This window comes from Ahaetulla prasina, chromosome 8 (genome assembly GCF_028640845.1).
Source record: "Ahaetulla prasina isolate Xishuangbanna chromosome 8, ASM2864084v1, whole genome shotgun sequence".
Lineage (NCBI taxonomy): Eukaryota > Metazoa > Chordata > Lepidosauria > Squamata > Colubridae > Ahaetulla > Ahaetulla prasina.
Window position 1 is genome coordinate 46,569,036 of NC_080546.1, and position 132,213 is coordinate 46,701,248.

General features: G+C 38.4%; 1 protein-coding gene across 1 annotated transcript; it reads right to left on the minus strand.

Annotated features, from left to right (window-relative positions):
* Positions 1-2,866: 2,866 nt before the first annotated feature.
* On the minus strand, positions 2,867-114,914 carry SYNPO2 (synaptopodin 2). Its single transcript, XM_058192609.1, has 5 exons — positions 114,663-114,914; positions 35,513-35,664; positions 32,114-32,886; positions 24,739-26,975; positions 2,867-11,785 (listed from the first exon to the last, which is right to left on the minus strand). Exons 1-5 carry the CDS (start codon positions 114,765-114,767, stop codon positions 11,213-11,215), a joined length of 3,840 nt encoding a protein of 1,279 aa, XP_058048592.1. The 5' UTR covers positions 114,768-114,914; the 3' UTR covers positions 2,867-11,212.
* Between the last annotated feature and the right edge of the window lie 17,299 nt (positions 114,915-132,213).

The following is a 132,213-nucleotide window of genomic DNA, read 5'->3' on the forward strand; positions in this document are numbered from 1 at the left end:
ATTAAAAAAAAGACAACCCTGGAATAAGCAAATTCTTCTGAGGCAAAAGCATTTCACCTACTCAGTGGTGAGAGAGAAGGAAGAAAGGAAGGAAAAAGAAACAATGAACCTCAACCAGATTCCATTCCACTTTAGTCTCTTCAGATATTTTGCCTGTTGGACAGATTACAAGTATCCTTTTTGGCAAAAGTCAAAGAGCATAAATATAAGAGCTGACACAAGGCTACATTACTTGAATTGGGTGTGAATATACTCATGTTTTAAATAGTTTGAATACAGTTTATGATACTAAGATATTGCTGCCCTCTCATGGGCAATCATAGATCTGCAAACTATATTTTGCAGATCTATATTTTGCCAATATTTTGGCCACTTAAATGAATGGTTCCCCTTCATATTTAAAATATATGTATTAAATATATATCTATAAACAACAGATTTAGTAAATAAAATATGTAAGAACCTGGTGAGATATTGCAAACATAACATTGATTCATATTTTCTCAATAAAAAAGAAGCTATTAAGTCAGATTTCTTTATTTGCCAATATATCTTAAGCAGTGAATGAGATTTTAAGCATATCAAGTTTGCCTCTTATATTCAGGCAACCTATGGACATAGCAGTTGATAACAAGAGAAAGAAAAGCCAAAGCTGACTGTTAATATCACGGAGTACCTGATTAAATGTAAGAGAGCTTAGTATATTAAACAGCTTTAAATATAGTCTGCAGTCCTGTAAATGTAATGTTAATAATAGAAACAATCAATGTATTCACAATTAAGGAACTAGATCAGGGGTGACAGGATTGCCCAATCTGGTAGCGATGGTGGTGGGTGGTTCGGAGAACCGGTAGCAAAAATCCCTCCCCACCCCCGCGCCAGCTGAGCTGTGCAATCATCAGAGTTGTTTTTTTACTTTTAAAGCATTTTTTTCTTCAGCCGAGAAAATGCTTTTAAAAGTTAAAAAAAGGCCTCTGATGATCGCGCATCTCAGCTGGGATTATCAGAATCCTTTAAAAGCATTTTTTCTACAACCTCTTCAGCCGAAGAGGTTGTAGAAAAAATGCTTTTTTAAAAAAAGTTGACCACACCCACCCACATTAACTCGCCCGCCACCAAGCCATGCCCACAGAACTGGTGGTAATAAATTTTACATTTCACCCTGAACTAGATAATTTATGGCATACATTTCTTTTGGAGAAGTTTATATGATTTAACTCACCAATAATTAATCAAGACTGATGATTTAATTATATCTTGTTTGATCCTGGCAGGAAAAAAATCAGTTCAATTAAATGAGTTGAGGTTTTTGAATATTCTACTAAATATGTAATGAAGAACTAATTAATAATTTGCTCCCTATGCATTTGAGAAGTAGCTAAAATTGCAATAGTTATCTGCAACATTCTGGCTCTTTCCCTCCTTATATAAAGCCCCAAAATATGTAATTGATTCTGTTCTATGTAAGAGAAAATTAAATTCAAAATTGCAAAGTTGCATAGGAACTTTATATATTCTTCTAGAGAAAGCACATAAAAAGGCAAACAACAGGGCAGTAATAGATATATCAAAGAAAAATCTTCAACAGGCAAAATGTTTTGCCTAAATATGTTTGCATGTATTATGTCTGTATTTTTGTCTTTCCCTGTTCCCTTTTTCATAAGATGCCAAATAAACAAGTTGAGGGCATAAACCAATCAGTCCACTTTTAAATACGAATTTGAAATAGAATGCTATGAGTAATGGTAACCCCCTAACCATTGTCCATTCCTAGTTTGTAGAACTCTTTGAAGTTTCATAAGACAGTGGGCAGTGGGGGAGGGAGCAGCATCTAATTCTTTATTCATATATTGTAAGGTCTTGCCCAGTTCACACAAAAGTGTGCTCTTAAAAATTATCTGCAGATAAAGTTAAGTAAGTGGCACTATCTCATCTCAGAAACTTCCTTAGAGATTGCCAAGGACCTATAAGTGAACATCAGTGCACAGGCTTGACTCCTACTGTAATGGGACTTCTTTAAATGCTCCAAGAAGAAGATTTTTTAAAATTAGTAAATAATTTTACTAAATAATTAGTAAATAATTAGTAAAATTAGTAAATAAATGCAAAGAGAGAGAGAGAGAGAGAGGGGTGGGGGTAAGGATATAATAATGTATAATCTGAAAAAAGACCAACAGGGTTAGGACAAGTTTGATTTCCAGATAGATGTATCAATGATCTATGATATAACTCAGATAATGGCATCTGAAAACTGTAGGTAAGATTCAGAGTCTAACTTCCATGAATGTATATATTTTGGTTTCTATAGGAGCTTTTGAATAAATGCAGAAGTGCTTATGTAGATTTCCTTCCTTGTTTCCTTTCTTCCTCCCTCCCTCCCTCATCTTTAGGTCATTTTTGACTCCTGGTGACTGCCTGGATTGCTCCCTGCAGTTTTCTTGGCAAGATTTTGAAAGTGGCTTGCCATCGCCTCCTTCTCAGGGCAGAGAGTGACTGGCTCAAGGTCAACCAACTGGCTTTTCTGCCTCAGCTGAGACTAAAATTCACATCTACTTTTTACCCTGATATTTTAACCATTATACCACACTGACTTTCATGTAGAAATATTACATATGAACAATTCGGAAAAGTACTGAATCTAATTTCAAAAGTAATCCCTGTAAGTTGCAGAAAGAAATATTTAAATATGTTTTAATAATGGTACAGACATTATGATGCTGTACATTTTCTCTACTGCATAGCTTACCTTTGCTATATTTGAAAATAGAAAGGGATTAAAGACATATGGAAAATATGTGGGTCAAAATAATGAATTTAAATTATATTGGGGGAAAAAAACATGAATTGTGAGAAAATAAAATTAGGTCCTTCATCCGATTGACAAAAGTATTTTTATTAGATGATACAGTTTTACATCTCTACCATGCATTCTAATAAAGTGTCTTCTCAGTCAATCTATCAGTTTGTGAAATTGAGATACAATTAGTTAATAACCGTATAAAAGTTTCCTGTTACATAGAGACAGTGGCAATAGGTTGCACTAAATAGCTTGCACCAAAGCTAATAAAAATAAACACAAAGATATCTCTGTTTTTGTATAAACTCTCACAATCAGTGGGATGATTATACAGCAATTTCTGATATATTAGCATGTCTATAACTGATATCTGAACACTGATGGACATATTTGATGATATAAAGTGAGGAAAAATAATACTTTGAGTGGCTTAAAATTCATATAAACCTCATGCTTATTTCAATAGAAAAGTATTCATTCAAAAACAGATGGAAAGGTATAAGTGTGTGCAAAACGAACAAAAAATATCCTTAATGAAGTCTTACAACCATGTGTTTTCCAACCCTGATGACTTTTTCTGATAGTCCTTTTAAAGAACATTGCAGCGTCATCTTAGAAATGAGTAAATGAATGCCATAGATTCATTTGAATTTATTTCTAGAAATCTATGTTTCTGTTTTAATGAAGTGTAATGAGTGTACACTATTGTAATTTTCAATTTTCTAACCATTAGCTCTAAGAAGTTTTAAATTATTATTATTATTCTTTTATTCATTAAACATAAAACTCAGTCAACTGAACATTTAAACATGTATCATAAATACCACTGACTGGTGCTAATGGTTGATACAGGTTGCTGCCAGTGTCCTAGGTATCAACCAAGTATCTTCTTAAAATATACAATGTTGTTGTTGTTGTTGTTGTTGTTGTTAATTGGCTCTTTTCTGGGAATTTTGCTTTTACTGTGATAGTCAAACTGTGCATCGTTATACCCTTTAGCAAATTTTGAAAACAACTGAATGGCCACTCAGATTGGAGCTATGCAGTTAATCATTGTATTTGCAGCCAGTGGCTCCATACCATACACAATAAATATATAGTATCATTGATTCAGACTATATGTCACTAAAATTCACACCTGTTTACTCTTTAAGTGAGAATGGCTCTTCTTAAGTGAGGACTGCTCTAATCTGTGACTGGTGCCCTTCTTTCCATAACATTGGGGTTTCTAAGGCTTGCAAAGCCTGGTTCCTGTTTCAGAAGAAATGTTGAAAATACAGCAGATCCCCTAGGATAGAAGTGCAAGGCTTTTAAATTAGTAGGAACTTCCACCTTCTTTACTTTCCCAGAATTTCCCCCCTTCCCCCTAGCTGGAAATCACCAACATTACCCTACTATTACCCTCTTGTCTTCCAAAGTCGCATCAACAACAGATTTGCTACTTCTCTAACACAGTGGTTGGTAGGATATTTCATTTTCCCCAGTTAAAACATCTTCGGCATGGAAAAAATGAGGGCTGTGTGTGTGGGAACAGCTGCCTTCTGATTCTTGTATCTTCCCATTGACCACAGAAGGAATATAACAAAGGGGACACATGCCAGTTTTTGGAAGATAAGAGAGGTGAAATCAATATGCTCTCAAGATAAACATCTGTTTTCTGTTTTAAGCTAGCTTTCTGGTACCTTCCAGGTCTGGGAATTTAGGGAGTTGCATTTCAACTCATCTGTAGGGCATCAGATTGAGAAAGTCTGTTAGATCTTACATATTTTGCTTTTTAGAAAGTGCTAGCGAGGTATGTTTTTCTTCAGCTAAGTACTAAATTTAAGGGGATATAAATTTATGAGATCGGATCTAGGGTGCCTAGTTCTGTACTGTGAAATTCTAGGCAACTATACCATAATTCCAAATAAACTCCATTTCTGCCATCAAATGGTAGCTTAACCTTTTGCAGTCCAGCTTGCTGTTCCTAATCAGAGAAAAATATACAGTAAATCTTAGCAAGCAAATTAAACTTTTACTAATGTGATTTCTTATATGAGAATTCCTTCTGAATCACAATAGGAATCTTACAAGATGCATTTCTATATATTTGTCAGTAGATGGATGAGATCTAGGTAAGATCTTTTACTACAGTAGAATATTTAAATCAGTTTATTTTTCAGATATAAAACACAAGAGTAGAAAGTGCCTCCATATTTTTGTTTGAATGCTGTACAAATGTATTACCACACATTTTAGGAATAAAATACAAATCAATGCAAATCTCAAAATACTATTTTTTTCTTAAGAGAAGGACTGCCACAGATAATATTCAATCTGTACAAAAGTAAAATGGATAGAGGGTAAACAACTGGTTTTTACATCTCATTTATTTGTATTTTCAGAAGCAGGGCAAATTTACATTTTGCTTATATGAAGAAAAATAAACATTGTTTCCTCTTTCTGAGAGAAATATTTAGTAAGAAACAAATAAATATTTTTCTAAAGCTAATGGAACTGTACTAACACTCAAACCAGCATTGGAATAGTGGTAAGAATCTATCAATATGAAAAGTAGAAATTTTTATATGTAATATATATATTCATATCCTAATGGAATTAAATTACACTGAGAACTGCAATCTTAGAGAGTTCTATTAGCAATAGCACTTAGACTTATATACTGCTTCACAGTGTTTTACACTCCTCTCTAAGCTGTTTACAGAGTCAGCATATTGCCCCAACAATCTGGGTCCTCATTTTGCTGACCTTGGAAGGATGAAGGCTGACTTAACCTTGAGCCAGTAAGAATTGAACTGCCGAACTGCTGGAAACCAGCGATCAGAAGAAGTAGCTTGCAGTGCTGCACTCTAACCACTGCTCCACCGCAGCTCTTTAGTTTATTTAGAATAGAATAGAATAGAATAGAATAGAATAGAATAGAATAGAATAGAATAGAATAGAATAGAATATGTTATTGGCCAAGTGTGATTGGACACACAAGGAATTTGTCTTGGTGCATATTCTATCAGTGTACATAAAAGAAAAGATATTTAGTTCTATATATGGGCTCTTATATAAGTATGTACATTTCTACATATTTCTACATATTGTTTTAGTACTGTCATCTTCTTTGGATCTTCATTTTTTATTCTTTTAACTTTAAAGAAAACTGCCATGAAAAAATGCATTAATCTGCAGTCAGAAATTTAACTTCTTAATTTGTTTGAGTTTGCCTTAATAAGGGTTATTCCTGTCTCAAGCTTTTCTGTCACAGCATAGTGACAATAGTCAGACTAACTTCTTAGAATACAGCTAGTTCTCTCTTAGAGCCGGGGTCTCCAAACTTGACAACTGTTAAGGCTTGTGGACTTCATGGCTGGCTGGGGAATTCTGGGTGTTGAAATCCACAAGTCTTAAAATTATCACTTTTGGAGACCACTGTCTTAGAGAAAGAGAAGAACAGTTTCAATCAAACCACAGAATAATCAGAGTAGTTTCATTAGGATAAATGAAGCAAACCCTCAGTCTCTTCCTGTCACATGATACTTAGAAAGACTCAACCCTCTACTTAACTCATGACATTCTTTGGTCTGTTATAGTCATGGTAGGCTTAAATTTTCAACACCCCAATTATTGTTCTAATGGTGGATCTAATAATCAAATGCATATGCAAACAAATATAAAACCACCATTGTGTTCCTTTAAGGCGTAACAGGAAACTCATTCCGGAACCAAAGGCTACATTGATTCTTTAATTCCTAGCAAAAATAAGAAATTGAGAGTTTAGGAAAGGTAAACCGCGTCACCTGTTGTTCTTTGGCAGTTCTCCTGCTTTTCAGATGAAGAAAGAAAATAATTATCTTCTTCCTTCAAACCAGAAAGCATAGTAATCTATGTTGAGATCAGATATTATTTTGTGCTTTGAACCATCAAAGCTAAATTTCTTTTAAATTTAGAAAATATTTTTATTTTCAGAAAATGATTAATTGCAGCCAAGAAAAAGGTAAAACTTTGCAATCAGACTTGATGACATTCCAGTGAGGTCAATAAAAAAGTAACACATCACTTATATGGTAAAAGTAGAATCACAGATTAAAACAAATTAACATTTCTGGAAAGTCTAGGATATATATATCCCACAAATTCTATGTTAACTTCTGATTTTTTTATTATTATTATAGTTTTTCCCCCAAATACCATCACTCTGCTAAACAACTAATTCCCACAACACTGTCGAACTATTTACTACGACTGCATTACTATTCTTCTTATACTTCCTATTACCTATCTCTTCCCATTTATGACTATAACCTTGTTGCTTGTATCTCTACGATTTATATTGTTTTATTTGTTTCCTAGTATGATTTGATTGCTTATTTAGTAACCCATGACTATCACTAAGTGTTGTATCTTATGATTCTTGATGAATGTATTTCTTTTTTGTTCTTTGGTGCATATTCCTTGTGTGTCCAATCACACTTGGCCAATGAAGAATTCTATTCTATTCTTATAAAAAATTATCAGAATTCTAGGGATCACACTGTCATTTAAAAATGATTGCCTTGATATCAAAGTGACTCAGATGGTTAAAACCAAATCTTTTGCTTAAACTAATCCATAAGTTATATATGCTTTCCTAATGAGTTTCTTGAAGCTACCCACAAACCACAGAACACTTACTTTTATCCAAAAACACATTTCCTATAAGCTAAATCATTCTTGCTCTATAGCCTCTGCTCATAAAAAAAAAAAACCTCAGGCATATGACAAACACTGATCTACAGTACTAGGGATCCAGGAGAATGTGATTCACTGCCTTACAACATAAGTATTTCACAAAAAGCCTGCAACTTCCCTAGTCACCAAAGGGCTTACATATCTCATAAGTATTGCAACATATGTCTCCTACTCATTTTTACTGAAATCCATACCATTGCTTTCCTCTTACATTACCTACCAGGACATCCTCAAGTCATTCCCTCCATATGACTACACATAATTTCTTCATATACCAAATCTTCCATGCCATTCTTAAACAGTGGTATTCTGAAAATAGCCTACCATGTTTACACTTGAAATTATCATTTCTGTTTTTCTGCTACTAAAATGAAACTGTAAGTCACAATAGTTTATTTATTTTATTTATTTATTGAATTTGTATTGCCACACCTATTCGCCCATGGCGGCTTAAAGAAGATAAAACCACATTTAAAATAATAAAACTAATAAAAAGAAAGCTTAGCCCTAAAAGCATTGCAAAATGTTTTTAAACTCAGTTGATTTCATGAAGAAGAACATTTTTATTTACCTTTCAGAATATGGTGAGGTCTTGTTTTATTTATTTATTTATTTATTTATTTATTTATTTATTTATTAAATTTAAATATATAAATTTATATTAAATGTCCATCTGATTGCCATACCTCTGGGTGGCTTACAAAGTTAAATGGTATCTCTTACCATAATAAAGGAAATTGCTATATTCTCAACTGCATATTTTTCTTCAAACAAAATCCCTCTCTGTGTATTCAGTTATGAATATGTAAAGAGGTTCCAGAGAAGGATTTGGAGAGCTCCATACATCCTGAATGACATTCTGTCACATTCTGTATTGTATACCTAAGGTAACCCAAGATTGCCTTGAGGCCAAAAGCAGTTGCTTTCAGGATTGATATGGTGACAGAATGTTGATTAGTCAGGATAAAGAGTCCATTACATATATTCATTGAACTGTGGCTTGCAACTCATTTAACTGGGGTTCTTCATGCAGTAGCTGGTGGAAAACTCTTAGCTAGGAAAAAAAATCTGTTTTGTTTTCCTACATAGGAGCTTTACTTTACTTATACACTGAGGCATGTAACTAGTTTATATCTACATCCTGAATGGCTTTTTCCCTCATGCTTCATCTTTCTTTGTGCTGGTTATGAGAATAATGTTTTTCAAGTGCTCGGCATGTTTGACTAGCCCAGGGGTCTGCAAACTTGGCTCTCTTAAAGTTTAAAAAGCCAGCATCTTTACTGAAACAGTATTTCAGATACTGAGCTAGAAAAAAAGAGTGACGTTGGCACCAAAACATAAACTGCATAACCAATTTACAATAATGTAAGTTTCCTCCTTTTAGAAAAGTTGTATTGTTCTTTAGAAAGGAATAAATTATACCAGACAGTATGAAGATAGACTGTAACCTTAATCCTTAATAGAAAATACCATTGAATTTAATGGTATTTGCTCCTGAGTTAACATTCATCAGATTCTAGCTGCAGAAATGAAGACCCAATACAGGTAGTCCTCAACTTATGACCACAATTGAGCCCAAATGATGTCATTAAATGAGAAATTTGTTAATTTGTTAATGAGTTTTGACCCATTTTATGACTTTCCTTGTCACATTTGTTAAGTTAATTGCTGCAGTTGTTAAATTAGTAACAGAGTTGTTAAGGAATCTGGTTTCCCATTGACTTTGCTTGTCAGAAAATTGCAAAAGGGGTTCACATGACCCCAGGACATTGCAATCATCATAAATATGAGTCAGTTGTCAAGCATCTGAATGTAAATCATGGGGATGCTACAATGGTCGTAAGTGTGAAAAATGGTCAGCACCATTGTAGTGAATGGTCACTAAATGATCTGTTGTAAATCGAGGACTTTTTTTTTTTTTTAAAAAAGGTCATTTCTCCCTTTCTTATTTAGGAAACACTGAACATATTAGAATCTGCTTTGTTAACCTTTATATGTAAAAAGAGGTATCATCATATTTTATTTGCTCTTGGAATATCTAATTATAATTTTTTAGAAAGAAATTAAAACATAGCTAAAGTCTAAAACAAAGAAGCAAATGAAATGAATTTAAATTTCCAGGATTGTAGTATATTGTATTGCAGTCAGAGTGCAATCAGTAATAATATATTCCAAGGCAGTGATAAAATAACTGTGATCCTGCAGAAGTTGATGATTTATAATTCAGAGTAGCTAGCATGACCAATGTGAGAGAAGCTGGGATTGCAGTGTATCACTCTCTAGAAGCTACAAGTTGTCCATTTATATTTATATAATATACTTGTGTTGGACTAGGAGGGCTATGATAGCAGTATTCCAGTATTTTAGAGACCGCCACAAAGAGGAAGGAGTCAATTTATTTTCCAAAGCCCCAGAGGGCAAGTCAAGAAATAATGGACGGAAACTAATCAAGTAGAGAAGCAACGTGGAATTAAGGAGAAACTTCATAACAGTGAGGACAATTAACCAGACAGTTTGCCTTCAGAAGTTGTAGGTGCTTCATCACTGGAGGTTTTTAAGAAAAGACCACACAGCCACCTATTTGAAATGTATACGATCTCCTGCTTGAGAAGGGGGCTGGACTAAAAGACTTCCAAAGTCCCTTCCAGCTCTACTCTGATTCTGATTCACTTATGCTCTGATTTACATCACAAACTGAGTTGAGGAAATATAATGTCTTTCCATTTCTTGTCATCTGCTATATTGTATGTTATTCATTTCTAATTGCACTTTTGTTGTTATACCTCCAGTCATAAAAATGATTTTCTGACACTGAGGACATTTGTGCTGATCTGTTTCCCTAAGCTGGTAACATAAGCAAAAAAAAAAACCACTTGGAATGAGTGAGCATAACATGAGTTTGTAGAGGCCTTCAAGAAGGTAATATTGTCTATTCAGATGACAGCTTCTTTCCAGAATCTCAGCAAGAAGATTTTCCCTTCAACTGCTACCTAAGGTTTTTAATTAAAAATGCTAAGAATTCATCTAGGACCTTCTGAAAGCAAAATCTGTGTTCAACCACTGAAATGTGTCTCTCAAGCTAGAAAACTTTTAAGTATCAGCTTAATGAAACTTACAGTATCTTTCCCTAACCAGTTAAGAAAAAAAATTCCTAGTTGAGTCTCAGAAAGATAAAAACAATGCAACTGATCTCTTTCGGTTAAGAATAATATTTGCATAGCCAATAACAAAGACCAAAACACAACATATCCAGTGGTACAAATAGACACTTAGTTAATCATAAGTAGGCTTGTCTAAGAAACAAAAGGAAATAACTGTTTTCATGTCCCCTAAGATTACATTTTTATAATGATTAATTGGATAACTCACAGGTGTTGATATTGCACAATTATAACCTTCCGAGTTTAAAATTTCACATATGGAAGCACATCAAAACACCATGTTGTGATTTGCTTTTTTATAAACTAGATTTCATTCTATGTCTGTTATGCATGTTTCTCTCAAGGACGCACACGCACACACAAACACATACAAGGCAAAGAAAATCTGGGATCAATGTCTTTTATAATACTGACAAATCATGAGCACTGGGTCCCATTCTAGATAAATCTTGATTTTACCAGGCCAGAAAACATCTATTCACACTTCTCATTCTAATTCTAGACCTTCAAGGAAGAAAACTACAGCATTTGCTATTCATGTTTGACGCCTCCATCCTTTTGGATGTGGATTATAATTGGAGTCAGACATTGATAGACAGTAATCAGACCTGGATTCCATGGAGATCATACCAGGATCAGTTTGGACATGTTGGCTACAATATGCAGGCTGTAGACGGGAACCATAATGCCCAATGGAGCTAGGAGCAGACATTGAGATCTTGGCAGGTAATGTGGCCACTGAATAGCTCCTTCCAAGTGAAGCTAATTTAGCATGGACACTTGGAGCTGGATGCTCATAAGCCATCTTTGTCTTCCAGTCATCAGGTGGTGTAGATAATGTTTTCCTACGAGCTGCTGACATGACATTTGCAACAATAGATTCTTGAATGGTTTGGGGACCAAAAGCATCATCCACAAATCCAAGGGGAGACTTAGCTGCTGCTTCCCAAGGGGTCAGCCTTTTCCCAGGCTTGTCAACTGCTGCTGGTGCTTTGGTAATATAATCAGGAGTGGATTGGAACATCACAGGAGAAACTGGGGACATGGATCTGGAAGAAGTGGAAGGTACCCATCCAGGAACTGATAAAGATCGTCCATCGCCCCTTTCCTAGAAATAGTAAAGTCTTAGAGTTATTACATTCTTGAATATCAGTGACAAAGAAGATTCCAAAAGTAGAGCATGCATGCATATATATATATATATATATATATATATATATATATATATATATATATATATATATATATATATATATATATATTTATTTATCTATTTATAAGTAGTAAGATTGCTTTTTTAAATACCTAAGTAGCTTTTCAGTTATAAAAATTAAGCATTCTGAAAAACATTTTTAAAAGCTGGTGCATTTTTATTGAAAAATATATTTAAAGAAAAATATAATTTCATAAATTTTTCTTTTTAAATGAATCTTTAACCTCCAGAACCTGTGATCAGCTATTATGAACAAATTCAAGAAAGCATTAAAATAAGAAATCCAAATATCAGTGTCAACAACTAGTGCATTTTGGGAGATAGCCTAAGGTTTTATACTATCTGGTCCATGGCAGTGTTACATTCAGTCAGGAAACAAATGAAGAGCAGAGTTGCACTGACAGTAGTATATTCTAACTTTAGAATGGCATATTCTATTATGACATATAAGCCAACAAATCAATATTGATGTTTTCTGTTGTTTGATTTTTGTTTCGTTTCCTATGCTAGTCTTTGTAATAAAGATGAATTAATGAATTAGTGTAACAAACTACAAAGTTGTCCCTGTCTGGTTGTAACCTTTTTTTGCTACTATGGAAGCAAAGAAAATATTGGAAGGTAAAAATCATTGCTTGAAATATCAAGCTATGAAAACCTAAAAAAAAATTGTAGACACTATCTGCAATCTAACATTCTAACTTAACATTGCACAATGTTCTGATACAACATTGCCAACAGATCATAACCCAAAGTCATCATGTCAAGAGATGATGATATCATGTTATATTTTTGTTGCACTGTTGCATCAGCTTAAAACCACAATTGTTAACCAGTTGCTTAAATGTATTGTTTAGTAATGTCCCACATTTACTTGGGTGGCTTTACAATTGCTTGGTCTAAAGGTAATATTAAGAAAATGGCAGATGTTGTGCTGTAATGGTCATTAAAGTTTACAGTATTATGCCAGTTACAGTTTATGAGATCTTAAAACAAAATGTGTAACTTGTTAACATGGTTTGTAATCGGAAGCACCAAGAATTATATTATATTATACATAAATCACCTTTGTGATCATATTATAAGTAACTGTGCTCTCTTCGCTGATGATGTTAAACTATTTAACATTACCAACAATGCTGCTACCCTTCAAAAAGACTTTGACACTGTGTCGGAATGGTCAAAAAATTGGCAACTCCAAATCTCAACCAACAAATGCTGTCTTACACATTGGAAAAAAGAATCTGAACACTAAATACAAGCTAGATGGACATGACCTTGTAGATGATCCTTACTCTGTCAAACACCTTGGAGTAGTCATTTCAAATGATCTGAGTGCCAGAGCCCACTGTAACAACATTGCCAAAAAGGCATTAAGAGTTGTAAACCTAATCTTGTGTAGCTTCTTCTCTGGTAAGATTACATTACTAACCAGAGCATACAAAACATTTGCTAGACCAATTCTCGAATACAGCTCATCTGTCTGGAACCCACACTGCATATCAGATATTAATACAATTAAGCGCGTCCAGAAATATTTCATAAGAAGAGTCTTCCACTCCTCTGCTCGCAAGAAAATACCTTATGCCACCAGACTTGAAATTCTGGGTTTAGAAAATTTAGAACTACGCCGCCTTCGGTATGACCTGAGCATAACTCATAAAATAATCTGCTACAATGTCCTTCCTGTCAATGACTACTTCAGCTTTAACCACAACAATACACGAGCACACAATAGATTCCAACTTAAAGTGAACCGTTCCAATCTCGATTACAAAAAATATGACTTCAGTAACAGAGTTGTTAATGCCTGGAATGCACTACCTGTGGTCTCATCCCAAAATCCCCAAAACTTTAACCTAAGACTGTCTATTTGACCTCACCCCATTCCTAAGAGGTGTGTAAGGGGCGTGCATAAGAGCACCAGCATGCCTAATGTCCCTGTCCTAATGTTCCCTTTAGTTGTATTCATTTTATGTATTCACTTCATGCTTATATATATATTATCTAATATGTACTCGATAAATAAATAAATAAAATAAAATAGTTCTATACTTATATATATTATTTAATATGTATTTGACAAAATAAATAAATAAATAGAATCAATGGAAAAAATGGATTGATTATCTACAAAACAGATATCAGATTAAGAAATATCAGATTGCCTTTGAATAATTAGAAAGTTATTTTATGTAATGGGGAGGGGGTTGGGAGACGAAAAGCTTTGGATGTGGTTATTTGGATTGGAAGGGAAAATTTTATTCTATGTTTGGTTTATGTATAACTTTACCTTGTGATTGACCCGGGAAGCCGGGGGGTGGGGGAGGGAGGGGGGTGTTTTGTTTTGTTTTTTTGGGAGGGAGGGGGAAAAAAGAGGGAAAAATGTTTTTGTTTTTTTAAAACTCTTTCAATAAAAAAATAAAAAATAAAATAAATAAATAGAATCATAACTAGAGCAGTGGAAGGTTAGAAAGAATATCAAGATTTTCCTAGGTATTTTTCTGCTGCTGCTGATGATCATTTTGTAATATATTATTTTTAAATAAAAATTTGCACCAACTTGCCTTTTGTAGTTGTCTCAGTGCCTTGAAAAATCTGCTCTAATGTTCTTTACTTCTACATTGTTATATAAGCAGCCCTGAAACGGAAGCACTTCTTCCCGGCTTATTAATGTACCCCAGCTTCACAAACCTGTAAGCAATTCTCATTCTGGTCTGATGTCCCTTGACCAAGATTTGCATCTTCATTTACTGATCTAGTTTTTAATATCTGTAGAAAATTCTCTTGGCAGGGAATACATACTTGAAAGAAAGAATTGTCTTATAAATAATGGCAATCCTTGTAAATCAGGTTATTGGAATGAGATCTCAGCAAAGGATCAAAAGGGTAAACAAAGGCCTAGGACCAGAATAGTCACATTTTCATGGTGGTATCTACCTGAACCAAAAATAGTACCATGTTTTGCAAAACTTAGCTGCATGGCTTTCTTCATCCTGTTCAAACTGATAAAAGGCAAAATAGACAAAAATTGGCAACCTTATGAATTCTTAGAATATTAAAATAAATAAGGCAACAAATGCTAATACATTACAATTAAGATAGCTTGCGCGTTCACAGCTTTGTTTAGTCCATAGTCATAAAATAGAATAGTGGCCATACTTTAGTAGTTTTCTATGAGAGAATCTTGGGTTTTTCAATGCCACTTCCTCCATCATTGAAAAATGGTTCTCTTAAAATAATAATGCTATACCAAGTCCAAACCCAATAGCTGTTCTTAAATAAAATTAAAAAGAATTATCTATTTCAATCCATGATTTATTATTCAGAATTTTCTCTATGATCCATAGTTAAGGTTAACCACAGCCTTGGGTTTGATAGAATAAAAAAAATTGTCTAATTAGTGGGAGTAAACATTTAGACATAATGAAAGGAGGAGATAGAAAATGGAAACACAAAACCTGAAGCTTATACATGTAAACCCAACATGGATTAACACTAGAATTACATCAAATTATGCCATTACTAATTTAAAAGACTACAAGCTTCCTGCTTGTAATAAATGCATTTCATAATAGTTCAGTATTACTCACTTGAATTATGTTGTTTAAAAATAAGTAACAGTCTAGGTTGTACAAAAAAAAAGACATTCAGCATTGCCACCCTCTGGAAACCAGGAATACTATTCCCACAAGAATGAACTACTTAGGACAAGATGCTAAAGATTTTTTTGCAAATGGGTGCAGTTATTGAGACTATTATTTTTGGTCAGAAATTAATTGGCAGATTATATCAATTAATATGTACATTGAGGCTGGCATAATACTTTCGCTATTATTTTTTAAAAGAATCTTCTGCAGTGATGACTTACAAGACACACTGCCATACATTGAAAGAGTAGAGTCAGTCTCATATTTCTTAGAATTATATGATTTTTAATGACTGCATAAAACAGTCTTGAAACATTTCATAGAAAAATGATCTTATAGTATCCTTGCCAGCACTAGCACCATTGTCTATATCCTGGCATTCTAACGTTTTTAGAATATACTGGGAGATTCTTCTTTGAAAGGCCTGAACAGCTGAGCATCTCTGTAATTCAGAGAGCTCATTAGGGTATGGGAATGGATACTGTATGGAAGAAATTCTTTCTGTGGGCCATCTTTCTCTTTCAAAGTTGTGCTCTTCCCTGTGCCTGCAAAGAGACCTTGCAAGCAACCACTATTGTATTTGCAAGACCTGATGGAGAAATGTCCATACAGTAGACTTACCAGGCTGAAAGAGCTGTATTTCTCCTAGATTTTATTGTGCCCCCTAGGAATTATAGTGATTTAAATCTAAAACACCTGTAGAAATGCTACTATCATAGGGAATAAAATAAATACTGCTGTGGAAAAAATATTTGGAATTTCTAACATTTTGCACATCTCAATCTGTAACTAATTTATTCAGAACAATGGAATTTCTTTTTAAAATGTTTGCCTATACCATTTAAAACCAGAATGTGTTGTGAAGGTAAACTATTTTGAATTCCCCATACCCTGTGAATGGCATGCAGCCATGTCGGCTGGCATGTGCAGCGTTGCCCGATCTTCTTCCGGGTTTCTGGCATGCATGCGTGTCTGACGATCAGTTATTTTTTGCGCATGCGGCAGTACCAGAAACCAGAAGAGCTGGTCTTCCATTTTCCGTTGTGTGCATGTGCACCAGTCAGCTGATCATCGCATTCCCATGCGTGCCAGTAACCAGAAGACAAGCTGGCTGATACGCATGTGCGCACCGGAAACCGGAATTTCATTTCTTGGCACGGATGCCCACTAGGCAGCTTGTCTTCCAGGATGCATCCCGTATGTGCACGTGCGCACCTTCCCTTTTCGGCACTCAGTGCCGAAAAGGTTCGCCATCACTGCCCTAACCCAAACCACAAAAAAATGATCATTAATATATATATATTTATTACATAACTTAATATTTAGTAAGTAATAGTAGGCTTCTTTGGTAACATAGCTGAATGTATCTGATTAATTTAACAAATTAATGTTTACCTTTGCTTTATTTCAATTTGTCTTTTACTGATTATCGATCTTCAAAAGTCTCTTCTAAAAATCATGAAACTGGATGGATGACTGATAGAAATTTTATTTATTTTAAATAACTAATATAGCTTCTTCTATCCATCCTCTCTCCTGTTCTTCCTATTTGAATTAGACTCCTAATATAACAATAGACTTAGACTTATATACTGCTTCGCTGTGCTTTTACAGTCCCCTCTAAGTGGTTTACAGAGTCAGCATATTGCCCCCAACAATTTGGGTTCTCATTTTACCAATCTCAGAAGGATGGAAGGCTGAGTCAACTTTGAGCCTGGTGAGATATGAACTGCCAAATTGCAGTCAGCCAATAGTCAGCAGAAGTAGCCTGCAATGCTGCATTCTAACCACTGCGCCACCACTAATATGACACATTAGATCACTTTAACCTTTTTTTCCCTGCTACAACTCTAATCTAGATTAGTATTCTCTATATCTTCACATTAACACATAACTTTTCATGATATAAATAAAATAAATATGTCACTTCAATCTTCTTTTGCTTCATTCTACTTTATAAATCACATCTATATCTCCTTTCAAAGAATGTCCTTGAACAAAAAGCCTATCCACACATTTACCTTTGTAATTTCAGTTAGAATGCTTTTCTCTTTTGCTTCTTTCATTTCTAATGAAAAATATATCTGGTGCTCTCCAGATGTTTTAGTCAACATCACCATAAACTATTGCCCTTGTTTGGGATTAATGAGAACTGAAGTCTTAAATATCTATGCCTGCTTCTAGCCAACTATTTAGGATACAACAATCTTTTTCTTATTACCACCACTACTTGTGGTAATAGTAGCCTTGAATTTACTCACAAGTATTAGGAATTTGGTGACATTGTTCCGAAGAATGGGTATACATATCTCATGACTGTTTATACTTTCAAAATAAAAAAGTATATTAGGATTTCTGTAGTTTAGGTAATCCTAAAGGGATTGGAAAAGTATGAAAGACTATGAGGGCACCAAAAAATACCCACTTAATTCTATTGCTCTAATTTCTCTGTTAATTACCATTATCTTTTTACAGTGAGAGGATTATTTTGGAAAAGTGCACCATGAATTGTATTGTACAAATAAATAAATAGTGTCCCCAACCCTTAGTCTATGGACTGGTTGGGAACTGGGCCACATAAGCAGCAGGTGAGCATATGAAGCTTCATTTGCACACACCCAGGATCTAGGTTGCATGTACAATACTATCCTCCCTGCTGCCACCACCTGTCCATGGAGTCAGAAAGGTTGGGGACTACTGCTACAGAAGGTAAAGGTAAATGTTTCCCCTATCCAGTCATTTCTGGTTCTAGGGGATAGTGCTCACCTGTTTCTTAGCCGAGGGAGCCAGAATTGTCCAAAGACATTTCCATGGTCATGTGGTCAACATGACTATACACCAAGGCACATGGAATGCTGTTACCTTCCCACCAAAGTGATACCTATTTATGTACTCTCATTTGCATGCTTTCAAATTTCTAGGTGGGCAGGAACTGGGGTAAATAATGGGCGTTCACCCTGTTGCATGGCACTCAGGTCTCGAACCTGGGCTGTCAACTTTTCAGCTGACAAGCTCAATGGTTAGCCATTGCTCCCCCTCCTATGCTATATGCTAAAGAATGGTAGAGTAGTTTGAAAAAAGATGATGATATGTTTCTAACACATAAAGGCACTTTCTGAGTTCAGTGTCACTGAATTCAATAGCATTTTCTTACTCTTTGTATTATCAAGAAAAAAAAATCTTGCTCTAAACCCAAAACCAAAATCTTGGGGGTTTTTTTTCCTTGAAAATGTTTTACTTCTCGTACAAGACGCTTCTTCAGTTCAGTTCTTGCTCTAAAGCTTTCCTCCTGCCTTAGTGAGAACCTATACAAAGCACTTATTCCACAAGTTCATATTTGTCAGAGACTGCAACATGAATGTTGGGTCTGCAAGAATTGGATGGGGGTGGCTATCTGGTATGTGTGCATGCTTAAATATTAATTATTAATTTCCTCCACAATCACTTTCCATAGGCCATTCTGCCAATTGGGTCTTTTTGTATAATAAAATTGGGAAATAGGAAAGAGAGGCACCTAAAGGAGCTCTAGTAGGAAAACACCCACTGCTTTGTGACTATAAAGGTCCTTTCACAACATTCATTCTTATCATTCAGAATATTATTCAACTTCGATTTCACAGGTTGTCCTTATTTTGTTTGTTTGTTTGTTTACATTTATACCCCGCCCTTCTCCGAAGACTCAGGGCGGCTTACAATGTATAGGGCAATAGTCTCATTCTATTTGTATATATTTACAAAGTCAACTTATTGCCCCCCCAACAATCTGGGTCCTCATTTTACCTACCTTATAAAGGATGGAAGGCTGAGTCAACCTTGGGCCGGGCTCGAACCTGCAGTAATTGCAGGCTTTGTGTTCTTAATAACAGGCCTTACCAGGCAGAGCTAAACCGGCCCTTATGAAAGAATAGGATAAATATATATATTTCTGCATTTAACATTTGAAGCTTAATCATGATTCGGAGCATGAAAATTATGTAGAGAATACTTCTGACAGAGCAACTTTCCACAAAGTTTAATGATTTCCACAATTCTCCAAAGTTTTGTGCTCCTTATCTTATTTGCTGGTTTCTCAATCTGTTTCTTTTCTAGTGAAATTATTACAAAATTGCCCCAAAATGTGAAAACGTGGATACGTCAAAAATAAAACAAAGCATAGCAATTCTTGACAATTCAGACTGGTTTGAGAATATTCTACAAAACGTTAAGTCATGATTTCTATTTTTCCTTGATACTTCAATACTTCTGTGCCTTTCAATCAGTTAGGCTTATTGGAGTTGTGGTTAGGAGTGATAGTAATTGATTTATTTAAACAGTAGGAAGAGATACCATTTATTGAAGTCACTCACACTACTCAGCAGCTGGCCATGGCTTTTAGTCATTCCTATCCCTAGGCCATATTTGACCAAGAGGCGAGAAGCACTGTATTCTATTACCAATCCCCTTTGGGAACTATTCCCTGTGAAGTAAACTATGAAAAGCATTCTAAAGCTCTCTCTAACTCAGGAAGAGAACATGCCTTCCCAGGGCCATAGCAATATATAGGAAGCCATAATAGTGTTTCCAGAAAATGCTCTTTAAAAGTAAACATTGAAGTGACACATTATACAAATCCACAATGCCTTCTTAAATAAATATTTGGGTGGTTATTTTGAAAAGAGCATTTAATAATTGTAATATTCTTTTTTAGGAAAAACCTGGAGAGAGATTACTATAAAAGACAACTTTATATAGAAGCAATCTTTGATTCGAACAATTATGTTCAACAAGTTTATTTTGCAGACTTCTTTTGTGGACAAATCATGCTATGTTATGAATGCTATGAATGAAGTTATGTCAGAATTGTAATTCTCAATAACTTGGTCAGTCGATGGGCGGTGAGAGATGGGAGCCAGGATAAAAAAAATATCAAGAGATTGGTCATAATCCTTTTGTATATTTCTTCATATCACACACAAGAAAGGAGTGGAGCTTTGGTTATAAGATCATGACTGCTGTTTTCACTTTTTTGGTTCAGTCACACTTTCAGGCCTCAAAGCATTCATTATCTACTTCAGAAAGCATAGATTTCAATAAAAAGCAATTCATGCTAACACATTAAACCTTTTTTAAATAAATAAATAATATCAGACCCTTGTATCTGCATTAAAATTTCCATGTGCATATTCACAGAATCTCACCCTATTTGTTTCAATTCATAATCCAATTCTGACAGATATGATAAGAGCCATTCACCATACTCAAAGCTGAGGAATTCTCTAGGGAAGAGTTTGAGAAGAACAACAGAAATATGAAATTATAGAATAATAAAAAATACATAGAAACAGAATAACCACCCTTGGGAGGATAAACCACTGAAACAGAATTACATTATGGGTCAGCAGAACTGAGAAATTATTCTGATTAATTCCTTGGTCCAGCATTTGGTAGACAGACACAAGACTATAATGTCACTCCAAGAGCCAGTTTGCTAGTGGTAATATAGTTAAGGGACAGTTTATTCAGATTCAAGAATAAGAGTTCAGTGGAGTTATTGATCTCCTTTAATGCAGTATTCGGAGTTATTTTAGGAAAGGAAGCAAATAAGGAAGGAAAGCTAATATTTTAAAATTGCAGATGAATATTTGGGAAATGAAAGAAAAATAAAAACAAAGAAGAAAGGAACAATTTTAATGTTAGAGAAAAATACAGCAAGTTGCAATTGGAAAATGAACAGAAAGATCTCAAGAGGATTAAAATATTGGTACCTTATAATCTTAGCTTGTGTTGAAAAGAATCCTCTGTATACATTTCTGTGCAGAATATGTTAATTCATTAAAAAAAATAAACAATCACCCTTGACTTCCAATATTGGCTAATTCAGATAAAATAATTTATCTAAAGCCGACTAGCCCTTGGAACACCGTGGTAATTAAGATAAATACTTGATCAATATATTTAAGACCAAGGTGCTAGTCCAGCAGTTTGTTTATGCAATATAGATAAAGATATGTATTGTCAAGGAATGCTTGATCTGCATATATAAAATCTTAAATCTCTTCAAAAAGCATAACACTATAAGGCACATTTTGCAACTTTTTCCTTTTTAAATTTGATCTTCAACGTGCCCAAATCTTCAACCTCACAAAGACAAAAAATGCCATCTATACCAGGGGTAGTCAACCTTTTTATACCTACCACCCACTTTTGTATCTCTGTTAGTAGTAAAATTTTCTAACCGCCCACCGGTTCCATAGTAATGCGCCATGTATCATCGTCTGTGCATGCCTCTCGCGCATCATGGATTGGGTGGGGGGGGGGGCGCTGGCTACCAGCTCTGCTTGTCTGTTATAGCTGAGTGGTGTGGGGGGAGATGCGTGAGCTATTCTGGGATGAGGCTCTTTTGTTTTCGGTCATACTATAGCGCCATTTAGTTTCACTTATGTAACATGAACTAGTTAACTAAATTTGTATGCGCGGGTGATACAAATAGTATATTTTCAGAAATTTAAATTGTCACAGGGAATTTTATGAAAACCTAATGAAAATGTTTTTAAATAATTCTATGAATTTTTTTAAAAAAGTCAATTAAATTAAAAAAAAGGAAAATGTTTCAGTATCGGACAAAACCCCTACCGCCCACCATGAAAGCTGGAATGCCCACTAGTGGGCGGTAGGGACCAGGTTGACTACCACTGATCGATACTGTAAGAGGAAATGCTTTTTCTCACTTGTCTTGTGTCCATAATTTCACAGTCTCCAGCAATCTGTTCATATAACATATTCTATGGCTTCCCTTACATTTTTCTTTTTAACCATTATGTCATGCCACAATGGTGGAAATGGAAACCAGGAAACTATACTTTGGTTTATGTTTCTGTGCGTCAGGGCATACATTGTCTATAAAGACATTTTAATTATGATTATTACTAAAGGTGAGTAGGTGCATGTATTGCACAACCATTTATATTTTGATATTATTGAATCAGAAGTTTCTGAAATTAATTTCATATCATTCTTTTAATGGTTGGACAAATTACTATAATATGTCTCTTTCTTGGGTTGCCCTAGCCAAGTGATTACTGTGAACAGAGTAACAGGCAGAGCACAAGTTCATTTCATTTTCAAAGAAATCCAAGGAGTCAAGAATTTTCAGTAGATGATTGATAGCAGAGCTCCTTGGCATCTCCAATTAACAGGACAAAGTAGCAGTGTTGACAAAGATCTCACCCTGAGCTTCAGAGTCAAAACAGACAACACTAATCTTGATGGGTAGTGTGCAGTACTCAAAGCAGTAAGTGCCTTTACATAAAATGTTATTATTCAACTGTTTCACCTTCTTTGCAGCTTATCTTAAACTAAGAACAGAATTTTCATTGTTTTAAATTAATTCATACTATTTAGGTACAATCCTATGGACAATATTCTGAGGGTAAATTCCTCAGGCAATAGTAGGAATTACCTTGTAAAAGACATAGGATTATGCTACTGGTTTGTTGTACTACTTTAAGTAATTATTAGCAAACAGATTCAGGGAAAGAAGGGGAAAAGTCCAACAATGAGTTACTTCTTGTGAAAATAGGTTAAACTCATCTGAGTGCATTGATCTGTAAATATCCACCGACGGATCGAAATATTACTGGACATAAGAATATTGTCCATTTGTATCCACAGACTGAAATAAACAGGTATAATCTCAACAGAAGATGGCATGGTAACAGTGTCTTGATCCTCCTGGTCCACCACATATTAATTAAAAGCAGAATGAGAACAAGAATATAGTGAAAAGAAATACAAGTGAAAGAAGCAAGATTAGAAAGTCCCAAGTGAAAACAAGAATGTGCCCCAGAGATCAGCAATGAGTTCAGGAGTCAAGTCATATCATATTTCAATCAGATTTTAGACACATCACTACTCTGGTTGCAAAATTGATATGTCCTTTCAGTTTTTAGTCTCTCTGCTTTCACAACGACATATTGCACCATTTCCAAAGCTGTAGAAGCCAGCTTATTTTCTTGGCTCTTCAAGAGTTCTAATTGTTCCCCCCCCCCCAATCATACGTAATATAACAGTCAAAGAACTATGTTAATGTCGAAGAGATCAATATTGTTTAAAAAGGGAAACAGCCTAAGCTTCCTTCCCTAATGTCTTTCTTTTTCCAAAACTTGCTATAATCTTCCTTAAAAGATACTTATAGTTGCAAGAAGTGGGAGATCAGAGGTAATTCATGACAGTGTGTCATATTTAAGCTACCCTGAAGGCCCCATTCTGTGAAAGTATCACAACTGAACAAAAAAAGCAACCTACATGTGCTTAACATGCACAAATTATCCTCTTATGGGGATAGGAATTATATGAAACACAGCCTTATTATCTGAGTGTCTACATCAGGCTTATTGTTTGCATAGAAATATTCTCAAAATCATGTACTTCTGCTGGCCTGTTTGTAATCTTAGCTGAGAATCAAGGAATTGCTGCTTTGATTTTACAATTTTGCACATTAAACTTTTCATTGTGGGAACATAAAAAGAAAGAAATACATTCCCACTCTCATAGATGCAGTACAAAAAGTTAACAGTAGGACTCACCCCATTATAATGAGGAAGCTTAATAGAATTTTTATAAGGATTCAGTTGCAGAATTGGGTCAAATCTGTGTGGTATACAAGCTGTATTCATGAGTGATAATATTGCCATTTTCAAGAAATAATTGGGTGGCTATACTCAGGCTGTTAGATTAGCATATTTTCCTTCCCTAACAGTAAAACTTGGTAAAAAATAAGTTCTAATTGATAAAATGCAGGAACAGAATCCACTGAGTATGTGTGTATCAAAGCCCTAACGCCTAACATACTACTCATTTAATACTAGCACATGACTGTTTAGAATACCCTATGTGCCTGCTTGGATAATAGTAATAAAACTATTGTATGCATAAATGCATACAATTTTTGAAAATTAATATTCATTTTAATTCATGTAAAATAATTAACGAATGCACAGTTACCTGAAGTAATTATCACTGAATTTATTACATCATGGTAAATGTGCATAAATTTTCAGGCTTAAGCCTTTTTTGGACCCCAATTGTATGTGATATATTTGAAAATTATTAAGTAAGCTGAGGATCATTTTGGGTGTCAGGTTATGATTACAAAGAATTCATGGCAAGTGAACAGTGAGTTGTATCTATGTTTTACTCTTCAATGACTGCTGGTTTCCACACCTGTGCTGTGACACCAACTTTCTTGGCTGAGAATTTTGGCTTGGGAACAGAAAATACAGGAGACGCTGCTGGTTCTTGCTTCAAAAATGTAGGGCAGCCCGTTGATGTATAGGACTCAATTACAGGACTAGAAGCATTTGATGGGAAGAATGGTTGTGAACTGTAGGCTGGTACAGAATATACTGAAGAAGCTTGAACATTAGAGGGAGAACCAGCATTGAGTACTCTTGATGGTACAGCTTGTTTTAAGGAAGACACTGAATCAATCTTTGAAGGATGTTTGGGAAGAAGATTTTCCTTAGTATCAGATGGAGGTTGAAAAGTAAATAAAGATGCATTAAGCTGGTATGGCTGATGCTTCATCACTTCTAAGGAACTTAATTGTTTCTTAGATTTTTTCTTAGTAGTTTTGGTAGCTCCAGGATGCTGTGACTGAGATTTGGTAGCAGCAAGAGGATAAAATGGAGACTGGATTGGATTATAAGCCACAGGGGGTGGTGCTCGAACATTTGATGAGTATTTCCAAGATGCTGGTAATGATGGAGTTGGGGATGAAGGCCGAGGCCGATTGGCCTGCACGGTTTCTGAGTCTACTACATACTTTTCCATCCGTGATTGCCTTTTAGCAAAGAGCTGAGCCCCCTTACCACTCAGTGCTGGGGGCATCTCAAAAGCTGGCCCCGTTCCACCAGCAAGAACAGCATTTCCTAATGGAGTGATGGGTGTTGTTTTGGGGGTATAATTTTGCTGGGGTGGTGAAACTTGAGCACCCTTAAAGGAAGACTCCAGGTTAAGAGTATTAGGAGGCTGTGGAGGTTGTGGAGGCTGTGGAGGGGGATAAACTGGTTGTGCTACTTTGATGGCTGCTGGGCTTGTTACTTCTGGAGATTTGGGAACTGGAAAGATAGGAGCTTGAGTAACAGCCACCATGGGAGGTGACCAGACTGGTGAAATAGGTGTTGTGGCAGTCGGAGAAACCTTTACTGAGGGTTTGGGAGCAACTGGGGGTGGGATCTTTTGTTTGGCAGCCTGGATATGCATGAAATTGCAGGCCTCTGCTCCCAAACTGAGGTAGTCTTCTTCAGGACCTGATTCAAAGCCACCAGTGGCAGGTTTTTTGCCTTCTGTATTCTGTACGAGAGACAAAAGAGCAGGATTTGGACTCATTTTGGGCGCTTCTTTAAATGTAAACATAGGCTTTGCAGTGCTTCTTCTCTTGGCCTCCTGTAATATTCCAGTTCTTATTGCAGGCACAGCAATCCGTTCATCCCTGGATGCAATCTGCTCTGTTGATTCTGTTGGAGACCACAATGTTGACTGAGTCATGCTTGTGGCCACTGGAGTCAAAACAGTTCTATATAATCCTTCAGGTGGTGGGCTAATTGAAGTATAAGGAGGTGGAGCAGGTAGCTCAGAGGGAAGAGCAACCATGCTTCTTGGGGGTGAAAATGGAACTGCTGCTCTGTTCTGAACACCAGGGAAAGGCTTGGCTGTTCTGTTTGAAGTAGGTGAGCTAACAGCTTCTGGAGGTGGATGTATCATATTTATCTCTGGGACAACCCTGATACCATTTTGCTGAACTATTGTCCTAGGACTATGGTTCATTTCTATGTAGCTTTTGCTTATGTGGCTTTTCTGCATTCTGGCAGAGTCTTCTTGTTTTGGTTGATAAAAGGAAGAACTCATATTTTGGGTGGCGTCTGTTGAAGTGGCCTCTCGGTGTGCCTCAATTCTACGCATACCCTGCATCTTCATTGCTTCTTGTTCAGCAGTGACCTGGTCTACCCTTTGACGTCTTTTGGCAAACATGAGTGCCCCTTTGCCCTTGGTCTCTGGAAGCAGCTGTGACATCTCGTCCCCACGTTTGTTTTTTTTCTCAATCTCAAGTAGTCCAGTATCCCAATCAAATGTCACAATCCGTTCTTCTTTATCCAGGTCAGAGAAGAAATCTTCATCAATTTCTGACTCACTTGTGCCAAATAAAGTTACTTCAAAAGTGTTCTCCTTCTCACCTTCTTCACTTTCGTCTTCCTCACCTTCGTCTTCGTAACGTTCTAGTTCCCCAGTGCCGTAGCTAACTAAGGTATATTTTCTGGCCCTTTGGCGACGCTTCTTAAACATCAACACTCCTTTGGAATTGGGATTTGGAGCTGCTGTCAGTAAGAGAGCAATACTTTTACATTTAGACTTAGCTTCCTTCACCTGCTTCTCTGATAGGCTCTCACTCCTTCTCAGCCCTGTAGGAAAAGAATAAAGAACATATTTGAGTGGATAACATGACAACAATTTTAACAATAGCTATTTGGGTTATAAGACTGTAATACATATCTTTCTTTCTTTAGAGTCTGATTCCTTACCCCTACAAAGGAAGTATGGGCAGGGCTTTAAGATTAATCTTTTCCCATAGTTGCAACCATGACCATTCCATAGCAAGCATTCCTTCATTAGTGACATTCTTTGATTAATCTTTTCTTCTCACGGATTTGCTATTTCAACTTGCACAAACGTTTGATGTTATGATATCTACCCAGAAAGAAGCAGATATATGGACAAAGGAATAGAAGATAAATAACTAGGTTGTATTTTTTTTGATGGATATTAACTTGGACCTGCGGCGCTTTGAGAGGTTTTAAGATTTAGATATACTAATTCAAACAAGACTAATTTCTGTAATAATACATAATTCACACAGGAAATTTTCTTGTTGAAACATTATCTGGATGAAAATATATGGAATGTAATTTATATAATGGACTATTTTTTGGAATATAATAATCACATTTAAGTAATTTATTACTAAATTTTAATCTAGTTTTCCGTTCCTCCAACTTTGGGCTACTAGGCTTTAGGGTGAATGAGTTGTTTCTTGTTCTGTGCTGTATTAGAATTTGATTTTTAATTTTTAATTTAAAAATGTAAGTTATTTTTTTAATTTTTATTTATTTTGTGCCTTTGAGTTGGTTTTTAACACCTAGAAACTGCCTGGATGATCAAATAAACCTTGATTATTTGGAATTTTGAGAACATGTGTGCAGGATTTGGAGAGGCAGTAAGTGTGTGCGTCAATGGTGGGTTTCTACAGTTTCGCGCCAGTTCAGGTGAACTGGTAGCGGCGGCAGTAGGAGGCTCCGCCCACCCACCCAGACATCATCACAGACGCTCTGTGCATGCATAGAAGATTCTGCGCATGCACAGAAGTGCTGTATGCAAGCGAAGCAAGCACGCATGCTCACAGTGTTGAACCGGTAGCAATAACGCATGAAACCTACTACTGGTATGTGTGTGTATGTATGTTTCATTCGTAAAAATTAAATCATAGAATAGAATAGAATTTTATTGGCCAAGTGTGATTGGACACACAAGGAATTTGTCTTGGTGCATATGCTCTCAGTGTACATAAAAGAAAAGATACGTTCATCAAGGTACAACATTTACAACACAATTGATGATCAATATATCAATATAAATCATAAGGATTGCCAGCAATCATGTGAGAATAATCAGTCTCAAGGCACCAGTTAATCAAAATGCTACCTGTCACCTCCTCTCTGTGGCAGGTCTGAAGGCCTAAATACAATTACTTGTCCTCATTTTCTGGATAGTGTGCAACTTTTTTTTTTTTTTATGAAGGAGTGGACTGTGGCCACCCACAATGTAAATATTCTTAAGTGCCTAATGTATATCATAGAAGCCTTCTTCAAACGATCCTGAAACTGGCATATTTGCATACTCTCTTCTTTTAATTTTTAAATAGTATGAAACATCTAAAAGGCCTGGAGGGAAAAGGAAACTTGCTAACACCAAAGACTACATACTAGCTCTCTAGGTGACATGTTGAGGTCTCCGTTCCTAGAGCAGGGAAATGACAGCACGCAATGGATCCTTCGCCATTTAGTCTGGCATTTTCTTTAGACTCTAGAGAGAATATTTTTGCCAACATGTATTCTTAGAATGAACAGTATGTCCCTGTCAGGAATATATTCTGGAATACCAAATGGTTGACAATGGTGAACTGGAAGACATGTAAAAGAATTGATGATTTATTTTCATAATTTTTTAAAAATTTTCATTTATTTTCATAAGCAATATATTTTATTCCCCCTCCCTCTTTTTATTTAATAATTGCTAACTGGTTTGAAATGCGTTGTGCATATTGGGGCATCCAGGACAAGCAGGCCGCAAATTTATATAGATAGCTGGATAAAGTCTCATGGATGCAGGCTATAGACTATACAGACTAGAAACTATATATATTATGGACAAGTTGAGATATGATGTTCATTAAAATGAAAAGATCAGGTTCAAAGGAACAAGCAGATCTGGCTTATATAATGTATTCTTGATGATGTGCACATGCTACAAGAAACCATTGGCTATCTTACTATCAGACTGTCTGAAAGTAATCGTGAAAGTAATTTAAATTAAACCAAGGGTGAAAAATAAATTGATATATAATTGGAGCCCAAGTAGGAATGAACATCCAAAGAGGGTTTATCTGTTTAGCTTTTCATAACATGTAACAAATTGTATTTGCAATCGAGTTTAAAAGCAATTCATTATAAAGCAGAGTAACTACTGAGTTCATAGTCCAGTATGAAACCCTTTGCTCCCTAAAAGTAAGACTTGTACAAATATTTAGTATGTTTTCTAATACATTTATTTTTGAACGAGAACACAAATCTGGCCAAATGCTTTATGAATACAATCCGATTGTTGATTGGGAATATACCTGGCTTAGAAAGTTTAAAGCTAAACTACCGTATATACTCGAGTATAAGCCGAGTTTTTCAGCACGTTTTTTGTGCTGAAAAAGTCCCCTCGGCTTATACTCGGGTCTATACGGCTTATACTCGAGTTTTTTTTTTTTTAAGCCCCTCGGCTTATACTTGAGTATATACGGCTTATACTCGAGTTTTTTTTTTTCTTTTTTTCACATTTTACCGGACGGAAGCCCTGCCGGTGCAGTGAGAGGGCGGGGCGGGGGAGCCGCCAGCCTTCTCAGCTGAGGGAGGGAGGGTTTCCCCAACCGGTAGGTGCCTCATTTCCCACCCTCGGCTTATACTCGAGTCCCCAGTTTACCCCAGTTTTTGGGGTAAAATTGGGGACCTCGGCTTATACTCGGATCGGCTTATATTCGAGTATATACGGTAATATGGAACAAAAATTCTAAACGATAGTGTGAGATTATAATCTAAAATGAACACAAATTTTATATGTAAACAGGCTGCTAATAACATTTTTTAAAGAACTGAAGAGGACAGAAACTTGAGTTTATCTTGAAACAACTGCTAGACATTGTTAATGTTATGTTTAACTTAAGATAAATTACCCTTTTTTAAAATCTACGTTGCCTGTTATACAGTATTACATTTTCACATTTTAGTGCAAGTATCAGTCATTCTGCAATGCAAAGATATTTGTCCAAATATTAGGAAATAGAAATTAAGCTGCAGTTTTAAGTGCACTACCTGGGAATCAGTCCTATGGATAAGAACATACTTTTGAGAACACATACATAGGATAGGCTCATAGAATTTCCATATATTTGGCAAAAATTAAAGGAAGCAGATAATTGTAATGAATTTCTTATATTAGAGACATTAGAGAACTATAAATATTTATATTTTACTTGAGAATTTTTAATCTAACTCCATGCATTTTTGTCATAAGTAGCTCTGTGAGAATGATGAAGTGTAGGGTAGATATTTATTTGAGTATACACCACAAAACATGTAGATGCTCTGTTGCTTTATTCAACTGTAAGCTGCTCAAGAGTTAGACTAAGGTTAGAAGTATAAATGGCACTAGCTCCACCCCAACCTGTTAGGCTGTTTTGGAATTTGAGATTTCTTCCATGATAGTGAAAATGTAATAATAATACATTATAGGTAACAATTTGCTGTTGCTTCATAAACATAAAAACCAATTATCCTAGATATCCTAACAGTTTGGTCAGTTTGCTATTTTACCTCGTAGACTCCATAAACCATCTCTATTGTTACCTGGCTATGTTATAGGTATAGCCACATAAATTTACTCTCATAACCGCTTGCAAGGTGTCCTTGAAACTGTCAGTGCTTCCTAAATTAATCTGTGACATGGAAATCTATCTTTATCTTTTCTCTTTTCACGTTACGTTTTTGGAATCCTAAGTGCATTCAAACTGAAGTATCTCCACGTATCAGATGAAAAATATTAGTATGATTGCTTTGTTCTACTCATTTCTCTTTAAAGTAATGATGTAATCTGTCAGGTATAAATGGGCCAAAATGCCAAGGATGTGTGCTCTTCCTTTATACATGATATATAAACATGTGACTCACATATGGACACTTTATATCTAAGCAAGAGTTTAATCCACAGGTTACTACAAATGGCTGTTGTCCTAAAAATACGCATATGGAGGAATTTGCAATGGGTGAACATGCCTAACCTGGCAGGCTCTATTAAGATAGCCCAGGGCTAGAGTATGTCATCATGCCTTGGCCATTTTGCAATGAAATCCCTTGATGGAATTCTTGAAATAGTCAGAAATGATTGCCCAGAAGCCAACAATAGAATTGAATAAACAAGCAGATGCTTTGACAAAATATTTTTCAAGTTAGTCTTCTAAAATTGTATTACTGTTTGGTTCTTAGGTTACTTCCAACTGCAGTCTTTGCCTAGATTTTGTACTCATTTCCAGGTATAGGAAGCAGAAGGAATAGTAAGTTCACTTTACAAACTAGGGAAGCCTTGCAAAACTGAAAGGATCATATAACTAGCCAAAAATACACATGCTGGTGTCTGTCAAAGTAACTTTCAGCAAGCATCATCAAACCTCACTACTTGGTCTTTCCTTTCCTTTCCTTTCCTTTCCTTTTCTTTCCTTTCCTTTCCTTTCCTTTCCTTTTTCCTTTCCTTTCCTTTCCTTTCTTCCCTTCCCTTCCCTTCCCTTCCCTTCCCTTCCCTTCTTTTCCCTTCCCTTTCCATGTGGGATTTTATTAAAGTTCACTTTTAAGCCCTTCTTAAATTATCTAATAGGCTTTTTATACAAACATATCCAGAAGAAAAAAAGTTAGTAATTAATATCTCAGACACGAACAAGTTTGTATTACAAAATGTGCTCTGCAGTTAGAGTTACAAAGCATATCGCGTGCTTGTCATAATTTATTATAATGGAATTTGCAAAAACAGTTTCAAAGCATAAATAAAGAAACAGCAGTTATAAATAAAGAAGAGCGAAGGAAGAAAAAAAGGAAGACATATCTAGGCAATTCCTCTTTGAAATATTTATTGCTAGTAAGCAGATGGTTGCAACTGTTCTCTGCCAGTTTGCCTTTCACAAAGTATAACCCTCATGCTCTGCCACCCAGTTTAGCTATGCTGTACTTACTGGCATGCCTTGCCCGGTGTTTGTGAGGTCTGCTGGGTTCCTTTTCAGAGGGCTGTTCGTCTTCCCCCTGCTCTGTGCCTTCTGATGAGATTCCAAAGGAGACTACAGAAGGAGGTGCTTCTGACTGCCCTCCTTCCACTTGAGACTCTACACACCCCTTTTCGGCTAGAAACTTGGATGCTTCTTTTGCCTGGTCAGAACAGTCCAGAATCACTTCAATCTTAGTTAGAGAGGGTTCCTTTCTCTCATATTCATGAGTCCCTTGGATCTCTTTGCCACCAACAATCTGGACTATCTTGCCTGTCCACTGGGCAGAAGGCTCTTTTACCCAGCTAGTCGCTTTTTGTGTTAGGACCGACCCTGTCTCCAGGGGCTTGCTCTCTTGGACCTCCACAACAGTCAGACCAGTGCTGCTGCTTTTATTCCTGTCAGGTGGAAAGGACAACTGTAACTCAACTGTAGAGCCAGGCTTGCCTCCAGTGAAGGCAGACGCCTCTGTGCAGTGTACTTTAGGGGCTTCGATCACTTTGGGAGGGATTTTGTAGCAGGGGATTATTTCTTGCTTTGCTCCAGAAAAATCCACAATAGTTTGTTCTGTATTTGTTGGGAGTGTTTCCTCAGTTGGCACTATGATCTGCAATTCCTGATGGGAACTTGGCATTGCTGTTCTGATTTGTAGGGTTGTGCTTTCTTTATATTCCTTATTTTTAATGTCAGTGAGATTTTCATTTTCTAGTTCAGGACTTAAAGTTTCATTTGTCCCATTGGAGAATCTGCAGATATACAAGTAACACAACAAATTGTATAGTGTGCATAATTTTATATTCATGAGCTTGCAAACCATTTTACGTGTTGGTACTATATATAGAAAATCACCAGTTTGGTGTAGTGGTTAAAGGGTCAGGCTAAACCTGGGAGGCATACTGCAATGGCTAATATAAATATGATCTGGAAAAGCAGATATATTGATATACATATAAAAAGCAGGCTAGTTAGAGCAATAATCTTCCCTATAATGAGGTATGTGAATGAGCACTGGACACTAATGGCTGATCGAAGAAGTGTCATTGCAAATCCTATTACAGGCTGTGCTATTTTTACTATACATCTAAGGCTACAATTCTGGATGATAATGTGCACATTTTCAACCTGTCTGTATAGATTTTTTTTTCCAAAGGTGAATTTAAAATAGAATTAAAAGTGGAGAGTCTAAAGCTATTATATTACATGGCACAGTCATTCAAAAAGCTATATATGATAAATGAAAAACACGTTGCTTAGTATTGCTGAGTGATACTTCACAACTAATTTGTACCAATTGCTGGAACTACAATTTGTCTTAGGACCAATCCATAACATTTATTCAAACATGATGGAACTAGCGTGAAAGACAAACATATTAATTTACGAAGTCCTGTGACTGTAGCTGGTTTTCATCACATTGTGTTACTTGGACAATCAATGCTTGTGCTTCATATATACACAATAAATTCATAAACATTTCCTTGTAAGAAAGAAGACTGGGGATAAGCCAGATAATTGTTAATCTTTATTGGTAGCTTGGATTCTTGGGCTGTATATGTGTAGGGAAATGTCAAGAGAAAGAGAGAGAGGGAGAGAGACAGACAGACAGACAGACAGACAGACAGACAGAGGAAGAGACTGGATTTTGAAAACCTTTATGTTTATATGGACTTATTTTCTCTACAGACTCACACTAAGGCTGAAATAATTGGCACTTATTGGTAAGAATCATGTACTTTCCTCAAATAATCCTGTAAGGAATTTGTTCAGAAAACTCAATTTACAATTGAGTTTGTACAATTGTACAACTTACAATTCTCCACAAATTCAAATTCATTATATATTTGCTAATTGGTAAAGATGATCCAGGTATAGGGGTCTGCAAACTTGGCTCTTTTAAGAGTTGTGGACTTCAACTCCCAGAGCAAAGCTGGCTGAGGATCTCTGGGAGTTGAAGTCCACAAGTCTTAAAAGAGCCAAGTTTGCAGCCAAGTTTTACACTCATTATTCTCTCTGTGTCAAAGTATCTGGAGCCTTCTATATATGAAAGTTGCACCAATTCAAAACTGTTATCACCTGTGAGTGTCTCCGTAAGGCCCTGGGCAATTTATTAAGCCAGTTAAATTCAGAAATCTACCAGTTTATTTATTTTATTTATTTATTTATTTTGTCACAACATCATACAAAAAGATTATATAGTATATACACATATAAGCATATATAGGAAGAAGAAAAGAAAACAATAGGACAGGAACGGTAGGCACGTTTGTGCGCTTATGCACGCCCCTTATGGTCCTCTTAGGAATGGGGTGAGGTCAACAGTAGAAAGTTCAGGTCCTGCTGCAGAGAAAATGCTGAAAACAGTTTTGCAAGTTCTCCTTTGCAGCTCTGGGGCAGTTTCTCTCCCCACCCCTCCATTCTCATTACCTTCTGGCTCCCCTGAAAAATCATTGTTTTTCATTGTCCCCATAGAAAGCCCATTTTTAATTTGTTTGGATATGTTAAGACAAGGAGAAATGTGCAATAGCACAAAACTCTGCTTAGAATTGGAAAAAGGCTATGTAAAGTAAGTGGTTCTATGGAAGGGACTTTAGTGTAAATACCCTAAGCACCTTTTCTCTGTCCTGACAATATAGGTACTAATATTTTGCTAGTATTACTTTGATTATGCAATGCAGTAGGAATTAAATTGGCCAAGAAGACATGGGTGATTCTTCTTATTTCTCCTTCCCTGTTATATAAATTACAGTATCTGCCCAGTACTTGAGATGCACTTATTGAAGTGACTTAGTCAATACTTCAATGGGAGGGAGAGAGGGAGGGAGGGAGGAAGGAAGGAAGGAAGGAAGGAATCCAAGAATTGTAATTTAGAAGAGAAAACCAGGAAGACTTCATATGATACATTACCTTATGATTAGCTGATATATTTGCATTAATAAACGTTGCATTACAAAAATACCATCTATTTCTACAAACTTGATTTTTAGGAATTTAAATTCTATATACTGTAGCTCTGAAGTATTGCATAGAATAAAGTTGCATACAGTAATAATGTGAAAAAACATTAATCTTGTTAATCATTGTTCAAGTTGCAATGATACATAACCTGACATTTGTTTGTTTATTTGTTTGTTGTGGATTCAGTTCAAAATGATTGTGACCAGCTACTTAGGAATCTGCTTACAAATATTTAAATTTTCCGGGGCATTAAGATCTGTTACGTTCACAATCTAAAAATCATTTTGAGGCAAGATGGATGGCATATAAGTTTCATAATAAATAAAATTAAATACATAATTAAAAGAATGTGAGTCATAGGCTAATGGTTGAGGCCGTACTGTAACAGGATAAGAAATAAATCTGAATGTCTGTTACCTTTTGATAAGCATTTGAAGAGTGTCAGTCAGGCCTTCCATCAGAAGAAGAACTTCAGAATAAGTCAACTCAGCACAAGGGTTGCCATTGATAGATATCACTTCATCTCCTTCACATAACCCAGCCTTGGATGCTTTGCTTTTATTTCGAATCTAAAAGAGATTTGAAATTAAAAAAATGAAATCATTATTCATCAACCAGGGTGTTTGGCTTATTTAGGGAAAATAGATGTGTCAAAACATCTGAGTTGATATTTTTCTTTATAGTGAGGAAATAAATTCCTTATATATTTTTAAGCCATCAAAATACTTTTGTAACAATTATCAGTTTCAAATTTAGATTTCAGCAATACATAATTGTACAGGGTTTTTTTTTTAATAAACCACGAATCTCAGAAACTATTTCAGCATTGGCCTATGCTTTGTTCTGCATTCAAAATGCTAATGAGAGATTTGTCATATGAATGAACAGATGATTCAATTAGTTCATTCGTATAATAGTACTTCAATATATATTTAAATTCAGCTACATATAAGAAGGCTCGGAGGATGGACTATGAAGCTAACTGGTCATTTACATAGCATATAAATCTCACCATTGCAAGTTAAAGAGAAATGTAATGTTAATTTAAAGAAATAACTGAATATTTGAATATCACTTTAACAGTACAATAGGAATATCTGCAACCAGCTTTTTTTTCTATCTCTAAATGCAGCTCATGAAATCAACAGTAACTGTACTTGAGTGTTGATAATACTGCATTAACCTTTAGAGCAGAATATATATAAATGTTTTCCTTTGTAAGGGAATACTTTCTTTTTTTTCTGTAATCATATAATATGTCTTTATGTGTTCTGAAATTCCCAATCTAAAATGATAAAATGCAATATTTTACTTTAATCTTCTATGTTATCCTGTTGCATATGTAGGCCTGATTTGGTATCAATGGAATTAATGTGAACTTAAGAGCCTTAGAGGAGGGGGAGGGGAAGCTTTCTTCCAAATGTGACATCTCCTGCCCTACCAATATTCAACATTCCTGCAAGATTCGCTAAGCATGAGTCATACTGAGCTGCATTAAAAATAACTTTAAAACCCAAACTCTTGGCTCATTGGAAACTCAGCTGCTACCCAGACTGGGTTAGACATAGATTGGAATTTTAGTACAATTAAAAAGATACAAGTCTTCACCAAAGCATTTCTATCTTTAAATGACACCTAAAATGTTTTATGTGTTGCAAGACTAACATTAAAATCTACATTCTTGTATGTTTGCATAATAAAATAGTATAAAATGTTGATATGAGCTGCAACACTAGCTGGACTGTTGCATAAGCACTAGATATATTGTCAAATATGGGCATGTATATTTGCAAAGACTTGGAAAATAGTTTGAAGAGCACCCAGCAGTGCAGTAACCCAGGCATAATAAAAATAATAGTTTCAATAATTAAAGAACCCTGAATTGCTATGCCCTCTTAATACCCTATACTTGATGCTGCTTTACTCAGTAAATCATACTTTAGGCATTAACATTAATAGGGAAGGAACTTTTGTGCATATAATTCCATGAATACAAAGAGCCATGAACATTTGAAAAATGATATTTGGTGATAAATGTATAGGCAAGCGAGAACAACATTGAGGAATGGAAGTAAGATCAAAATATTTGCACAATTTATGACATTGCACACTGCACTTAATGGCATATCTGAAACTATGTGTGGTGGAGCTGGGGTGCATGAATATGCATATTTGATTACACTATCATTTTCTTAATGAAAAATAAAGCATATAATAATTGCATTCTGCAGAGGGAGGCCATTGGTTCATCCTGTCCATTATTGTCAAAACTCATTTCATACAAGAGGTTTATCAGGAAGGTTATGCAATGCTGCAGAATTTTATGAAAGAGGTGCTTTTGAATGTGCAGAAGTGTAGATACAGCACCTAACTGTGCCATAATAAACTATGTCTGTTTTCCAGGAAGCAACCACATGAACTTTTTTATCAGACCGGGCTGCTTTAATAATCTGCTGTTGCTAAGTGGTGTGGTCATGTGTCACAGTACTTTATGACTATATTGCTTAGTGACTGCAGTTCCAGTCCCAACTGTGTATGTGTACATACACACACATGAACACGCATACATACACACACATGAACACAGATACACACACACACACACACAAAATTAAATAAAGTGATAATAGAAAAAGAAATATCAATACTTGGCATAGATTCAGTCTTAATTCATAAATAAAGTGTTGTTTTTTCCAATGGAATTGGTATTTCAAAAGAGCTTTATTCTAGTATTTTCTTCTTTTCCTTTCACTCTGTAAACATCTGTAAACATCATCCACAACAGCAAAAACTGACATCATTTAATATTTGATTAAAATATTAACATCAAATATTTGATGTTCTTCAACATCAAAACTTGATGTTGAAGAACATCAAGGATGAAAGCATCACAGAATTCATTGTATCACTCATTTTTTGATATCAGATATACTTTCCAGAACAGGGGTCTCTAACCTTGGTCCCTTTAAGACTTGTGGACTTCAACTCCCAGAGTCCCTCAGGCAGCAAAGCTGGCTGAGGAACTCTGGGAGTTGAAGTCCACAAGTCTTAAAGGGGCCAAGGTTGGAGACCCCTGTTCCAGAACTTTGAATTCTGTTAGATGTTTGTTTTTACCGTGCAACTTTCCTGTGGTGACAATTGTGGCAGCTGAGTCACATCAATACTTAATCCATTTCAACTTGGTTAAAAACTACAATTCACCTTCATACCATTTTACCACCTTCACGCTGCTTTGCAGCCAAACCTTGGCTAAGCATGCTTTAAGCTCCTATGAATCTGCCCTTCAAAGAAACTGCAAATCATAAGTCTCTTGAGAACAATTTCAAGTTAGTAATCCTCGGCATTATTGTGGGCCATTCATCTTAATTGTATAAAATACCAGGCGTTGATTGGGACAATAACAAAGCACTCTCTGTAGCTTTTTGCTCCTTCCATAAAAGATAAACATTTACAAATATGGTGTGGTATGCTGTGAATGCGTTTCCTTGAGGAAATACATAAACATTCATGCTGCCTTGGAAAAACACACTTTGGAACTGTTTGATACCAGTTGCTATTAAATTGAATGGTTGTTTCTTGGAACATCAATACAATTTGTTCCCATTTTGCACCTTTCAGTAGTATTGCATTGTATTTGTCATAATTTTTACTCAGCATGGCATCTGAACTCAAATCCACATCATTGGAGACCCTGTATACTATTCCAGTATAATTTAAAATAGCTGTATATGTGGTAATGTGATAATAGATATGTGGTAACGTACTAGTATTTGTTCTCTTACAACAGAGAAGTATGTATACTTTACAAAATAATGAATATTAAAGGAATATTTCCCTCTATAACATGATATAAGGAAGAAACAAATGATGTAGAACCAGTTTGGTCTAATGCAGCGGTCACCAACTGGTGGTCCATGGACCACTGGTGGTCCGTGAGGAAATTTTGGTGGTCCGTAGAAAAATTATTTGCTTTTTTATATTGCACTAATTACTAGTTATCTTTTTTTAAAAATCATATTAGTGGTCCATGGGATTTAAAATTATGGATTTAGTGGTCCTGAGGTCCAAAAGGTTGGTGACCCCTGGTCTAATGGTTAAGACACCAGGCTATAAACCAGGAAACAATGATTTCTAGTCCTGAATTAGGCATGAAAGGCAGCTGGGTGACCTTGGGCCAGTCACTCTCTCTTAGCCCAATCCACCTCACAGAGTTGTTATTGGGGGGAAAGGAGGAAAGTATGTTGGATAGATCTTTGAATATTAGTAGTTTGGGTCGGTAGTAATGTTGTTGGTTTGAGCTCCGAGCTTGGTGATTTGGTTGCAAACATTTCATCCCCATTCGAGGAGACATTTTCAGTGCGCTTTGGATTGTGCACTGATCTTTAAATACCTTTCTGAGTCCTGGTCTGATTTCTGGTTGTGTGATTGGCTGGACGTAGTTGCTGAGTCATAGTGCTTGGGCACAGTTGTAACTGTGTTGACTTAGGGCATGACAAAGAGGCAACACAGGTAGCTGGCAGTTCAAACTACACACACGCACACCTTCAGCAGCCTCCGGCGACAAGTACACCTGTAAGCACAACTGCTGCAAAGCAAGAAATCCAGCAGGGCAATTCAATGAGTCCAGGAAGCCTGGAAGAAATCAGGAAATCCAGGAAACTTCAAATGTCGGTAATGGCACTCAACACTCCAGGAATTCAGTGTTTCTTCCCAACAAAGCCCCTCCCCACAGTGTCTCCTTAAGTCTCAGGTGTGTGCCTTGTGGAGAGGGGAGGGGTGGTCTCCTACCGAGTAGTCAGGTCAGCCTGAGCTGTTCCCATCTTCTCTCCACTCTCCGCGCTTGAGGATCAGGAGGGGGTGGTCCTTGCTCATCGCCTGAGCTCTGTCTCTCATGGTCACTGCTTATCCTCTTTTGGTAATTCTGCCCCCATTCCTCCCTGCCTACAAGCTGCCCCAATCCTGAAAGGCCCTGGCCTGACTCGGCCTGCTCCTCCCCATTTTCCTCTAAAGCTAATGAAGTTTTCCCCTCAATCTCCATTGGATCTGGTTCTGGCTCGTCTTCCTTCACATATGGGGGGCATAACAGTAATCCAGGCAAAGTCAAGGAGGGAAAGGGAATTCCTGGAAGCCTGGTTTTCAACCAATAAATCAATTGGTCAACAGGCCAATTGACATCAACCCAATCTACCATCAATTGACATCAACCCAATCTACCAACTACTTAGAATGAAACAACATACTTTTTTCAGTTCAGTCTTTGTCAACAGCAATGGCATCTCCCCCTCATTTCCTAGTTGTACCTCATCCAATTGTAATGATCTAATCCACATTGATTTTACTGAAGATACCGTCATAAGGGCACTACGCAAACTAAAGCCATCTCTATCTACTGGTCCCGATTGAATATGTGACTTCTTTCTTTCTTAAAAAGCTTTCCTCCACCGTTGCTGAACTTCTAAGCACCATCTACGCAGTATCTTTTAGTATGGGCTCCTTGCCTGACATATGGTCATTAGCAACAATCATATCTATCTTAAAAAAAGGTGACCCCGGCCTTGTTGAAAATTATAGACCAATCTCTCTTGGTTGTGTCACGTGTAAAGTCATGGAATCCATCATAAACCAATCCATCACCCTCCACTTAACGACAAATAACCTACTCTCTGATAAACAATTTGGTTTCAGGAAAAAAATTGTTATGTAGTCTGCAACTCATACACTGCAAAAACATCTGGACCTCTGTCACTAAAAACCAGAAATTCTAGGGCAATTAGCAGGAGTACCGCTTTGATCTTGTCTGCTTCCTACACATGGTACACCAGCTATCAATTGAGAATCAGTATTCTATATTACACTCACCTGCAATATTTTCAAAGGACCAATAAATATTTTAAAATAAGAATATCTTAACCAAAAGCCTTGAAATTGAGTAGAAAGGTCTAAATTATATTTAAGATAAAATTTCACCTGAAACAACAGAGCAGTAAGCCTTGAGCATTTAAGAATTCATTGGGTTAGGGTGACAGTGAAAATCTAGCTTTGCTAACAGAAGTTTGAAAAAATTGATTAGTTGCTTTGGTTCTTCTGGATGTTTTCATTAGTAACTTCATATGCTGAGACCGTGTAGAATGTTTATTTTGAAAAATAATTCTACTTCTTACTTTCAGATAAATGCTTAGAAATGAATTCATATTGAACAATTAAATTGTTCTGCCTATATGCTCATCCATTTCATTTGAAAAATAAAATTAAGGATAAATAAATCTCGGCAGTTTGTGCTAGAATTTAATTATATAAATATTTTCTTTAGCACAAACTATCATTTTTTCCCCACCAATGTTGGAAAACTGCAGAAGTCATCCTATATAACCTGTCAAGTCTGTAACTACAATAACATACTGAATGATAACAGAAATTGCTTGCAGTATTGAATAATGCATACTGTGCCTCAGGAAATACTGCACCTAAATCTGATCAGTGGCACATTCAAAGTCACTTATTTTCTAATCTGAAAATAACTGTGGTAATGAAATAGGAAGATATCACTTTAGAATAGAATTAGAATAGAATTTTTTTATTGGCCAAGTGTGATTGGACACACAAGGAATTTGTCTTGGTGCATATGCTCTCAGTGTACATAAAAGAAAAGATACGTTCATCAAAAATCTTAAGGTACAACACTTAATGATAGACATAGGGTACAAATAACCAATCAAATCATATTAGGAAATAGTCAATATAAATCATAAGGATACAAGCAACAAAGTTATAATCATACAGTCATAAGTGGAAGGAGATGGGTGATGGGAACGATTAGAAGATTAGTTTGACAGTTTTGAGGGAATTATTTGTTTAGCAGAGTGATGATGTTTGGGAAAAACTGTTCTTGTGTCTAGTTGTTCTGGTGTGCAGTGCTCTGTAGCATCGATTTGAGGATAGGAGTAGAAACAGTTTATGTCCAGGATGTGAGGGGTCTGTAAATATTTGCACGAGTCAAAACAGCCCTCCTTTTGACTCATGCAGTATACAAGTCCTCAGTGGAAGGCAGGTTGGTAGCAATTGTTTTTTCTGCAGTTCTAATTATCCTCTGAAATCTGTGTCTGTCTTGTTGGGTTGCAGAACCAAACTGTCGTGTCCCACTCCTCCGCTGACGGCTGGGTCCGGGAAATCCGAATCAGGCTTGCCTCTGCAGCTCTGCCCAAAGTCCTAGCAAAGTCCTCAGAGCAGGCAGGAGACCAGTAAGTGACTTCAGCAAGATAAGTTTGACTTTTTGCCTGACTCAGAGACTGCCAGAAAGTAGCTCCTTTATATAGGCCATGGGGTGTGGCACCATGACTCAGCACTCATTAAGGCCTGCCCCTCCCTTCCCTCTGTAGCCTCCGCCTCTCCAATCTTCTGATGCGAGGGTCACACCAATCAGCTGTTCTTGGGAGTAAACCCTCCTCAGGCTCACCTGCTGTGGAGGAGGGGGAGGGGTCTAGCTGCTCCGTTTGCCTGGGCATGGAGTCAGGGCTGGGGCAGGGAGATTCTCCTTCTGCAGTTTGTGTGGGCATGGAGCCAGGACTGGGACCGGGAGGCATACATTCCTCAGTGTGCGGGAGCAGGTAAGAAGGCCCCGGCTGCTCTGAGGGCGGGCAAGACACAACACAAACTAACAGTTATAGAGGTGCAGATGACAGACTCAGTAATTCCTCTGTAGAACTGTATCAGCAGCTCCTTGGGCAGGTTGAGCTTTCTGAGTTGGTGTAGAAAGAACATTCTTTGTTGTGCTTTTTTTGATGACATTTTTGATGTTAAGTGTCCATTTTAGATCTTGCAATATGGTAGAACCTAGAAATTTGAAGGTCTCTACTATTGATACTGTGTTGTCTAGTATTGTAAGAGGTGTAAGTATGGAAGGGTTTCTCCTAAAGTCTACTACCATTTCTACAGTTTTGAATGTGTTCAGTTCCAGATTGTTCCGGTCGCACCACGAGCCTAGTTGTTCAACCTCCTGTCTGTATTTCTGTCTGTCTGTCTCCTGTCTGTAATTCATAATTATCTCGAATGAGATCGATCACTGTTGTGTCATCTGCGAACATCAGTAGCTTAACAGATGGATCGTTAGAAATGCAGTCATTGGAATATAGAGTTAAGAGAAGTGGGGAGAGCACACAACTAGGGGCTGTACTGATTGTACAGGTATCTGATGTGATTCTGCTTAGCTTCGCCTGCTGCCTCCTGTTTGTTAGGAAGCTTGTGAATCACTTACAAGTGTGTTCAGGTACCTCTAGATGGTTTAATTTAATTAGAAGAGTGTCTGGAATTGTGTCAGTATTGAATGCTGAACTAAAGTCTACAAAGAGGACCCTTACATAGGTCTTTGGAGATTCAAGATGTTGTAGGATGTAGTGCAGAGCCATATTAACAGCATCATCTGTTGGTCTATTTGCTTGGTATGCAAATTGCAAGGGGTCTAACAGCGGATCCTTAATGGTTTTGACATGGAACAGCACTAGCCTTTCAAAGGTTTTCATGACTACAGATGTTAGAGCAACTGGTCTGTAGTCATTCAGTTCCTTGATGGTGGGCTTCTTCGGCACAGGGATGATAGTAGAGCATTTGAAACAAGAAAAAACATAGCACATCTCTAGTGATTTATTGAAGATTTGGGTGAAGATGGGGCCAATTGGTCAGCACAGACTTTTAAGCAAGAAGGAGTTGTCTTGTCTGGGTCTGGAGCTTTTCCTGGCTTTTGTATGTGAAATAGGTCTTGCACTTTCTTTTCTGTGATCACTAGTGGTTGTGAACCCAATGAGATGGGGTCAATTGTAGGAAGCTTGGCTGTTGTTGGTGTGTCTGAGATGGGAGTTGTGGAGATAGGTGGCTGTAGTTTCCTTTCAAACCTGCAGTAAAACTCATTCAGGTCATCTGCCAGTTGTTGATATCCTTCAGCCTGGAAAGAGGTTTGCAGTAGCCGGTGATATTTTTAAGAATTTTCCACATGTTTGCTGATTCATTTGAGAACTGATTCTTTAGCTTTTTAGAGTAGCTTCTTTTTGAAATTAAATTTGAGATTAAACTCACAACATAATATACCAGATTATAGTGGCCCAGTTCACAAAATATGCTAAGGCAATGGTTGGCTTCTCACAAATTGCTAAACCTCAAATTATGCAATCACTCTAGTGATTGTAAAATCACCTTGTGAGTTTTTATTCCCCTAATGCCCCATTTGAAAAGTGATGGAAACTCTAACAAACATGTAATTCAATTTTACAGCTGAAACAATATGCAAAATAATATCTTAGGGCTCAACTTTTAGAAAGAAATTTGAATTGAACTTCTGATTATTTTTCACTACTATGAATGGGTTTGCAATTCTGGCAGACAAAAATCCACTCATAGTTGCACCAGCAACATCCATCCCATAAGCCCAATTTACAATATGGGACTAACTAATTCAAAAGAGTTTTTTTTAAGTACTGAGTTCAGTTCCCTATTTTGTAGAAGGAAGTTAAAGCATTTCAGACAGATATAGGTCTAACTCTTCATAAGCTGGTCCTGTGAAATATACTCCGCCATCTCTCTGGATAACTGATTAATGATCAATATGACATGACTTCAGATACATGAGTTTTTCCCCTGTGTTCTTTGATCTATCTATATGCTACTAAAACTCTTATATTGGGCAAAATGGTGCATCATAGCCCTCAACTGTTTCAACCAAGTGGGCTAACTTACAGATTGTGTCCCAAAGCTTGGATCTATAATTCCTGTGGAATTAAAATTTGGCAAATTTTATAAAACATTTTATGACATATCTTTAGTCAACTGCTATCTTTGGTTACCTTTGGTCAACTGCTAATGTTTGACTGTGATGTACTGTTCAACATAGGCTAGTTTCAGGGCAGATAAATATCTGAATATCTTCCTGAATTTTGAAGAGTTTCTCCAGTACATTAGAAACTCTTCTATTGTTGAAGGCCATAGTTATGGAATTTGGTGAGAAAATATCTTTGAAGCAATGACCCAATGGGTCATGAGATGTCTAATCAAATCTAAACATGCCCAGATCCTTTACTCTAAATTTAGTCTGAATTGTAATTGAGGTACCCAGAATCTGAAAAGGACTGAATGAGTCAAAATAAAAAAAAATCCTATTATCTGATAACTATCCTTCCATTAATGTGCTTACAATGTGTAGAGCACAGTGCAGTAATCCAAACAGCAGGTGACTAAGGCATGGGTGACTTTGAGCAAGGCCTTCCAGTCCAAAACTTGTTCTTCTTTCATCTCCAATTTCAGAATTTCATTAATATTTTGAACAGCCATTTTGTTTCTTTAATTAGCTTTTGCTTTATTGTATTACTGCCATATAACTATTGAAGGATGAATTACTGTCTGATGGCTGTATATCACACCTAAATACAGTATATGGCAGTGAAATGGGCTAGGACAGTTCTGGATCCTGCAGAAACATTACCTAGGATGAATGCATTCTTAGGCCTTCTGAACAACCTTATTTTCCATTATTCTATGTACTTTATATAGTATTACCTTTCCTGGTCTCCTTCTCTATGATTCTAAACATATGGATCAGTATTCAAGCATAGGCCAAAAGGGGACTTTTTGACAAGGGGAAAGAAATAACCAATTGCTTGAAGATTTGTTTGAGTTTCAAAAGTTATATCTAAATGGGTACTTATTATCATCATGTTAATGAATGCTCTTTGGCAGGAGGCCAGGGTGAGCAACTGAGGAGGGATGAAGTAATAATTCTCAAAATATTATCTGGCAAACTGACGATACAGCACATTTCTGAACAGTGAGCACCATGCATTACACTAGAGCTCCATGTTTTAAGAGATGATATTGTGCCAGTCTCTATTTCTATTTAAATGGCGTTTGTTCTTGTTTTCTCTACTCTCAAATATCTTCTATAGAAATAACATTTACATCACCTCCCCTGCTAATGCTTTCAGAGTTTATGACAGGGAAAAGAAAAACAGATACTACTACTCTCAAGATACCACTATCAACTTACCTATACAGCCTTTATTATTGCTGGCTCTATGCACTAAGATATGCTTCTTAATAAACCTCTTAGAAAAACATTGTTTTGGAATACTAATGGAAAGGAATTGTTTTCTTCCTGCTTTTTTCACACATGTTTTTGTTAGGTTCGGGCAATGAAGAGGCAGGAGACCAGTGAGTGACAACAGCTCTTTAGTTTATTGTGACCCCAGCAAAGCACAACCGGCAAAAACCCCTCTTTAAATACTCTTTTGGTTGAGGCTTCAACCAATCAGCAACGTGCAATTTTCCCGCCCAAAATTCCCTCTCAAAGTTCAAAATACATTACACTCCTTCCCTCCCAGAACGCTTTGTACCTCTATTTACATAATATTAGCATGCTATTTCTCTACGTAGTCACGCAGGTAGACAGGGCGTCTCCTAACTCTTTCTGACCTGCGCAGTTCATTCTCTGGGAGAGAGTCGAGCTGGTCGGAGGGACTGTTTGTTCCTCCCAGCTCCTCCTCTAGGCCGTCCGGCCCTGGATTTTTGGCTCAGTCGTCCCTGTTGCCTTCAGGAGGAACCGGTTGGCGTCGCTGGACTTCATCGGAATCAGATAAGTCCTCCGCTCGCCTCGGGTTTGAGTCAGCTGCAGATTCAAACAATTGGTAGTCAGGGCCTGGTTGTTTGGTTTCTAGTTTGTTTGGTATACGTTTTCTTAACTGGTCTATGTGGCGTTTCCAGATCCGGCCGTCCTCCATGTCTACTACGTATGATTTGGGTCCGGTTATGCCCAGAATTTCCCCCTTTAACCATGTTGGGCCCTCGCTATAGTTGTGTGCCCATACTGGGTCACCCACTGTCATTTCCCTGGTTTTTCCTTGAATACCCTTGTACCCATCTGGGGTATAAGTTGGGTTTAGTCGGTCTAGTGGGCACCTGAGTTTCCTGCCCATTAAGAGTTCCGCTGGGCTGCAGCCAGTTGTTACACAAGGGGTCCTATGTTGTACGGCCAGGAAAGTGTCTATTTTCGTTTGCCAGTTGCCTGGACTTATCCTAGATAGCGCTTCCTTGGTGCTCCGAACGAAACGTTCTGCAAGTCCGTTCGTCGCCGGGTGGAAAGGCGCCGAGAGGACATGTCTGATGCCCTCTCCCGCTAAATACCCCTCAAACTGGTTTGCCGTGAATTGCGGGCCGTTGTCAGAGACTAGGGTATCGGGCAGGCCGTGTGTTACGAATAGATGCCTTAGGACTGTGATTACTGCTTCGGCCGTTGTGCTTTTCATGAGGATGATTTCTAACCATTTTGAGTAGGCATCTACTACAATTAAAAAGGTCTGCCCATGGAACGGCCCCGCAAAATCTATGTGAATCCTGGACCATGGCCCCTGGGGTTTCTCCCACTCTCTAACTGGGGCTGTAGGGGGTAGCGACCTCGACTCTTGGCAGGATTGGCATTTCCCTACCCTGTCGCTGATGTCCTTATCCATTAAGGACCACCATACATAACTCCTCACTAAACTCTTCATCCTCACAATCCCTGGGTGGCCCACATGCAACAGTTCCAACACATTTTTGCGCAATTTTTCTGGGATAACTACCCTATCCCCCCATAACAGACACCCCCCTTGAACCGACAGCTCTGATCGTTTTTTCGCAAAGTCTTTGAAACGCTCGCCCGGCGCAGCGGGCCAACCCCTTTGCACCCAACCGATTACAGTCTGTATTGTAATGTCCCTGTAAGATGCCCTAGCCACTTGCTTGGATGTGACTGGGCCAGAGTCCAAAGAGTCAATTAGCAAGACGGGTGTCCCCGGGGTTGGGTCTTCAATTGTCTCTGGTAAAGGGCATCTGCTCAGAACGTCCGCATGCCCTAAGTCTTTTCCTGGGCGGTGGAGCAATTTGTAGGAGTATGCCGCTAGGAAAATAGTCCATCGGGTCAGCCTGGGAGAAAGTGCCACAGGTGATGGGCGGTCACCCGCTAAGAGTCCTAGAAGGGGTCTGTGGTCCGTGACTATCTCGAAATCTCGCCTGAACAAGTATTCGTGGAATTTCTTAACCCCGGAGACTATGGCCAATGCCTCCCTATCTAGCTGGCTGTAGTTCCTTTCCGCAGAGGACATTGTCCGGGAATAATACGCTATAGGGGCTTCTGTTCCATTCGGTAACCTATGGCTGAGCACCGCCCCCACCCCATATGGTGAAGCATCACAAACTAGTACTAGTGGCAACGTGCCATTGTACTGGATGAGGAGGCTATCGCTGGACAAAAGGTTTTTTACCCCCTCAAATGCCCTAGCCTCTTCTCTGCCCCAGGACCACACAGCTTTCTTTGCTAGCAACTTATGTAGCAGTTCGGCTACTGTTGCTTTATTCTTCAAGAATACCGCATAGAAATTAACAAGCCCCAAGAATGCCTGTTATTCTGTTTTATTTTTGGGGGCTGGGGCCTTTCTAATGGCCTGTACCTTGCTCTCCGTGGGGTGGATCCCTTCCCTGTCTATTCGGTATCCTAGGAATTCTACAGATTTCACCCCAATGTGGCATTTGTTGAGCTTAACTTTAAGCCCAGCAGACCTAAAAATGCCCAATACCTTCCTTAGTTTTACCCCGAGTTCCTCTAAGTTTTCAGCTGATACCAATACATCGTCGAAGTATGGTACCACTCCTGGTAGGCCCTGTAATAATCGCTCCATTAGGTTCTGGAAGAGCCCTGGGGCCACGCTAACTCCGAACTGGAGTCGCGTACATTTGAAAGCCCCGCGGTGCATGACAATTGTCTGCGCCTCAGCTGTGCTGCTATCTACTGGTAGCTGCTGGTAGGCTTGGGCCAAATCGAGTTTGGCGAAGACCAGCCCTTGCCCTAATGAGTGCAGCAAATGTTGCACCACTGGAACGGGGTATGCACTTTTCTGCAATGCTTTGTTAAGCGTTGCTTTGTAGTCAGCGCAAATCCGGACCGATCCGTCCGGTTTGACTGGGGTTACTATGGGTGTCTCCCATTTTGCATGATCGACGGGGACTAGTATTCCCTGGCTTACTAGCTTGTCTAATTCTCGGTCAATTTTGGGCTTTAGGGCGAATGGAACCCTCCTAGCCTTTAACCGGATGGGGGCGACTTGGGGGTCAAGGTTGAAAGAAATAGGGGTCCCCACGTACTTGCCCAGGCAATCCTTGAAAACGTCCTCGAACTCCTTCAGTAGTTCGTCTTTGAGGATGACGTCATTCCTGTGGACCCCGGTCACTCCCATGCCCAAAGCTCGGAACCAGTCCAGCCCTAGCAAGCTCGGTAGAGTTCCGTTTACTATGGTGATTGGCAGGGTCTTTTTGAATTGTCCATATTTGACTTGGACGGATGTGACTCCTCGAACAGGGATCCGATTCCCCTGGTAGTCCTGCACTCTCAGCTTCTGGGTTTGTAGCTGACGTTCTGCGATGGCTGGCAAGTCTCTCACGATGGTGTCCCAGGACATAATTGTGATTGGCGACCCAGTGTCTACTTCCATTTGGCACTGCACCCCTTCAATGTAGACTTGGGTAAATATTTTCTTCTCTAGTCGTGTCGATGCGTGGCCCACTCTCACAGTGGTCTGGTTTAACTTTGCGCCCTTTTTAAATGGACCAATCCCGGGCCGCTTCGCTGTTCCCGCGCTCTGATTGGTCGGTTTGAATTTTTGGCGGGAAGGTTGGGGGGCTCGGCAGGCCCGAGCTATGTGTCCTTTTTTTTCACACCGCCGACAAACCGCGTCCTTGAATCTGCAGTTTTGCCGTTGGTGTTGGCCCCCACAACTCACACATTCGTCCCGGTCACCTCTCTCCAGCCTCCCGGTGTGGAACACCTCTTCCTCTTCCTCACCTTCCGATTCGGCCTGGACTTCCTCGCTGTGGACCGGTGTAGTCTTTGTCCCGGCACCCTGCGCGTTTGGCTTTTGCAAGGTCTCCGCCGCCTTGGTGGACATCTCGTGAGCTCTGGCTTCGTCCAGGGCTATCGCTAAAGTCAGGTTGCTTTTAGACAGCAGCCGCCTTTGTAGTCTGATGTCCCTGACCCCACAAATGAGTTGTTCGAGTAAGGAATCCTCCAAATCTCTGTACTCACAGTGGTTTGCGGCTTTCCTCAACGCGGCCATGTACACGCTTATCGATTCGCCCTCTCGCTGTACCCGTTGCCTTAACTCGAACCGTTGGATGAACTTTGAGGGTACCGGTGCGTAGTGCACTCGAAGTGTTGTTTGTAGTGTCTGCCACGGTACCGATTGTACCGGCGTTGGCTCTGAGAGTGACTCCGCCGTATCGAAGACCTCTGGACCGCAGTGGCTCAGGAAGTACGCTCGCTTCCGATTATCCGAGACTCCCTGTAGTTCGTTTGCTTCGAGGAAACACTCGAAGCGAGCCATGTACGACCCCTATTTCTCCTTTGCTGGGTCAAATGGCGCTGGCGGCGTGTAGCTGGACATCGCTATTTTCTGCCTTCGAGAACTGGCTGGGTTCGCGAATTCCTGGTTCCTTCAGCTCTTTAACGATCTCACTGTCTCAACATCCCACCTTCGTCGCCAATGTTAGGTTCGGGCAATGAAGAGGCAGGAGACCAGTGAGTGACAACAGCTCTTTAGTTTATTGTGACCCCAGCAAAGCACAACCGGCAAAAACCCCTCTTTAAATACTCTTTTGGTTGAGGCTTCAACCAATCAGCAACGTGCAATTTTCCCGCCCAAAATTCCCTCTCAAAGTTCAAAATACATTACAGTTTTAAAGAGAGAAATAATGAAAACAAAATATCTTAAAAACCTGTCCTTGGATTCTCCTCTAACTGTAGGACTGGGACCAAGGAGATCATTAAAGAACTTTCTTTGTACAAAAAAGTATACTTTTTATTTATTTATTTATTTATTTATTTATTTATTTATTTATTTATTTATTTATTAATCCAATTTCTATACCGCCCTTCTCCCGAAGGACTCAGGGCGGTGTACAGCCATATTAAAAATACAAAAATACACATAATATAAATAACAGATTTAAAAAACATTTAAAACAAATATATTAATTGGCCAGATTGCTAAAACGGTCAAAGCCGACATAAAACCCTTTAAAATTTAAAAGCTATAATTAAAATACATTTAAAATACATTTAGGCTAGTCCCGCATGATTAAATAATAAAGTTTTTAATTCCCGCTTGAAGGTTCGGAGGTCGGGGAGTTGGCGTAACCCCGGAGGTAACTCGTTCCAAAGAGCCGGTGCTGCCACAGAGAAGGCTCTCCCTCTGGGGGCCACCAACCGACATTGTTTGGTCGACGGCATCCTGAGCAGGCCCACTCTGTGGGAGCGCACAGGTCGTTGGGAGGCTATCGGTGGCAGAAGGCGGTCTCGTAGATACCCCGGTCCTAAGCCATGGAGCGCTTTGAAGGTGGTCACTAACACCTTGAATTGCACCCGGAAGGCTACCAGCAGCCAGTGCAAGCCGTGCAGGATAGGTGTTATATGGGAGCAACGTGGTGCTCCCTCTATTACCCGCGCAGCCGCATTCTGGACTAGCTGGAGCCTCCTGGTGCTGTTCAAGGGGAGCCCCATGTAGAGAGCATTGCAATAGTCCAGGCAAGAGGTAATGAGGGCGTGAGTGACCGTGCGTAAGGAGTCCCGGTCAAGGAAGGGGCGCAACTGGCGAATCAGGCGAACCTGATAAAATGCTCCCCTGGCGACGGCCGTCAGATGTTCTTCTAAAGACAGCCGATCGTCCAGGAGAACGCCCAAGTTGCACACCCTTCCCCTGGGGGCCAGTACTTCACCCCCAACAGTCAGCGATGGCGAAAGCTGGCTGTACCGGGACATCGGAACCCACAGCCACTCTGTCTTGGTCGGGTTGAGCTGGAGCCTGTTCCTCGCCATCCAGACCCGCACGGCCTCAAGACACCGGGCCATCACCTCGACAGCTTCGTTGGGGTGGTTTGGAGTGGAAATGTACAGCTGAGTTTCATCAGCGTACAGGTGATAGTCCACCCCAAAACCATGGATAACCTCACCCAGTGGCTTCATGTAGATGTTGAACAGGAGAGGCGAGAGAACCGACCCCTGAGGCACCCCACAAGTGAGGTACCTAGAGGTCGATCTCTGCCCCCCTGCCAACACCGTCTGCGAACGGTCAGAGAGATAGGAGGAGAACCACCGATAAACGGTGCCTCCCACTCCCAATCCCTCCAACTGTCGCAGCAGGATACCATGGTCGATGGTATCAAAAACTTTTGTACACTCCTTCCCACACAAAGAAGGTTCCTGTAATAAGGAAGTACTGGAAACTCTGTGCAACTCAAACAAATAAGCTTGTTTTCACTTAAATGGATTTTTGCTTTCTATGCAGCATCAGTTCCAAAATTCTTGGAATCGTGTTCACTATCCATTATGCTTGATCACAATTACATCAGAAATAAGATTCAGAGCAGCTGCTCATTGTGTCTTCAGTCCCCTGGGCCTGTTTCTTCCAATGGGTCTAGTTTATTGCTTTCCTGTCCATGGTGACACAAATAAACCAGGAAGACATACTTCCTTTTGCCCAGAGGGAATACTGGAAGCAGCACTAAGTGAAGTAAATATATTTTATAAGGATCTTTTTCACTCAGTATGCAATTATCACTCACGGTGATGTCACTTGTTAATGCTGAAATGAGCACTCAAAGTGGTATTTTTTGCTACTTGCCTCATTGCTCGAGTAGCCTTCCAGTTAGCACCAGGAGCTACAAAGCAGACAGAAATCCAGTTTGTGCCTAGCTTGTAAGTAAGGCAGTTATAGCAGGAATTAACACAGTGCTCAGATTTCTGGGGAATGGCTTAGTCTCTGTCTGCTGCTTCTTGCAACACTTCCTATAGTTGCTGCTCTTAAAGGCAAGTTTTTAACAAAGAAGAATAAAATATACAGAGTAGGGGGTAGGGTGTTTTATCACCATATACTATTAGTGTCAGGTTGGAAATATTTTTACTCTAAACATGCTACTAAATTCCCTGGGCTACCAAGAAAAAAGAGGCCCACTATTTTTCAAAAGAATAGCTCTCACTTTAAATGCATGATAAACACATTTGTTTAAGGTCAAGACATTAGAGCCCCAAGTTGCATCCCAACCTGACATATTTCTCCTAAGTTACACTGGTTTAGTGGAACATAAAAAGACATAATTTTGTCTCTTTGCGTTCTTTGTTTTTGGACTTTTGACCTGAGAAATGCTGGTTTGGTGCATTAAGGAATCAATATTCACTTTCCAGGTCTAGATTAAAGTTGGCAGAAGGCCCAGGATATGGTTCACTTAGAAAATTCTTCAAAATATTAAGCACGTGTTCCTCTTTTCATTACTCAACATTGTTTGTAAGTCTTTAGCAGTTTAGGTCCATGTGTAGGATTCGGCTTCCCCAAACATTTGATCTTGCCCCTGCTTTGAACTGGAAACTCAGCTGAAATTTCCTGTATTTATTCATTTAGTATATTTCCAGGCAGCCTTTATTTTTTTTTAAAAAGGAACTGGAATATTACTCAAAGCTCAATCCAGAATTCCTAGATTGTATTTCTAATCTATTTCTTTTGGTTGCCTTTACCCTGCCCTGCCCTGCCCTGTGTCTGCTTGTAATTTACCTGACCTGCTTACATTATCCATTTTCTGCCTACTTTATCCATGCAAAGCCTGTTCTGACTTGGAAACCAAACTTTGGAAATGTTGAAGCAAAGTTCTCATAGCTAATATGATTCTCCCCTTTTATTTCTCTTCTGTAGAATGAAGCAGCTGTTAAATCCATCTTGGCCAACTTCAGGAATAAGTTGCCTTGCCTTGTCAGGTCTGGCTTGGCCAGGTCTTTTTTCTTAAATTACCTTGCATGAATAAAATCAGATCAGTGCCCTGTTTGGGTTAAAAGTTGCATCCATAACCAATACAATCCATTTCCGTGCCTCCACTGATGTGGAGAATTTGGGGATTATAAATTGTACGCAAGAAAAGATTTAATCTCCAAAAGTGTAACTTGAGCAGCCACAAATCAAAGTCATACTCTGTTGAATCACACCAAATAAGAATGTTTCCACTTGTGGTTACCTAGTTTCATAAGGCTTCATGGGTTAGCTCGTTTATTTTATTCTGTTGCCAGACAATTAAAATAATCCCGGGAACATGTTCCAAATGTCAGCATGAAATATAGCAGTTTTCATATTGCCTGTCAAATCAAAGCCAAAGAGAACGCTATTTTTAGATGGGCATCCCATTCACCCACCTATATAAGGCTGTACTAGAGCGGTTGGTGCTTTTGTATAATACATGCAAGCGACAGTTATTTGAAAGAGAAAAGAACTGGTTTTCTTCCTAGGAACAAGAACATAATTAGAGGAGAGGTTACTGATATTAATATCAAATCAGTCAATATAATTTAGCATTTATAATAGCATTTTAAATCTTACACATGCACTTGCATATTTGTTTCTTTTAGACAGTATGTATCCTTCCTATCTGCCTAGTGCCACATATTTTTTCTCATTCATTAATTTAATTGTTTTAAAATCTAGGAACAGGTAAACGATTTTAATATGAGCGTGTCTTCCTTTTTTTTTTTACTCTGCAATATCTGAAACTAAGAATTTTTAGAAAACAGGTAATACTCACTTGGGGCCTTTCTCTGCTGCTCACTTGAGCCAACAGAAAACTAAACCAACATAAAAGCTATTGCTCTCATTCCTGGTCCCTATCCAGTCTTTATAACTTCTATTCCAGCTTACGGGTTGCTGGTATCCTCATTTCTGCCGTGAAAACATGCTAAGCAAAGCCAATGATTAAAATATTTGCTGTATTGAATACCATGATGAAAATTTACGTGGCAGTTGATTGCAGTTGTCTGACCAAATGAAATGAAGCCATTTCCTTTACCTGCAGTGATTTTGTTATTACATTTCTTTTTTCCTGCCTATCCTACTGCTTAATTGAACCCTTCCCTTGTGCAGTCTCAGAACTAAGTAGCTGTTGGTTGCTGACCTAACCAACATTTTAGCCCTGAGAATCGCTGGCTCCGTGCCTAGCTCCCAGCATGTCTCCTACAAATTTCCCACTTTACAGCCCATCCAAACCATCCTGTATCTTAAATCTTCAGCAGGCTAGAAAGCCATTTCTCCAGCTTCATGTTACAATTCTCCCAGCCATTGATCAACTATATGGGTATCATCTTTGTCCACCTGGAAGGGGGAAAAAAATAGAAGAGACTCTCCAGGATTCAAGAGGACAGGATATGACTGCACCATCCTGAAAAGACCAATTTTCACAGCACAACTATGACAGAACAGCCAGGCTTCATAAATACCAGGTTGGTGATGGTTTCTTTGGGAAAACACTACTTTAAAACCAGAACAGCTAAGGACAATTTAGCCTGCCTCATTCATGTGCTAAGAATGAACTGAGAGCAACATTATGGACATAGAATGAAATAAAGATGTTGACAGGCAAATCGGCCTGGACTTTTTGCTATTATTATATTTTATTATATTATTATTATGCTATTATTCATGCATTTAATTTATCTTTATTTAAATTTAAATTTATAAACTAAGACACACTTTTTACTAAAAGTGTTATGTTAGAGGCTATGATTCTATATTCTTGTAATACAGAAACATGATCTATGAAACTGAATTAGAATTATGACTTGTTTTAGGTAGAAAATTCTGTCAAGTTATGAAACAGAAATGTCATCCTAATGTTGTCCCAATTGGACAATAGCATGGTTAACTGTAATGACCATTTGAAGAATGGCAAGCTGCGGAGATCAATGCACTTGGAAGGTACTGTGCTGGGGACAGCTTTTTCGATTCATCTTACAGAAAGCACTATTGGGACAATGGAGTTTAAAGTGGTTTAGTAATCATGACTAATCTCTCAAAAGCTAAGCAAGACTAGATCTGGTTATTATTTGAATAGAAAACAATTTAAAAATACCAAGGTTGTATCTCGAAAGTTGAACAAAAAGATGGCATTGGCAAACCAATTCAAATTGTTACTGAAAGAAATACATGGACATGAACATGTAATTACCAAGAGCCAAGCTTCATATTTACCAAAATGAAGTACTCTGCAGTGTTCTGAATGATATAAGCCCTAGCAAAAGATATAAACCCCCTTCTGTCGAAATACTGACATTGAAAAAGATAAACACATCTGGACTGGAGCTTGATTCAGATGTTTTGTCTGCCTTAATCTTTAAGGAGTAAGATTGCTTTTGAATCACTGCACATAGGTAGAGAAAAGCTCCAAACCTTTGCAGCAGCAATAGGAGCAATACTTCAGGGGTCTCCAACCTTGGCAACTTTAAGCCTGGCGGACTTCAACTCCCAGAATTCCCCAGCCAGCATTCCTGGCTGGGGAATTCTGGGAGTTGAAGTCCGCCAAGCTTAAAGTTGCCAAGGTCGGAGACCCCTGCAATAGTTCACACAGCAGTCTTCAGAAAGCTTCTGGCCTTCAACACTCAGGGTTAGATAGAATAAGAAGGCTGAATTAAGGACAGAAATTCTATACTTTTCATGAATGTTATATCAGAAGGTGCTTCAGAGAAATTACAGGTAATAAAAGAAAAATTTTAAGCCTAGTGGCAGTTACTGGACTGTATAAAATTTCAAATCCCTAGAAGTCAAAATTTGGCTCCAAAACCATGACATTGAATATTGTAAATTGGGGTTGAATTAAACCCCATGCATAGCATTTTTATTCCTTATTTTCATAGCACCAGAATAAGCATGTATAATTTGATCTGAAATGTGCACACATACAAACTGATATATATTGGTGCTATTTAGTTTAGTTTTGTTTGGTCCGTTGTATCTTTAGAGGTAAACGTTTTCATGTCGAGTCATGTCAGACTCTAGGGAGCAGTGCTTATTTCTGTTTCTTGGCCGAGGGAACCAGCATTGTCTGAAGGCAATTTCCGTAGCCAGGTTCCCAGCATGGCTATAAGCCAAAGGCGCACAGACGCTGTTACCTTCCCATCAATGTGGTACCTATTAATTTACTTGCATTTGCATGCTTTTGAACTGCTAAATGGGCAGCGGCTGGGCAAGTAATGGGAGCTCACCCCATTGCACGGTGCTCAGGTCTCAAACCCAGGCTGTCAGCTTTCCAGCTGACAAGTGCAGCATCTTTAACTGCTGAGCCATCACCTCCTCCCACCCCCCGTATCTTCTTTACTCTGCAGTTAATATCTTAAAATCCTTTGTCTGGATTTAACAATTATTCTAAGCACAACAATTTAAAAAAGAGATTTGTGCACTGTTCTTTTGTAAGCATGAGCTGGACTGAATAGTCTTTCCCATGAGGTTATAAGTTATAAGTCACCCAAACCAGTAGTAAAAAAGGCTGGTTTGCCGAATCGGAAGTAAAAAATGTAAAAAAAAAGTTCTGACGATCAGGTGAGCGACACACAATCATCAGAACTTTTTAAAAAAAACTTTTTAAGCATTTTTTTACTACCGGTTCTCCACAAATAGGTTGTAAAAAATGCTTTTAAAAGGCTCTGACAATTGAGCTGCACGATCGACAGAGCCTCTTTTTTTACTTTTAAAAGCATTTTTTTACAACCTATTCGAGCGAATAGGTTGTAAAAAATGCTTTTAAAAGTAAAAAAAAGATTGCGCACCACAGCTGATCACACACACATCTCTCACGCTGTTCTACTTACCCCATGCCTCCTTTTGGCATGCACTGCGTGCATATGCAGCCAGCAAACCAGTAGTAAACCGGTTCAGATTTCACCACTGAGTTATACTACACTATGCTAGTGGCAAACTTACCCAACTTTTGCATTAACTAGTCCCACTGTATAAATTAGGATTAATGAGCTGTACAAACATGAATAATAAAAACCAAAAATGATTTAAGAAGTTGAAGAACTGAACAAATGATAGTAACAAATTAAAGCATGAATTCTCCAAATTCATTCTAATAAGAGCTGAATTTTACTTGTTCTCCTTTATTTTAGTATCAGTGCAACTGTGAGTTGGAAAGAAATTTTATTGAACTGAGATTACAGGAGTAAACAGAAAATCTCCCAATGCAGGCTGTTATATTTATTTTTATTTATTTATTTATTTATTTTGTCAGACATGCGAGCTGTATTCAAGAATTGGTCTAGCAAATGTTTTATAAGCTCTGGTTTGTAGTGTAGTATTTCTGGAGACGAAGCTACGTAAGATTAGGTTTACAACTCTTAGAGCCTTTTTTGCTATGTAGTTGCAGTGGGCTTTGGCACTTAGATCATTGGATATGAAGACTCCAAGGTCTTTGATGACAGGTGGGGGTCATCTATAAGGTAATGTCCATCAAGTTTGTACTTAGTGTTTAGGTTCTTTTTTCCAATATGTAAGACTGAGCATTTGCTGGTTGAGATTTGGAGTTGCCAAGTTTTTGACCATTCTGACACAAAGTCAAGATCTTTTTGAAGGGTAGCTGTATTGTTGGTAGTGTTAAATAGTTTGACATCATCAGCAAAGAGAACACAATTACTTTTAATATGGTCACAGAGATCATTAATGTATAATATGAAGAGTGTTGGTCCAAGAACGCTGCCTTCAAGATGAAAGAAATAATTTCTTTCACCTTGAAGGAAATAACCACGTCTGGCCCTCAATCAATTTGAACTCTCAGTAAGTTTTCATTAAGTTAGGGCTAGTAAACCTGAGCTGCAAAAATCCAGATGGCCACTAGCAAAGAAATACACAGCAAAGAAATACATAAAATTCGAATATTTTGCTTCCATCTCATTCTTACTCAGATCTTATCAAATTGAGCAGCTCTTCCTTTCTTCAAAGAAAACATTTGGAAGGGGTGGGGGGGACCCTGAAATCCATTAATGTGATTTGAAGACTACAGCCACAACTCCCAAAGTTTTATTATTTCCAGTTCATGTTTTCTGAGGGGGGAGGGGTCTGAATATTATAACACAAGGGGCCATCAGTCTTCCGTAACATGTGCAAGACATCAAGTGAGAAAATGAAGGTTAAAATATAGAACTATAATTTAGGCTGAAGCATCTTAAAATAAGACAATACTGCCACCCTGTGGCAATGTCATTCAATTCAAACTTTCTCCAGGGGTGGAAAGGGAAAAGGAATATTTTTAATGCCTTGAACTTAAATTAATCAAGAGTAAAGTAAAGTAAACACCAAGTAATGTATTATTTCATCAACTTTCAAGGAGGATAGTCCTCTTGATCAAATACATGGAGCATATTCCTGAGAAAACAGTATGATATCTATGATACGCTTTAAAAATGGGACTTTTAAAATAATGTTAGGCTAGAAAGAATGACTGATATTGAGAAGCTGCATATTCAAAATTAGTTGACAGAACAACAAGTCACACGTCTTTACTAAATGTGATTGCTCTCTGTCAACTCTTTTAGCTCCATAAAATACACCCCACCTAATGGATGAGGGGTGGCCCAAAGTAGCATGCATCACAAAGAAATTGGTGTGAGTGGGACAATATAGTTCTGGCAGAGATCTGCTCCCCTGGTTCTTGGGTCTTATACCAACTTTGACGTTAAGGAAGATGACGTGTGTGAGAAGGAGTAAGAAAGAAAGAGTTAAAGAAAGGAAAAGAGAAACAGATGATCTTCAAGGCAACCTATTAGTGATCTGAGATTTTTTGGGGGGTACTTTCTTAATTTTGTTTTCAGCTATCCATTCATATTATCAGCAGAATAATTTTCACTAGACTGAATTCATTCAGAATGGCAGAGATTTTCCAAATGTTGAGCTCTTCTATTATCACTATTCATTGGAGTGTAAATGTACAACTCAGATGTACATTAATTTGCACCCACAGCAACATTATACCATTATACCAATTGGTATAATCTAAAATATTTTTCATCTTTTCTTTACAGATATTCCTCAACATACAATTCCAATTGAGCCCAAAATTTATGTTGCTAAGTGAAATAGCTGTTAAGTGAATTTTGCCCCATTTTATAACCTTTTTTATACAGTTGTTAAATGAATCCCTGCAATTGTTAAGTTAGTAACATGATTTTTAAATGAATCTGGCATCCCATTGACTTTGCTTTGTCACAGTCACAAGATGTGATCACAAAACCCCAGGATACTGCAACCATCATAAATATGAGTCAGTTGCCATGCAACAATCTGAATTTTGATCATGTGACCATAGGATGTTGCAACAGTCTTAAGTGTGAAAAATGGTCATAAATCACTTTTTTCAGTGCCTTTTGAACAGTCAATAAATAAACTGTTATAAGTCAAGGACTATGTGTAATTATTAAATATAGACTTTCATTTCCTACAAGCATTTATTGCCACCCATCCTCAGGATAAGATTACTTTTATTCCAGTCCATTACAAATCTTCTCTTTTCTTTTAGTTTCACACACACACACACAAACAAACACTTCTTCATTTATTTTTATTCCATGTTTATTCATTCATGCTCCTTACCATTTGTTATTTGATTCATATAAATGAATCTAAGGATTCTAAACCATGAATAGAGTAACAGTGTTGGAAACGAATAAAAAAGTTAAGTTTCAATCATCTTGAGTTCTGATTATCGCCTCATGGACACAAAAATGCCTGCAGACCAGGGGTGGGTTTAAAAACCCATTGCTACTGGTTTTCTCATGGCCGCAGGCGTGCTCCAGGGGTGGGTTCTACTTATCTTTACTACTGATTCTCAACGGGAGTACCCATGTGTGTTTGCTTCGCTTGCACGCACGCGCACGCTTCTGCGCATGATGCTTCTGTGCATGTGCAGATCTTCCATTATGACACCCAGGCGGGTGGGCAGAGCCTCCTGCCACTTTTACTATGGGTTCGCCAGAATCGGACAGAACCGGGAGCAACCCACCATTGGCGTGCTCATGCACATGCAACGCTTCTGCGCATCCAGGTGGGTGGGCGGAGCCTCCTGCTGCTGCCGTTACCAGGTCGCCGACCTGAGGTGAACTGGTAGCAACCCACCACTGCTGCAGTCCTCTCTCTCTAAATGCTAAGCTTTCTATTCGAAGTTCTCTTCAAATGTTATGTTTGTATAGATTCCTTTCATGAAACACCATCCCGAATGTCTGAATATACTTCCTAGCTAATGAGATACAAACATGTTCTAGATTAGAGATATTCACTTGCTGAGATATTTGATGGTAAATATTATAACAGCAACTAGAATAGTATTTGCTAAAAATTAGAAAAGTGAGAAAATACCTTTGCAAAATGAAATGATTAGGAAAATAATGGAATGTGCTGAAATGAGTAAATTGACATCTGAAATAAGAGAACAGGAAGAAAAGCAATATTATAAGATATGGGATATATTTTATCAATGGCTAGAAGGGAAGATATGTTAGTAAAGATTGGAGAAAGAATATTATTAACTGAAATATTAAAATGAATGGTGTAGAACGATAGAATTAATGATGTTACCAGATAAAATATTAGATATTGGAATGAGAAAAATAAAGGTTATAGCCATTGGTTAATTTAAAGTTCTGGATACAAGATGGTGACGATATAAATTTAGATAAATTAAGGATATTTGTAAATGGTGAAGGCACAAGAGATTTGTAATCACCCCGCTGACACACAATATTGGGATTGAAAATTTTTTCATGTTTATGTGTTTTGTATAATATTCACTTGCATAGAATGGCAAGTCAGCTGGAGATAAAACTGGACTTTGTGCTTATGGGATTCTGCGTTGGCTTTGTTGTTAGCAGCAAATTCTGGATGTAGCAATTGAAATATCCAGGAAAGGAATTGGGTTACATAGATTACATGTTATCTAGTTACTGACGTAAACAAGATATTACATTTTAGTAAATCATCTGGATCTATTTTTTCACTAATTCACTTATTTCATTTGTCTGCTCCTCAATCCTAAATGATCCAGGAGGCTAACAATCTCAAAATAAAATGTAGAAGAAAATATTACCCAATAATTATATGGAAAAAAAATCAAAATAAAGTAGAATAAAAAAATACAGAAAATACAAAAATCATGCCGTTGTGAATGTTACAGACGATTATATCAGACCCTCCTCCTCCTCTGCTAGCTATTATGGATAAATCTTGACAGAGTTCTGAAAATCCAGTAGGGACAGAATTTCTATATAAAAATTTGGTTTAGTGGTTAGATCACCAGGCTAGGAAGCAGGAGACCATGAGTTCAGTCCTTCCTTAGCCATGGAAGCCAGCTGATCACTCTCTCTCTCAGCCCAACCTACCTCAGAAATTTGTTGTTGTGGGGAAAATAGGAGGAAGAAGGTTGGCCACTTTGAGTTGTTTGTAAAAATAATAAAGGTGGGATACAAATCAATCAATCAATCAATAAAAATAAAATATAAAGAGAGTTCCAAAGGTGGGGGAGACTCAGTGTAAATGTGAGACTTGAAAAAAATGAGTCTATTTGAATTGGTTAGACAGAGGCACTGAAAAAAGTGACTTATGACCGTTTTTCACACTTATGACTGTTGCAGCACCTCCATTCAGACACTTGGCAACTGACTCATATTTATGCCAGTTTCAGTGTCCTAGGGCATGTGTTTACATTTTGCGACCTTCTGAAAAGCAAAGTCAATGGGACAGCCTGATTCACTTACTAACTTAACAACTACAATGATTCACTTAACAACTGTGGCAAGAAATGTCATAAAATGGGGCAAAATTCACTTAACAAATATCTTACTTAGCAACTCAATTGTGGTCGTAAGTCATGGGTTACCTTATATACAGAAATTTTAGGGGGGAGGGAGCACAGAACCCTAGCTCATCCAAACTATATTTATTCATTTAGAGAAAATAAATTTATGAATTAAGAGCAATTGAATTTATAAATACATAGGCTCTTATTTTTAATTGATGAGTAGCCATTTGATGCTGTTCTTATTTATTTGTAAAGAAATCTGTATGTTTTTCTGGATTTGCTTTTATTAAATTGCAGGCAACCATTGAGTTTTATATAGATAATGTTTTGGAACAGCATTTTTATGCATATATTATCTTGATTCTATAATCTCTCTGTGCTAATATGAGCCACTCCAGCAATAGACTGAATATGGTCTTCTCAGTTTAAGTTTAAGTAATTCATATGGTTCTCTGATTCTTGTTAAAACTAACTGGGTAATCTGATATGAAAACTGATTTTTAGATAAGAGAATCCTGTTTAAAATGAGTTGCAAAGAAATCTCTTAAACTGCTATTTTCTAACATATTATGGGCAACATAATGTTAGTGGGTGAATATAATGTAATATAATATAATGTAATACAATCTGCACATGACTGTTTAGATGTATACACGTATCAATGCTATTAGTAGAACTGTTGTCACTATCATTTTGCTTATAGCTCCTTAAAAATGTTTTGAATATATCAATGACAAATTAGCCTTCCCATTCTTGTTCCTGGTCATAAATTTTAACAGTTGCAACTCCTAGCACTTCTAAACTGAAGATGTTTGTATTACATAGCTGTAGTACCATATTAGCATGGTACTTTTGAAAGCAACACTGATATTATTTCAGCTAAATTTCTATTACACCTGTAATTTTGGTTGTCTTGTACATTCTGCTAAGGCATTAAATGGTCAATTTAACTCTTTTGTCCTTATTCAAAGTTCTTGTAGAAATATCAAAAACTCTGATGTTGATGATATATTAATTGTATTATGCTTTACTAAACTAGATCTTCATGCATCATCACGCTACTAATTCAATATACTTTTAGCTTGTGTAAATCCTACATAGATAATCTCTTCTTCCTCAGCTTTAAAAATCTTGCAGCAACATTAAGGAAATATTTTTTCTTCTTCCCAATGATGCTGCCAAAGCAGGGTTGCTTTGTAAGTGATGGTTTTACATCATTACGGATTCTTTGGTATCCAACAATTCCATCTAATTGTTTAAACAGGTATGAAAAAAGAGTTGGATCCAGTTTTAGTCATAGTCCCATTGAAATTAATTACCACAAAATAGTTTGGACTAGTTGGCATCCTATTTGTTTCAATGGGTCAAGAGACGTTTATATATTTATCTTCTCTCATTTTTATGGATCCATTAATTCAATTCCAAATGTAAAATAATAAGGTACACATTGATATTTATTTTATCAGTCCATATGACCATTTCTGGCCTAGATAGAAGATATTTAAGAAAACTTTATTCTATGTACCTTTCAAGCTTTTGGACTCTAGCCCACCAGTGTTTCTAATTAATGGGGGTTCTCATTGCTATGTGAACATTTCTTTTATCAGGAGTAAAGGCTTTAATAGAGGTCACGGGACAGCAGCCAAGATTTTTGCTTTCAAATTGTGTTCCTTTGCAAAACTATTCAAGTATGTTGATTAGCTTTCCTCGAAATAGAATTAATGTTTCTTGCTATTTTTTTTATCTACCAGAACATGGACCTCTATGAGAGAAAATTGGAGCTGGTTTTCTAATGACAATAAGAATTGTTTCTTGAGGGGAAAGTTCACAATCTAAATTGAACTTTAATGCCCATAAGCATCATAATAAATAACTAATAGAAATACCAGCTAGGATTTATGGGCGCTGAAGTCCAGTTGAGGAAGAGGTGATATTTTTCAAACTCTCAAAAGCTTTTACCATTTCAAAGTTTTGCCATGCTAGGGTCAGTGTTCCAAGTAACACCCACAATTAAATAAAACTTCGAGGCTTCAGTTTCCTCAAAGTTCCATTTTATTAGAGATGTCATATAGGCACATCTAGGAAAACTCAAATCTGAAAGTTTACAGGTTTTCCCCACCCAAAGGAAAGTCCAGCACCTGCCCAGCACCTACATGTCCATCACATGGTCCAATCAAAACATCCTCCCAACTGGAGATGCCTCCCAGTTCCAGGTGTAGGGCAAGATGTCCTTGACTCTCTGAGAAAGGAATGTTATTATGACTATATATCACCCTGGCTCCATACAATCCCCCCTCCCAGTTTCCTGCAGTAGTAAATATGGCAGGCTTAAAAGGATGGCTTCCAGGCCTACAGTAGTAGTGTCATTTTGGGTGAATAGGAGGATAGACTTTACCAATCTACCCTGGGATTATAAAAAGACTGTACTCTTTGTTTCCTATTATCTATCTGCCATGTAGATTTATGAAAGCATGTAGCATACAATTAATTATTAAAATGAAATGTAAAGATGAATTCTATTTTATTACAGCAACCTTTTTTTCTTAACTAGCTTTTGCTGTACTGTATTGTCAGAAAATTATGGTTTGTTTTTTGTTTGGCAGTCAGGATGATTTTTGCAACTATGTTGAATGAATAAAGTTGATACAATCCTGGAAAAGATAAAAATGTTAAGAATTTAGAAAAGAAAGATTCAGATTGGTTTTCCTTGTTGTTAGATCACTTATTAGGTGAGGTAGCTGCAGAAGTAGAAATAGAAGAAATAGAAAAAGTTAGATATAGAATAAGCAGAATTAGTTCAGAAATAATACTAAAATACTATTCTAGCCAAGGTAGAATAACAGTGCAAAAGAAAAGTAAAGAAAAAAAGAGAGAAAGAAGAAAGGAAGAGCATTCAGAACCTACTACTGGCAGAAACAAAAAGAGAATTAAGAATAAGCAAGAGATAAGAAAGTGAGCCCAATGCTTTTTCCCTGCAGTTTTTTTTTTCTAGTTGAAATTCTACTTTTTGCAGCTAACAAAGGCAGAGGAGCCATCTGGTCAGCATCCAGAGGTACCCAAACCATCCATAGAGAAAGTGAGAGGCTAGCAAATTTCACCTCTGAGGAAATTGCCCAGAGAGTCACCTGGATACAGGAGTGGGCTTCATAAAATTTAGCAAGGGGTTCTCTGCCCAGTTGCTGGGTGGGCGTGGCCATGGTGAGCATGGTCTAGTGGATCTCCTGCACCACAGTGAGGGAGGGCGTTTTTGCCCTCCCTGGGCTCTGGAGGCTTTCCTCGAACCTCCGGGTGGACAAAAACAGACTCCTGGGAGGGGAGGGGCAGGGTGGAGAAGGCCTGCCAGGAGTGGAATTTGGGGAGTTCTCCAAACTGCACAGAATCTTAGCTAGAGGTTCTCCTGAACCCCTGAGAACCCCCAGCAGCCCACCCCTGCCTGGATAGTATATGGTTGCTGAACATATATAGACCATTGAGCATATTAGGAAATATATGGCTGACTGCTGGATATTAGCCTACCTTCTACTTACTATATGTACTCAAATGTGCACTATATGGCATCTATTTATCATCCTGAAGGTATGTTTTATCACTAAAATGACTCAAAAGATGTTTTTTTCAAGAGAAATTCCACGGTAAATAGTGTGCTTTGATTCAATAAATGTTCATTTTATCACTCGTTAGAAACTTCAGTTGTCTGAATTCAGTCACTACTCTTTGAATAATTGTTCCAAATCAGTTGAAAAATATTTTGAGATTTCCTATTTTAGTAACCTGATGAATTAAGTATAAAGTAAGAAGGTAAATGGAAAGTTCTGGTAAAGAAGCAATTAAAGGTAGCAATGAGATGAAAAATGAGTGTAATTATACGGTACTTTCTTTTAAAACATAGGATAAATGTATAGAATTCAAGTGGTGAAAGAGGGCATTCAAACCATTAAGTTTGTTCAGGAGTCAAATGAAACCATTAGGAAGAGATAGTTGTCAATTTTCTACTTGGACCTATCCTGTGAAAGACAGAGCATAATTCCCTTGTTTATCCCCTTGTTGATGCAACTAAAATTGCATCTAAATCTCAATACAAATATTTCTTTTTTTGCAAGCACATGACTCTCCTATCTCATGTTCAGTATGTAATTAACTATTATTCCATATTCTTTCCTACAAGTACTATTGCCAAGGTATTTGTGGTTTGAAGTTTAGTTTCCTGAATACATAACTTTTCATTTATTTCTTTTAAATTTCTTTTGATTATTTTTACCATTTCTCTGATCCATCAGTGTAACTTTGAATTTTATTCTTGTTGCCTATGATATTAGAGCATCCTACACCAGGGGTGTCAAACGCGTGGTGTCATGTTGTTGTCACGTGACATATTGCAACTTTTCCTCCCTTCACTAAATTGAGGATGGGCGTGGCCAGCATGTGACACATCCAGCCCATGAGTTTAACACCCCTGTCCTAGACAATACATTATAGAATTGGCTATACAAATTGAATAAATAAATAAATAAATAAAAACTAAATAGTTATCTCACAGAATTTTGTCATCTGCAAATTTTTTCTCTTGTTTCTTCATGGAGATAATAAATAAAGATATTGATGATTCTAGGACTCAGGTCTAAACTTTTTGGCATTTCATTTGATACCTTCCTAGGAATGCTCTTTTAATCACTTGCATATAATTAACTCTTGTGCTATACAACTTCCATATTATTCACCAAATCATGGAGTATTTTATCAAATGATGTAATGAAATCAAATCAAGATGTCAGAAGAAGCAGGAAAACCATTGCTTGCATTGAATTGAAATAGGAATATGCAGCTTCCCAATTTAAGTCAACTTTCTATTTAACAAAGGAGTGGCAGAGTACCAAAAGAATTCTAAAATCCACATTTGTAGTCTCAGAAGCACTTCAGAAGATGCCATCAGGTATTATATGAGAAGATGACTCTATGGAAGTCAGTTGCTGAATCATTCTTTCAGCCCAAGCCAAAACGTATGGCCAATGCACTAATTGTGTCCTTTCCTGGACTGGGAAGCCTGATGACTTAGTTATCTCTTAGTTAGATTACTGCATTGCATTCTACATGGGCTGTCCTTGAAGGCCCAGGAGTTACAATTGTTCAAGCATGTGGCAGGATATGCAGTTCTGTGAGTTTTGAGTTTTGCTACAATTGTTCAAGCAACACTAGCTTCCAGTTGTTTTCCAGGTGTTATCACCTTTAAAGCCCTAAATCTTATGGGCCTATGTTATTTGCTGGATTGCCTCTAGTCTAGGTGGTCTAAGCTCCAGGTCTCTTCCCTTATATGTTGCCTAGTGGAAGGCATGTTTTCTATGTCCGCCTGCCCTACCTTTTGGAACAACTCTGTTTCCCCAAAAATAAGACCTATACTGAAAATAAAGCCTAGCATGTTTTATGTATGTGCCTAATATAAGCCTTACCCTCAAAATAAGCCCCACTTAAGAGCCTGTGCAGCTGTCCATCTGCCATTCTGTCTGGTTGCTCATTGTGCTGCGGTCACAAGGCGAAGAGGAGGAGTGGTATAGCTGCCCCATGCGCCCCGCACTGGCTTACCTCAGGGCTTCCACAGCCAAGCTATCCACGTCCTGACACTTGCCTCATGGCTGCAGCACTGGCAGCCACGTACAGCAGAAGCCACTTCTTCTTGTTGTGTCTTGTCCGCTCTCACCACAGCCGGGGTCTGCTTATCTGCTCCCGAACACGGAGGAATGTATGCCTCTCGGCCCCAGTCCTGGCTCCATGCCCAGACAAGCTGCAGAGGAGGGGGCACCTCCCAGTCCCAGCCCTGGCTCCATGCCCAAGCAGGCTGCAGAGGAGGGAACATCCCCCGGCCCCAGCCCTGGCTCCATGCCCAGGCAAACGGAGCAGCTAGACCCCTCCCCCTCCTCCACAGCATGTGAGCCTGAGGAAAGTTTACTTCCAACAGCTGATTGGAGTGACCCTCGCATCAGAAGATTGGATAGGTGGAGGCAACAGAAGGAAGGGAGGGGCAGGCCTTAATGAGTGCTGAGTCATGGAGCCACACCCCATGGCCTATATAAAGGATCTGCTTTCTGGCAGTCTCTGAGTCAGGCAAAGTCGAACTTATCTTGCTGAAGTCACTTACTGGTCTCCTGCCTGCTCTGAGGACTTTGCTAGGACTTTGGGCAGAGCTGCAGAGGCAAGCCTGATTCGGATTTCCCTGACCCGGCCGTCAGCGGAGGAGTGGGACACGACACTTCTGCTTGCTTGCAGCTGCAATGGAGCAGGAGGACAAGTGGTGTGCTGGTACCATGGCCGTAAAGCAAGGCAGGTGTCAGGGCAGTGATGCATCGCTCAGCCTCCTGCTCTGTTGAGGCCGCAAGCAAGCAGAAGAAGTGGGGTGGTCATGCAGGGTCCTGCTGGATGGGGCTGCTGGAGCTGCCGCCATGAGGAGAGGCAGGTGTTGGGCATGGGTGTCCTGGCTATGGGGCCCCTGAGGTAAACCAGAATGCACTGGCATGCTCCACAGCCTCTTGACCTCCCGTGGGCCTCCCATACATGAAAAAGAAATAACAACCCCTCCCCCAAATAAGCACTGGTGCTTATTTGGGGAGGGCCCAAAAAATAAGACTGGTCTTATTTTCGGGTAAACACAGAATCTTCCCCATGAGACTCAAAAGGCTCCAATCCTATTAGCCTTCTGGAAGCTATGAAGATCTAGTTCTTCAACCAGACATTGGGCTAGGATAGAAGTGAGCGAAATGAATGCAGTATAAATATAGAGTTTATGGAATGTTACAGTGCTGTTGTTGGGATAAATAATGTTGTTGTGGGATTCAATTGAGTAAATTTATTTCAGTTTTCTTGAATATTATGCTGAACGTCAGATTATTCTATATAAAATGGGCAGATGTCCACACTTCTAAATAATTAAATGAATAAAATGGCCATGAAGAGCTGATACCAATGACTGGGAAAAAGAAGACTGCAACAGCCTACATATGGGCAGATTTCAATCCTGGTTGTGTCAGCTTATTAATTAATTGTGTGTCATATTGCGTCCACAGCAGAAATTGTGCTGGAGAATATGAAACACATTACTTTAAAACGGGAAAACAACAAAGAATGAATTTTAGCTGCTTCAACTATGGGCTGGGGGTGTCAAACACAACACCACCACCACTATGACAGAAAAATCACCTGTAAGGTTGAAGAACATGAGGATTATTGATTTATTATGACCATCAAATCATGTTTAACTCGTAGCGACTAGGTAGATAGATTTTCTCTCTGATGATCTATCCCTAACCTTAGTACACTCATTGCCACTGTAATTGAGACTGACCATCTTGCTTTTGGTCATCCTCTTCTTTGCTTTCCCTCCATTTTTCCCAGCATTAGTGCCTTTTCAAAAGAGTTGGATCTTTGCTTAATGAGTCTGAGAATGAGGATAAACCCTCAGCAAAATCTAAGATTGTAAGATTCCAAGACATAAACATATATAAGAACTGCACACAACCTAAAAAGGACTCCTGAGATAAAAATTGCAACAAGGGAAGGAAAATGGAATATAGTCAGTGGTGGGCTGCTGCTAGTTCAGACCGGTTCAGATGAAACGGTAGTTCCAACTATTAGTTGCTGCCCTATCCTGTCTTATATTCCTTCTTTCTGGCTCAGCTGATTTCTGCGGCACAGCTGATTTCCGCGCCACTGCTGTTCTACTTACTGGGGCTGCCTTAGAAGGTAAGAGCTGAGCCTCAAATTGCTGTATTTTGAATGCTGCACGCAAGTGCGTTAGGCGCATGCTCATTGAACCAGTTATTAAACCGGTTGCAGCCCACCACTATGTAGTATAGATTAGTGGCTAAAATTCCTAGTAGGACTGGATCCACAATGCAACATTTTGAAGCAGATTCCCCCTTGTTGTTTGTAGCGTATAGTTCAGCTCATAGCATGGTTCAGAGTAGGCCAAACTGCATAGGTTAGTACATCCACCAACAATGCACAACTGATTTCTGGAACTTATGAGCAGCACAAGATGCAGCGAATGCCACATATTCACCTAAGGTTACAATAATGAAGAAACTTGATACGGAATAAATCTCATTAAATTCCACAGGTTTATTTTTAAGCAGATATTTATGAAGTTCAATCTGGGTAATTTTGAAAAGGATTAAACCATCATTTTCCAACCTGGTGGTCTCCAGATGTGTGGGAGTATGACTCAGCCTGCCAAATACTGGGGTTGTGCTTTAAGGAGGCTGGTTTAGAAAACTGGATAGACTTTGAATTACCAGCAACCTGATTAGTCAAAGAATCTCAAAAGTATGAGTTCCACTGAAACTTCAAATTACAATTCTTGATCAGGGGCAAACATCAGGGAAGAGTAATATACAGGCTTTCCAGTGCAATCGGCCTGATCTCTTAAAAATAAAGCAGAACTGATTTGAAGGGTATTCAGGTGATTCATTGGTGGCACTCTTAAGTAAGGAAACAACAAATGTAGTAATTAATGAACATTTACATAATATTTTGTTATGTTTAAAATACCTTCTTTTCAAGATATTTCATGTATTTTTCACTCATGAAAGAAAAATATAGAAATCAGACTTTAAAAACAATAAATTATTTTTCCATCTAGACCAGAGGTGAAATCCAGCAGAAATTCTGACAGGTTCTGGAGAACTGGTAGCGGAAATTTTGAGCAGTTTGGAGAACTGGCAAATACCACCTCTAGCTGGCCCCAGAGTAGGGAGGGAATGGAGATTTTGCAGTATCCTTCCCCCAGAAGTGGGAAGGGAATGGGGATTTTGCAGTATCCTTCCCCTGGAATAGGGTGGGCATGGAGATTTTGCAGTATCCTTCCCCTGCCACGCCCACCAAGCCATGCCAATCAAACCACACCATCCCCACCAAACCACCCCCACAGAACCAGTAGTAAAAAAAATTGGATTTCATCACTGATCTAGATCAGTTTCTATCAACCAGTTGCCTTTTGTTTCTGTACATATAGTCCTCGACTTACAACAGTTCATTTAGTGATTGTTCAAAGTTACAACAGCACTGGAAAAAGTGACTGTTTTTCACACTTACAAGCATTGCAGCATCCCTATGCTCACCTGATCAAAATTCGAATGCCTGGCAACTGATTCATATTTATGACGGTGGCAGTGTCCCAAGGTCCTGTGATCACCTTTAGCAACCTTCTGATAAGCAAAGTCAATGGGGAAACCAGATTCACTTAGCAACCATGTTACCAACTTAATAGCTGCAGTTAAGTGATTCACTTAACAACTGTGTCAAGAAGGATTGTAAAATGAGGCAAAAGTCAACAACTGCCTCATTCAGCAACAGCAATTTTGGGCTCAATTGTGGTCATAAGTCGAGAACTACCTCTATTAGGTTTGTATTTTCTTAAATGCCTACCCAACATGAATTCACTGTATGAGATTAAATCAGATTAAATAAAGTATTGTGTAGGGATAAATATGGTATTTCCTAACTATTTGAATGGCAATGACATAATTAAGAGCTAGAAAGAGCAGAAATCACCTTCAAATATTCTTGTAAATGTAAACCAATTGTTTTATAGCCTATATATGAGTAAATGGAACCATTGCTACTCTTTCTGCTTACTGCTCTCTGCTGTCTGTCTGTATTACTACTTCTTATAGTTGTAAACTATAAGCCTAACATGGCTTTCCTGATCTTAATCGAGCACTACTTCCTAGGACTTGGATGAAATCTATGTCCTAATGTATCTAATGTGTCATTTGTCAGCATTATAGTCTTGATCCATGTTCAGTTCATTAGCTACAATAACTCCATGTCTTCTTGTAAATGTTACTGCCTAGGCAACTAATATCTCTATACTATGTGTACCCCTTGGTCTTGTCTAATATTTCAGATTTATTGCCCTTTTGAATATGAATAGTGCTTTCTAGCTTTATGAGTTCTTGCAGAAATTGGAAAAGAATGCAATTCCCTACTGCTTTAATTCCTTTAAGTTTACTTAGGCACATGATGGATCATTTCAGCTAGCTGAGATATGCATAAATGAATAAATAGATAAGGCTCCACCCTGCATGATTCAGTTAAACATTTTTGGCAGAGCATTTCTTCCCATGTGTCTCTATCATCTTTCTCCCACTTTAATGAAATCATCCAATTGACATCCAAGCTAGTGTTGTGAAGAAGAAACAGACGATTTGCTCTGTGCTTGAGAGTGAGTTTTGACTGGAATGAAAAGTGTCCCAAGCTGGTTTTTCTCTTGGGAAAAAAAAGTGCTAGAATGATTCAGGTGTACAAAAATAAAAAATAAAAAATGTATCTGAATTAAATCAAGTCATTGTTTTAAGACATCTAACTAATGAAAGATTGTCTTAATACACTCATTTATATTACCCTTTAATGTAACTTTTTCCAACATGATATATCCCAATTGTGTTTAGATTATAGATCCCAGCATTCTCACTGATGATACAATTGACTGGGGATTCTAGGAGTTGTATCTTAACTATATCTAAACAGATCAGGTTGGAGAAGATGCAGGAATACTTTTCCACCACCAAAAAAACAACAACCCCCCAAAAAAGGTCTGTATCTCATACCAAGATCATGATCAGTGGTGGGTTGTTCCCAGTTCGCCCCGGTTCGGGCAAACTAGTAGTGGCAGTGGCCGGAGGCTCCGCCCACCCTCACAGATGACATCAAAAACACTCTGCACATGCCCAGATAGCAAACTAGTAGCTCCGGGATTTGAATCCCGCTACTGATCATGATGTTTCCTGACTCAGAATTTTTTTTTTTGATCCTAACATTTTTTTCTGTAAATTCAGCATCCACTTTTTTTCCAGATCTACAAAGTATTGATTCATTGGTTGCAACAGTAATTGACTAACCATCTTGTAACCTGACCTGACACTGTGGGCTGAAAAAAAAAAAATACTAGGCAACTTTCATGCCTAAGACAGGACTACAACTCACAGTCTCTTGGTTTCTAGCCTGATGCCTTAACCACTAGACCAAACTGACTAACTTGCCTGAATTAGATCCAATGCATTTTTAGACCGTATGGATGCAGTTTGTCTTAACTGTCTGTTCATTACTAGGGGAAAATAGTTTCTTACATTTGGGTTTAAATAGCAAATAAAGTTTTTCCCCTGTTCTCTAGCTCAAAACTAAGCCTGCGAAGGAAATATTCATTACAGATTACACAGAGAACTGAAAAAATAATGACAGGGAGAAAGATTTTGGCTAAAACTTTACTTTTATTTAGCTTAATGTCATTTTCTGTTTCCTTCATTGTAATGCATATGCTTTTGATTATAAAAGAAAGAATGTATTGAATTTTGAATTTCTTTGCTCAGAGTGTAGAGGAATTTCATTGTCGATAGAAAAACTAATGTCAGGCACAAAAAATCAGGAGCCAGGATAGAGTTCAAAAGTACCATAAGTTTATTTCATGCTACTTATGCATGCATCTACTAATGGTCATTGCAAATTGGCAAAGAGTGAACAGAATTCACAGGGGGCTGGACTTGGATTTCTTGAGCATAGTAATTCCAAACTGATGGTGCATTTGACCTAGCCTTTGGGCACAGCCTGGTCCTCTCCTACAATGGATTTCTCCAAAGTGAGGCCCAATGAACTCAACTGAATTATTGTAAATAAATATGCACCAACATACTGTATATTGACAATTACATTTAAAATCTCACCCGTGCATGTCTCTTCTAAAATAAGTCTCATTCATTTCATTGGGATTACCCTAAGAAAGTAGGCCTGGGAATATTGAATGCTGGGTCCAAAGAGTATCTGCAGTGTCATGGATTCCTGTCCCATGGATCCCATCCCATGGATCTCGTCTTTTGAAATGCTTTTTCATTTGAAGACAGGAAGTGTCCTTTTAAGGACGAAGAGCTTGCTTCTTATATAGGTAATTCCTGGGGTATGATTATCACAGTTGTAACCTGTGGCAGTCATTAAATGGTTGATCATGTGACCAATCTGATTGTATTGCTTTTATTGTGTTGGTTGTTAAGCAAACCAATGGCTTATGTGGGTGCAGTTTTATCAAAAACCAGAAGAAAATGCTTGAGATGACCCAGGACCAGGCATGAAGGCAATACAGCCAGCTGACAGTTCAAAACTTCCCTTTATTGCTCCAACTTTCCCCCAAATGCTCCCATGTTTCTGGCAAGCCTCGGAGCAAAGAACTCACACACACATTCACATACACCTCTGACTGCAAAGAGTCCAGCAAAACGTTGTTAGCACAACGGCTTCAAAGCAAGAAGTCCAGCGAGGCAAAAGAACAAGGCAATAAATCTACGAAGCAAAGAAGAAAGCAATGAGTCCATGAAGCAAGGAACAAGACAAAGTCCACAAAGCAAGGAACAAGACAATAAATTCATGAAGCAAGGGACAAGGCAAGAAGTCCTGCAAACTCTAGATGTCAGCAACAGCACACCAAACTCCACAAATTCAGCATTTGTTCTTGACAAAACCCCTCCCCACAGCGTCTCCTTAAGTCTCAGTCCCCAGGTGTGCCTTGTGAAGAGGGGTGGGGTGCTCTCCTCCTGAGTTTTCGGGTCAGTCTGTGCTCTTCCCACCTCATCTCCATTGTAATGTATCTTTAAGAGTTTGGGGGGAAAACTGAGCGGGAAAAAAGCACGTTGCTGATTGGACAAAGCCTCTGGCTAAACTGTATATAAAGAGAGGGTTTTCCCAGCCCGGGTTGCTGGGTTCACCATATAGTAAAGAGCTGTTGTCACTATCCTGGTCTCCTGCCTCGTTATTGCCCGAATCTAACACTGGCGACGAAGGTGGGATCTCGAGGCTAAGAGCGCCAGGAAAAAGCTGAAGTCACCAGGAAGACGCGAACCCAGCAAACAAGGGGCGGAAAGCAGCGATGTCCAGCTACACACTGCCAGCGCCATTCGACCCAGCTAAGGAAAAATGGGGGTCATACATGGCTCGTTTCGAGTGCTTCCTCGAGGCGAACGAACTTCAAGGAGTCTCAGACAACAGGAAGCGAGCGTATTTCCTGAGCCACTGCGGTCCAGAGGTTTTCGATACCGCAGAATCGTTGGCAGAGCCAACGCCGGTACAATCGGTGCCATGGCAGACTCTACAGACCGTATTGAAAGCCCATTATGCACCAACGCCGTCCAAGTATGTGCGACGGTACGAATTCAGGGAGCGTAGGCAACAAGAGGGCGAGTCCATCAGCGTATACATGGCAGCCCTGAGGAAAGCCACGAACCATTGCGAGTTCCGAGACTTGGAAGAGGCATTGCTGGAGCAACTCATTCGTGGGGTCAGGGACATCCGTTTGCGACGGCGGCTGCTGTCCAAAAGCAACTTGACGCTGGCAAACGCCTTGGACGAAGCCAGGGCTAATGAGATGTCTACCCAAGCAGCGGAAACCCTACAAAAGCAGGTCGCACCAACGGCTGGTGCGAAATCAACCCCGGTCCACAATGAAGAGGTCCAGGCCGAGTCGGACGGTGAGGAGGAGGAAGGGGTCTTCCACACCGGGAGGCCGGAGAAAGAAGACCGGGGTGACTGCGCGAGTTGTGGAGGGCAACACCAACGACAACAATGCAAATTTAAGGATGCGACTTGTCGGCGGTGCGAAAGGAAGGGGCACATAGCACAGGCCTGTCGAGCACCCCAACCTTCCCGCCAAAAATTCAAACTGACCAACCAGAGCGCGGGAACGGCGAAGCGGCCCGTGATTGGTCAATTCAAAAAGGCGCGGTTGAATCAGACTGTCGTGAGAGTGGGTCACGCAGCAACACGCCTAGAAAAAAATCTTTCTGAAGCCAAAGATTGAGGGGTGCCGTGCCGATTGAGGTGGACACGGCTCAGCGATCACGATCATGTCCTGGGACACTCGTGAAAGCCTTACCCGCCATCGCAAAGCGCAAGCTGAAAACACAGAAATTAAAGGTACAAGACTACCAAGGGAATCGCATCCCTGTTCGAGGGGTAACGTCCGTCCACGTCGAGTATGGACAATACAAGAAAACTCTGCCCATCACCATTGTCGATGGGACCCTGCCAAGCTTGTTGGGACTGGACTGGTTCCGAGCATTGGGCATGGGAGTGACTGGAATCTTCAGAAACGAAGTCAACCTCAAAGACGCACTCATGAAGGAATTTGAGGACGTTTTCAGAGACTGCCTGGGCAAGTACACGGGGACCCCTATTTCGTTTAACTTAGACCCACAAGTTGCCCCTATCCGTCTAAAGGCTAGGAGGGTCCCGTTCGCCCTAAAGCCCAGGATTGACCGGGAACTGGACAAGCTAGTAAACCAGGGAATTCTAGTGCCAGTTGACCATGCTAAGTGGGAGACCCTATAGTCACCCCAGTCAAACCGGACGGGTCGGTCCGGATTTGCGCTGACTATAAGGCAACGCTAAACAAAGCGTTGCAAAAGAGTGCTTACCCGTCCGGTGGTAAAGCACTTACTGCACTCAATGGGGCAAGGGCAGGTTTTTGCCAAGCTAGACTTGACCCAAGCCTATCAACAGCTGCCTGTAGATAACAGCACAGCCGAAGCGCAGACAATTGTGACTCACAGAGGGGCTTTTAAGTGTACCCGTTACAGTTTGGGGTTAGTGTGGCTCCAGGGTTATTTCAGAACCTAATGGAGCGGCTATTGCAGGACTACCAGGGTGGTACCATACTTTGACGATGTACTGGTATCCGCTGAGAATCTAGAGGAATTAGGGGTAAGGCTGCGAAAAGTTTTGGGCATTTTCCGGTCTGCCGGTCTCAAAGTTAAACTGAACAAATGCCAGATCGGGGTTGAATCTGTGGAATTCCTGGGCTACCGGATAGACAGGGAAGGGATTCACCCCACTGAAAGCAAGGTACGGGCCATCAGGAAGGCCCCGGTCCCAAAGAACAAAACGGAGTTACAGGCATTCTTAGGTCTGGTCAACTTCTACGCGGTATTCTTAAGAAATAAGGCAACAGTAGCCGAGCCGCTGCATAAATTACTAGCAAAGACGGCTGCATGGTCTTGGGGAAAGGCGGAAGCTAGGGCATTCGAAGGGGTAAAGAATCTCCTATCGAGTGATAGCCTCCTTATCCAATACAATGGCACGCTGCCATTAGTGTTAAGCTGCGATGCATCTCCCTATGGGGTGGGGGCTGTGCTCAGCCACAGGTTGCCAAATGGCACAGAAGCCCCTATTGCATATTACTCCCGAACCATGTCATCAACTGAAAGGAATTATAGCCAGCTTGATAAGGAAGCCTTGGCTATAGTCTCCGGAGTAAAGAAATTCCATGAATATGTATTTGGTCGTGATTTCGAAATCATCACGGACCATAGACCTTTGTTAGGCCTGTTGGCAGGCGACCGCCCAACGCCCGTGGCACTTTCGCCCAGACTGACCCGATGGACTATCTTCCTGGCAGCGTATTCTTACAAACTACTACACCGGCCAGGGAAGGAATTAGGGCATGCAGACGCCCTGAGCAGATGCCCGTTACCAGAGACTATCAAGACCCCACTCCGGGACACCAGTTCTGCTAATTGACTCTTTGGACTCTGGCCCAGTCACATCCAAAGAGGTGGCTCGGCTTCGTACAAGGACATTACAATAAGGACTGTAATTGGTTGGGTACAAGAGGTTGGCCGCTGCGCCGGGCGAGCGTTTTAAAGAGTTTGTAAAAAAATGTGGGGAACTCTCAGCTCAAGGGGGGTGCCTGCTATGGGGGGATCGAGTGGTGATCCCGGAGAAATTGAGGGAAAAGGTATTGGGGCTCCTTCACGAAGGCCACCCAGGGATCGTGAGAATGAAGGGTCTAGCGAGAAGCTATGTGTGGTGGCCCTTAATGGACACGGAAATTGCTGAAAGGGTAGGGAAATGCCAGGCCTGCCAGGAGTCCAGACCGCTACCCCCAACGGCCCCGATTCAGGAATGGGAGAGACCCCAGGGCCCTTGGTCTAGGATCCATATCGATTTTGCCGGCCCCTTCCACGGCCAAACCTTTCTGGTAGTAGTCGATGCCTACTCCAAATGGCTGGAAATCATTCTCATGAGATCCATGACAGCCGAGGCCGTGATTTCAGTCCTACGGCACCTATTTGTAACCCACGGGTTGCCCGACACTTTAGTCTCCGATAACGGCCCGCAATTCACGGCAACCCAGTTTGAGGGGTACTTGGCAGAGGAGGGCATCCGACATGTCCTCTCGGCGCCTTTCCACCCTGCGACAAACGGCCTTGCAGAACGTTTCGTTCGGAGCGCAAAGGAAGCATTGTCCAGAATCAGGCCAGGCGATTGGCAAACAAAAATCGATACATTCCTAGCAGTCCAACACAGAACCCCCTGTGTCACAACTGGCCGCAGCCCGGCCGAGCTATTAATGGGTCGGAAGCTTAGGTGCCCACTAGACCGTTTAAACCCAAACTACACACCAGACGGTTACAAAGGGGCACACGGTAAAACAAGAGGGATGGCAGTAGGCGACTTAGTGTGGGCACACAACTACAGCGAGGGCCCGACCTGGTTAGCAGGAAAAATCCTAGAGATAACAGGCCCAAAATCATATCTAGTAGAGATAGAGGATGGCCGGGTATGGAAGCGCCACATAGACCAAATAAGGAAACGCATAACCGGTAAATCAGAATCAGACGAAACAGGCCCTGACTATTCAATGTTTGAATCCACAGCTGACTCAAACCCGGGGCAAACGCGGGACTTATCTGAGTTCCAGGAGGTCCAGCGACGCCAACCGGTTCCTCCTGAAAACAGCAGGGATGACTCTGCCAATAATCCAGGGCCGGATGGCCTAGAGGAGGAGCTGAGAGGAACAAACAGTCCCTCCGGTCAGCTCGACTCACTCCCAGAAAATGAATTGCGCAGGTCCGAAAGAGTCAGGAGACGCCCAGTCTACTTGCGTGATTACGTAGAAAAATAAGATGTTAATTCTATGTAAATGTTGGTAAAGTGTTCTCTGGGAGGGAAGGAGTGTAATGTATCTTTAAGAGTTTGGAGGGAAAACTGAGCGGGAAAAAAGCACGTTGCTGATTGGACGAAGCCTCTGGCTAAACTGTATATAAAGAGAGGGTTTTCCCAGCCCGGGTTGCTGGGTTCACCATATAGTAAAGAGCTGTTGTCACTATCCTGGTCTCCTGCCTCGTTATTGCCCGAATCTAACATCCATTCTCTGTACTCAGGGATCAGAAGGGGATGGTCCTTGCTCACCGCCTGAGCTCTGTTGGTCTTCATCTCTACTGCCTGACTTCTTTTCGTTGTCCTGCCCCCATTCCTCCCTGCTAGCAAGCCGTCCCAAGCCTGAGGGGCCTGGGGTGCCTGCTCCTGCTCCTCCCCGTGTTCCTCTGAAGCCAATAAGGCCACCCTCTTGACTTCCATCAGCCCCAGCTCTGGCCCATCCTCCTCTGCGGATTCGGCTCCGACGGGAGCCACAACAATGCCAGTTTTTGGCAAAACTGTCATAAAGTGCAGTCATGTGACTATTAGATGCTGGAAACAACCATAAATGTGGTCTGGTTATCGATGCCCAAAGTGTGATCATGTGAATTCTGGGAGGGTGTTTCTGACTGTCAAAACTTATGCAGATGAATGGTTGCAAGACCAGATAGGTCTATTGAAACTTCAAATGGCTGCTAAGAATAGACTATCTACAATATACAAAGTCTGTTTTAAGATCATGCTTTCAGACTACAATTTTGATAAACAATTCAATTTATAATAATGTTAAGAATCTGCTGCCTGAGTAATTCTGTTGGCATACAAACGTATTTAATTTATTGGTCTAACTGTTCAATTAACTAATAGCATTAATCCAAAACTGTTTTATTTAGTGGTGCTAACCCTCAGATTAGGAAATGCATAGAATATTGTGAGCTATTTTATCTACAGAGATATATAGATATTTTAGGGTTATTACAAAGTACAACATTAAACTAGAACACTTAGATCAGAGGTCTTCAAACTTGGCAGCTTTAAGACTTGTGAACTTCAACTCCCAGAATTCTGGGAGTTGAAGTCCACAAGTCTTAAAGCTGCCAAGTTTGAAGACCTCTGACTTAGATGTAGAACATTCATTCACAATGTTTTTGTGAACATTGTGCTACCTATCTTTTTACTGGTTGTCAAGAAACTGCAGATTAGAAAAAGTTTTTTTAACTTGCATTATGAGTGTATCATTGTTGCCAGGTCAAAAGTACACATTGTCCTCCTGCTATGTCTATTCTTTACTTTAATGGGAGTTAACAAAACCCTTTTTGGAATTTTAAACCTCCTGTCTTGATAATTCTCACTCTTCAGTAACTTTGCCATAAAAGGTGATTCATAAATGGTGCCTACAACTTTTTGACAAGATAAGCAATCTGATGCTTTCCAAAGTTTTGGACTATAGCTCCCAATAAAGCTTGTTCTCAGATTTTACTTCTGTCTGCCTATAGATTATGGGAGTTGTAATCCAAACTATCTGAAAGGCTGCTTATCCATCGTGTTTATTCATGATAAACACATGTGTTACTGTAAGAGGAAATGGCTATTTTTTAGCACCATGACCTCTGTAAAACTGCCATAGGCATTTGATGTAAAAGCCCAGCCAACTGGCAGCATCTTGTGGATGTTATTTCATCTAAAAAAATCAAACAAACAAAAAGAAAAGAAAAGAAAACAGGATCTGGATGGACCTTGGAGATAAGTAAGAAATCCCAGGATTGTAATCTAGAGCAGGGGTCTCCAACCTTGGTCCCTTTAAGACTTGTGGACTTCAACTTCCAGAGTCCCTCAGCCAGCAAAGCTGGCTGAGGAACTCTGGGAGTTGAAGTCCACAAGTTTTAAAGGGACCAAGGTTGGAGACCCCTGATCTAGAGCAGGAAATAAAACAAAAACAAAAAGGCAGTGGCAAAACTCTTCATTATTGCTTTTAAAAATTCATGGATGTGCCTATCTTGTTAGGTTTGCTTCAAGGGATTCTTTATATTTACCTTATACAAAAAGTACACCCTGTATATTTTTTATACAATATAAAAAAAGAATCAAATTCCCCCTCCCTCCTCTCATTGGGTCTCCTTCCTGACTTGTTCATATTATGACATAACTATGTCCTAGCAAAATCTTTTTAAAAATTTTGCTGTAACTTTCACCCTATCTCTAGCCCATGAGTGGAGGTTTAGGTTTATCCTTTGTTGAATCAGTATTAAGGGGGCATTTCAATTTTTATTCCATTGTTTTTAAAAAGGCTACTTTAATTTGAATAAAATCTGTTAGGCTTTGTTACAGGAGCATTCAAGTGCCTTGAAATGGAGGCAGTAGAAGCAGGATAGGGATCACCAATGGGGAGAGGAAATGTCATGCTGATATTATTCTCTCTTTACTCAAGTCACCTCTTCATCAAACAAGAGTTATGAAAAGGCTGTGGATGGTAGAAGGAACTCTGTGTGTGTCTGTCATATAACTGTATACATTGCAGGCATGAGGTTTGTAATTTAGAAGATTCCTTTTCATATTCTAGTTTTCCATTCTCAAGACAAGAGGATCAGAGAAGGAGAAAGGGAGTGTCATAGAAGAGAATATATATATATATATATATATATGTTTTCTGAGGTTTTCACGGATGTTTGTATATAGGTCTTTGGTTGTTCGGGTTTTCTCCCGTGTAAAATTGGAAATGTCTTGGCAACGTTTCGACGAAGTCTCATTCGTCATCTTCAGGCTTCAGCTTCGTGCTTCTGGGAGCAATGTGTGATCGCAGCTGTTTCTTCCCTTTAACTGCTAGTGGGGATTTGAACTGATTGGGTGGGAGCTTGGCTGTGCTCTGATTGGATGGGGGGTTTTCTGTGCTCTGATTGGCTGGGGGTGTGTCCTGTGTTGGTGGGGGCTTGGTTGTGCTCAGTCTAGTCTGTGCTGCAGGGGGATTTGAGCTGGTTTGACCAAAGACATATATATATATATATATATATATATGTGTGTGTGTGTGTGTGTGTGTGTAGGTCTTTGGTTATTCGGGTTTTCTCCTGCGTAAAATTGGAAGTGTCTTGGCGACGTTTCGACGAAGTCTCATTCGTCATCTTCAGGCTTCAGCTTCGTGCTTCTGGGAGCACGTCGAAACGTCGCCAAGACACTTCCAATTTTACGCGGGAGAAAACCCGAATAACCAAAGACCTACATACAGACACCCGCGAAAACCTCAGAAAACAAATATATGTGTGTGTGTGTGTGTGTGTGTAGGTCTTTTGTTATTCAGGTTTTCTCCCACGTAAAATTGGAAGTGTCTTGGCGACATTTCGACGAAGTCTCATTCGTCATCTTCAGGCTTCAGCTTCGTGCTTCTGGGAGCAATGTGTGATCGCAGCTGTTTCTTCCCTTTAACTGCTAGTGGGGATTTGAACTGATTGGGTGGGAGCTTGGCTGTGCTCTGATTGGATGGGGGGTTTTCTGTGCTCTGATTGGCTGGGGGTGTGTCCTGTGTTGGTGGGGGCTTGGTTGTGCTCAGTCTAGTCTGTGCTGCAGGGGGATTTGAGCTGGTTTGACCAAAGACATATATATATATATATATATATATGTGTGTGTGTGTGTGTGTGTGTGTGTGTGTGTGTGTGTGTGTAGGTCTTTGGTTATTCGGGTTTTCTCCTGCGTAAAATTGGAAGTGTCTTGGCGACGTTTCGACGAAGTCTCATTCGTCATCTTCAGGCTTCAGCTTCGTGCTTCTGGGAGCACGTCGAAACGTCGCCAAGACACTTCCAATTTTATGCGGGAGAAAACCCAAATAACCAAAGACCTACATACAGACAACCGCGAAAACCTCAGAAAACATATATGTGTGTGTGTGTGTGTGTGTAGGTCTTTGGTTATTCAGGTTTTCTCCCGCGTAAAATTGGAAGTGTCTTGCCGACGTTTCGACGAAGTCTCATTCGTCATCTTCAGGCTTCAGCTTCGTGCTTCTGGGAGCATGGCGAAACGTCGCCAAGACACTTCCAATTTTACGCGGGAGAAAACCCGAATAACCAAAGACCTACATACAGACACCCGCGAAAACCTCAGAAAATATATATACACACACACACACACACACACACACACACACACACACACACACACACACAAACAGGTGGTCCTCTACTTACAACAGTTCATTTAGTGACTGTTTAAAGTTACAACAGTAATAAAAAAGTGACTCATGACTGATTTTCATAATTACAACCAGGGGTGTGCTTCAAAAATTTTAGCAAGGGGTTCTCTGCCCGGTTGCTGGAGGGGCGTGGGCATGGTGGGCATGGTGGGCATGGACTAGTCGGCCTCCTGCACCATGGTGGGGGGGGAGCATTTTTGCTCTTCAAGGGCTCTGGAGGCTTTCTTCAAGCCTCCAGGAAAGCGAAAACAGCCTCCCCAGGCTCTGGAGGCTTTGTGGAGGCTGAAAACGAGCCTGGTTTTGGCCTTTCCGAACTTCCAGTAGGCCTGTTTTTCGCCCTCCCCGAGCCTTTGTGTATGCCCTGCACTTACCTGTATCCAAAATGGGCCATATGGGGACTCCTGGGAGAGGCAGGGTGGGGCAGGCGGGGCCAGCCAGGAGTGGGATTTGGGGGTTCTCCGAACCCTTGCGAACCCCCAGCAGCCCACCCCCACTTATGAGTATTGCTGCATCCCTATGGTCACATGATCAAAATTCAGATACTTGGCAACTGATTCATATTTATAATGGTTGAAGTGTCTGAAGGTTACGTGATTGCAAGTGCGACCTTCTGACAAGCAAAGTCAATAGGGGTTGCCAGATTCACTTAACAACCATATTACTAACTTAACAACTGCAGTGATTCACTTAACAACTGTGGCAAGGAAGGTTGTAAAATGGAGCAAAATTCATATAACAACTGTCTCCCTGAGCAACACAAATTTTGGCTCAATTGTGGTCATAGCTCGAGGACTACTTGTATATAGCTCTGAGTTAAGCTGTGGAGTTTCTTTCTGAGCTTGGGATCAACACCAGACAAACAGGCAGAAAACATTGTTCTCAATGCTCCACCAAGGAACCACCAAGGAGGAAGCCACATGTCCACAAACACTGGCAGGACAAGCTACTGCATATAAATAGGCTGCAAACTCCACATGACTTGAATACATTTTATTGCTATTGCTACTACCCTGGGCTTGGATATTTTCTTGTAATTTTCTGGGAACCCAGTTATATCAATTCCCTTTCCTGTTGCTGTCCTGAAAAAAAATGTATTAAACTCATATTTGATTAATACCAATTTCTGTCTAAAAGAGAAGCAAACCATTCCAATCAAGGAAAGAATGAAATTTTCATCCTTGTTTCATTAAGATGCATATGTAATCTAGCCTTTTCTCCAGTTTCAGTCGTCTTTCTTGTGTGTTAGACTATTATCCAGATTCCCAGGACGGAGGAAGTGCATTCTAGAGAAGCAAGAGACAATGCAGTTCATCACTTTCAAGAAGAGAGTAGACTGCCATTTGTCAGAAATGGTGCAGGGTCTCCTGCTTGGGCGAGGGGTTGGACTAGATGACCTACAAGATCCCTTCCAACTCTGTTAATCTGTAATCTGCCTTCTTAAGAACCACCATCAGATAGTTTGTGTGAGAGAAAGAGGATGAAGACAGGCCCTCCCTAGCAGTTTCCAGAGTGTATATATATTTATGGTGCTAGTAGCTTGCTTTAGTTTGGCAAGATTTTAGTCTATAGTTGAGAAACAATAAAGAAAACTGCTTAAATGAATACCAATATCTCTTTTTTGGGTTTTGGAACCTAATTTAGTCCAAGCAGAAGATAAATCTCACTTTTTTTTACAATGCCTCTCCATGGAACAATTACAAACTGAAAACAAGTCTCTGCCTCTTCTGTATTTATGGGAATGTGAATGTTATGGCTATTTCTTTTTGCTCAAATGTTCTTCAAACGAAGCATGTGCAGCATCAATTCTTGATGTGACATGAAGCAAAGATGCTTAAAAACACATCTGCCAATCATTCTCTAAACCAAATATTTTTAAAGTAAAAATACCCATATGTTCTAATAAAAAAACCTATTCTTTTTTGCTTCTCTTCTCCCCTCGCCCTATGGGGGACCCAAGAACTAGGGGGAAGAAGGATCCCTAAGGCGACTGTGCATATGCAGCTGGTCTTCCTTAAATTCAGATTCCTGGGGGTAGCAACCCATAGGGCAGGCGAGAAACTCTGAGGAAGAAAAGATTGGCTCTTTATGACAAAACCCAACAGTAACCCTACACGTCTTTCCTGTGCTCAGTTTCACTGCGGAGGCCACACAGGTCTAAAAGCACCTGAAAATGATTTAGCAAATTCCTTAGACATTACAACCTTGGATTGCATTTAAGGTTCGAGATGTCAGCATGAAAGAGGCTCAGTCCATCAGTGACACATGAAACTAAAGAGATGGAGAGGGGGCTGGAAAGGGGGCTGGGAGCAGATGCTAAAAATGTCACCAAGAGTATGTGATTTTTTAATTATTTTTTTTTTGTAGCTACGGGAAACTGCTTTAGGTATAGAAATGAATTCCTTCAACTATATCTTGGCTTCTGCAGAGCAGATATCCCAGCTTCAGCTTCCCTGAAGCATATCTAGGGAGCTTATTCATACGCCACTAAATGAAAGATATGGAAGAGTTGACAGTCCATCATTATTTTGGATTAATCACTAACCAGGACTATGACTGCATGCTACTTTATATGAACTGGAAATATAGACCATTAATATAGTTTATGAGTTACAGATGCTGCTCTTTAACACTTTGTTTGCTTTAAAAGAAGGAAAAGGGACAGACTAGAATATTTGGATCTTTTTGTTACAGTACTCCATGTGAGAAGGGCTCTAGGAAGAAAGATTGCTGCTGTTCATAATTTTTCATGGAATAATGATGCACATATTTTGCTTCCATTAGTAATAACTAGAAATTTATAAACAATATGCTGATTTTTGATCTCATTGCTTTTTAAATTTATTTTTACTTTTTCCTAATTAAAATTTTTAGTTGCTGATTTTCTGCTGGATACAGTTCTTCCTAAACGTTCTTTGTTTTTTGTAGTTTATTGTCTTCTCAAGAAAGGTTGTAAAATGGGGCAAAACTCTCTTAATAATTGTCTTACTTAACAACAGAAATGTTGGGCTCAATTGTGGTCGTAGGTCAAGGACTATCTGTAGTATAAGACAGATAAAATGTTTTTTTCCCCCTGGATCATACTTTCAGCCTCTCACAGGCTCTTTTCTTTAAGTCACGTGTCTGTTTTATAACTTGTATTTTGCCTTTAGTTTTGTCCATAATTAAAACACTAGGTAGCAATCTTCAGCTGCCTTTTAAATTTTTGATCACTACATTCCATAAGAAGGAAACAAAAATTAATCTTAAAACTAGCAAGCTGTTGATGCTCGCAGAATCTCCTTACAAAAATCTGGACAGTCTGAATCTAGCTAAACAGAGAAAGCCTGCTTCTTCGTGTAATGAATAAAACTTGTTGCTGTTTATTTTTTCAGTGCTTTTCATGCTAAATTCAATGCAACATGAGCACAAAATAAAAATGTCCTAAATAGGACAAAACATGAGTCTTGCTCAGATCAGTCGTGCTTTTTCAGGCTAGAAATGTACATTATTCGGGTTTTTTTGCATTTTGACAGTGATCTTAGTTTGTGTGGTAAATGTGTATGTCTGTGCATAAACACATGCACATTGCTGTGAGACAAACCATTTTTAAAATGCTGGAGGATCAGCAGTTGCACCATTTATAATGGGGGGTAAATGTCTTCATGCTTCAAAATTAGTCATATTATTTTTGGAGAATGAAATCTCCCAATCTTAGTCAATGTTGGGGCACTCGTATTTTTGGTAGTTGGAAAACTGATGATTATAAGTTGCATCTGTTGACTCTCGTTTGTGGGTCTACCCAGACATTTTCTTAGTGATGTGAGTGTTGTTGGACAATATGCAAGGAACCTAGAACAATGTTTTTCCTATCTGATAGAAGGAACATTTATTTGATTTTAAAGGAACCAGCTGTGGCATGGTTTAGAGTTTCTTTTGTTGTTGCTAAAGTAATGGGGAAAAGAGAAACACTCAGGATTTTTCATATGGGTAAAGCTTGTTAAATATTTACCTGTCCTGCTCTCAGTCTGATTCATCTGCCTATGGTTCAAAATTGGGGTTTGATTTATTAATAATTTATTATTAGTTTTAGTTCACTAAAACAAAGCAGCTGAAAATAAAACACAGATAGGGCTTTATTAGAAATCATGAAATGTTACAGCTGATAGCAAGACCCAAAACAAAGCTTGTCTATTGGAAGGAAAGCAGGCAGGCAGGCAGAAAGGAAGGAAGGAAGGAAGGAAGGAAGGAAGGAAGGAAGGAAGGAAGGAAGGAAGGAAGGAAGGAAGGAAGGAAGGAATTTCAATGCTGTAGTTGAAAACAAATCCAGGAAAAGACAACAGCAAAAAACTCAGTTTTGTTGCCAGGAAAATGAATATATGTATATAATTAGCAGTTTGATTTAAGAAGTTTTGAACTGGCCCTGGACAGAGATCAGTCAACAAAGCCATTAATGAGGGACTAAAGCTCAATATGAATGCATCTTCAAAAACAGAGAAATGCAATCCTGGCTATCACCAAATGTAGGCACGCAGGTTTATTTTTGAAATCTTGAATACATCAGAGCGGAAAAACAAATCACCAAGGAGAGTAACCCATAGGGTTCAGAGAACTCATAGACACTAATAATAACCCTGTCTAATCTCAAAATCTTTGCCCAAATAAGTCATAGCATGGCCATGAAAGGAACTTACAGGATTTTGAGGAAACATGCTGCTTTAATTAAGGATTCATCTAGGCAATGAAGGTATTAAGTATGCCAACAGTGCCAAACACAATTATATATTAAAATTTTGTTCTGCTTTTCTAGTTAAAAACTTTCAAGCTCCTAAGGGACTTAATGACTATAAATCAAAGTAAGCACATTTTAGTGAAAATGCTTTCCAGAATACAATCACAGCTCATTCATTCTCAGAAATCAATAATCTTGTCTCCCTGTAGTTACTTTCTGGTTTAAAATGTGGCCACTTATTTAAATATTCAAAGCAGTGCCTCAGAAATGTCCCTCCCCCACCCCTGCTCTCAAGTAAGACTTCAGTAACAATTGTACAGCTGTTTTAACAAAATAATGCTCTCAGATGATAACTGAGCCCATTGTGCTCTTTTGAAAATAATTGGAAGTTGAAAATGTTGTAAAAGTGAACATTCAGTGGCACAATATCTTGAGCAGATATCTGGTTGTAATGGGTTAACCCACCCACATTATCCAGATGTTATGATCACTTGCAAATATGTACTGTAGTTATTGTTTTCTACAACCAATCTATTGTTTGCCCAACCAATGGATTTAGTTACCTGACAAATCATACAACTTAAAGGCAATATGTGGTACTCTACTATCCTTAAAATGAAATTTTTAAAAAGATACTGTTTGAGACTTGCAATCAAGCATAGTACCATTTTATAATATATATTAGTTAAATTGTTTATTTCTTACTTTTTGTCTAGTTATGGAATTCAAAGTTGTATCTTGGGCATTTTTTTCTATTTACTTTTTACATTTTGCCACGATTAAAAATCATCCACATTTGTATTTGAAAAAAATAATCTGTTCCCTTTTTTTTTTTTTTTGTAATACCTACATTGTAAAATGTAAAATGTAATTTGCTTAGCATTAAATTTTCCCAAGCAATTTTCCTAATGAAGGGTAATTCCAGTTATTTAACTATTACACATTTTGGGGATATATGTTTTGATTGGAGAATTGATCCATGACATTTGGTATGATGAACATTACAAGAGATACTTGAGCTTTGGAGTTTGTATTACTCTGAAACTGCAAAATTAAATATATTCATCTTAAGATGCAAACTGAACCAATTTATGGTTTCTCGAGGGATTCTCCATTCAGACAATAGCTATGTTTAAACAGAAATAAACAGTTAAAACATGAACTCATAGATGATCTTCAACTTAAAATTGACTACATTAAACGACTCAAAGCAGGGCCTCCTGGAGAAACTGCCTCTCAAATGAACACACTCTGCATCTGGAGCTGTGGGATTGTTGCCAGATACATTAAAATGTATGATTTATCATCTAAGAATCTCCAGTATCTTAATCTTATATTGTTCAGAATAGTTTATTGCCCTGTTCATCGTAAAGAGGTATTGTATGTGTCTTCTGAATATTCACACTACAAATGAAAGTGATTTGAACAGAGTTAAGGAAGTTGGGGGTATTCATATGTTTTGGATTTAGAGCTTTCATAATCCCAGCTATGGGCTATGCTCTCTGGGGCTTAAAGGAGCATTAACTCAGTACATTCAGAGGGGACTCAGGGACTTGGATTTGAAGAACTTCTTTATGGAGAAATGCACTGAAATTTCATAATCACAATAAATAAATAAATAAATAAATGTAAGATATGGAAGCAACTGCACTTTCATGACCTCCTTCTGTTTTCAATTAATTTTGTTTTTCTTCCTAGCATTTTCCCACAAATGCAGGCTTTTTTCAAATCAATTGAGTGTTGATCCATTTGTTGTGACAGGAATTAACGAATTGGCTTGTCGCCTGAGCCTGACATTGTGGACTGAGAGAGAGTGACTGGCTCAAAGTCACCCAGCTTGCTTTTATGATTAAGGCAAGACTAGAACTCACAGTCTCTCCTGATCTCTAGCCTGGTGCTTTAAGCAGTAGATCAGACTGGTTCTTTCTGTGTTCAGTTAAATGCATATCACTTTGCCATTTACATTTATCTCCTCTTACCTTTCCAGATATTGTTCGGAATTTAAAAGCGCCAGGCAGCAGGCAAATGGGAATGCCAGCTCCTACTGCAACTTTTCACTATTAGAGGTTTTCCTATGCTCAGAGGCCTCCCTCGACATAACCATATGGATAAACAAAGTGAAGTTGGCAGTACTCAGAGCCGCTTTGGCTCTGTATTATTATTCAGGGTGTAAGAAATCAGCAAGAACGGAGGCAGAAGCAGGAAGCAGCAAAGGTGCAGCAAACACCAACGAATCTGGCTGGAAGAGGCGGGAAGATGGAAGGCCTTCTGATGTGACCCCAGAAAGCTATACTATGCCAAGGAGAAGAAGCTCCTCATCCTCCTTGCCCATCACTCAGAATCTGTGCATGTATATGGGAGATTAGCACAATTAGTTACTTTCTTCCTGGCTCTAAATTACTCCCACCCGTGTATCTCCAAGGGGCAGGGTTTGTTCCAGTTTTTGCTCACTGGATGAAATCAAGTTGGCTGATTTCATCCAGTGACAATCACACTAGCTGGGTGAGTCTTAGAAAAAATCTTAAACTTGGTGCAAATGCCAAGCCTCCATGCTTTCCCATTTTGTATAACAGGAGCCATAAATGAAATCTGGAATTGAGCTGTATCTACAGAAAATATTCCCTCTTGTGAGAAGATGACATGCCAATTTATGTCTTTTTTAAAAGAACTACAAATATCGTTTTGATTTGGAGGCAGAATTTGAAATAAGTTTCTGTGAATGTTACCTCTTCTGAGAGGATAAAGTCTGTCTGGTTTCGGAGGATTAGGTTCAAGAGTTCAATGTTTCCAACAAGAAAGCCAAATAATGTTCTGGAAAATAAGAAGTGCTACCACATAAGGAACTATAATGAAATAATGACAAAATAGCTCTTTTTCACAGTATTGTTTTAATAAATCTAGGTTTAATGACCTGCTGTGATATTCTTCATTATCTCATTCATCATTTCCTTTTAAAAAATAATTTGTATGCCATTTACTTGTTAAGATTCTAGGTGGCTTACATATTAAAACCATAAAACGTTTTAAAACAAAATTCAGTGTTAAAAAAATATCAATTGTGTATTTCCTGAAAAATAAGACCCAGGCTTTTTTTTTTCCTCCAAAAGAGGCACCAGGTTTTATTTTCGGGGGAGGTCTTTCACTGTCTCACCTCATGGTGGTGGCACCAACAGTTCCACCCAGCATGAGCCCATGTAGCTGCTGCTGGCCCACTTCTTCTGCAGCCACTTGCTGTCACTCACGTGAGGCCCCCCCAGCCTCTGTTTTGCCATCAGAGGTCTTCAGGAAAGGCCTTTGCAGCCAAGAAACAAGCTCCAGATTGATGCACATGGTGCCCCCCTGCCTCAGTTCACCATCAGATGCTTTTAGAAAAGGCCTCTGTAGCTGAGAAATGAGCTCTGACAGTGCCTGGTGAAGTGGAGGTTGGGGGGCGCCATGTGTGCCAATCTAGAGCTCATTTCTCAGCTGCAGAGGCCTTTCCTGAAAGCCTCTGACAGCGAAATGGAGGCCTGGGGCGATGCGCGCAAGTGGCAGCAAGCGGCCACAGAAGAAGTGGGCCAATAAGGCAAGTCAGGTGTGTAAGGTCTGGCTGCTACTGTCTGAGGTAAGTATCTCCACCCCCCCACATTCCCACCCTAGCTTGATTTTTACCCATGAAAATTCTGATCTCAGTTGTAGTCATCGATCAAGGAATACCTGTATATGTAATTGACAGAAAGGGGGGGACAAATCATGGTGAGAGAAAATGTTGCTAAAATTTTTATCTATTAAGAAGTAACAATGGGATAAATTATTAGAGTCATATATCTATTTAATCTGCAAGCATACAAAAGAAAATGAAAGAAGAAATGAGAGGAAGAAAGAGAAATGAAGCAAAATACAAACAACTCCCTTTTGAGCTTTTTGATCTGATCTGTTCGGTCTCAATCTCTGGATTAGACTGGATATGTTCTTAGTTTTTACTTTAAGTTCATGTTCATTTTATTTATTTTGGTTGTTTTATGATAGTTTGCTATCTAGGTCACTCTATTGTGAAACAAGCAGCTACAACAAACAAATAATAAGATTGTTTCATGTCAAATTGGAACAACATGGTCCTCTTTATGCATCTAGCTCTCTAGTGAAGTTGAATAATATAGATGGATGAGATTCTTTTCTATTTGCTTGTAGATAATAACTTAAAAATTTGAAAAGGTTTTCAAAATAGCTTGCAATTTTTTTAAAAAGCAAACATTTATGCAAGTACAGTTAATAGAATCATTCCACCCCTCACATGAGAAACCCTCCTCAGGACTGCTTTTTCAGATAATACCACAACTCCCTCTGCATGCTTTAAAGCTGAAGTATGTTAACACACCAAACAGAGGTCAATTGATCATATCTTCGTAGTTTAAATGCCTTGCTCACAACTTTAATTACTGCTGGGGGGTTGTAATAGGATGGGGTGATTGCCCTTGCATCATGTTCCTATTCTTAATCCATAACAATGTGGAAAGGACAGCTTGGTTTGGTTAAATGGCACAGGGGAGAAGGATTAAGCATCTTCTTTTTCAGGTTTTGGGCAGGTTTGTTTTCTGGCTGTAAGCATCAGTACAAACCTTACAGCTCTACTCAGACTAATCATTTAAAAAGCACATTTTAAAATGTACAAACACCACAGTAGATCAGAATGCATAGCAAAAATTAAGCAAGTTATATCCCATATATCTCTTCACCTTTGCTTTGCAAGCTGTTTCTATAAAGTAGAATTTTTTCAATACACTATATTTCTTTTCAGATGACTGCCCCACCGTTTAGCAATTATAACATCAGTGGTCCATCTAAAGTCCCAAACCGATTCCGCAAATTGAAATTCAAATCACAACAGATGCAACCAATTTTCTTCATACATTGTGTCTGTGTTTGTGTGACACACCATTAATTAATTTAACTATAGTAGATAAACTAAGCAGACTGGCTAGGTTTATACAAGTAGTGGGTTCCACTTATCTTCACTACCGGTTCGGAACTGTGAGTGTGCTCGCTTCACTTGTGTGCGGTGCTTCTGTGCATGAACAGAACATCCATGATGACGTCCAGGTGGGTAAACGGAGCCTCCAGTCGCTGCCACTACAGGTTCGCCCGAATCGGGGCGAACCGGTAGAAACCCACCACTGGTTTATACATATTAGGTTAAAATGTTAGTTAGTTGGCAGTTTAAATGAGTTATAATCACAGTCAATATCTTGCAAATAAATTACAATAGATTAATTATATCTGTCTCTTCCAATGGCCAAAATATGAGTCTCCATTCTCTCTCTCTAATGTATCTAACACACTACAGAGTTAAAGATGTTGAATTCATAGTATGTTAAATAGTTCTAAACGTATGCATAATTTGGGTTGTTATACAGTACCAAAGAAGAATTGAAATCAGAATAATGAGCATTTTATAATCTCATTCATATATATTCACACATTTTAAAATAATGGACATAATTTAAATAAGCATATATCTTAGCATAGCAGGAAAAAATGGCAGATGATTTTGGTGCCATCTGAACCTGTTGCCCAGTTTCTAATTCTTGTGAACAATTTTACTCTTTCTCTTTTGACTCTCTCTGTTTAATCTGGATTCTGTTGAATTAAACTGTCAATAAGAAGATTGTCCTCTGCAAAACAGAACACACAATCACTTAATTATTCACCTTTGTCCAATTAAATGATCATCACTCTTGTTTTCAAGCTCTCACATTTCTGAAAAATGGGGCTTTTCAATAAAACAGAGACTGTAGAAGAAATTGATTCAATTGTATAGGTTGTTTTCAGCTAACAACAAATTTATTTAAAATAAGATTACTAGATCTCAGCTGCAAAGTTCAAAGAGTTTTCTGCAGTTCTGTGCTGTTATCTAAAGATGCTTTGATTTTTGACAATCTAAATCTGGTTTCCCTAATCTAGTGGCATCAAGAAAATAAATTTCAATATTAAGGACAGTTATTACTATAACAATTTCTTTTCCTACTGCAAAATTGGCCCCTGGAGAAAATATTCAATCACTATTAGGAATCATACAATTTGTGATTTCGCTCATGAACTAATCATCTCTGAATTCTGCATGAGCAAAGTTGAAATGATGCAATAACCTAATTCAATCTACTATTTTTGTTGATTCAATGCTGTGAAACTTGTTGAAGTCCTTAAAAGTTTACAACACTTAGGCACTTGCAAAGTAACAATTGCTCCAAGACTAGATTCTCTTTGAGGCTGATTTAAAAAAAAAGAAACTAGGCTTTTATTGTCTGTTTTAGAATAATTTTATTATTTTTTCATAAGTGTTTTATATAATATTGTTTAATTGTTCATTTTGTACATTGCTTTAGAATGAAAAAAATATGCTGATACTCCTCCTTCTCCTCCTAATATTCTTAAGAACATTGCAAGCAAAGAAAATTACAGTAATAGCAACTGTAGCATCTTTAAACTGTTGGCTGACTAGTAAATGCAATAGTTTACTATTAATTCTTTGTGGTTTGCAAAACTTTAAAATATGGCCATCACATTTGTTTCACAAGAAGCAGAATTTTTGCAGCACAGTCAACGCCAATATTTGAAATTCAACTCTATTGCTGCTTGTCCAGAAAGTTAAATTTACTGTGTTGCCTTAAAACCTTTTGAAAGTTTCCGCCTTAAGAAAAAGTCTGCCTTCCAGTAATGTGGGGTCTGTTTTATTAAAATCCTATCTGAACTTTGTGTAGCTATGGTCCCTCCAGTGAGTCATACAATAACAATTCCCAGTTTGTAGCCAGTTCTCCAGAGAGGCAGAAGAAAAACGGAGCTGCTTCCTTATAAGGGAATCAGATCTGTTTGCTGTGATAACTTCTTTCCAGTCCTATTTGAAGACATTCTCCATAGCCTATGAATTAAGACTGATAAAAATACAACTTTTATTTGGAAGGTATATAGATATGGAAGAATAAAGTACTTTATTTAACATTTGTACATGAAATGACTTACACATTTGCTTTGTGTTGGAATTTTGTGGGTTTTTCCTTTGGTAAAATTAGATTATTATCTAGAGATGTCTTAAGTTTTCTATTATCCCATATTTAGTTTATATAAGAATGCAATGTTGTTCTATAAAACTATGTGACAAGCTATCTGCACTTATCATGAGTTTATTATTCAAAGGCTGGATTCAAATAGTTGTGACTTTGAAGAAGAATTGCCAAGCCCTAGTGCATAGAAGTCTGTGAGAAGCTTTTTTGCAAAAATTTACTTACAGTTATAACAGTTCTCATGATTAGTCTCTGCAGATACTTTTAGACAGGTAACTTTTTTTAAATTTAGTTTTTGTCTTCTTTGCACTTATGAAAGGGGCAGAACAGTGTTACAGGTTGCAAGTATATCACTTGCTCCAACTTATTGTTCATTTAGATTCCACCATCAACTTTAAATATTAGGTGCAACTCCAACAACATTTGGATCAAGATCATGGTGTTTCATTACAATTCCAAGAAATATAGGTACATGCACATAGCCTGCAGGGAAAATAAACACAGCATCCAAGGAAAACTGAAGGTCAGTTCTTGCTGACTTCAAAATAAATAATAAATAAATAAATAAATATCCAATTTTTGGGAAAAGCGCCATATACTCTAAGAAGTATTACAAAATATTATTTATTTATTATCTTATTTATATCCCACTTTTATTATTATTATAAACAACTCAATGCAGTAAATACATTTTATACTCCTTGTTCCTCCTATTTTCCCCACAACAACCCAGTGAGATGAGTTGGGCTGAGAGATAGTGACTGACTAAGGTCACCAAGTTGACTTTCATGGCTAAGGCAGGATTAGATCTCAAGGTCTCCTGGTTTCTAGCCTAGTGCCTTAAACACTAGACCAGTGATGGCTAACCTTTTTGCCATCGTGTGCCAGGTGCAGGGGAGTGGGGTGTCCCACCAGAAGTTGGCAAATGGGGCATTTCCGGCCTCCAGAGGGCCTTGGGGGGGTGGGGGTGGGGAAGTTCGTTTTCACCCTCCCCAGGCTCCTAGAAAGGCTCTGGAGGCTAGGGAGAGCAAAACATGGGCCTCCCCCCACCCCCGAGGCCCCCCTGAGGCAGGAAACAGCCTGTTTCCCTACTTTCGATGGGCCCAGAAGGCCTGAATATCAGGGAGCTGAGCTTGCATGCCCACCGATATGGTGACCATGATGGCAACCATAGGTTCACCACCATGGCACTAGACCAATCTGATATGTAATTCTTAGTCACCTTCATTATGGCCTTCCCAGAATGTTTGTGGATTCTAATATAAAATACACAATGAGTCTGGGGATATTAATATAACGATTTCATTTGACTTTCTTCTGCTCAGGAAAGAATAAGTAACAACTTATATTAAACAGCATTCTTACCAAGTTTGTTGCATAGCAGTTACAAAGCCCACTGTATTCCTTAATAAATTATCTTTTTCTTTTAATTTCTGGTGTTCCGTCAGAATCATCCTCTGTGCTGTCTCTGGCTTTAATTGGCACTCCACAAATATTTATATATTCTTAAAATGTAAGTTCTCTCTTTATCTCAGTACTTCAAGGTGGTGTTCCTCTTCCAATTTTAATTCACAAAAATGGTAGTAAGACAGAAGAGAGAATGAGCAGTTTAAGAGAAACCCATTGAGTTTTGATGAGTGAGGGTGGGTTTGAACTGGAGCACTATATACTTTTGGTTTTATATAGTTTGGTTCCTGTAGCTAATTTTTTTCTTCAGGCTTTCTCCATTGCTGCTTTGATAAGTTTCAGGGGTCCACCAGGGGACTTCTACCAAGAGTCTTCTTATAACTTCAGTGCTCACAAAGGAACTTATAACTGCTTTTAATTTTTCTGCCATGATCCCGGTGGGTGGGTGCATATCCAGTTATTAGTCAACATTAGCATTCATCTGGTTTGGGCAAAGTTCCAGTGAAAATAAAGAAGGTGCATTTATTTCTAGGAAAACCGAAATGGCACTGTTGGAAATCTCCATGCTGCTGAATCTGAGAATCCTCAAGATGAGAGATCTCTTCCTTTGTCCCATACTGGTTTTTATATTTATCATTCATTTCAATGTTTGCAATGGACACATGCCATTTTTGTGTCTGCTTTCTTTAATTTAAAATAATATAAAAAGTGTAGTGATTAGTGTCTCTCTTCCTTGTCTTCCTTCTTTTATTGCCTGAAATAATTTTCAAAGAGACTTGTCAAAAACCTCTGCTACCTCATCTATTAAAAATGTACATGATGAGATGGGAAATAGTTTGTCAATATGTGTATAAAGTTATTAACTGGAGCAGGTGGCTTCAATATTGTGATTGTATTCATCAATGAGCACAACATATTATCAATTAATGAATAGAAAATACAGTTCAAATTATACGTGCAGGTTAGATTTTTTTAAAAAAAGCTTTGCTTCATCTTGGCGTGGAAGTTGTCCTCATTCTCACAAGGCTAATATCAGTGGTACTATATGACATGATTATAGTCACTGGACTAAGATTATACCAAATCACTATAATTTTGTACACATTTCTGAAGGCATATGTTTGACTCATCTATCAAGTTCTTTTGTATCAGAAGTGGGGGGAAGAAGATCAAAAGAGAAAACATGGTAGTTGCAACATTATAATTATATCCTTATCTATGTGTATCTGATATTTATTTATTTTATTTATTTATTTCGTCAATCATATATAAGATAACAGGTAAAAGTATAAACATAATTTGGTTACATGAAAAGAGTAAGTAAAAAGGAATATTAAGACAGAGACGGTAGGCCTGCAGGTGCACTTATACACTCCAACTTGCAGATGCTCAAAAGTCAGAGGCTTAGAGAATGAATGAATGAATGAATGAATGCATGAGAATTTAAGAGTCCAAATGCATTCTTCAGTGTTACCACAACTGTCACCACTTACATTGCCATGTACTAGTCTCCTATCATTTTGGAACTATGAAATAAATTGATTGAAACAGAAATTTAATGGAGGCCATTTCAAGTATGATTCTTCAGAAGAATTATTTCCTCTGCCCCTGCCCTTGCAAAAACATTTCTTAATAAGCCATGATTATGACAGCATTATTTGTTGAAACTCATATTTGACAAATTATTTGTTAAAGAATATACTTGACAAAACTAATTTTAAGCTATACAAATAAAATATATTTATCAAATCAACAGACTTGAACATTGGGCGCTATCTAACAAAATGAAATTCAACAGTGAAAAAAGTAAGATTCTACATTTACGCAAAAAAAACCAAAATGCACAGGTACCATATATGTGGTACCTTGCTCAATAGTAGTACCTGTGAGAGGGATCTTGGAGTCCTAGTGGATAACCATTTAGATATGTGCCAGCAGTGTGCAGCAGCTGCTAAAAAAGCCAACACAGTTCTGGGCTGCATAAACAGAGGGATAGAATCTAGATCATGTGAAGTGTTAGTGCCACTTTATAATGCCTTGGTAAGGCCACACTTGGAATATTGCATCCAGTTTTGGTCGTCACGATGTAAAAAAGATGTTGAGACTCTAGAGAGAGTGCAGAGAAGAGCAACAAAGATGATTAGGGGACTGGAGGCTAAAACATATAAAGAACGGTTGCAGGAACTGGGTATGTCTAGTTTAATAAAAAGAAGGACTAGGGGAGACATGATAGCAGTGTTCCAATATCTCAGGGGTTGCCACAAAGAAGAGGGAGTTGGGCTGTTCTCCAAAGCACCTGAGGGTAGAACAAAAAGCAATGGGTGGAAACTAATCAAGGAGAGAAGCAACTTAGAACTAAGGAGAGTTAGAACAATTAATAAGTGGAACGACTTGCCTGCAGAAGTTGTGAATGCTCCAACATTGGAAATTTTTTAAAAAATGTTAGATAACCATCTGGCTGAGATGGTGTAGGGTTTCCTGCCTGGGCAGGGGGTTGGGCTAGAAGGCCTCCAAAGTCCCTTCCAACTCTGTTGTTATATTATATTATATTATATATTATATTATAATTTCCAGTTTATTGCAATGAAGTTATTTGGATGCTATTTCCAAGTAAAAGTTTAACTCATTATATCACTTTTATTTCTTAAATTATCAAGCCATATAATATATCATTTTAATTAATTAAATTCTAAGAAAAAATCCTTTCTATTACAATTAATTATAAAAACTACAAAATAACATAGTTCACGTTTTTCCATAAAATAACTTTAAAGGGCTGGAAAGTCTTTAAACAAAGGTCAGAAGTAATTGTCACTGTAAATGATGGTGAAGTTAAAATGTATACTGTTTCCTGATTCTTTTATGATTCTGAGCTGAAATCTACCTTTACCTAATGGATCTGTATGGAATTAATGTTAAAAATGGAATCCCACCCCAAGGTTTCTGTTTCTACAATGTCAATTCTATCTAATTCTTGTAATATTTCCATTTTTTATGAATAGGATGTCTCAAACTTCCAGTTTCTATTTTTATTTTTCTTGATTACATACAGAAGATTTGATGTAAACTGTTTGGTTTGGACTTTTGTGACTGTCAGAGTAAAAAGAATTACAGAGTTGGAAGTAGCTTCAGAGGTCATATAACCCAGAGCTCTGCTTGGTGTAAAGCACTGTGGATAGATGACAATACAGTGAACACTAAGCACTTTGTTGACCTCTATTATCTGGTTTTCCTGAGTTTCAATATGTTTGGTGCTGTCTATTCCTTTCACTGTATGACAAGGCTTCTGTTATTCTGGTTTGCAAACTAAATAGATCCATCTCTTTTAAATGTTCATCATAGGGCTTGGTTTATAATATCATGACTTTTGTAATATTTATTTTCTGTCTATATTCCATTTTGTGATCACCCTTTTATATTGGAACGGCCAACAGTTAGAACAATTAATAAGTGGAACGACTTGCCTGCAGAAGTTGTGAATGCTCCAACACTGGAAATTTTTAAGAAAATGTTGGATAACCATCTGACTGAGATGGTGTAGGGTTTCCTGCCTGGGCAGGGGGTTGGACTAGAAGGCCTCCAAGGTCCCTTCCAACTCTGTTGTTATATATTATATATTATATATTGGGTGCACTATTGTAATTGGGTTTGACCAAGGTAGACTAGAGTGGGACAATGAATTCACTTGATTTTATTGTATTCTATGCTGCATTTAATAGATTTCAAAATAATATAACCTTTTCTCCCTAGAAAAGAAATTAGGACCTATAAATTTCCGAATTCAGGTTTGCAAAAGTAACATAAATATTGAAAATGAATATTCATTAGGAGAAATAGTAGCCTTTCCTCTACACCCGTGATGGGGAACCTATGGCATGCGAGCCGTTGCCCCAGTTCAGCTCCGCTGTGCATGCGTACACGCATGCATGCGCTCCTGCTAGCCAGCTAGTCTTTGGCTTTCTGTCACACATGTGCAGGGGGCATGCGCACATGCGTGAGGGTGCGGGTGGGTTGGGTGCATGCAGGGGGATGGGGCGCATGCAGGGGGCCACATGCACATTGTATTTTGGGGCTTCGGGCACGCATGCGCACATTTGCACATACACATGCTTGCTTTGACAACTCGGTCCAGAAAAGGTTAGCCTTTTCCATCACTGCTCTACACTGACAAATTCATTCTTCTTTCTTCCCCCATTTCTAAGACTGGTATTACTTCTGATTCTACACATCTGTTTCAGAAAATGAAAACAAAGCAAAGCAAAACTAATTTTAGGGGGATATATTTACAGGTGAGAATCAGCACACAAGGAAACCATTCCTTTTGATTTTTCACTAGAGGTTCTCTGAGCTTTACACTGAAATTAGGAATACCCCCCGCCCCCCAACATTTTCCCTCCAATAGTTAATGTTAATCTTTTGGAATTCCCAGTTAATTCTAATTTAAAATAAATTGATAAATTAGCAAAGTTGGCCTCTTATATGTATGTCAGTAGGATGTATGCCACAATATTTTGGCTTTCAAAATAGCTTGTTGATTAGAGATCCTAACTTTAAAAAAGCATAGGAACATCCTTGTGGAAAAAACTGGTCTTCATTGGACTTGGGATATACTTGGAAATATCTAAAAACATCTAATTAATTAACTAATTAATAGATTAATATTATTATTCTCCTGTCCTTACCACTTTCCATAGAGGGACAATTGAAAGCATCCTTTCATTTTGTATTGATGTTTGGTTTGGAAGTATTTCTGTTTTGGACAGGAAGGCTGTGCAGAAAAGACAGCAGAAAAGATTATTGGATGCTCACGTCTTTCTATTCAGGACATGGCATATAAACCATAATCCCTGATCAAGGTCCACAGTTTTGGCAGGGAAGCTGCACATCCTCTCCATGACCGCTTTTCATTGTTGCCTTCTAGAAATGGGATTTGTGTTATCCAAAGCAAAACAACTAGATTCTGTAATAGCTTTGTACAGTATAGTATCAATCTTTGTATATGTGTGCGCATATATGTGTATGGGTCTATATTAATTTTCTTTTGAAAGTAGGCATCAGAATTTCCTTTTTAATGTGTGCCAGTGTATTCACAGAAAAATGTGGCAATAAAGGTTATGCTATGCTATGCTATGCTATGCTATGCTATGCTATCCTGTCCTCTTTGACTGTTTATGTACCAGCAAGTCAGTCATAACCATTAGCAACCACATAGAAAGATTTTCTCCTGGCAAGAACAGTTCTGACCTTAATATAAATAGGAAATGCTAATCTATGAAAGACAGAAAGTGATGAAATATTCTGAATGTGGGACAAACTATTATTTGGTATTTCCAAAATGGTTGCTTGGAAAAAAATGAGCTCAAAGTAAAAGAAAAAGCCAAAAGAAACTACAGAAGAGTGGCAGATTTTTAAAATCTGAATGGTGCTGACTTATTTGTTTATTTCTTCATTTCATTAAATTTAGGTACCGCCTGACTCCAACATTCTGAAAGACAACAAACTTTTAAAGAAAAAAAAAAGGGCAACATATGAATTGGTATATGGAATGTTTCCACATAGTGGAGATAAGGGTGGTTTATAAAGATAGAGAGATGTGGAGACATAATATGAATAGTGTTGGTATAAATTATAGTTAGCTATATTTCACATTCTTTTTATTGCCTCATGATCTTAATTTGTTTCGCTTGCTAATGCCTATTCCTTTTTTGTACTTTGCAGTATGTTACTTACACCAACATAATATATACAGTATGTATGCAAGCAAATAAACAAAACATTGTAACCGATATGCCTAAAAGGCTGCTTATAATACCCTGTCTTACAGATGTGTAAACTATTGAATTGTGAAAATTGAGGTCACTTAAAAATGGTTAAGGTTTAAGAATGGGCAAGTATTTAAATTCTATCTGTCCCATTTTTATTTAGGTCTCACTTCGAAGTTATAAGGACAATTGTGGGTTTATCTCATCATTAACTTTTTATGTAGCATAAAATATATTTTTGTCTTGTTCTCTTGTTTATAGGCTATATGCCCAGTTATTATTCTACAAATACAGATGCTTCATAAAACATCATGTTGTTTTTTTAATATGACAAAGATTTACCTAAAGCTGCTTATGTTTTCTTAGCCAAATCCTGTCACAGTTTCAGTTGTGCTCAGGTCTCTCATCTTTCTTTCATCCAGTCTGGCTAAGTAACAATCCTGAAATCCAAAAGACTTGGTCCAATTTAAACAGTTTACTGAAATGTATTTTTAGTTTCCTCAAATGGTATCACCAGTATGTTTTTGTTCAGTGTGATCACTGGAACTTTTTCTAAAGCATATAGGCAAAGCAAAAGCTGATGAAAACAGCTGTTGAAAGAGCAAACAAAAGATTTTAGTTATTTAAATTATTATTTAAAATGAATACATTAATTATATTAATATTAAATTGTTAGGCCACCTTTCTCTATAATCATATATGCCCATATTCATATATGCATGAATATATGTTGTTTCTTGATGAATATTTCAGTGCTGGGTTTATTCCTGTATTTTTTAAGACTAAAGGTGATAGCTTTCCCAGAATCTAGAACTTAATAATAGGTTTATGCATTCTAGCAAAGATTCTATCAGTTCACATTCAATAATGCTATTAATTTCTTCACTCAGAGTGGTTTTAACCATTATCACAAGAAAGGAAAGATTATTATATTTTTCCCTTGTAGATAAATTGAAGCATGAATTTCAGATTGATCTTTTAGCCAAATTTGTTCTCACAAATGCTGAAAACCACATAAATTATCCTGAGGGTATTCAAGTTACTTTTTTTTGCCTACTGTTGAAAATTAATTAAACACTGAGCATTTGAACAGTCAAAAACTGAAAAATGTCTGTATTAGTCTGATACAAATAATTCATTACAGTATTTTATTCTGAAATGTAAGTAAAGTAATGCAACTGTGTTTTATTATCTTTAAAAGGATAATTTAATAAGAATTCACATTCAAAGCTTAACCATCAATAGTTTATTTTATTTATTTATTAAATTTATATGTGGCCATCTCACTATCCAAAGTGACTCCTAATATGCAAGTAGATACTGTGATCTGAACAAATTGAAGTACTCCATTAAACACCTTGTTAATTTTTCAGAATAGTTCTATTATGGAAAATAAATCACGATCCTGATTCATAGTTACCTTAGTTTATTCATGAATTATAGGATGATTATAGCTTGTTTAATGCATTTATTATCACATAATATTTGTCTAAAATGAATATTTGTACCAATCTTCCAAATGTTTTTGATGTAATCAGCTACACAGAGAACTAAATTAAATGTTTGTTAGTTGCCAGTATTTTACTTTCACTATCAAGTTATTAATTTTGCCTTTCTATATGATTTTTTATGTAAATGAACCAGTTAACCCTGGCCTCCAGTCTTTGAAGTCAATAAAAAACAATTAATGAAAAATATACCCACACTTTCATTTCACTTCAGTATTTCCCAACACAAATGCTGATCTGAAAACACTAACACTGACAATGCTGCTTACATCAAGGGTGTAGAATTTCTGATAGCTCCAGAAATCACCACGCTTTAGGGTAAAAGGTAAATTTTAAATTATCCATTTTTCTTGGGAAAATTTTCCCCACCCTGGCAAATTCTCATTTATTCCGAAGCCATAAGACTACATATACCGTATTTTCCCATTTATAAGATGCTACTTTTTCTTTAAAATATTTACTTGAAAATGGAGGGGCTTCTTATACACAGGAGGCTGAGAGGAAAAGGCGTGGCCCACCTACTTCCTCCAGCTCTGCTGGACAAGCCTCTACCTTATATGCAGCTCTATCATTCCTCTCTACTGTAGTTGTTTCCTGTATCACATTGACACTCTAGGTTTCATCCAGTGGTGAAATCCAAATTTTTTTACTAACAGTTCTGTGGACGTGGCTTGGTGGGCATGGTGTGGCTTGGTGGGCGTGGCTTGGTGGGCATGGCAGGGGAAGGATACTGCAAAATCTCCATTCCCACCCCACTCCAAGGCAAGGATACTGCAAAATTCCCATTCCCTCCTCACTCCTGGGGGAAGGAGATTGCAAATCTCCATTCCCACCCCACACTGGGGCCAGCCAGAGGTGGTATTTGCCAGTTCTCCAGAACCTGTCAGAACCTCCTGGATTTCACCCCTTGTTTCATCTCTATTGTTCCTGTGATGCATTTCCTGTTCTTGTATTACTCAGTCTCTAATAATATGGCTTCTGCACTGTGATGGTTTGTAGTGTGCTTACTTACTATACATGAAACATGGCATCCTATACATTGGGAATCTTATAGATGGAAAAATATGGTAATTCATTGTATATCTGCCTTGAATGAATACAGTGATATGCTATGCAAATACAGAGTGGGTGGAGATCTCTCTCATTCCAAAATGCACACAGAACAGACCAAGTAAAGAGAACTTTGGAACAACATGAAAAACACAATCATATCAAAAAAGGGCAATGTCAATATCAATTTTACTGGGATACTATGAAACATAGACATGGATTATCTTACATATTTCCTAAAATATCACAGCATAGATGCAATTATTTTAAGTGTGGAGCCTGGATAACCAATACCCCTTTTTCACAGCTGTCTTGGCAAGTTGACATAAAAGGTAGTTATGTAACCACATAGTAATGGTGAAAGACTAAATTATAATATAATTTATACATTCAATAAGATTTATGTCTTATATCAGTAATATGTTACACTGGTCTTATAATACATATAAAATGTTTGCAAAAAATTAATTCAAAAATGTGTCAAAAGTGTTTTTCAGAAGTAGTTTGCCATTCTTCCTAGGTCTAAGAGTAAGTCCAGCTGGCTTTGTGCCTAAGGCGGGACTAGGACTCACAGTGTCCCATTTCTGATCTGATGCCTTAATCACTCTACCAAACTAGTTCTCTATTTATTTCACGAATTAAGAGATATTTCCATATGAATAAGATGGTTATTATATAATTTTTATTATATGTCCTGACTCTTCACCAAGGATATGGTTCTTCTTCCGGCAATAACTACTCTCAAGGCTATAACTATCTTATAGAATAAATGGGCACATTTAGAACATTGGGAACATGGGATGAGCACTATCACGGAGAGAAAGTTATCTGTTCAAAATGGTTCTTATTTTAGGGGTGGCTCATTACAGTGAATCATTTAGAAAAAGAGACTCTAGTAAAGTAGCTCTACACTAAAATCTCTGTGCCCTGCCTCCATTAGAAGAGAGGAAGAGTTCTGATGGTTCAGGCAAATGGTCTTTATACAGTCTACTATTTTCATACAATGATCAAGAAGATACATTCAGAAACTTCATAAAAGCAGGTGGGAGAGCCTAATTCTTTTCTATTTTGCTTCCATTATTCCACTTATGATACTGGAAAGTACCAAACAGTTATTAAGGTTAGTAGCCACTGATATTCCAAGCATTTCATAAATGTTTCCTGTCCCTCATTATGAACAATAGCCCTCAACCACACTGAATACCAGCATAATCAGTTATTAAAGAAATGGTTCCCTTTATTGGCCCTGACTCTTCTCAGAATTTATTTCTCTAAAATTATTAGCACATAAAAACCTCTCCAAACCATATTTTTTATCATACTTCTATGTATTCATGTTTCTCATACTATGTTCCCTTTATCTATTATCTAGGTCAGGGGTGTCCAGCCTTGGTAACTTGAAGACTTGTGGACTTCAATTCAGGGGTGAAATCCTACTGGTTCGGACCAGTTCGGGTGGACCGCTAGGGATTATGGGCATCAGTTCACCAAACCGGTAGTAATTACCCCCCCTTGGCCCCACCCGTGCCCAGCCGGTCACCGCTCACTTCTTCCGGCCACTCAATATTCCACAGAATTCTATGTTAAATGCAGCAGAGAGAATGCTAACTTTTCTCCCTCCATTCAGAATGGAACTGCTGCAGCCTGTGTCTTTAAGGTAGTCTCCAGGAGGGACGGGTACGGGTGGGGAGCAGCTGGAATGGAGCTGTTTTTGTGAAAGGCAGGAAAATGGGAAAGGGGATTTTCCTGCCTCTCATCCATTCCTCAATCTCAGCACAGACTGAAGGAAGGATGGTAGGCAGGAATATTCCCCTCTGCATTTTCCAGCCATTTGCAACAAGGAGTGGCTGGCAGGGGTGGAGCCAGTGAGGAGCCCCTCGATGTGAGTGATGTCGAGTTGGCTATGCCCACCCAGTCACATGACCTCCCCACAACAAGCCACACTCACAGAACCGGTAGGGGGGATTTTTAAAATTTCACCCCTGCTTCAATTCCCAGAATGGGCTGGCTGGGGAATTCTGGGGGTTCAAGTCCACAAGTCGTAAAGTTGTCAGAATTGGATACCCATGATCTAGGAATGTAAAAACATTCTTGTAAATACAGATGGTTTCAATCATGCCAACTTTATACATAAAGATGTTTGAAATAACCATTTAAACAAACTACATACTGAAATGAGGTTCAACATTGAGTTTGATTGGTGCATGGAGAGAGAGGGGGGGAAGGAGAGAGACTATGAATAACATCCATTAGTGCTATTTTTGAAAATAATTCTCTTCGAGAGTAGGCAAAACTACCTACATTCCTGTTCCAATTGGTTATTTACAGTTCTGTATTATTTGGCAATGACAGTGACTAAACTGTCTTTACGTTTTGGGCTGAATTGCCCAAATGCCTGAGAAAGCTTCTTTAAAAGAGTATTGACTTTCAGCGAACCTTGTAAAACAAATGTAGAACATTTCTACACATTGCTCATCTTTAAAAATGTTTAAGCAATGATTTACATATTTCTGTCAAAATATAAGAGAGTAAAAAAGTAATATCTCTTTCTCTCTATAAAGTAGATAACTGCAATAGAAAATGGATATTCTCCAACTGACATGTTCTAAATGTTTAAAAATATTACTAGTGCTGGAGTAATCTCCATTTTCCAAGATGTCATAGGAGCCACTCTCTTCCTACTCCTATTTAGCATCCATGTTTATATGAAATCCCTGACTGAGGTTATCTATTGGCCCAGGGTAATTATCATCAGCATAATGATGATACTCAGTTTTACATCTGACTTGGCTGGCCCAAATGATGGTGTCGAGGTGCTTGTTCAGTATCTAAAAACTAGATGATCTGGATGGGAAAGAACCTGCTGACAAGACTAAGGGGCTGTACGTTTTAGGGTTACCCTCATCTAATGATTTGCCAGCTTTAGTTCTGGCTGCAATTATACTTCCCCAGCAGAGTTTGTGAACAATCGTGGTTCCTCCTGGACTCTTAACTCCTGCTCATGCTTGCAGCTGCAGGCAAGAAAGCCTTTGCATGAATACATTGGTTTGCAGTTGCACCCATTGCTATATTACGAGCCACTGCTCTCGCTCATACATTAGTCACAATTGGATAACTGCAATGACCTCTACTAAGTTGGAGCTGCCTTTGAAGCTTCAGCTGGTCCAGAATCAGTGATGGGTGCTTTCCAATATACCCATTATAACATCATTGCTATATGAATTGCACTGGCTTACAGTAAGCTTCCTGGTGCAAATCAAGTTACTGGTCATCGCCTGCAAAGCCCTACATGATGTAGAGCAAGGTTATTTGCAGGACCAATAAATCCTGGTGATTTCTGCATGCCCTGCTATGTCTAGCAGCATGGATTGGGCACAGTCTGAGTTTCCTTAGTGAAACAGTGACACCTGATGGGGCCTCAAAAGTGTGACTTCTCTTTCATAGCATCTATGAAAGTGCTTTCTTTCATAGCACTTACCTCATGGAGCACCCCCCCTCCAGAGATACAGCTGATCCCAATCTTATTGTCTACATGGACACAGTGAAGACCTGGCTTTTTGCCTGAGCATTGTAGCCAGTAAGTTATTTATTTATTTATTCAATTTATTTGAGCTATGGGTATGAAATTTTTATGGTGCTTTGACTTAGTCTTTTTATTTTTTTTATTTTTCTATTTTCTATTCTAAAATTCCCTTGGTAGAGGGGCAGCCATATACATTTGTTTGGCCAACAAACAAAGGTTTTGAAATCACAAAGAATATCTAGAATTCAATTTTGTAGGAGCTCACAAAGTATAATAGTTGCATCAGCCAAGTATTACTTAATAGAACATAAATATGCAGTGAACCCATTTTAATAAATGGAACTTCAGTACATGTCTGCTATGTGAATAATGGGTTTTCCTATGGAAAAGTATAGGCATCCTTATGTTTCAAATCTGTAGTCACAGTTGCTGTGAAAAATGCTAGTTGCTCTAGCATTGTCTTGTGAATATGAAAAGGTTGTAATAGTGCTATGTTTTTAAATGTTAATAGTGCTATGTTTTTAAGATGTTAAGAAAGCCATAGTTGCATCACCTTCTTCTCTACTTGAATACAAATATATAATTTCTTTGGTATGCCATATAGTTAATGTAGTCCAACCTCTGGATCAGTGCCCAAACTCAAATCATGACTGACAGTGATATATAAATCCCTCTATAAAATAAACTCAGCCCATAAAGCTGAGGAAGCATGAGAGATTCTAATCCTTCTCCTGGGTTGATCACATAAATATTTCCCATATGAACTGTATCATCCAAAATATCAAGACATGTTACATGTGATCAGTAGACCTGAGAAGAACCATGAAGGAATGTCCTTCACAGTTTTTGTTGGATGGTTTTTTTCAAGTCTATAATAAAATATGCTGCATGTTAAAATCCTATCTTATCTTTAAGACAGCCTCTTATGGTCTTAATAATTTTAAATATTGATTTGCTAAAAATGATGAAAACAAAGTTCCTTTAGTAACTGAAAGAAAAAGTGATGAAAATCATCAAAATCTGTGACAGAATAAAAATATCTAAGCAATGGATTGGATGCAATTTAGTATCCAAAGTAGGTTAATTAAAATTAATGGACTTAGAAGAGTCATAGTTAATTGAAGTTCACTTGATTATTCTAAGTCTGGATCAAAGTGTTTTTTTTTCTTCATCTCTAAATACTTTACAGGAAATGTTTTATTGATAATCTCTTTCTGTTGTGGTTTATATGTCATGATATCATTAAGAAAACAAGTTCAGAAGTTCACACCATGTGTTCAGATCTGCCTTATTCCTATTGTATAATTTTTGGTTCACAAGAGTGTAACAAACAGAAAATATTTGGCAAAAATATTCAGACAGGAAACGTTAAACTAAAATACAAGACATTTAACTCATACACTCCCATATTCTCTCTTCTAGTCCTTTAGCTTACTTCAAAAATAACTATTTTAAACCTGTTAGTATGTATAATATGGCCCATGACCATATCCATATTAAGTGAAGTGATTTTGGTTGAATGGGCATGTTTTGATTGGATCTGGCATTTTTATTCATCTATCAACCCGGGATAAGCATATGTTGTCTGATAGTGTTAAAGATATTGTCAAGAGTGTAAGCTGTTGCAAGTAAAGCTGCCTTTTGCAATTGACTCGTGGTGATTTTGTCATTGCTGATGGTGTCCAAGAAGTGCTGCAGATGTTATGAGATTGCAGCCAAGGCACATATGTATTTTATGCATATGTGTATATGTGTGTGTGTGTGTGTAGTGTGCGCGTGCGCACACACATATGCACAGACGCACACAAACACAGCTTTCCCTTGCTACAGTTGTTCCATTTCTATTTGCAGGTCATTGTATTTTGTGTTTCTCTTTTTCTTTTAGTCTGCTTTCTCCAGGAACTGCAATGTCCACTATCCAAACTTCTTTATGTTTCTTATTGGCAATTGTTAAGTCTGGGGTGTAATGTTCCAGGTGCTTATCTGTCTGAATTCTAAAGTCCTAGAGCATTTATCATTGTCTATTACTTTGTGTAATTTATAGTCCTATCAGTTCTTGCTTGCTGATATTTCAATGTACCATTGTTGATACTTTGACATGCCCTTACTTGAGTCAGTCAGTGTGATCTTCTTGTAGCAGCTAACTAGGTTGTCCACTGCAACAATGTCTATTCAGCAATGTTTAGTCTGAAGACAGTAGAAGAGTTTTCAACTGGTACTCCAGTATTGCAATACCAAATTTTTCATATCCAGGATCATGAATTTGGATCCTTAATCCTATATATAGTATCTTTATACATAGAGAGTTTATATACCTGTATATGGGAACTCTCTACTTACAGTTATAATAAATAATTGGATTCACAGACTGTGACAAATGCTATATAGTTTGTTTGATTATGTGAAGGCAAGCATAAAATGATGACGTATCGCTTAGTTTAATGCATAAATTCAGTCATTTGGGATTATAACCCTAATTATGTCTAAAAGAAAGCAAAACTTCCCACAGTGTGTGAATCCAGCCAATAGAAACTTAGACCTGGAAATATAATCTCAACTATACTTCTTCAACAGGGTCTGAAAACTATGTGAAAGCATCTAAGCAGATTAGTCAGAATCCCATTGGATACTGGCAGGCTCTTAAATATACATTCATAGGGAACGTCTTATACAGTTCAAAAACTAAAACAAGCTTTGGGAGTCACATTCCCAAAAGAAATGGAAAATAGTCACATAAATCTAAGTTTAAAACTGTAGAGCAAACTAGATAGAAGTAGTCCAAGAAGCTTTCAGTACCAGTCATGCCTGAAACCCCAGATATTTTCAGAGAGCATAGATGTCCAAGCAGGATGCTTAGGAGATCTGCTGAATCACCAGTTCTCTTGGGAAATTTAGATAAGAGAACATGCTGGAGATTTGGCAACTTTCCTTCTCACACAGGCCAACAGTGTGCTGGGAAAGATTCTAAGCAGATGCAGTCCCATGACTGTCATGAAAAGTTTTATAAGAGTTTGTTTCAAAGCTTGCTATCTTTAAATTTAAAAAATTGAAAATATCTTACTACAGTTTTTTCTCATCCATGCAAAAGTAAATATATTACAGTAAGTAACGTTTTACATTAAGCAGAAGGAAAATTACTGGAACAGGCATCAGACTTTATCAAAAGCAGCTATTTTATTGTCCTTTTTGCTCTTTTGTTTTCACAACCATTCTTCCAAAAATTACAGAATCTTGAGATATCTTACAGACTGACAAAAAATAATAATTATAATTTTCATGGATTAGGATTCCCTTGATCCCAACTTTATGTCTCCATTTTCACTTCAAACAGCCACCATAAATAAGCATTGAAACATTCATTTCATCACAGTATGTTCAGTAGACTCATCACCAAGAACTTGAATATTATCAGATCACTACATAAGCAGTCATTCATTTGAAAGCATCACCATTAATACTTTGGGAAGAGAATGCAATTATATGAGTTATAACTAACTCTGTTCAGTGACCAGCTATTTGCTTGAAGTTGCTGTACATATTTTTTGTTCCAACTTTCTACTTGTGTTATATGCAGTCCTTTAACTAATCCTTTCTTTTACACATTTGAATACATTTCCTATCCATCAGCCTCTTGTGCATCTGGGATACTCAGTTTTCCTTCTGCTAATCCTACTGATACTTTGTCAGAAATGATCATGATTGCTGTTAAACGATTATATGAGTTCATTAAACTGGGGTGATGGAAGGGTTATAAAGTTCTATCAAGAACCTCAATTTCAAGTCTACCTTCTGTCACAAAAATTCACTGTCCAGTCACTCTTTCTTAGCTTGAACACCACATGTGCTCTTGTGCAGATAAAGCTGAAAGAAGCAATGATAAATGTATAGGAGCACTTGGAGGAAAGGTGAAATATTACTGAACAATCAATGAAAACAAGAGAGGGCTAGCAAAGGAAGCTGATGTGAAACTTAAAAGGAACCACCATATTCAGAGGCACTATATCACTGAAAATCACATGCAAGAAAAAAAGAGAGAGAGCATAAATGATAGGCAACTCCTTTATGTCCTGCTGGACTATATAGATTCAGTTTGAGTCAGCAGGACAGTTTTTATATTTGCAGCGATATCGACTATAGTTATCTACTAACCAACCATCCCTAAACTTTGCATACAATGTATGTAGCTTCCACTCTGATAAGAATGCATCATTAAATCCATGTTGAAAGAAACACTGCTTTTTCTTTTCTTTTTTATTCACTGGATTTCAGCCAGCAATGTCTTTCAATACTTCTAATGCATGCTATCAGCTTTGCATTGCATTCATCCTACAACTGTGCTCATTCTGTTAATTTCTGTAGTGCATTTTCTTATGTCACTAGGTGGCAGAATTCCATTATCACAGCTGTGTTCAAACTATAATTACATTCAAAATAGAAAACTCTTTTTTATTGATTTCCCAAAAGAAAATTTACTTCCAGGGTATGAAATACTTAATGATAACATTCTTTTAATATTAGTACATTGATTTCATTAACCACTTACTGTCAAAGTACCAACAGAATTTGCTGATGGTCTTTAAAGATAGAGGAAGAACATGAAAGACCTTGACTTCAATCCTTGACTGAAAAAAAGTAGTTGCTATAAACTTTATTTTATTTTATTTGCAATACTAAAAATGAACTGATATAAAATGGTTCAACAAAATATTACAGAGAACTTTGGCAGTCCTCCAACTATCATAAATATGATATAATATATCATATTTATGAACCAATGAAAAGACAATGAAAATGTCTTCTTATTCCTTATTTGTTTCTTAATAAAAGCAAGCTGTATAAGAAAAATAAATTTTACTGACTCAAAGTATCTGGATCTGTATATATGCACAGAGGATATATGCATCTTTTGCTTAAATATGCAGAACTAATATGCTGAGTTTTACTTCGTTGTACCAAATGTAGAGCTGCTGATTCCTAAATTCAAAATTATGATTTTTTTTATGTAGAATGATCCTGCATTATGACCTAGATTTGACATATTCAATGTTAGTCACACCTCAAAAGCTTTGCAAAGGTTATATTTTAGAAAGCTAAAATCTTCATTAAAATGTGTTGTTGTTCCATACTTTTGATATTAGTACACTGATTTCATTAACTACTTATTGTCAATGTTTTTTTTTTAAATACTACTGGTTTGGTTATGCTATTGGAGGATTTTAAAGCAATTACTTAGAATTCTCACATACTTGTTATTTTGCTTTCACCTATAAAATACATACCAATTTGTCATCAACAATATTTTAACATTGTCAGTTTGCATAAAATGAGACAATAGCCTCATGACTGAGTTGTCCAAACTAAGTGAAAGGTTAGGTGCAATTTTCCCCTTGCAGCTATAAGTTTACTTCTTTGCCAAAACTGGAAGAAAAAGTATCACAAATCTCTCATCAAATGAGGTTCTGCTCATTCAAAACCTAGCGTTTACTGCAGAGTGTCCTTTTAATGCCATTCAACAAGTTCAACAGAAGTTAAAATTAATCATCATTTCACAAGATACATACACACACATATGGGGAATCTCTTTGTACTTTCCAAGGTATCAAGGTAGGAATATTTTATAATGATAATTTCCTTAAAAAGTGCATCTGATAATACATTTGAGGAAGTTCTGTAAGTATTCCAAGTGTTCTAACTATCAAATTATACTAAACATAGCTTTTATTTCCTTCTCTTTCTCTACACACATGTACAAATACATACACTAATTAAAATAGGAAGGGAGATACTCTTATTTTCTTACCTTGGCAATCTTCAAAGGCTGCTTTTCTTCTTTGCCACCCTGAAGTCTGAAACCCCAAGGTGCCCCTCCAGTCATAGTGATGCAAATATAATCCTGTACACCCATTATCCTTCTGGGAAAATCAGTCAATGTTCATTAAAAAAAAGGGGGTATCTCTAAAAAATCCTGCAGCTGGAGATTTGCAGCTGGACTTTGCCTTCTAGATGGTGTTAGAGAGGAGAGACAGGATCACTGCTGTTGGCACTGCCTGTGTTCTGCACTTGGTTAACACAATCATTGACTGAGAGCAAGGAAGCGCTCCCAGTCCAAGGGATCAGCCCACTTTTTCGTCAGATTTGCTGTGCTCAGCCCACCTTCGTGGTAATGTCAGAGGAACACAAATGAAAAGCACTCGGCTGTGAGGCAAAAAAAAGGCTATATTTAAATCTATGAGCGTTTGCCTGTGACAGCTAAATCAAAACAGCCAGGTCAAAGGACTTGTTAATCTCCCTGCAATGATTTAAGACAGAGAGTTTACTTTTGTAAGTGGTACCAGACTTGTTAAGCTATGGTTGCAACACATTCTATGTTCTCATAACCCAAACAAAGTGTAGGAGGGGAAGAGGAAAAAAGTTGTCTTCCTCCCCAGTTCTTCATCAGATACTAGTATGAAGCATTCCCACTGAGAATTATCCACAGACCCGCTGTGATAGGATGTTTACAATTATCAAATGATAGCCTGAGTTTTTGACATATCCCTGGTTCTTTCTGGCATAAATTTTCCAGTGCCTGGATTCACACCCCACATGTTAAGCCATGGTATGTTCAAGTGATTGGCTGGTTTTGAACTATGAACTAAGCAATAACTCATGTTTTACAAAACTCAATTCAATGTAGTAAATCAAAACCAAAGCAGTATATTGTATGGGTTGGACATATATGTTCTTTTTCTCCATTGTTATGTGTAAAAGCTACAGTTTTATTTGCTCCCTTCAAAAAATAAATAAATAAATAAAAAGCAAACAACAAGACTTAACTTTTACATTTTAATGCAAATGGAGGAAGATCACTTTCATATCAAAGGAGGTAATGATTCAAATGACTGAAGATCATACCTGTGGCCATTCCGATTTGCCATTCACAGCAGCACGAGAGAGAAGTAGCAATGGTGAATTATACTGGAAATTTTGGTTCAGAATTTAATAAGGAAGAAATAAAATCTGGGAGAACCTCAAGATTGAAATTAAGATTAATGGACAGGAATTTATACTCATTCCTCAATTCTTGTGGCAAGTCCATATTCCCACCTGATGCAAATACATATACTGTGATGTCACCATGCATATTTTTTTTTTATTAAACAACATAGTTAGTAATGGACATTTATTTTTGGAGACTTGAATTGCTTCAATATTTATTGGAAGACATGATCATGCCAGGAAATTCTTGACTCATGTTACTGACAAGTTTTTCCTTTGGAGAAAAAAGAAAGTAACAGGGGAATCACTTGATTTGATAATAATCAATAGCAAAGACTTTGTTGAGGAAGTAAAAGTAGCAGGAATTTTGAAAGAAACTTGTAATGTAATGCTAAAAAGAATTTAAAAAGAAGGTCAAGATCAGAGATCTTCAAACTTGGCAGCTTTGAGACTTGTGGACTTCAATTCCCAGAATTCCCAGAATTGTCCAGCCTGCTATGTTGGTCAAGATGAATCAATTACAAAAAATGATGGGGGATGAAGAGGAAGAAGAGAAAGAGACGCTAAAACTACAACTGTAAACAAACTGAATGAGAGAAAAAGTGGAAAACAACAGGAAAAACCAATATGGCTGGAAAATTAAAATGAAGATCTTTTTTAAATATTTATTTTTAAAAGAACACATGTAACTTGAAAAGATGGACATATTACCATATACAGTTAACGTAGAACAACAAATATGGTGTCAGGAAACCTCAGAATCAGCTGCAGTTGGCAGAGGCTGAAAACACCAACAAAAAGTACTATGTTCAAAATAAAAAGCCTGGATGGGATAACCATGAAATTGCTACATAGTTGGCTCAAGAATCATATAAAGACAGCAGTGGTTCCATATTAAATGGAGAGGCTGAGTAGGTACTACAAGCTAAATCCTCAATCCTCTGCTCTTCACTATTTTTATTAATGGCATGAATCAAGAGATGAAGGGACTATTTACCAAATCTGCCAATGACACAAAATTGGATAAGATAGACAATACCTTACAAGATAAAAAAAAAAACAACCCACCCCAATCTTGATTAAGAAATAAGACAAAGGTATTTAAGAGGAACAAAAGGAACAAAATGAAATTCACAGATATAGAATGGGAGTGGGAATGATCCTGGCACATATGTATTTTTATACATATGTGTATGTGTGTGTGTGTGTGTGTATATATAGTGTGCATACACACACACACGCACACACACACACACACACACACACTGAGAGAGAGAGAGAGAGAGAGAGAGAGCGCTTTCCCTTGCTACAGTTGTTCCATTTCTATTTGCAGATCATTGTATTTTGTGTTTCTCTTTTTCTTTTATTCTGCTTTCTCCAGGAACTGCAATGTCTACTATCCAAACTTCTTTATGTTTCTTATTGGCAATTGTTAAGTCTGGGGTGTAAAAAAACATCCCAATCTTGATTAAGAAATAAGACAAAGTATTTAAGAGGAATAAAAGCAACAAAATGAAATTCACAGATATAGAATGGGAGTGGGGATGATCCTGGCTAGGTATATATTCTTGAAAAAGTCTTGGAATACTTGTGGGTTTTTAGAGTCAGCAATTCAGCAGTGTAGCTGATTGCAAAAACCTGAACACAAGTATAGTTTCCAAATCACATTAAGTAATGCTTCCACTTCAGGGGTGAAATCCAGAAGGTTCTGACAGGTTCTGGAGAACCAGTAGTAGAAATTTTGAGTAGTTTGGGGAACCGGCAAATGCCACCTCTGGCTGGCCCCAGAGTGGGATGGGAATGGAGATTTTAAAATATCCTTCCCCTGGAATGGGGTGAGAATGGGGATTTTGCAGTATCCTTTCCCTGCTATGCCCACCAAGCCACACCATGTCCACAGAACCGGTAGTAAAAAAAATTGGATTTCACCACTGTTCCACTTTATTCTACACTGGTCAAACCTGATCTTGGTTATTTTCTCCAGTTCTCAGTACCCATTTTTAAAAAGTTTCAGATAAAGTGGAATAGTTTCAGGGAAGAGTAATGAGGATGATGACAGGACCAGAAACTAAAGCCTGTGAAAACAGAGGGGGAAAATGGGAATGTCAAACTTTGTCAGTCTTGAGAAAAGAAGAGAGAAAATATAAATATCTGAAGAAATGTCATATTGGAAAATCAAGACCTGGCTTCTATGTGATGGGCACAAACTGTGGGTACAAATTCACTGGATAAACTGAAGGAGAGGCTAGACAAATATGCTGGGGAGACTGTAATTTGGATTTCTGCACTGAACAGAAGTTTGGATTCAAGGGGGCCTAAATGACTTCTTCCAATTCTGTGATTCTAGACAGCTGCTGCTTCCTGCTGTTCATATACATAAAATGGGAGAAAGCTGAAATACTGAACATAACAACATCAACAACTTATATTAGAAGATATTCCCTACTTTAAAAGAACCTCTAATTAAGCTAGCGTTCTGGTCATTACCAAAGGGACGTGGTGGCTCAGTGGCTAAGACACTGAGCTTGTCGATTGAATGGTCCGTAGTTCAGTGGTTCGAATCCCTAGTGCTGCCATGTAACGGGGTGAGCTCCCGTTACTTGTCCCAGATTCTGCCAACTTAGCAGTTCGAAAGCACGTAAAAAATGCAAGTAGAAAAATAGGGACCACCTTTGGTGGGAAGGTAACAGCATTCCGTGCGCCTTTGGCGTTTAGTCATGCCGGCCAAATGGACGAAGGAGACACCTTTGGGCAGCACTGGGTCTTCGGCTTTGAAACGGAGATGAGTACCATCCCCTAGAGTCGGGAACGACTAGCACATATGTGCAGGGGGAACCTTTACCTTTACCTTACTGGTCATTACCAAATGACCAGAAAACTACAGGAATTGAAGGAATGCCCTTTGAAATATGACAAGCAACAGGAAAAAAATCAGTAGAGATTCTAACCAAGTTAGTCAGAAAAATCTGGAGAATGACACTGTGATCAGCAGATTGGAAGAGGACAATCTATAATACCAGTACAAAAAAGAAAGAAAGAAAGAAAAAAGACAGAGAGTCTTAACATATTGTGCAAATTATCATAAAATATCCTTAATTTCAAATGCTAGCAAAATAATACTTAGCTCATCAAACACAGTTTAGAGCCCTCCATGGAAAAGAGATGCCAGATGTTTCAGCTGGCTTTAGAAAAGGCAGAGGAACATAGACATGTTCAGCAGTTGCATGCTGGATAATTAAGAAGGCCAAAATAATGTTCAAAATAATGCACTTCATTTATTGTAGAAAAGCCTTTGACACGATAAACTTCTCCTTAAACTAACATCCTATGGCATCTCAGGACCCCTCCACAAATGGATATCTGCTTTTCTGTCTAACAGACAACAAGTGGTCAAAATTGGCAATGCTTTATCAAATCCTGTTCCTGTCAAGAGTGGCGTTCCTCAAGGCAGCGTCCTTGGACCAACACTCTTTATTCTATACATTAATGATCTTTGTGACCATATCTCAAGTAATTGTGTTCTCTTTGCTGACGATGTCAAACTATTTAACACCACAGACAACACTTCTATCATTCAAAACGACCTTGACCATCTAACCGCTTGGTCTAAAAATTGGCAGCTCCAAATTTCAACCAGCAAATGCTCAGTCTTACATATAGGAAAAAAGAACTCTAAAACTAAGTACATACTAGATGGACATTACCTTACAGACGACCCCCATCCCGTTAAAGACCTTGGAGTTTTCATGTCAAATGATCTAAGTGCCAAAGCCCACTGCAACTACATAGCAAAAAAAGCTAAGAGTTGTAAACCTAATTTTGCGTAGCTTCTTTTCCAAAAACACCACACTACTAACCAGAGCATATAAAACATTTGCTAGACCAATTCTAGAATACAGCTCACCTGTTTGGAACCCTCACCACATCTCTGACATCAATACAATTGAACGTGTCCAGAAATATTTTACAAGAAGAGTTCTCCATTCCTCTGAAAACAACAAAATACCTTATCCCACCAGACTTGAAATCCTAGGCTTAGAAAACTTGGAACTCCGTCGCCTTCGACAAGACCTAAGTTTAACTCACAGAATCATCTATTGTAATGTCCTTCCTGTCAAAGACTACTTCAGCTTTAATTGCAATAATACAAGGGCAACCAATAGATTTAAACTTAATGTAAACCGCTTTAATCTAGATTGCAGAAAATATGACTTCTGCAACAGAATCATCAGTGCTTGGAATACTTTACCTGACTCTGTGGTCTCTTCCCATAATCCTAAAAGCTTTAACCAAAAACTTTCTACTATTGACCTCACCCCATTCCTAAGAGGACCATAAGGGGTGTGCATAAGCGCACAAACGTGCCTACCGTTCCTGTCCTATTGTTTTTCTTTTCTTCTTCCTATATATGTTTATATGTGTATATACTATATACCGTATATACTCGAGTATAAGCCGAGTTTTTCAGCACGTTTTTTGTGCTGAAAAACGTCCCCTCGGCTTATACTCGGGTCTATACGGCTTATAATCGAGTTTTTTTTTTTTTAAGCCCCTAGGCTTATACTCGAGTATATACGGCTTATACTCGAGTTTGTTTGTTTTTTCTTTTTTTCACATTTTACCGGACGGCGCGGGGAAGCCCTGCCAGTGCAGTGAGAGGGCGGGGCGGGGGAGCCGCCAGCCTTCTCAGCTGAGGGAGGGAGGGTTTCCCCAACCGGTAGGTGCCTCATTTCCCACCCTCGGCTTATACTCGAGTCCCCAGTTTACCCCAGTTTTTGGGGTAAAATTGGGGACCTCGGCTTATACTCGGATCGGCTTATATTCGAGTATATACGGTAATCTTTTGTATGATGTTGTGACAAAATAAATAAATAAAAAATAAATAAATAAGTGTCAATTGCATCAAGCTGCAAAATATGCTCAGAAAAAATGGGAAGCCCAAAACATCTGATTGTTTTCATGAGAAACCTATATATCCATGTTTCTCTGAAAATAAGACTCTGTCCTATTTTCTTCTGGTCCCCAAAATAAACACTAGGGCTTATTTTCGAGTGTGTGTGTGTGTGTGTATGTGTCTTCCCACCCCCTTGTATGGGAGGCCCACTTCTTTTGTTTGCTCCTGGTGGGGCAGGAGGCCATACAGCATGTCACAGCTGCCTCTGTGAGGTGTGGGGGTGGACCAGACCTCGAGCCCCACACTGGCTTACCTCAGGGCCACTGCAGCCAGGCCATCCACGCCCCGACACCTGCCTCGCCTCACGACTGCGGCACCAATACACCACTCAGCCTCCTGCTCCATTGTAGCTGTGAGCAAGCAGAAGTGGGCCAGCAGCCACGTGGGCTCCTGCATGGGCTACACATAGCTGTTAGTGCTGCGGCCATGTGGCAGGTGTCCGGCCACGGATGGCCTGGCTGCGGAGGCCCTGAGGTAAGCCTGTGTGGGGCATGTGAGGCAGCTTCAACCCCCCCACCTCGGCTTGTGGCTGCAGCATTACGAGCAACCAGACAGACTGGGCAGGTGGTCAGCTCCCCAGGTTCTTAAATAGGGCATGTAGGCTGGATTAGGAAAATGTCTGTGATTTTAAAACTGGAGGAAGAAGCATCAATGACCTGCACTATGCTTATACCCTGATAATGGAAAATGCAAAGGAACTGCAAGTGCTAGTAATAAAAGTCAAGGAGCAGAATGAAAAAAATGGGACTACAATTAAATATAAAAAAGACCAAACTAATGACAAGAACAACTAGCCTTAGAATTGGCAGTAAAGTTATCAAAGTTATGGTCAGTTTCTGCCTTTTATGATCAACCATAAACAGTAAAGAAACAAGGAGTCAAGAAATAAGCCAAAGACTATCATTTGGTAGAGCAGTTATGACTGCCTTGGAAAAGATGTTCAAATGTTGTGAGATGTCTATATTATAAAGATCAAAATCATGTATGGCATGAGATTCCTTGTGATGCTCTATGAAAATGAAAATTGGACTTTAAAGAAGTAGGGTAGGAAAAGTGCTGATGCTTTTGAATGTTGGTTTTGAAGAAGACTAGAGCAGGCAAAAACAAACAAAAAACCAAACAAAACCCAAAACACCCAAACAATTCATTGAACCGTTCAATGAGTTCAGAGTTCTCAATCGGGGCACAAATGACCAAGCCCAAATTATCCTGCTTCAGATATACGCAAAGACGTAACTCCCTAGAGAAGGCTACAGTACTGGGAAAGGTAGAAGGAAAGAGAAAAAGAGAAAGAGAAAGAAAGAGAAAGAAAAAGAGAACAACAGCAGCAAAGTGTATGGAACCTACAGTGGTGATGAGTTCACAACTGGGATACTTTGAAGATTAGGTTAGGAACGAATTTATAATATGTGGTTACTTGGAGCGTGAAATGACTTTTTGCACATAATCAATTTCTTGCCCTGGCACATGCATACATGATATGCATCTTGCTCAATCAATATATGATTCAATATATTCTAGTTAAGTCAGCAACTAGATTAAACATGTTGTATCGATGCACTAAATGTGTTGGCCAGTGGTGGGTTTCTACCGGTTCACCCCAGTTCAGGCAAACCGGTAATGGCGGTGGCGGGGGGCTCCACCCATCCGCCTGGACGTCAACACGGACGCTCTGCGCATGTGCAGAAGGTTCTGTGCATGTGCAGAAGCACCACGCAAGAATGAAGCATGCACGCACACCCTCCCAGTTCCAAACCGGTAGCGAAGGTAAGTGGAACCCACTACTGGTGTTGGCCCAACAGGTAATGAAATAAATTATCATTTAAGTCCCAATGATTTCAGTGAGAACTGCTACAAAATCTCTCCGCATCCAGTATTTTTTTAAAAAATACTGTTCATAATTATACTTTCTATGTAAAAAGCTTCCCTAATTTTAGTTACGTAACGTATTCTGGGATTAAAATAAAGAACTGTTCAAAACACAGGGATCATCTGGAAAAAAAAAATACAAGTTCAAATAACAAAACATATAAGAAAATATAAAAGCTCTAAAGAGATCATGACAACATCAAGCTCTTTTTCTCCAGGATCCCTTTTTGGGCTTTGTTTTAATTTACTCAGAAAAAGAAAAATGACCTGGAAAAGATCATTCCCTTCATGACAGCCTTGGCATACAATACAATTTCTTGCTCCTTTTCTCCAGGTGTTCGGCAGTCTTTTTCAAATACAAACTCTTCTTCTCTAGCACAAGGGAACGGGGTAGGATAATCTGATTTCTCCGTGACCCAGGGCATGCAGCTGTCACTTGTGAAAATGTAAATTGGGGAAATCAGCTTCAGAGGGTATGTACTGTATGAGGAATGTCTGAGTCTGCCACATATCTGAGGCTCCATTCACAGTGGTGATGCTTGCTTTTAAAGCTTAGCTTAAATTTTCATATATCTTTGCATGTTTGGGGATTTCTGCATTATAATAATAAATTGTCATTTGTCTTTTTGTGAAAATGAGAAAGGCCAAAATGCGTGCTAACTAAATTAATATGATGTAGTTTAATATAGTATTAAACTACAGGAGGTGTGTAAGCTACACAGCCTTTCCTTAGAGCCCATTTTACTACTAGCTCCTTTAATATTGTTTTTCGTATCTTGTTTTAAAGTGAAATAAAATAGAAAACAGGAAATTTACAAAACCAGCCTCTAGCACAGGGCTGTCAAACTCCTGGCTTGAGGAGCCAGATGCATCACACACTGATCATATCCACGCCCAGTTTAGAGAAGGGAAAAAAAGTCCCAATATGTCGTGTGATGGCGTGGTGATGACCTGAGTTTGACACCCCTGCTCTAGCATTATCTCTGTTAGAAAAAGGCATCTATATCCCGCATAGTGTCAGGGTTCCAAGTAACACCCCTAATTAAAGAAGACTCCAAGACTTGAAGTTCCTCAAAGTTCCGTTTTATTAGAGATGTCATGTTGGCACATCTGGGAAAACCCGAATCTGAAAGCTTCCAGGTTTTCCCCACCCCAAGGAAAGTCCAGGTCCCTGCCTAGCACCCACATGTCCATCACATGGTCCAATCAAAGCACTGTTCCATCTGCCTTCCAGTCACAATCCTTCAGGTGCAGGGCAAGATGTCCTTGACTCTCTGAGAAAGGAATGTTATTATGACTACATATCTCCCCTGCTCCATACAACTCCCCCTCCCAGTTTCCCACAGTACTAAATGTGCATGCCTGAAGGCCCAAGGGAAAAGATGGTTTCCAGGCCTGACACATAGACCCTACCAGGAACTGGAGTCAACTATATAAAAGAACAAGCTTTGCTGAACATCTCTAAGTCAATCTTGTTTTACTATGTTTAAAATATTAAAGGGGGCTCCTGCCCTGTGGAATGAGTTACCTTTGGGGCTACGCCAACTCCCCGACCTCCGGACCTTTAAGCGCGAGCTTAAGACTCTCTTATTCCATTGTGCAGGGTTGGCCTAATTGCAATTTTAACAGGGGTGGTTTTATTAGGGTCTATTTTTATATTTTATTAGTTTTAAATTATGGGGCCAATTTTGGAATTAGTGTCAGGCCTGGAAACCATATTAGACTTTAGGGTTCCAGACGCTGCCACATTTTTCCCCTGAGGGGAGGAAGGGGGGCTGAGCGGTATGGTAACATTTTTCAAGCGGTCAAGAGAGTTTTGGAATAGTGTCAAGGTTCCAGAAAAACCTCTTCTGCATTAAAAAAAACTCAGAAGCCATTGTTTTCCAGAGTTCTTTACTAGCATGAGGAAACTGGCACACGATGAGTGAAATTCCAAAACTGAATTTCCGGATTCTTTTCCCCAGTTATACAAACCCCAAAAGTCCCACCCCCCTGACCCCTTTGATGGTCACATGGTCCCACGTTCTCCCAGTTCATTTGAATATCTTCTTGCCACTCTTCCTGCAGATGTGAACACCATCCGACCTTGACCGCTTGAAGAATGTTACCATACCCCTCAGCCCCCCTTCCTCCCCTCAGGGGAAAAATGTGGCAGCGTCTGGAACCCTAAAGTCTAATATGGTTTCCAGGCCTGACAATTAGATTTTTAAATACTGTTCTTAATCGTTTGTTTCTGTAAAATTTTTACCTCGGCTGTGAACTGCCCTGAGTCTTTGGAGAAGGGCGGTATAAAAGTGTGATAAATAAATAAATAAATAAACATAGAAAGCATACTTAGACTTTCACATTGCCTTTGAGAAAAATTCTTTAATAAGGCTTAGTTGTAGAATAAGAGATTGAATGCTCTTATGTACTGATAGCTGATTAATAAAAAGAACAAAATAAATAGTTTTTTTTTCACTTACAAAAAATGTAACATAAAATGGAATCATATAAGAATTTGTACTGTATAGAAGATCTGTATACAAGAAAGCTAGTTTGGTGTAATGATTAAGGTATCAGGCTAGAAACCAGGAGACCATGAGTTAAGGTCCCTCTTTAGGAATCATGTCAGCTGGATGACATTGGGCCAGTCAATCTCTCTCCCAACTAGGAAGAAGGAAATGGCAAACCACTTATGTAATCTTCTGTAACACCTCTGGCTGGCCCCAGAGTGGGGTGGGAATGGAGATTTTGCAGTTTCCTTCCCCAAGCCACGCCCACCAAGCCACACCATGCCCACCAAGCCACGCTTACAGAACTGGTAATAAAAAAAATTGGATTTCACCGCTGGAAGGATTCCGTATTTTCTGAAAAAGCTGGAAAATGACGCTAAAATAATTAAAACAGTTATAATGTTCCCCTGATATTACATGTAGTAATAGCACCAATTTAGCTTTGCTTTGCTGGTTGAGGAATTCTGGGAGTTGACGTCCATGAGTCTTAAAGTTGCCAAGGTTGGAGGTCCCTGATCTAGACAGTAAAATTAATAGACACTTACCTGGTTCACAGGTTAAATAAAATCTATCATACTAATTCAGTGCAACTTGGTAGATAGATGTTTTTCAACATCCCAGTCTGGGAGAGGGCGGCTAACCACAGTCACTGGAACCCGTTGTCTTCTACCTTACCCTCCCATCTTAACCACCACACCACATTGATTTGTCTCTATTCTACACATACACCTACTGTTATATTTACATACTTTCTCATTCTGCTCTTTTCAATTATCATTTAAAGGTGGAGATTAATTGTCGCTGGATCTCTTTTAAATATTCAGTTTAAGCAGCCAGCTTCCATAATTAGCATTCTCTTTTATATATTTATGGCAAAAGGCATTATTAAAGAAACAGCACCTATGTAGATTAAATAATTATAACTATGTAGGACACACACACAGGCTGTATTTTTCAAGCAGGCTAAAAGGTAAAACTTTTTAAACATTAAACTAATTTCTGTAGTCAGCTCTATAATATAGGCAGGTTAGTATTTTAATAATTCTCCTATAGCTAAGCAAGGATGAGCAACCTATGTAAATGATGGGAAATCACATGTTGCAGCCCAGTTTTCTAGGGCTTATCACCAACTTCAAAACATTTCATAAATAGGATATATGCTTCATTTAATAAATAGGATATATGCATCAGTGAATCATTCTCTGATCATTCCACTTTCTGCTCATTGTCTATTTGAATATGCATATCTTTATTTGGATTAGATTCTACTTTTAATAGGATTTACATCCAAGTATATCTGCATCGAATTAGAGAACCTGGCTAGAATCCTGGCCACACTTCCTTTAGCATAATGACCATTACCCGAATTTATGCTATTCCTGTGTTACAGGAGCTCACGTGCAAAGCAAATAAAGGGATTGTTTAGAATACATGTTACTACAGTGATTTAAATCCATTTACTTATTTTTCTTTATAAATGTGCTTGAAAAATTAATGGTAAGCCACCTTACATAGGCAAAAGAGTAGGATAAAAGGGCCTCTGGTGGCTCAGCAGACTAAGTCTGTCTGTTATTAACACAGCTGCTTGCAATTACTGCAAGTTCAAGTCCCACCAGGCCCAAGGTTGACTCAGCCTTCCATCCTTTATAAGGTAGGTAAAATGAGGACCCAGATTGTTGGGGGCAATAAAAGTTGACTTTGTATATAATATACAAATGGATGAAGACTATTGCTTAACACAGTGTAAGCCGCCCTGAGTCTTCGGAGAAGGGCGGGATATAAATTCAAATTTTTAAAAAAAATTCAAAATAATAAATGTCATGATGCAGATAAAAATAAGATCTGAATATAAATAGTTGAGAACCATTATGCAGCTATCTGATCTAGGTACAAATAGCACTACCAGATCAGAACTAGAGCATCTAGAAACTTTCTGCTGCCATCTAGTGACCGTCTGGATTTTTGTAGCCCTTTTTGTTTAATTGTTGCAGATTGAAAAAAAATCAGTTTAGATTAAGAAAAATTCCAAATAAAAATTCCAAACTGATATTTAATAGAAATTCTAAATTGGCCACTTGAATAAGATAATTCCTCAAAATTCCATACATTACAGCAGGGGTGTCAAATTCAGGTCATGGTGGTGTTACATGATGTATTGGGACTTTCTTCCCCTTGCTGAACTGGGCGTAGGTGTGGCCAGCATGTGACGCATCTGGCCCATGGGCTGGGAGTTTGACATCCCTGCATTACAGTATAGAAGCCAGAGGCAAGAGATGCAGCTATGAGAATGCAAGAAATTGCCACCAAATTGTAGGTTTTAATATCAGAGGATGAAATATTAAAACACACAGAAAAATCGTTTCAATTATTTCTGCATAATGAAATTTAATTTTAATAAATGTAAATTAAAAGTATCTTTGAACCTAGTCCAAACCAGGTTTATTTCCTGGCTTGACTTTGGATTCTTTGGAATGTTACTGAAAGCCCATGTACGACCAAAGACAGATGCATATTTTGATTTTAAGACTTGAAATTGATGATGATGGAAATAAACTTCATGATAGAAAAAGTTTGTCTTCAATGTTTACTAAGTGAAAAAGCCGCAGGTTGATTAGAATCTCTTATCACTAAATAAAGGAGTTTTTATAGTCCAGTAGCTGCAGAGCTGAGGCTGAGATTAAAGTTTGCTTTATTTTATGAAATGCATATTAGTGTCTATGGGCTCAGGAGTATCTTTTGCTGTTAATTGGCTAAAGCATTTAGCTAATTAAATGCTGTTTGTCAATGGATCAAGTTAATGGTGCCCTTGTAATTTGGCAGCATTTTCTATGGAAATTAGCTCTGCAGTCCTGCCTATAATGTCTCCCTTCCCACATTGATAGCAAGTAACAGAGTGCCGTCTTTCTCCCCACGTCCTTTGGTCTTGGTGGAGGGCTGCAAGTAGTTTTAAATCCTCTTTCCTTTGAGGCGTTCATCTTCACTCTCTATTTTTTTCTCTGCTTTTCCGTCCTCTTTCTTTTTTTTCTTTGGCCATATATAAAGTTGACAATCTGCCATAATTCAGGGATTCCCAAAGATGACCAGTTGGATACTGTCTGAAAATGTCACAGGTAGATTGTTCTATAAATGCAAATACTAAGATTCTCTGGTCTTTCTGATTATTAATATCTAGGTGCACAGAAGCAACTCCAGTTTCAAGGAGGCAGACTCAAAAGGTATTCAGAGTTTCTCTTCTCTTTGGATTGTATGCTGCAATTCAGACCATTTTAAGGGTTTTTGTCCCAGCTCTTGTAGGACTTCTAATAAATTTTCTTTTGTCCTAGTATATTTGTTCCAATGCCAGATGTGTTATAATCCCATGTAGTTAAGCTTACTGGCCAACTAAGGTAGGACTTTTTGCCTTGGGACTGGACTCACTAGCCTTTGGAAAATTTCAGCTGTTTTTTCAAAGGAAGATATTTAATAGCTGCATCATATCTCCCCAGGAAGTGTTACAGCTATCAATAATAGATTGCAGGGCCTGAATAATAGGAGAGGTATCATCAGTTTTCCTCTCCTTCTTCCTTACACTTCTACTCTAATTTGGGATTCTATATAATCACTGGGTTGATGATCAACACATTCAGCACAACATTTACTATTATTATCAGCCTTTATCAGTACTACCCCTCTTTCTGGTTCTGAAAGCTCAGCCCAACAATACCAGTATGGTAAGTGCAAAGGTTTTATTTTTTCCATTAGGTTTTTTTTTAATATTTTATATTTTGAGGCTGATTTTCAACCATGTTTTTGTAATGTAGGTACTGATGAGTCAATACGAAATGCTTGCATCTACCTCTATTTGTCTTTTGACTGTATTGTTTAAAATATTTTATAATCAAAAGTTCCCTCATTAGGGCAAATCAAATTACCAGGCTCATTCGATATCTTAAGTCAATTCTTTGCGTAAATTCTGTGCATTTTTCTTTTTCATTCCCTCCTGCTCAGGAAATTTCCTATTGTCCCAGACATCCAGCAATCTTCCCAATGGAGAAGTTGGGGGGAACACGCAAAGCTGAAGTTCCCATTTCCTTTTCCCTACCTGACATATGTGTGCCTGTCGGTTTGGGGTGTGCGCATACACACCACCAACTATACGGCTACCCTTCAAAAAGACCTTGACTTTGTGTCGGAATGTCGGAATGGTCAAAAACTTGGCAACTCCAAATCTCAACCAACAAATGCTCTGTCTTACACATTGGAAAAAAGAATCTGAACACTAAATACAAGCTCGATGGACATTACCTTGTAGATAACCCCCACCCTGTCAAAGACCTTGGAGTTTTCATATCCAATGATCTAAGTGCCAAAGCCCACTGCAACTACATCGCAAAAAAGGCTTTAAGAGTTGTAAACTTAATCTTGTGTAGTTCCTTCTCCAGAAACACTACACTACTAACCAGAGCATATAAAACATTTGCTAGACCAATTCTTGACTACAGCTTGCCTGTCTGGAACCCATACCTCATTTCGGACATTAATACAATTGAACGTGTCCAGAAATATTTTACAAGAAGAATTCTCCACTCCTCTGAGTACAACAAAATACCTTATACCACCAGACTTGAAATCCTGGGTTTAGAAAATTTAGAACTCCGCTGCCTTCGACATGACCTGAATTTAACTCATAGAATCATCTGTTACAATGTCCTTCCTGTTGAAGATTACTTCAGCTTCATTCGCAACAATACACGAGCACACAATAGATTTAAGCTTAATGTGAACTGCTCCAATCTTGATTGCAGAAAATATGACTTCAGTAACAGAGTTGTTAATGCCTGGAATGCACTACCTGACTCTGTGGTCTCTTCCCAAAATCCCCAAAACTTTAACCAAAAACTATCTACTATTGACCTCACCCCATTCCTAAGAGGTCTGTAAGGGGCTTGCATAAGAGCACCAATGTGCCTACTGTTCCTGTCCTAATGTTCCCTTTGATTGTATCCAATTTCTTATAGTTATTACATACTTATGCTTATATATATGCTTATATATCATATAGTTATTTCATGCTTATGCTTATATATACTGTTGTGACAAATAAAATAAATAAAATAAAAATCTTGTGGAATGGTGGAAAACTCACCATTCAGTTTTCAAGCATTTCACTTGGGAGGACTGCTAAATTTGCAACAAAATGGATACTTCCATAATGGTTTTCACGATCTTTCCTCACTAGGAAAGATCTTTTTATTAAAAATATCCCTCCTTATCTATAGAGGCTTGAGTTAGTCAATATGTGATTCCTTATACAACATTTTAATTTATAAAAATGTACAGACCCCTTCCACAATCTAAAAGAAAAGCCTAAAATAGGTAACATGGAGTACTGGTGTGATGGAAAATCAAGCCACTCATTAAGCTGTACTGGAAATTGCTCATTTCGGATCTTTCTTGTTACCAAGAATTAAACGGAAGGCAAATGTTCAAAAGAAAGGTGCTACTATGAAGACACTGTGGATTATAGACATAGGACTACTTAGAGACTATGCATTATGGTATTTTCTATGTGGGCCAAAACAGAAATATCAATGGTTCATTCTTTGTGTTACAGTATTGTGAAATTTACCAGCACAATTTTTTTGAGAATTGAGATAGTTGTATGTTGGCTGACATTTTGGCTGAAGAGGGACTGCACACCTCTCAATAATCTTTCTTCCATCAAGTAGACATAGGACTACTTAAAATACTCAGGACCCCTCCCTCCCCCCACCATGTTCATCAGAATGTTTCAGCATTTTTAAATCTCTTCTTGATATAGCAGCTTAAAACATTGAACAAACAAAACAATAAAACAAGTAGAAATATATAGACTGAGTTTACATATTACACCAAATTATAGTTTAGTTAATGTGCTTTGTTGAATCAGACAGAACTGGCTAGGTTTAAGCAATACACTAAGCCAAAACCTAGCAAATCACATTATGATTAAGTGCCAAGAAAGAAACAAGTCCTACATCAAATGAAACCCATACAAATGAATTATTGGAGATATACTGTAAGACTGGTTCTCAACCTTTATAGTGCTGCGACCCCTTTAATACAATTCCCCATGATGTGGCGACCCCTTTAATACAATTCCCCATGATGTGGCGACCCCAACCGTAAAATTATTTTTGTTTTGAATTTAATGGAAGCTCCGGTTTGAATTTAATGGAAGCTCCGGCCTATCTTCCGGCCTACTTTCCGGCCCTCTCCTGGCTTCTTTCGGCGATCTTCTGGCCTCCTTTTCGATCTTTGATGGCGACGGTTGGATGAGGGTCGTTCTGATGAGGGTCGTTCTGATCTTTGACCCCAACAACGGACATAGGACACAGGAGTCCCAGCTTAGCCCTGATTACAGCTATGGTAGCCCTGGCTTAGCTTTTGATCTAAGGAAGAGCCCTAGCTAAGCAACGGATGTTCGAATGTAAGACTAACGGGTCCCCGCAGAGTGGGGGGGGCGGCCAGCGGCCGTTGCCACAGGGCGAAGACGTCTTTTTTATTTTATTTTATTCAAAACGTTTTACAAAAAAAAATCCCCCCCCTTTTCCCCCAACCCCCCTCCCTTCACTAAACCCTCCCCCCTCCCCCCTGACTTCCCGGATGAAGCACAAGGTATAGTTAAGAATAAAACAAACATATGCTAAGAAAATTTTCCCCCAAAACTATTATACCAATTTTCCCTTTCTAACTCTGGCTTCCTCCTAACACATCCAAAATCCTTCAAGAAGAAAAAAATATATATATAAAAAATAAGAAAATTAAGAATTAAGAATAACAAAATATATAAATCAATAAAACAAATTAATCCTAAAGTATATAAAATCAACTAAAACATAAAAATGCAATCCAGTTCATAAAATATCTCCCTTATAGCTTCTATAACCATATAATTTTTCCCCAGGTCTTCCTTACATAAACTCTTTCAAAATATTCTATTCAAGATACAATACAACACATTATAAAATTTCAATACCAAGCGTTACAGTAGCTATTCAAGTGGTCCTGGTCATTGTCTTTCGGGGACAATAATA

Coding starts and splice junctions, on each gene's coding strand:
- SYNPO2 (XM_058192609.1), bottom strand. CDS start 114,767: ATGGGTGTACAGGATTATATTTGCATCACTATGACTGGAGGGGCACCT. Junction 26,976..32,113: donor ACACCGGGCAAGGCATGCCA/GTAAGTACAGCA, acceptor CTTTTCCTACAG/GGCTGAGAAGGAGTGAGAGC. Junction 11,786..24,738: donor AAGTTGGTGTCACAGCACAG/GTGTGGAAACCA, acceptor TACTATTTCTAG/GAAAGGGGCGATGGACGATC.